This window comes from Heptranchias perlo, chromosome 33, assembly GCF_035084215.1.
Source record: "Heptranchias perlo isolate sHepPer1 chromosome 33, sHepPer1.hap1, whole genome shotgun sequence".
Taxonomy (NCBI): Eukaryota; Metazoa; Chordata; class Chondrichthyes; order Hexanchiformes; family Hexanchidae; genus Heptranchias; species Heptranchias perlo.
Genome location: NC_090357.1, coordinates 11,934,675 through 12,052,231, shown reverse-complemented (window position 1 = coordinate 12,052,231; position 117,557 = coordinate 11,934,675). Strand labels below are relative to the sequence as shown.

General features: G+C 40.2%; 1 protein-coding gene across 5 annotated transcripts; it reads right to left on the bottom strand.

Moving 5' to 3' along the window:
• Positions 1–7,877: 7,877 nt before the first annotated feature.
• Positions 7,878–109,382, bottom strand: LOC137301479 (uncharacterized). 5 transcript variants are annotated; one of them, XM_067970989.1, is made up of 39 exons: positions 109,314–109,382; positions 108,329–108,425; positions 106,484–106,535; positions 103,503–103,665; positions 96,783–96,870; positions 96,637–96,693; positions 95,886–96,012; positions 90,683–90,765; positions 89,194–89,288; positions 88,429–88,491; positions 87,649–87,703; positions 83,504–83,669; positions 82,438–82,474; positions 82,054–82,240; positions 76,442–77,850; positions 74,827–74,938; positions 68,402–68,521; positions 65,118–65,198; positions 54,939–55,060; positions 50,799–50,925; positions 46,076–46,201; positions 42,895–42,996; positions 42,454–42,540; positions 42,143–42,210; positions 37,588–37,676; positions 35,277–35,314; positions 32,523–32,564; positions 29,785–29,831; positions 26,144–26,696; positions 23,284–23,346; positions 22,473–22,622; positions 19,473–19,612; positions 19,190–19,258; positions 18,903–18,999; positions 17,647–17,750; positions 14,193–14,280; positions 11,294–12,069; positions 9,696–9,822; positions 7,878–8,507 (listed from the first exon to the last, which is right to left on the bottom strand). In XM_067970989.1, the coding sequence occupies exons 2-39, from the start codon at positions 108,407–108,409 to the stop codon at positions 8,295–8,297; spliced, it is 6,204 nt and encodes a 2,067-aa protein (XP_067827090.1). In that variant the 5' UTR covers positions 108,410–108,425; positions 109,314–109,382; the 3' UTR covers positions 7,878–8,294. The 5 variants fall into 5 exon arrangements, 4 of the variants coding, with proteins under 4 accessions (XP_067827090.1, XP_067827089.1, XP_067827092.1 ...); XM_067970988.1 differs by having other exon boundaries at positions 108,329–108,488; positions 109,314–109,372; XM_067970991.1 differs by having other exon boundaries at positions 74,839–74,938; positions 108,329–108,488; positions 109,314–109,372.
• Positions 109,383–117,557: the final 8,175 nt, after the last annotated feature.

Here is a 117,557-nt window from a genome sequence, read left to right as displayed (position 1 = left end):
CATTCACACTAAAGGTCCCTCTGTTCCTCTACACATCTCAGTATCCTACCATAATTAGAATGTAAGCTTTGAGGTTTTGTATTTTATGGGGTTCCACCAGAGGTTGGTGAAGGTTTTTCAAAAATGAATACTGAATGGATCCTTTATGTACACTAATTATTTTATTGCGTGCCAACATTAATATAAGTAGCCAAATTTTTGCATCTGGTTAAATAGAATCTTCATGAATTCAAATGGAAACAGGATGGCCCTAAAATTCCATGGGCTTTTTCTGGTCTACCACCATAACACCAACAGGTGGGCCCCCAAGAAAATGAAGGGCTCCAGTGAAGTAAAAGTTCAGTGCTTTAATGACTTTCACAGCAATGCTGGGGCTGTCCCTGGGGTAGATTTTGTTTGCAGGTCAGGCTCCAGTTGTTGGCACAACTCAATGACCTGGTGAGGTCACCTTCAGACAGGTGTAGCTGGGTAAAAGAACATAGTTCTTTGGCCAGTTATGAGTGGGCATTAGATACCTGACACGCAAGCACCCTGCCTTTCTTCCCTCTATATGAAGTTCTTTCTTCCTACAGAGATAGGACAGCCATTGGCAGGCCCAAAGGAATGACTATGCTGAGCAGCGTGGTTGTAATTGAAATTTGCTGCTTGTGGCAGCAAAAATGCAGTGGCTGGAAGTTCATGCACAAGGAGTCCTGTTTTGCAAATAAGCAGCAGAAAAAGCATTGCACAAGCAATTGTGCAGAAACAGCAGTATGCTTGTTTAAAACACAGCAAAAAGCAACCTTCCAAAAATGAGACAAACTTGGCTTTAAGGAGTGACATTCTGCAGTAAACAGTAGGGACGTAGGGTTGTCAGCTGTGGTCGGATGTATTCCTGGAGGTTTCGTCACATGATCTCCTGCCACAAACATCCCCGCCCCCACGTTCCCGCCATCCGTCAACCGCCACATCCATCCTTGCAGCGCACTGCCTTCCCACGCCAACTGGAAAGCAAACAGGCTCTTAATTATCTGACTGGATGATGCTTGACTGTCGGCCAAACAGCCTTTTTATCCCGTCTCCAATATTTGTAGAATTAGTAAATGTTCAAAGAAAATGAAAAATTCACAGACTTTTAAAAAAAAAAGTGCCCTGATTTTCTCCCGGGTTGCTCGCAGCAGTGTCCTGGAGATTGATCTTTATCTCCTGGAGATTCCTGGAGACTAAAGGACAATCTTGGAGGGTTGGTAACCCTACAGGGAGGCCACAGGCAAACAGCACAAAGAGCAGAGCTGCAGGAAAATTCATCATGGGACCAATTTGAGTTCATTTGGAGTCTTGAAAAATATTTTTTCTTCTTCCATAGAGTCAGGAGTTGGCCTACCTGCCCAATTCTACAATGCTTGTTCACTGACAGCAAGAGGCCCCTCCCCACGGGTGACATTCGGGAATCATTCTTTTGCCTAAACTTAATTTAGAACACATAGGTCGTTTTCATAAATATTTCTTTCCTCAACGGGTTTGTGTCATGTGGATCAAATTATTTTGTTGCTCTTTACTTTCCCTGCAGGCTCTAATAACATCCGTTTGGGTTTCTATCACGTGATTACTGACTCATCATCATGGGAACTGCTCAGCTCAGTGCAGAGAAAGGAAGAAGTCACCCCCTTAATTCCTCAAACACTTTACTACATAAATAAAGTTCTTAGTAGCAGATCCGGTGTGGTTGACTGGGGAGTGGTGTATAACGAGAAGCCAATCCGATATCGCTTGTTTTACACTATCGCCCAAAGTCAAAATTACTCCCAATATATCTACATGCTGTACAGTTACTAGATTTGAATCTTACCCCCTTCTCACCAAGACAACTAATTAAATGGCTCAATAGAATCATAGAAAGGTTACAACACGGAAGGAGACCATTCGGCCCATCGAGTCAGCGCCGGCTCTATGCACGAGCAATCAGCTAGTCTCACTGCCCCGCCCTATCCCTGTAGCCCTGCACATTTTTTTGTTTCAAGTACTTATCCAGTTCCCTATTGAAGGCCATATTGAATCTGCCTCCGCAGTGCATTCTAGATCCTAACCACTCGCTGTGTAAAAAAGTTTTTCCTCATATCACCTTTGGTTCTTTTACCTTAAATCTATGCACTCTGGTTCTTGCCCCTTCCGTCTATTTTTTCTTCTTCCATAGAGTCAGGAGTTGGTCGCTGGCTGACTCGGGTTTACCTGCCCAATTCTACAATGCTTGTTCACTGTCAGCAAGAGGCCCCTCCCCGCAGGTGACATCCGGGAATCATTCTTTTGCCTAAACTTCATTTGGAACACATAGGTCATTTTCGTAAATATTTCTTGCCTCGATGGGTTTGTGTTATGCGGTTCAATAGCCACACGATGGGCAAATATTCACAACTAGGATTACACAGTTGTAGCAGCTCATTTATCAGATCTAGATAGGAGCATATTAAAAAAACATGTTTGTCATCAGCTAAATTTTAAGTAGAATATTCGTGATGAGAATTGCAAAATTTACTGCAGCCTTTGACATTTAAGAAAATAATATTCAGACAGGAAAACCACACATTCACATGCGAGCCAGTTGACTTGTCTTCGTTTTTGACACAGGTTTTTTGGAGACAGTGAAATTAATCAAATGCACGATTTCCTTTTAATTATAGACAAGCCATGTGAAGTTGGTTTAGATTAAAGATCACAGACATAATGTCAGTGTCTATAATTCTGACCTACAGCCAACACCACATCACCAGTGCCATATTTTGCAGCATTAAAGTCACACCATTTACAAGAAAACTTTCCTTAATGCAGTAATATAAATCACAAAGTTTTAGAATTAAATTCAGAGATGCACATTCTCAAATCCAACTATTAGTACAAAACATACATTGGAGGAGAATTATTTTGTCACTAGTTGTGTATAAGGCACATCAATTTGGAGAACAACATTTTTTTATGTTACAAATGTAGAGACATCTTGATTAATTCCAAAAAAAAATGTTGTTCCCCAATTTTCAGATTGAACCTGGGACTTTCCCAATTCCACACCGGGAGGCAGAGTCACCAACTCAGCTCTCAGAGTTCTAAAAGCTCGAAGAGTCATTTTTTCACCTAAGTAATGACATCAGAAGGCACGAGTGATTGAGGCCTCCTGTCCAGCAGAAACGGGCGGTGGGGTCTGAAAATAGCGGGGAACGACTTACCACTCTGTTCCCACCTCGATCTTCCCCTGGTTTACAGAGGACCCTGTTTGCCATTTTAGGATAGGACTAGGCGGAGCGGCGCTGTGTATGCTCTGCCCATTATCAGCTGGCGCTCCAGCCGAAGGGGAGCCAGCAGCTAAGTTTGTGTTTATTTTTGTGGGGCCGGGAGGAGCTGGAGTGCCTGGGCCACTGCCACGCCAGCTCCCGAGATCAGAACCCCCTCCCCCCACTACTCTATAGTTCTTGCATCTTTCTGTTCTCTTCTATCTCTTTCTCACTATTTGGTGACCTATAATATACACCCAGTAGCGAATAGCTGCTCTATTGTTCCTGAATTCTTACCAAATAGATTGTGTCTTTAATCCCTCAATGACATCAACCCTTTCCAGTGCTATAGGTTTCTTTGATCAAAACTGACACCACCACCCACCCCCCTTTCTTTCTTGAATGGCTTGTAGCCAGGAATATTAAGTACCCAATCTGCCCCTTCTTTGAGCCAGGTCTGTTATTGCCACTATATCATAGTCCCACGTGGCCACTTGAGCCTGCAGCTCACCAACCTTCTTTACCACGCTACGTTCATTTATGCACATGCACTCCAATCTCATCTTAGGCTGCCTTGCATTTGCCCCATCTGATCCCACCCATTTCTGAACTATTTTTTACCCCAGTGCTACTTGTTCCTCCCAGTCCTCTGTACACCTTGTTTCTCTTCTCTAATGTTTTGTCCTGGTGCCCATCCCCCTGCCAAATTAGTTTAAACCCTTCCCCACAGCACTAGTTAACCTCCCCTCAAAAACATTGGTTCCAGCTCTGTTGAGGTGCAACCCGTCCATCTTGAACAGATCTGTTCGGAATATACTTTGGAACAAAAACACCTCTCAGCCTTTTTAATTAAAGACCGAACCATTTAATAGATCACTTCCACTTTCCTTGTCTGTATTTATTAAACAGCTTCGAGTAGGAATGCTACATTTTCAATTGAGTCAAATGTGTTCTTTCTCCAGCTATTTTATGAGAATAATTTGTTCCATATCAGTATGCTACATTAGAAATGGCCACAAGTTAGAGCAAAACCTCACCTTTTCTGGTTATAACTAACCTTAGCGCTAGCCCATTGTATTATGTTCAGCAAAGAACCCACAACTTAGATGTGATGAGCTCCACATAAGAACTCTCTTTGTCTAATAACACAGTTTTGACTGTCTAGCCATGTTGAGGAACAGCCTAAAGTTCATTACTTCATTTGAAAGCCATTTGGGTTTGTACATGGGAGTCACCTCGGCCAGCAAAGTAGGAAATGATATAAAACTTGTTCAAATTTCACAAAGGAAACTGCATACAAAGTTGGTTTGAATGTTAATTATGCTATTTAGCTGGCAGCCAATTTTGGATTAAGAAATCATCCCCACATCTCTTTAATGTCCAGCCTCTCAAAATCAGCAATTAATTCCGATATAAAAAAAGAGGGTGATGCAATGGCCATTTAAATCAGGAAATTTTCAACTATTGATTTTTTTTTCTTCAAATAAATGCTTTTAACAGTTCTGCTTTGTTTTTCTACTTGAAATAAATTTATTTCCCCAAAGTAAAAGTTTAATAAACATTGCAAAAAACTAAATTATGTGTAATTTTGAAAAGAAGTGTTTAAAATATTTCAATCAGTAAATTCTCACCACATAAACTCATGAATGGATCAAAATGATTGAGATAAGTGGTTCTGTCTTATCCTTCATCACAAGCTCCAATTTTTATCAGCTCTCTTGCCCACAAGCCTGTCTGGTCTGGATTGACAGAATCTACTTAATGCATTACTTTAACAAAGCAGCCAACATTGAAAAAATCTTCCATATGAGGTTTTCAATCATGAGCTGCAGAGCTGAGATACCACTTTGTGCCAAAAACATAATAGTGGTTAAAAGTTGCCGGTCACACAAGCACAGGGATGGTCTTATGGTAGCAACATATTCTTCTTTCTTTTCTCTTGTCCATTTTTCTCTTTTTTCCTTATATTTTTCTTTCTTTCTTCATAGCACAGCTGAATGTGGGATTTTTGAATATTCTCAGGCTGCAGAAAAGAAAAAGGCACAATAGCATTGGGGGTCTCCCAGTATTCATGACACTGAAAGTAGTCTATTAAAACAATATGCCTATGAATCTGGGATAGCCCTACCTCTGTAACATTCTTATTATCTAAGAATTGCTGGCACAATCCGTACATGTGAGATCACAATCCCGGGACGGAAAGTCATCTTAGCTGAGGCGATAGGTGATTTGACAGAAATGGGGTATCAGTGACACTCTGGTTCGCCCGAGTATCTACACTTAGGAAATTTTTGGGCTAGAGAGAGAAATATTAGTCATTGAAATTTATTTGGTTTGTGCAACAATTATTGCTGTTGTTTTCTCACCTCTCCTGTACCTTGCTTGAACTCCTGTTTTGCAGGACTGTGCACCATTGTCAGATATAGTAACATTTTTTAATATGTTAATAGTGAATTCATTACTTAGTTTACTGGTATATTTTGTATCAAATGGACAAAATTAAAGGTTTGTAACAACCCGTAGCTTCTTTGGGCCTAAAAGTATTCCTGAACCACAGCAGATTTGGCTACACCTCATATCTTTGGCACATGCCTGCATCCTTACTGTCAGAATTATCTTCAGGTCTGGGAGGTGAGAGTTATACAGAGTCTGAGGCATAAGTTGGAAATGCAGACAATACAACACACAAAAACCCCCAGAAATTCCCATCAATAGGGGCAATGTGAAGACAGGAGCGGGACTTGCTAATTTGGTGCTGTTTGACTCAGTTAGTAGACAGCGGATACATTAGAATATAAATTTTTGATGGTACTTAAATTAAAAAAATAAAGAAAACCAGGATACCATTGATTACTCTTCCTGCCATTTATTTCAGATTGTGTCTCAGCCCACTCCCATGCATGAGCCCTCACTCCTTACGAAGCTGCCTGATATCGAGCTCTGGGTTGAACAGAAAACCCTAGTCACTCTATTTTGACTACTAACTATATCACCGGATCTACCTCCACTATGTAGGGTGGTAGAACAAAATATACTTGTGAAAAAAGATAATTTATGTTTTGGGTTAAGTCCCTTTGGAGCTGTTGGACCTGCTGTGTATTGCCTGTAACTTTCAGATTTCCAACATTCACAGACTTTGCAGGTACAGTGACTTCAAAGTGGTCAGTTTATCCCACACAAAAATGGTGCAAATGCTACATAACCACTGCAGTGCATGATATCTCACACACGCCAGCAAGTACACAATTAAGTAGTTTTTGTCCATAAATCTTTATCACACAATTGACTTGTTTCTGGTTGTTTTAACCAACCAATCGAAATGGCTGCTCACAGGTTTCCTCCTGTCATTTTTGTGGTGCAGGGATTTGCTCGCCTGCCAGTCACAAAACTCAGTATCTGAATTGATGATCACACTTTTCAAGCAGTCAGCTGCAAAAATGATGAAAAGATAGGAATTCCAGCTATTCAGAGTTTTCCAAGTGGCTGAGCAAAATATTTGCAAACCCAGGTTGCCGTGAATCTCAACTTACCCCAACCTTACTCCCGCTGAATCTGCAGCACATCAGATACCGTTGCAATTATCCCACCTAAATGTCCATCTTAAGCATAAGTGTATAAGTTGCAAACCACTGTATAGCACATACACTGAAAATCACTGGATAAGCAAATATTGTCACTATGCACTTCCACAAAACAGTCTACAAGGTGAATGATCTATAAAATCATGCAATGTAACAATTAATCTTATGTATTGTAGGTGTGCATGCTTGGGATATAGCCCAGCTGCTTGGTTCAAGAACCTGTTCCACATGCCAAATTTGACCATGCTTTCTAAATTAGATGACTTGAACTTATCAATTTGTTGATTGTGTAGACATTTAATTCATCGTTTTAATAAATTACACTTATTATTCAAATTTGCCATACTGCTTCTGATAGTGTTCTGCTGATACTTGCAGAGCTTAAACTTTGGTTCCAAAACGAACACCAGGTTTAGATAGAAGATAAGTTCCTTTTCATTTAATTTTCACCTGTGGAATACTACATGCTTTCTCAATATCAATTTAATAATTTTCCCCCAGGCATTATCAAGAACTTAACAAGTTTTTTTTTTAATGACACCTTTTTTTGGTATTCACCTTTCAGCACTTTACCCTGTGCAAGAATCCACGAAGTAGTGAAATTATGGAAAATATTTTCAACTTTTATGAGGCAGAAAGCAGGCTAAAGAAGCTTATAGTGAAGGCCAAAAATCAGGTGGAAAGAAAATGGCAGCCTTCAAATACAGGATGACAGGTAAAGGTTGATGTAGTATTTTGCCGTTATAACAGTTGACAAAAAAAGCATGTCTCAAAAGTCATGGCACAGGAAGTAATGTTAAAATGAACAAGAGTATGTGATATCCAAGACTTATATGGCATACAACTCAAATCTAACTAAAATGCCCAATCTTTAATAAAGTTGATGAGAGCCAGATGCATTGTTGTAGTCTGATCTGCAACAACCAGATAAATGAACGTGGTAACCAAATTTAGACTGAGCAACAATTCAGAAATAAAAGGTAAGAGTAAATATAATGTGCAAAGTTCAATGAAATGTAAGAAAAAGATTAATAAAAGCTTTGTACTTTTACTCAGTAATACTTTCCCACTTTCAAGCATGTAATTGGAGGAAACAGTCAGGTGGTTACCAAAGACCAAACAGGTCACGAGAAAGCAATACCACACCACAGACCAAATAGTTTGCTGGAAGATGATACTCCATTTTTTTAAATTACAGATTTTATTACTTTATTAAAATACTTGAGTTACATTTGCATTGTAGTTCAAAAGGAATCAGTATTATGTTTTACAGGTGATCAACATACAAATTTCACTCAATTATGTTATCATTATCTGTGTCTATAAATGGAAAACCCAGATATGGTAGAAACAGATTTTTTTTAGTTGCATAAGAAATTTTTAAAAACAGCCATTTGTTGGCCAACAGCAAACATATAATCTTATGATGAATATTATGTCCAAATTTAATCGGCATTTTGTTTCTTCAACTCTAAAAGCCATCAAAACAGCCTTCCAGTTCCAGTAAGTCTCCAAGAGGTAACGACTCAAATCCTGAAGGATCTGCGCTAGCAGACATGAGGCCACTGAACCTATCTGGTGTTGCTGGTGATGGATCAGGCTGCAGAACAGTAAGGCTGGGGTAGAAGGAGTTTTCATAGCTTGTGGGGACAAATGTAAAAGGTTCTGAAGGAGAAGGATATGCCTGAAAGATAGACAAAATGCAAAAGTTAATTTATTTTACAATGGAAACAAAATTTATTGATTTCTTGAAAAATTCATGACAGCTGCCATTTCTGATTTGAGAGTTACAGGTCAAATTGATGGTTGGCTTTCAATTAAGTGCTATAAAATGTTTAGGTATTTAATTTGTAAATCTGGAACATAACAGGAGCTCCAATTTGACTGTTACTTGTGGTAAAGACTGTAACAAAAACTGCAACTACAAATGAGTTATATCTGTAAAATTTTCCAATTTTTAGGTTACTACCCTCTCCCTGTTGGTGGATGATGTTTCAACCCTGGTCATGTACTATAATTTCGTATGTATTTTGTTTTTAAAAAAACATGTGACAGAAAACTACACAACACAATGTGGCAGCCACATCATGTGTGTTAGCAAAAAATATGGAAGATACAGACTTCAGTTGTAAATCTCAAGCAAAAGAAAAAATCAACAGGTAATATGTAATAACTGGACTGACAAAGTAATCTTTATTAAAAGGGAATCTAGCAGTCATTTCATTTTTTGATGCCACAACATTTGTCCACACTGTCTGATGTGAATTGCTTTTGATTTTAGACTTTCTGCATTGTAACATATTCTACATTATTGGGTCAATAATACTTTAACATTACTCCCCTGAAAATGTGAAAAAACTTATGATACAGAGAGTAACACATTGTTTAAATGTCATATGACATTGGGGCCAATGAGCGGACCTGACTACAAAACATATTCACAATTCATCAAGTCCACTCACCCAGTGTGGCATCTTACTTATACAAAGGTTGATTTTAATATTGCTTCTGCTCTATATGAGGAAAATCAACCTGTTCTGTAGTAATGGAAAAGGTCAGGAGGCAGTTGTTGAGTGTGGCTGCGGATGTGCATCAATGACAGGTCATAGAAAGAAACCAAGAGCAAGAGCAGTATCGTAATCAAGTGACCAAGTAATGAGGTGACAGAGAAAGGGAGGGAGTAGTAATTCAATATCAATGGAAAAAAGAAATACTATGTTACTCCATCTTCATGTTTGGTGGTGGTCATTTTGTAAGTAGTACTTCGTATCAGCTTGTTCCATTGTGCAATGTGGTGTGTGGTGACACTGTCTGTAGTATAAAAACAGTATTGTGGTGTGATTAGGACCACTGCAGAGAAAATGGCACTTACCGTTTCTAGGTGAGTGCCCTGAACAACATGGCGAGAGACTCGCCTTACCAGATCATCAACAGATAGGCCTGACAGAGTACCACCATTTTCCTCTTTCACTTTATTAATAAATGAATGAAATACATCTCTGTAACACAAAAACAAAAGATAAAACTAATCAGATTACTGGCTTGCAAGATATTAGTTTTAAAAATTACAGGCCACTATATTATTAACCAACAAAAAATTGCTAAAACCACAATGTACTCCCCAAAAGTATATAGTTTGCAACGTGACTCACACTTTGTGGTCAAGGCTAACTGAAGCATTTTGAAATCATTTTAAACCTCAACACATACAGAATAAACCAAGTAGTTCCTTGGTAGAATTATATTCCCTTTGTTTTTTCACATGCTTCATGTATATGCAGTGCACAAACTTGAGAAAACTATACCAAGCAGTGATTTCATTTTTTTTTACACCACTTTTTCTCATGACACAACAACCCATTTAATAGCAACCTCAATCACGTTATTCCAATTACTAAAATTACTAGTATTTAAACAAGATGCAAATAAGCCACCTTCAGTGACATCCTGACACGAAGAACTACAACTAACAGAAGTTAAGGCACATATTTTCTCTCTCTACCTTTAAAGCTGTCACAGATGGTACAATGGCACTGTGTTGCGGAGTGGCAATGTAGCTTTTTATCTATGATCCTCAACGTAGGCAGACACTGAACACAGGCAAAGCACTTCCCCACTGGGGTGGGGGGAGGGGGGGAGGAAATAAAGGGTAGTCATCCTTCCACACCTCCGAAGAGTTGGCTTCAAAGTGACATTTGACAGAGAGTAAGTTGGTGACCTGCTCCCTTGGTTGGAGGATGATACAAGAGGCCAAAGGAAGATCAATCACCACAACCAGGTTGATCATAGATGCCACCAAATTTCACTATCATGCTCTCTGCTCCACCAGCTTTCTGTCCATTTGCACTCAGCTCTTCCTGTGCAAAGTCTCACCATCTCAGTTTTCAGACTTTTATCAGCCATGGAGGGAAAAGTAAGAAGATGCAGAATTTGTTTTGTCCCTCCAAAATAATTAGTAAGTTTTTACTACTCTCTGTTTCTCAAACCATGCACACTCTGTAGCTGACAGGTACCCTAACTGAAAATCACCACCATTGCTGCTTTCAAGCTAGCTACTAGGAAGACCATAAGCTTACGTCTGAGGAGACAAGGCTGAAGTCATGAACTCATATATGCAGAAATGTGGGTGTGAACCTGCATGTTACAACTCTGTCACATCGCTCACGTTCACCTGAGGAAGGAGGAAGCCTCCGAAAGCTTGTGAATTTAAAATAAAATTGCTGGACTATAACTTGGTGTTGTAAAATTGTTTACAATTGTCAACCCCAGTCCATCACCGGCATCTCCACAACATCGCTCATCAGCAGCTCAATTGTTTACACCATCAAGACCTAGTGGTACCATTCCCACCTGAGTCAGAAGATGCAGGGTTTGAACCTGAGTGGAGATTGGAGTCTTTCCCTCATGGGGAAGATCACCATTCAACATTAGGCAAAGATGTTTTTCCTATATAAAAAAATAAAAACTTACTTGCTTGTTGTAGGGAATTTGAAGAAAAGTTGTTCCATTACTGTATGATAGGATGATCTTGGTTCTGCGAGTAAAGGTAACCTATCATTGGTTTGTGACCTGCTGGCAGTGGGTGTTCCACTCAGTGGCCTTTGGGTCTGTAAAGTTTGGACGTCTTTATTGCTCTTTATAATTGCATGTGCAGACTGCAAAGGATTGAAGTGTTTGTTAAAGGATTTAGCTGTTGCACCAGAAGTCTCAAATAAATGGTTTTGAAGATTCCCAGAAACATGTGATGTCCGTAATGTAGAGAGAGAAATATCTGGGATTATGAATGGTTTTGCTTCAGTTGAGGGATCTGGCATTTCCAAACCACCGCTGGAAAGCTGAAGAGATGCATCAGGAAATGATCTTTTTTGACCAGCAAACATCTTAAATTCTAGTTCAAGGTCAGACTGGCTATGATCCAACTGATCAATGGTTGAACTAGGCTGCATAGTTGGTAGTCTCGAGTAACTGGGTGGCCAAGCAGCTGACATGGAGACATCTTTTTCTGTTCCCAGTGATGGTTTTGCATCAAGTCCAATAGTCCTGGTTGCTGGTTGATACCAGCCACCTTCTAAGGTATCAGAATTTCCAGCAAATGCAACATTCTTACCCAGAGGCGGTGAAAGTGTTTGCTGATTTGCAGAATAATTTTGATGTTCAGATTTGTATTGAGATGGCATCAAATTACAAGAGCTAGTGTAAGACGCACCATCACTGTATAATCCAGACTCTTGTGACCATGAGGCAGCCTAAACAAAAAATAATTATTAGTAAACTCTCATAAAATCCAGCATGCTGGGCACATCTTTTGGTACATTTTTATTCCCAATATATTTGGAGGGGTATCTTGTACAGTTATGTAGGGGTTTAATTTGGGCAAGGGGTGATGATTGATCTGTTAAGAAAAGTCAACGGGTGTAGAGGTGGGTGGGGTGGAAAGGAGGGTGGCGGTTAGCCCCCAGCAAGTGAGCTAGGCATGAAGGTTAGCAAGAGAGGAGGATTGGGCAGTTGAAGTAGGTGCTTGTAAGGAGGCAAATGAGGGGTGCCTCAATGGGCCCTTTGGAGAATATGAAGAGACACACATAGGTTAGTTATGGTCTTATTTAAGGGGGAAATTCAAGCTTGGAATGGCAGCGGGAGAGTAATCATGGCTGGGGTAGGGAATGGGGGGCAAAGTATTTAAGAAGGGAGAAATGAAAGGTAGCATGACTGAGTGACAGTAATTGGGGGGGGGGGCGGCAGGGGAAGACAGGTGAGAAAGGCCCAATAGAAAAAACAATGGAGGTAGAGAAAAAAAAAACGGAGATAGAAATAATGGGCTTGGGTCCAAAGTGGCAGTCAAAATGCACAAACAAATGGAATTCAAGTTACATAAGCATGGCAGAAATTATAGGAGACATGCCCTTGCTGTAAGCAAAGGACCTTACCTTCCCTCTTACTCCAGGTGCCTTGTATCAGATGGATAAAAATTGTTGCACTCGGTATCTTAAATGTTACAATAAAATGTTCCAATATTTAATTAACCGACTGTCAGCTCACAGTTGCAAAACTTCACTGGATCAGAAACGGCACCAAATGCACCCCACAAAGCAAGACTCTCAAATTCAACAGAAGTTGTCCTGAGTGAGTGCAGGCATGATCCTTGATCTGTCCCGATTCCCTAATGATTTACTGGGTGAAGGCATCAATCCCTGGTCTGTGCCTCGTCCCCAATAGTTTACTTGGTAAAGGTACATATCCCTGCTCTATGCTAATTCCCCGATGGTTTACTGGGTAATGAAATCCCTGGTTTGTGCTGAGCTTCCAACTGTTTAGTGATTAAACAGTTACGGTGCTTATGAACAATTTTCTTCAAATCTTGGTGTTAATGTGTGGCAGAGCAAAAATTGTTCCCAAAGTGGTACAGGAAATGAAACTAGTCTACAGTATTAACTTCAACATTCCTGTACTAGATTTTTTTTTCAGTTTTCAGAACACATATACTTAATGCACTTTAAACAAAATTAGAACAATTAATAGAATGCAAAACTTTACTGTCTTCTCTAAAGTTATACAGAGGAACGAATCACAGGTAGAACAATTTTAATCTGCAGATTTGTGATATGACCATGTACCTGCCTGTCCCACTCAATTATTTTTGCTTATCCCACCACTCCCAAACTACTCTGGTTGTGTGAACGATTTTATTATACTTAACATGTGCAGCAAAGAGACGCATTACATTTGTATCTAGTGATATTTTGTCCATTACACTTGCAAATTTCACATTTGTAAAACAGCACCAAGTTATAACTGAATAGAACATTAAAAGCAGGAAAATGAGTAACCAAACGTCCAATGAAAACCTACTATGAAAACAACTAAACTGTAAGCTGTCAGCAAACAGCTGCTAATATAAAAACGGAGAACCAATTAAATCAATCCAAGTACTTTTTGAAAATCCTTTCAGACGACAGCTTGATTTTTCACAGCTGACAAATTTAGTACTGGAAATAATAAAGACTCGAAAATTTACAAAGATTAAGCGTACCTATATTGTAGCAGGTCCATCTGAAATATTAATTGATAAGTAGGCAAGCTTAAAGTTTTCCACTAAAACAAATGCACCCTTGCTGTGTCACAGCAAAGGCTTTCTGATATTTTTTGAAGGTTATGCTTTGGAAAAAGAAACAGAAGTACAGCACATTTTCTCATCAAAACTGCAAAAATAAAACCAAAGAAACTGAATTCTTGATTGAGGTCCTTGCAAAAAGCAAAACTAAAGAATTAATCAACAATTTTTTGGGATTACAAAATGAGGAAAACATGCAATTTTCCACTGCTGTGGCTATACTAAGGATGTCAAATTTGAATGTTGATAAAAATAACTCACATTGATTTGAGTGATTTGTCCTTGAATTCCTTTCATTCTTTTTTCCCACATGTCACAGGCGGCAATGACTTCTAGAGAATTAACATTCCTTCAAAGATGTTATCAGAAGCATATTACAATCAAACAAGCATGAAGTATACCAATCTCCTTTAGAACTGTTAAAGTAGTCATTAATTTCTAATTTTAAATGAGGGAAAGAATATTACTTTTGCACCTCGTAAGCATTGGCCTATTCTTAGTGAGGTAACTTGGATAACAAATGGTTATGCAACCAAGTCCACAAGTTTAGAACAGTCCGATTCTTATGGGGTGTGACAGCAGTGCTGTATGTCAATCACTTTTAAACTGTACACAGTTCTGCTTGTGAAAAAACATAGAAGCAGCAAATGTTGAACAGAAACATAACAATACCATCATTCAGATACGTTCTTTGCACAAATTTTTTGGAATAACAATGGAAGCTGAAATGCTAGAAATCTATCTAAAATTTGTGCTGCGTACATGGCCATTTCAAGTACTTGCTTTAATATATTTTGTAAATATTTAGACAAACTATATTGCATTATATTACTGATCTTATTTTATAGAAGTTCAGTTACAAATAACAAAAAGCTTGTGTCAGAAGGGTGGAATCTAGTCAGTCTTTCTCCTCTAAAGGCTATCGTACTGAATGCGATGTAAAAATGTTCAAGTATTTAAATAATATTTGAATAATTGTTAATTCCTAATCTGAATTCCTTTCATTGGCTATTTTGCTCATTTATTACATCATTTTAGCTGATATCCATACAGGACAAATATCTTGAATATAATTTTCTGCTTCACAGTAAGAAGTCTGGGCAAAGTGAAAATACCTTTATTCGATTCCCACTTAGAACGTTGTTACTTGCTATATTAGCATGGTCTTTATTCTGTGAAAGAAATTCAACCACTACATACAGATAAGAATACGGATAACCCCACCTCCATAGGAGGGAGTTGGAATGAGGAGAATAATCACCACGGGACACTGCTCCTTTCGGAAATGCGTGTCATTGCACTGTTATTTTGATGAAGGATCTTTCCCTGTTTTTTTTAATACAAGACCTTCTTCTGAACCACATCCCTAATTCTTAACCACAGGAAACAGCATTAAGGCACAAGCACAAAAAGGGCAATGTAACATACACACTAAAGCAGTGCCAAGCAGCAACGGGTCAGAAAGAGAATCAAGAGGTAGGCTAAGCAGGAGCTTTATGTGTGGAAGTGAAACTTCTCTCAAAAGAAGACTATTCCTCCAGTTCGTAACCTACCCATTCTTTGTTTGTTCAACCTCACCAGACAAATTGGAGTAAAGTCTGCTCCCAATAATTCAATTGTTTTGTGCATAAAAAATGAATTATACAGTGATTTGAATTAAACAATATAAATAACACAGCAAAGTGAGATTTCAATGCTAAAAAGAATTCAATCAAATAAATCAAAATAAGCAACTTTGAATTAAGAGTAGACAATATCAAAACAGGGCAGAAACCAGCAGTGGAACTCTGAAAACCTACTTGTTAATGCCTGACAGTACTCAAACTACTCAGCATTCTGAGCTATCAGAACAAGACAAGAATGCTATGTGAAAATATGTAAGCTGTTCGAGGCATTGAGTGGATCCCTTCGACATTTTGGTTCAAAAGATGGCCACTGCTGAAGTATAATGGGCTCTGACTTTCCCTCATTATACCAGGAGTTGCACTCTACTACCCAGTTTGCTAACTAACCTCTACAATAAATTTACCCACGGTTTTGTTAATAGTGGAAACAATTCTTTAAACTGACATAAAACCTTTGGCTCCACCTTGGTAAAAAGCTAAGCTCTGGACACTTCAATGTGAAAAAAACACGAGGTGACGACTAAAACTCCAGCATTTAATTTTTTGGGAGAAGTGAAACCTGGAAGCAATTTTCAGCAAACGAGATGTGGTCTGATAGCTATCTTATCCACGTTCAAACAAAATAGTGTATCTAGCACTAACTCATGCATTTCACTGCCCCTCTCCAATGTTAAAAAAATCTTTTTCTTGTATGTACAGGCAAAAGGCAAGACTACTACAAACTGGAGAAAGAGAACAACGTTTGGAAGTGAGAATAAAGCCTCTTCTGCTAGCTGGATGTCTGTCACAAGCAAAAGTCCATGGCTATATTTAAGAGAAATCTACACAGGATTTCTATTTGACTGATTCAGACTGCACCCCACTTATTTGGGGGCAAAGAACTTTGACATTGTCTGTCAGGGTTATCCAGAACAGTGTTTAATCAATAAGTCAGACTGGCTGGCTAATCATCAACGGTGCCCTGTAGTACTGGGACCTCAAGTATCAGTTTACAGAGTCTGCCAGAGGATGAACTCAGTTCAAAATCAGCATTAAACATACTATATGGATGATGGTCCAGTGCCAGATATGCACTCTTAAACCCATGTTGACTCCACTCCCCTTTCTCCCATAGAAGGTGGTTACTAGTTGTCATGAGGTATTTGACCACAAGTTTCAGCCGGTGCTAGACAAATAGCAGGTACTAAAAACTTGTCTAGAGTAGCATGGTGAACAGCACAATTTGCTAAAAAATGTGTGACTGCATTGCCTTCACCCTCCTGGCCATACCATGGACATGTACCGCACTCCATCAAACAGTCCTTCTACCAGCTGAAGTATTAAAGCTTCAGCAGCAAACTATTTGCTTCTCTACATCAGACCTCAGATATATAAGCAAGTGTTCACACACCCAATCCTTAGGTAATGCTTTCCAGCAGCTGTCATCCAAAGACTCAAAGTCTCCTCTTCAATTGTTTGCCTTTGCATGATATCTGCCTTTGTACAACAGCTTGCAGAGTACTAGGTGTCTACACCCAATACCAACTTATTTGTTGCCAACTGTAAGGTCACTACAAAACTCTGGCTTTAGCTTGATAATCATTATCAAGAGTGAGAAATTTCACAGCTTTCCCTTATGCAATTAAATAAGTTGGGTGGAGCCCATGATAGGGCAAATCGTACATGGCTTGTGGAAAGAACAGACTTGAAGGGTTGAAGGCCATTTTCTCGCTTTGCACTTTTATTCTGCTTAATCAATTTGACATCAGTAAAAGGATGAAAGCTACATAAAAATGAAAGGTCTGCGAAGTATGCTTAGCTCATCTAGCTCATTCCACGATTCAAGTCCAGATTCAGGATTTCAGCAATTTAAAAAAAAAAAAAATTCTGTCTCTACTTTCTGTTGAATCAGGATTTGATTCAATCTTATGTTTGTTTTACCAAAGTCAGCATTAACCAGACTAAGTGGGCAATGTTCTATGAGTCAACAACCAAGTAATGCCTTGCATTCAGCGCATGACCATTTTGCTTATTACGTTCTCTGATGCTCCTAGCATGTTTTTTTCACATCAGCAACAGTGCAAACAGTGCAATCTGTATTGAACACTTACCGAGCCTTCTGTGTAGTGTAAAACTTCACATTTTCAACAGCCTCCTGATGCAGACGATTGAGAAAATACAACCTTGTGTATTCCTTCCATTCTTGAATCTGAGTCTATAGCGGGAAATAAAATAATAACGAAAAGCAAATTTTAACACCTTTAATTCATAAAGAATATACCAGATATGTAACAGCTATCAGAAATTGTTTTATTCTTCTTCCATTAGTGTATACTCCATAAAGTATTTATCCAGATTACAACCTGCACATCAATGTTGCTGAATCTTCCACCAAGAATGCAGTGAATTATCAAATACTGTACTCAGCATCAATACACAAGGACAGAGTAATGTGATTTTGACATCTGCCTTCTGAGGACACAATATGACTTTATAATGTCACTTTCATAAACTTACTTCTGCACTGAGGATCTCTAGAATTCCCCAATGCATTCTAGACCTGAAAGGTATCTGCTAAGCTGCTATGGGGCATGGAAGTTGAGTACAGGGTTACAAGTGAGTCCAAGTTTTTGTGTGTTCTTAGAAATATAATGATTTATACACTGTTGTAGTGACTTAACAGCACAGCAATCTGACAGTGCAGCATGCTGGATTAACAAGTGAGCCACGGAATGGTACGGTGCAGGTTTGATACTTTGCCTCACTGCATTCTCAGTCTTAGCCATGTTCCTATGGAACAACTCAAAATGAAAGTCAGCCATCTTTCCTTTCAGGCCACTCCTGCATGCACCTTGGTGGTTTATTCTGAGCAGGATTGGTGAAGACCTGGGAGCAGGTTGCTTGCCCTCAGCTGCAGACACTATGTGGACTTGAGAGACCAGAGATGGGAAAAATTGGAGAGAATGGGTGAAGAGAATAATTTTTTTAAAATAAAACTATAATTTAAGTTTATTTTGGGAATGAGGGATGCTGATTATCATAGAAACAAAACTCTCTAATGGGCAGTCCACATGAAATAGTTCAGTATATCTGAGGTCAGTACGACAAACATCACAACCATTCTTTAAATCTGCAAACTTTAAAAGTTGCAAATAAAATCAAACATAACATACAACAAATAAATTATAAATGTACAAGAGTCTTCATAAATACATGATCTAAAAAAAAACATATTCTCTAAGTAAGTATAACTGAAACTATAAAAAATTCTAGTTTCAGTTTTGCTCAATTCTGACTAGGTTTTTGCCAGTTACGCACAAATATCTACGAAAGTGACATTTATGTAATCTTTCCCAGTAATAAGTACCTCAGCAGAAAGCAGTCTGCTTGCTGACTCTCTGCAATTTTCCTTTCTCTTGATACAAATTTTCTGCAATTTCTTCTTGTCGCTGACCCATTTTTCCCTGAAAGCAATAATCACTCTGATGAAGAAAATCTCAAAAGGGTTGGCAGCTATTGCGTGTAGTATTAACAGTGTCATATATTTTAATGTTCAAAAGAATGGCTTTGCTACATATATTTAAGCATTTTCCTTCAACTTTCAATATTAAAAAGCTTAAAACAATTATAATGCAGCAAGCAGCAGCTAAATACCTTCCTTTCTGCAATTCTTGTTTTATTTTCTGAATTTCATTATCATTTTCATGAATAGTTTTCTTGTTCCTGAAAAGAAAATTCACATTTAATTTGAAATTTTCTATTATAACCAGTGTGTATGGAATGATTTGGTCTGATATTAAAATTGACAAGTTATCAAAAAGGGTTCACATTTTCATTGCTCCACACTTTAGATGTAAAAGTAATTATAGCTAAATTTCTCCAATCAGGGGTGCTGGGAGGCTTCAGGAAATACATTAGACATGCAAGTCTGCCATACCTTTCTAAATTACTCTTCAGAGATTTAAGTTCTTCTTGTAGTGCACTGAGTTCTTGTGGCTGATATTTTCTTTTGTCATGGACTTTTTCTTTTTCAGCCTCCAGCTGTACCTTTGCTGGTGTGAGCTCATCCTTCAGTTTCTATTACAAAGAAGTGTTAGAAAGCAAAAAAACCTTTCTTATTTTGTTATATTCTGTGTCGTTTCCCACTTTACACCCACCTTCCATTGGTAAGTCAACCATATATTCTCTAAAACAGTGGAAAAACTAATACACTTTTAAGTCATGTTTACAGAATTTTTAAGAAAACTAAAACCTGTACTTTACAGAACTCCACCAGTCTTATAATTGAAATAAAAAGCAAAATGCTGCGGATGCTGGAAATCTGAAATTAAAACAGAAAATGCTGGAAATACTCAGCAAGTCATGTCGCATCTTTAATCTTCAACTTCTTCCAGTTCCAAACAGTTTTTAAGCAAGTACAGAGCCAGGGAAAGGGGGAAGGAAGGGGAGAGGAGGAAAGAACAAAAGGAAAGGTCTCTGATAGGGTGGAGGGCAGGAGTGATTAAATGACAGAAAGGATGATGGTGCAAGGCAAAGAGGGTGGTAATGGGACAAGTAAAGAAACAAAAGATGGGTCAAGAGGAGTTGTAAATGGCAACATCAGAACCATTACCAGCACTTGCTGTTTGAAAAAATGGGAGCAGTGGTTATGATCTGAAGTTACTGAAATCAATGTTGAGTCCAGAAGGTTGTAAAATGCCTAATCAAAACATGAGGTGCTGTTCCTCTAGCTTCCGTTGAGCTTCAATGGAACAGCATAAGAGGCCGAGGACAGAGGTCAGAGTGGGAGTGGGACGGGGAATTAAAATCGCAAGCAACTGGCGGGTCAGGGTCACGCTTGCATACCGAGCAGAGGTGTTCAGCAAAGCGATTGCTTAAAAACTGTTTAATCTTCAACTTCTTCCAGTTCTGACGAAGGGTCATCGACCTGAAACTTTAACTCTGTTTCTTTCTCCACAGATGCTGCCTGACTTGCTGAGTATTTCCAGCATTTTCTGTTTTTATTATAGTTGAAATATTTCCTTGAACCTCAATTAAAATTTAAAATGATTTCCTACCCTTCAAGAGTATGCCCATTCCTCTAAAGACTGCAGGAACAATTTCTACATCATCTCCGATAAAAAAAGAAAACCGTATCCCCACCAAGACTCAAACACATTGTTCATTGTTGTTTGCAATTCCCAGTCTCACATCTTTTTAGAATATTGAGAAAATGAGCACAGATGAAAAATCTATTCAGTTCTCAAAATATTAAGAAGTGTAGACTGATAATATATATATATAGCACCAGGTGGGTTGGGGTAATATGGGACTATAAAGTGACTTGTGGTGCCAATTTGCTGATGTGATTTTAAAATCTATCTTCTGCTATTCCTCCAGTAAAAGTGCACAATTTTCCAGTAAAATTTCCATCAAAAACACTAATCTCTAAACTGCTGGTAATATGCTATCTGATGCCACAAAGTGATGAAATACAGAAATGAACCTGCAGTCTGCCACTCTGCTGAATTGCCTCACCATTGGAGAGAAATGCAAAGCAAAGGCCAGGTGCTTACCACATGGTAAAGTCACATAGGGGTAAAATCAGAGTGCCCTGGGCCACTGTCACATACCTCCCAGCAGTAGCTTCAAGACTGTCATTGGTGAAAACATGGGAGCAGTTGGTTTGTGGCCTTTGAAGCTCTCAATAAGGAGGGAAAAATAAGATTAATTTTCCTGCTTCAACGTTGCATGCCCTTGATCCTCTTACTGCCTCCTAAACTCTTATGATCTCCCTTTCAGTCCTGGTTCCCTAATTGCTGACCTGAAAATCTGCAGCTTCTCTCCCTCTCACGTAAACAGTGAATTAGAGAATGCAAATGGTGACAGGATAATCCCCATATTCCCTGCTTGCAAAACTAATTTTCCCCCACAACAGATACAATAGCTATCTTAGTATGTTCTGCTCTGTCTAAGAACAACTTGCATTTATATAGCGCCTCTAACATAGTAAAACATCACAAGGCGCTTCGCAGGAGAGTTATCAAATAAAATTTGACACCAGGCCACATAAGGAGATATAAGGACAGTGAAGAGGTAGGTTTTAAGGAGCATCTTAAAAGAGGAGAGAGGTAGAGAGGTTTAGGGAAGGAATTCCAGAGCTTAGGGCCTAGGCAGCTGAACGCATGGCCGTCAATAGTTCAGCAATTAAGATTGGGGATGCACCAGAGGCAAGAATTGGAGCAGTGCAGAGATTTCGGAGGGTTGTAGGGCTGGAGGGGGTTATAGAGATAGGGAGGGACGAGGACAGGGAGGGATTTGAAAACAAGGATGAGAATTTTAAAATTGAGGCGTTCTGGGACTGGGAGCCAATGTAGGTCAGCGAGCACATGGGTGATGGGCGAACGGGACTTGGTGCAAGTTAGGATAAGGGCAGCAGAGTTTTGGATGAGCTCAAGTTTATGGATGGTGGAAGGTGGGAGGCTGGCCAGGAGAGCATTGGAATAGTCAAGTCTAGAGGTGACAAAGGCATGGATGGGGGTTTCAGCAGCAGATGAGCTGAGGCAGGGGCGGAGACGGGCGATGTTACGGAGGTGGGAGTAGGCAGTCTTGGTGATGGAGCAGATATGTGGTCGGAAGCTCATTTCAGGGTCAAATAGGACGCCAAGGTTGTGAACGGTCTGCTTGGAAACGGAGTTTGTGGCGGGAACTAAAGACAATGGCTTCGGTCTTCCCAATATTTAGTTGGAGGAAATTTTTGCTCATCCAGTACTGGATGTCAGACAAGCAGTATGACAAATCAGAGACAGTGAAGGGGTCAAGGGAGGTGGTGCTGAGGTAGAGCTTCAAGTTAAAAGCAGGGTAAGGCTAAGTTTTATTCTTAAAATATCACTGAGAAATAAAGCAGTAAACTTTAGCATGACAATGGCATCAGCTTCTAGAATAAAGTTAACCATACCTTCTCATTGAACACAAGCTGTTCATGCTTTTCTTTGAAGATTTTGATTTCACGTTGAGCATCAGAACAAAGTTGAACATACAATTTTTGTGACTTCTCACAGTTCTGCAAAAGGTGAGTTTTCTCATGGTATAGATACAAAAAGGTTCTCTGCAAATCAAAAACAAACAAAATCCCATAATATACAACTGGTATCTCGAAGAGGGAACAGTCTTTAATCTTAACATCAACAAACAAGCATAAAGCCCCTTTTATCCCACCAGAATTGTTATTTATATATTACTAATGACATGACCACTAAGATCACAGAAATTTCCATTCAGCAGTAGATTACTAGGAAATATCAACAAAAGAATCATAGGATATTATTACGCTAAAGGCCATTTGGCCCATCACTTCTGTGCGGCTTTATGAAAGAGCTATCCGTTTAGTCCCATTCTGCTTTTTTATAGTACCCTTTTACATTTTTCTTTTGTGTTGTGTGCTAGAGAAAAGATTAAAACATATAGAGAATAATGAATAAGGCAGTAACCTCTTCAGACTCAGGATTTAGATGCTCAAGACTTGATCACACAGCTTATGATATTAACTACAACTCCTATATTGCAGCTTTACAGTCACTCCAAGGTCATCATTCTTACCTGTCAATTTCCTAAAAAAAAACAATTTCTGTATTTGCAATCCAGTGCTTAGTAAGAAACAATTTAAGCTTGTTGGTTACCAACATTCAGAATCTTTTTAAATGAAAGATTGGCTTAAAAAAAAAGTAAATCTATTCCTCTTGAGGGGAGTTTCAAGTTTCTGATTTTACCTCTTTGCTTTCAAAAGGTTTTATAGGATCAGTGAGTACAGCAGCATCACAAGTCTTTATGTTCTGTGTGAGGAAAAATGAAAAAAAAAGGAATTAGCATATCTTCTATAATTTGTACAACAATGGGAATTAGCTATGTCCCAGCAATGGGTATTCTGGGAGCACTGCGCCATAATACACTTGAGGCATGTAGTGCAAAAGTGATGGAAGACTAAGGGGATTTTCATACTGTATCACATGATTTTCCAGTTAGCCTGACATCAGTAGTCAGGACAATGCTAGAATCTATTATTAAGGACATGGTAACGGGGCACTTAGAAAATCATCATATGATTCGGCAGAGTCAACATAGTTTTATGAAAGAGAAATAGTGTTTGATAAATCTATTAGAGTTTTTTGAGGATGTAACTAGCAGGGTAGATAAAGGGGAACCAGTGGATGTAGTATATTTGGATTTTCAAAAGGCATTCGATAAGGTGGCACATAACAGGTTGTTACACAAGGTAAGGGCTCATGGGTTGGAGGTAATATATTAGCATGTACGGGGGTTGGTTAACAGACAGAAAACAGAGAGTAGGAATAAACGGGTCATTTTCAGGTTGGCAGGCTGTAACTAGTGGGGTGCTGCAAGGGTCAGTGCTTGGGCCTCAGCTATTTACAATCTATATTGATGACTTAGATGAAGGGACCGAGTGTAATGTGTCCAAGTTTGCTGACGATACAGAACAAGGTGAGGAGGATGCAAAGAGTCTGCAAAGGGATGTAGACAGGTTAAGTGAGTGGGCAAGAAGATGGCAGATCAAGTATAATGTAGGGAAATGTGAGCTTATTCCCTTTGGTAGGAAGAATAGAAAAACAGAATACTTTTTAAATGATGAGAAACTATTAAACATTGGTTTTCAGAGGGATTTGGGTGCCCTTGTACACAAAACATAGAAAGCAAACATGCAGGTACAGCAAGCTATTAGGAAGGCAAATGGTATGCTGGCCTTTATTGCAAGGGGGTTGAAGTACAAGAGAAAGAAGTCTTGCTGCAATTGTACAGGGCTTTGGTGAGACCACACCTGGAGTACGGTGTACAGTTTTGGACTCCTTACCAAAGGAAGGATATACTTACCTTAGAGGCGGTGCATTGAATGTTCACTAGATTAATTCCTAGGACGAGAGGGTTGTCCTAAGAGGAGCAATTGAGTAGAATGGGCCTATACTCTCTGGAGTTAAGAAGAATGAGAAGTGATTTCATTGAAACATATAAGATTCTGAGAGGTTTTGACAGGGTAGATGCTGAGAGGCTGTTTCTCCTGGCTGGAGAGTTTAGAACTAGGGGGCATAGTCTCAGGATAAGGGGTCGGCCCATTTAGGACTGAGATGAGGAGAAATTTCTTCACTCAGAAGTTTCTGAATCCTTGAAATTCTCTACCCAAGAGGGCTATGGATGCTCAGTCGTTGAGTATATTCAAAACCGAGATTGATAGATTTTTGAACTCGAAGCGAATCAAGGGATATGGGGATCGGGCGGGAAAGTGGAGCTGAGGTCGAAGATCAGCCATGATCTTACTGAATGGTGCAGCAGGTTTGATGGGCCATATCGCCTACTCCTGCTCGAATTTCTTATGTTCTTATTTTCCAGACATGTTATCTGTTCAGCATGTGCTATTCAAACCATTCAAGTTTATTTCATCAATTTTTCACTAAAATGTTGTCAAATGCTGGCTTAAACCCACAAATAAATGAAAATGGAAAAGTTTTTCTTTTCCAAGTTAAAATAAACAATTTTACAACTCTCCCAACAGCACATGAATAAAGATAATCTAGTGCGAAAAAGCTCAAAGGTCTGTCCATGTCTTATTATGTTTTGCAGCATTTTTGTTTATGGACCAAAGTATTTGTACTGATTAAAGTTTCAGAGAATTACCATACACCAGAGAGTTAAATCCAGTCTAATATAAAAAGTGGAGGTGATGTTACTGGCTGACTTTTCTGTCTGCAACCATGAACTTTTAAGATGGTGAAAAGTATTCTTCCTCTACTGTCTTTAATTAATACAGTGGAATCTAGTTATGGTGATTGATCTGGTAAGGTCCCCATGCGATCAATAGATCGGAAGGTGGCAATCAACATACAAGTGTTCAATTCAGACAGCTGCGGTGTACACGAGGAGAATCAGATATTGTTCCGGAGCTCTGAATGAAACAGTGTATAAGGCCAAAGACGGTGAGGTCAGAATAAGAGTGGGTGTGGGAGGGGAAGTTCAGGGTCAATCTTGCAGGAAGTCTGAACATCTTCAGTAAAGGGTTACCAACTCGCATTTTTCTCCAAGTAAAGAAGAAATCACACCACGAGAAGCAATAGAGTAAGCTAAATATTTTCATAACTAATTGTGGCTTAGTTTTGGCACAAAACCAAAAAAGCTGCAATCTCATTATGCTTAAATGGGAAGGATGTTGCATAGCTTCACAAACCACAAATCTTATCATTTTTTCTGAACATAAATTTTTTGTAATGTACAATTATCTTATACAATCTTGCATACTGTAAAATGATTCTTCACTTGAAACATAGGCAGCTTAACTGTTAAAATTACTTTCAGGAGAAGTACATTAAAAAACCAACAGTACAGAACAAATTCCCAACTGGAATGTAAGAGAAAAATAAAAATCGAAGTTATCTTTGAGAGAAAAAGTTTTGCCAGTCTTAGTCAATTCATCTCAGAGAGAGAAAGAAACTGAACAAAGTAGTAAACTTCTCTCCAGAACCAAACTACCCACTGCAAAAACAGAGTACAGATGGTTAAACAGATTAACAGAAGGTAACTGCAATTACAAGAATTGACTTATTGGAAGCAGAACAATTCACCTACCTTACTGGTAACACTGTGCTCACCGGGTCCTCTGATGATTCTTAAGGACTGTGACTCGGAATAAGAATCATCTGAGTCAATCTGCTTCAAGTCATTTGTGTTCACATCTCTAAACCGTTTAGAGCTCTTGAATTCACTAGGTTGCAACATACACCTTTTTATCAAGGACTCAGCTGGCAAGCTAATTTGTGTTTGTTCACTTAAATGATTCCTTGATTGTTCCTCTGCTAAGGTGGCAGAATGTGGAGGATTCACAGGATCCTCAGGATCCTGAGATTTATGCAGAAATAGGCCATGGTCAGCAGATGGCGTAACATCTTCTTGGACTTTGTGTTGTGATGTCCCATATATTTTGGTCTTGCATTTACTCTTTCTATTGGAATATGAACCCAAATTAAGCGAGTAAATCTTATCCTGAAGAACATCATCCAAATATGTATTGGTGTTTGAACTTTGCATCTTTTCTTCTTTTGGTGCCCTTTGATAATAATCTGCCATCTCAGAATCCACAAAACTGTTTTCATCCAGTTTAGGTGTTGCCTCTTCCAAAAATCTGAAAAAATAAGTTATGAAGTTTTATCTGCGTGGTTCAGTCTCCTTAGACATGGATCATTTCAAAGAATAACCTTAAAGGTAGATAACTCAACAAGTATATGTCAATTCGCTTTTCCAGCCAAAGAGAAAATAAAATATATTTGCATACATCTCAAAGTATTTCAGATATGAATTACTTTTGAAAAGTAGTGACTGCTGTTATGTAGACATACCTTCTAAATCTTACCATAAAATATTTATTCTAGGCCCCACTATAAAGTGGAGGAGTGCTGGCTTCCCAATAAAAGGAATTCAAACTTGAATCTAAGAGCTGCCTACCAACTTGAAACTGCACGAGCTTCAAATACATTACCGCTCATAACATTTGTGAAATGCCTTTCATTACAGCTAACAGGAATACCTATGCAACCCCAGCCTTCCAATTAAAGGATGGCACTTGAAGTCAAGTAGGATTACTTTCTTGATGAAGGTAAGGAGGAATGGGTGTTGGAAATAAGATGTAATATTCTTTTTTCGGTTTTTTTGTATTTACCAAAGGAGTGTCAGTGCTGGAGAATGGAACAGTTTTTTCCCCATTTAGATACCCAAGGTTGAGCACTCCCAGATCAGATATAGCACAGCAAAATGCATAGGAATGCAACACTGCCTCAAGAACCTTTCCTTACAACAGCACCTCATATTGTACCCAATATGAATTATTCTATTTCCCATAACAGCAACACTAACGGCATCTCTGAATGAGATTAATTTAATGTCAATATGTATTGTGGTTTTGTGCCCATTTGGAACTGGGTTACAACTGTCCAAGTTCATTCAGTGTCATTACAGCCACTGGAAAAGGGATATTTTCATTCCATAAGAGGTGAAAGGATAGTTATTTCCACCACCTAAACCCTCAAAGTTTAACTGGGAAAGTGAGCTACACTGCTAAAAATGTCCCTATGGAAAGGGTCCCATTAAATAAGATAGAAATCATTGTAAATCAAGATCAAAATGGAAGAAGCATTAATGATTAGTGCTATTCTGGAAATAAAAACATGATGATGCTAACCTTTGTCACTATTCTACTCATTGTCCACAAGTCTGGCTTGATTTTTCCTTACACTTCTCAGTCAAATTTAAACTAGTCTCCCTATCACTCTTTTCAGGATCAAAACCAGATCAAAAACAGGAAACAGAGCAGTCTGTAGCCAGATGTCTGCTCTGCTAAGGGCGAACGAGTTTCCAGAATGGGTCCTAAAACAGATGTTAGGCACCTCATGAGCATATGCAAGGGGCCGAACACTTGTTTCAGCTGATGCCAGGGACGCCTCGACAGCGCCCGAACCAATGTGACATCGGATGTGTTTCCAACGCTGTTCCGGCATGGGAGGTTGGCCCCCTAAATTGGACCTCTGTGCCCACATTTTTCATCCGGAAAACCAGCACAGCGATGTCCAATTTCACCCTTAATGTCCCTTCCAAGTCAGGCTTTCCAGCCCTGGTGAGGTCACCTTTTTAAAATGGATACTACTAACGGGGACACTTGTTCTTTTAACAGGAGTTGAGAGTCACAATTTCTGTGATTAATGCACAAGTGAAAGTCGTAAATGTTGGAGGGATTTTTATTTGTGGATTACCGACATTCGTAGTTTGTGGTGCCTATCTGAATACAAGACCTCATTATATTTAGTCAAAATACTGGTCCAGTAATCAATATTGCATCTCAGGCTGCTTCATGAAAATTAGTTGGATCTAATGTTCTTCAAGGCCTTTGTCTAATGAACAAGTTGGAAAGCTTTCAAGGTATTTGTTGCAGATGCTTGCTGATCTGTATCTCTCCAGCATTTTCTGTTTTTTGATTCAGGTTTGCAATATTTGCAACACTTCTTTTTATTTGAAGGAAAATGTTGACAAGAATTCATTGGTTCAGCATTTTTCCACACATTCCACCAACTTTGATGACAAAAAATAAATAACATCCCAGCACAGATATTCAGCTATATTTTGCTGAATGCATGCCTTGGGCCATCTGGAAATAACTAGCTACCCCACCAGTCAGCGAATTAAGCGAGACAATATAGTTCTTCCAGATAGACAACTGTATTGTCCACCATGACAGTATTTAAAATAAGCTGTAGTTGAACAGTACCTGTCTTAATTTCTGCCATACCTATATACGGACTGCAGCGGTTCAAGAAGGCGGCTCACCACCACCTTCTCAAGGGCAATTAGGGATGGGCAATAAATGCTGGCCTCGCCAGCGACGCCCACATCCCGTGAACGAATAAAAAAAAACCTATATAACTCAAATTCCTCCAGACTTGACTATTGCAATACTTTCCTGGTTAGCTTCCCATCCTCCACTCTCTGTGAACTTCAGCTCATCCAAAAATCTGCTGCCTTATCCTATCCAGCACCAAGTGCCGTCCACATATCCTGTGTCCTGTCCTCACTGATCTACAATGGCTTCAGCTTCCCAACACATCACATTTAAAATCCTTACATTCAAGTTTAAATCACATTGTGGCCTTGCTCCCTTCCATCTCTTTAACCTCCCGATGCCCTACAACTCTCCTCTCCCTCACCACCACCCCCACCCCCCCAAACAGAATTCTCCGTTTCTCTGACTCTGGTCTCTTGGGCTACCCTCTCCCTTCTCTTCACCACTAACAGCCATGCCTTCGGGCATCTAGGTCTGACGCTCTGAAATCCCCTCCCTGAACCTCTCCCCATCTCCAACTCACTTTCCTCCTTAAAACCCACCTCTTCGACCAAGCTTTTGGTCACCACTCCTAATTTCTCCTTTTTTGGTTGGCATCCGTTTTGCTTTGATTATATCTCTGTGAAACAGTGTGGGACTCTTTCTACGTTGATGGCAAGTTGTTGTCTTCAAAGAAGGAAATTCCAGGCTTCTTGATCCAAATAATCAATGTATTAACTTTTAAGTGAATGTCAGAACATGCTAACATACAACTGCCCACTTACACTGCCACTATCCATTCAAAATGAGCTCAGCTCACTGACTTATTTTATAAGTTCATTGCTAGTCACAAACAGATTTACTTAAGTGACTATTATGGATATTATACAATTAAAATTCTTACCCGCTTTTGTCGTTCTTCATCCACTCATTTGAAAGTCCTATATTTTTCTGAATGGGAGTGGAGAAGGGGCGAATAAAAATTAGAATGGATTCTAGTCAATAACTTAAATCAAGTAACTCAATTAAAATATTCAGCATTTTTACAGAAAACCAGCTGCAAGCACCTGGCAACATCTGAAAATCCCAGACAAGTTCCGAAGCAAGTTCTTTAAAAATCTCTAGTTTTTAAAATATAACTATAGTTAAACTTTCACTGGCATATTGTGCAGCTTCAGTTTGAACAATTATCTTTGGAACTCAATTTTTTTTGCATTTCTTCTTGTGAGCTGGAGCATGGATGGTCATCTTGATGAGTGCAATCGAAACAAATTAATTTCAGCTCAAATGTGCCACCATGTGCAGAGCCGATTCAGTTTTTAAGTAATTCGGCGAGAACAAAACGTGGACCACAATTACTGTTACAACAAGCATAAAACTGTAGTGTGCTGCCATCAGGAAAGAGCCAGACACCTTTAGCTGGAAAGGAGATCCTTGGGATTTGTGGAACATCTGTCACCAGTAACTACATGAGAGAAAATGAGACAAAGGGGAGAAGAAGGAATGAGAGAAAGAAGAGGGAAAGTGGGGGAAAGAGAGGGGAATGAAAGTGAGAAAGGCAGAGAGAGGGAGTCTGAGAGCGAGTTGAAAGAGGAGAAATGAGAACGGTGATGTGGAAGATAGATAAAGAGAGGCTGAAAGATGGGAAATGAGAGAAGAGAAAAGCACACACACATACAAACATGCAGTTTTTGAATAACAATTTAAAGAATAGACCAGTTTCAAACATACCTTGAGATTGAAAGTGATGCGTGTTTTTCAAAATTTGTTACAGAAGCCAGTGAAATTTGAAAATTGGTGAACACAAAAAAGTACATCTCCACCATGAAAAGCAAAAACTAAGATCACTTTCTGTACCACCATTTCTATCACTGGGGTACAAAAACCATCAGTATAGAAAATAACAGATTGAGAATTTTTACAAAAATTATTGTTCCACTGTGTTCCCCCAAGAAAAGATGTTTCATTTAAAACAAAATAGAAAAGCATCATGGAATGGTATAGGCCAAAAAATGTACTAAAGATAGTACCACTTTTTTTGTGAGAATACTACCTTTTCTTTTAGACGGCATATTACCCTGTAACTTTCTCTTTTTGGTCTCCCTAGCCTCTGTGCTTCCTGCATCCAACAAACTTCGAGGAGTCTAATGATACCACTTTGAGCAAGCCAAATAAGAGACCTAGCAACATAAGAAATCGGAGCAGGAGTAGGCCAAATGGCCCCTTGAGTCTGCTCCGCCATTAGTAAGATCACGGCTGATCTTTGACCTCAACTCCACTTTCCCGCCCAATCCCCATATTATTTGATTCCCTTAGAGTCTAAAAATCTATCGATCTCGTCTTGAATATACTCAACGGCTGAGCATCCATAGCCCTCTGGGGTAGAGAATTCCAAAGATTCACAACCCTCTGAGTGAAGAAATTTCTTCTCACCTCTGTCCTAAATGGCCAACCCCTTATCCTGAGACCATGTCCCCTAATTTGAAACTCTCCAAACAGGGGAAACAGCCTCTCAGCATCAACCCTGTCAAGCCCTCTCAGAATCGTATATGTTTCGATGAGATCACCTCTTATTCTTCTAAACTCCAGAGAATATAGGCCTATTCTGCTCAATCTCTCCTTACAGGACAACCTTCTCACCCCAGGAAATAATCTAGTGAACCTTCTCTAAGGCCTCTAAGGCAAGTATATCCTTCCTTAGGTAAGGAGACCAAAACTGTACAGAGTACTCCAGGTATGGTCTCACCAAAGCCCTGTACAATTGCAGGAAGACTTCCTTACTCTTGTTCTGCAATAAAGGCCAACATACCATTTACATTCCTAATTGCTTACAGTACCTGCATGTTAATTTTCTATGTTTTGTGTACAAGGACACCCAAATCCCTCTGAACGCCAAAATGTAACAGTTTATCATTTTAAAAATATTCTGTTTTTCTATTCTTCCTACCAAAGTGAATAATCTCACATTTCCCGACATCTGCCACCTTCTTGGCCACTCACTTAACCTGTCTATATCCCTTTGCAGACTCTGTATCCTCCTCCCAGCTTACTTTCCCATCTAGCTTTGTATCATTAGCAAACTTGGGCACCTTACACTCGGCCCCTTCATCTAAGTCATTAATATGGATTGTAAATAGCTGAAGCCCCAGAACTGATCCTTGTAGATCAGTTCTCCCTCAGATTGTCTCACCCTCCCAGTGGGAGATCCCTTGTCCTCATTCAATGCCTTGCTACAATGCCTCTCCCCCCTCCCCTCCGCCCCCCCCCCTGCCCCATGCCTCTCCCCCCTCCATTTGAGGTCTTTCCTCTCTGAAGGGAGCTGCTCAGTTAACATCAGCTGCAGGGGCATCAGCTTCACTTCCTGGATATCAATCAGGAAGCATTCAAATCAGGAAAAATTAGTGCAGCTTGCCAAGTAATAAACTTGTAGAGTTCTGACATGAACAATTATTGTTAATTGCAGAGAGATCATAAAGACAAAGGGTGGAATGCTTGACTGGTTCCCTATTCATCCATTTTAGCAAGGATTATGCTGTGAGGAAGTGGATTACTTGACAAATTTATTTTCCAATTGAACTGATTTTTAAATTAAATGCATCTAAATTCTGTTTAGTCTAACTTGCAAGGAAATATTTAAAATACCTTGGGTTTCCCTTCCTTCTTTCTGGCTCCAACTGTTTCATCCTGATAGAAATAAAAAAAAACAATTCAGTATAGTCAAAAGGAGTAAAAGACCAGATAAAGAAGGTTTGTGTTCTATCCACAAGACTGTACACAGACAACATCTACGTTCAAGTGTACGGTCGACTGAACTTGCATCAGCATGTATATGGAGTTAGATCACAGATCAGCCATGATCTTATCAAATGGCGGAGCAGGCACGAGGGGCTGAATGGCCTATTCCTGGTCCTTTGTTCCTATGTGTTCTAAAGTTGTACACCGAAAGAGTGTGAACAATTGCAGGGGGAAAAATCCATCTGTGCAAGGCAGAGAATTAACACTGAGGCTTTTCAGATTTGTCCAAGGTTAACACTTATCATTACTTTCAAGTCCATTTTACAACCAAATTTATGTTCTGTGCTTTAATGAACAATCTGAAGCTGGAGAATATAGTACCACTCTTTATGAAAAATTCTGCCTGACATACAAATAAAATCATTGCTATTCCACAGGGTGGGGTGGGGGGGGGCGGGGTGGAACGTCACTTGACGGCACCATTCCCTTAACAGCTTTATACCACGTATTGAGCACTCAACTAATTATAAGGGCTCATTCTGGACTGTGCGTATATAGGAACATAAGAATTACTAGACGAAAGAAGACCAAGCTCCGTCAAGTTCGCCTTCTACCATAATGATTGTCGCATGATACAGCGATAATGGAGTTGTTGACTTAATTATAGCAATGAATCTCTATCAATTAGTCTACAATAGACCCAGACATGAGGCAAGGAAAACCCATCAGTAGTGGAAAGTTTTGGGTACCATAGGTCCAAAGTCACCTGTTCCTCCCAAGCATGCTACACTGATGATACGTCAGGTTTCAAATTAATCATATAATGTATTCCAAAATATTATTTTCAGAAAAAAATCTATCTAATTTGCATTTGAATGTATCAATACAATCTGCTTCCAGCATCTCCATAGGAAGCCTGTTCTATAGCTTGACCACTCGCTCACTGATCTAATATTTCCGCATTTTCGGTTTGAATTTACTCCGCCTTGAAGCCCGGGCTGTGTCCTCTGGTTCCACTGTTCTGGACAAGGTGAAAAAGCTGATCATGGTCTACATTATCTAGTCTCTTTAGAATCCTAAAAACAGTAATCATACCATCTCTTTTCCAGTAAGAACATGCCCAATTTACATAATCGCTCATTATCCAATGATAAATTCAACCAAGTATAGGTTGAACTTGTTTCAAAGAATGAGGAAGATAATAATGAGCATATGCAGTCTAATATTCTACAAGCAGGAATGTACCAAACAGATGCTGAAAGTGACAGTGGAAACTCTTAGTTCACACTTCTAGGTTGGCTTGGGGCACTACAACGTGAAAGTGCCCATCATCCTGTGCTGTCAGGCGAAGACAATGTTTGATAAAAGTACAGACTGTTCTAGGTAGCAGCCTTCATAGGAATACTCCATGTATTCCATTTGAAAAATCTAGTGCTCAGTGGACACCAACTGATGTTTTATTTCACTGGAAGAAGTATGTTGTAGCAGGTAAAATGAAACTAAGATACATGTCTCAATTTTTAAAAATGAAAGGGGCCAACAACTGTCCATGTGCCAAATAAGGTTTGGTGGGTCCATTAGCAGAGTAGGTAATTCACTATCCTACTTGATAAAATGAGGGCTAAAACTGTCACCATTTTAAGAGAAAGAAACTGAAGATCACATGGTTTAAAAAGTTGGTTCATGTGATCTTCAGTTTCTTTGCTTAGAACAAAATTCAAATCATCAAGTGGGTACAACCTGAATAATTGTGTTTTCCATTGAAGTTGGCCTTCATGAAATGAGACATATTTGCTGGGCAAGCCAATTTTCTTTGGCATTATATCTGTCAAATTGGATTCTTAAGGGTCATCCACTGCATCGCTTGTATGCTTTGCTAATATGTTTTGTAGCATCTCCTTTCTGAGAATGGAAGCTCCATTATTCTTTCGGCAAGTCTGGTGTTGTCAATATTAGAACATATGAAATTCCTATCTGAAGAATGAACTTGCATTTATATAGTAACCTATCATGTCCTCAGGATGTCCAAATTTGAATTTGAACCATTGGATTACTTTTGAATGGTACTGTTATGTAGTCAAACATAGCAGTCTATCTGCATTCAACAAGGTCCTACAAACAGTAAATGAATGAACGACCAGATAACTTGTTTTTGGTGATGTTGATTGAGGGAAGAATGTTGGCCAGGACACTGGGAGAACTCCTGCTCTTCTGTGAACAGTGCCAAAGGATTTTTTACATCCACCTGAGCAGGTAGATGGGCCTCAGTTTAACATCTCATCTGAAAGATGACATTTCTATCAATGAGCACTCCCTCAATGATGCACTGACATTAATATGCAGACAATAATACACTACATTATGTGCTCAAGTAAGTAGGGCACGAACCACAACTTTCTGACTCTGAAGCAAAAACGCTACCAACGAAGCCAAGCTGACACGCTGGAGGGAATATGTATGGTGACTGAGTCAATTTAAGTTGTTTGCTAGCAAACAAATTTCACGCAGTGTGTCTGACCAAGGGGCCATGCACAATTGAAGAGTTGTCTGTAACATTTCTCGAGCTGTTTAAACTTTCTTTGAGGAGCGGGGAGGAAAGAGAAGGGCTTAACATGAATGTTCCTGCAATTAAAATACGACATGATAATATATTCACGATACCTTCAGATCGCTCTGGTCTGGCTTTTTGTTTGAAACATCTATTTAAAAAGGAAAAGACTTCATCAGTTGATCAAGCTAATATTGCCCTTGCTTATCTGTACAGCTAGATGTTAACTATCAAATTCACAAATCTTCTCCTTTGGCTTCATAATGGTCTAATTTTATTTTAAATTTACTAACATTTTGCTCTCAAATTATTAACATATTTTTGTCATACAAGTTCAGTTTTTAAAAAGACATTGTATGATGCTTATGACAAATATTAAAACATAAGGCTCTGAGAAATAGACAGAAATACTGATCAACGCCAATCTGATTTGAAGTTCCTGAACAAACCTTTTTTCCAAAATTGCAAGTTGATAATCGTAGAAAATGCACGTACAATGTAAATTCAATGCAAGAGTGCACCACGCACACTCCAGCCATTTATACCAGGTGTTGAATGGCTTAACCAATCCCTTAAAGGGAACATTGAAGGCCGCTTTAGGAAATTCAAATGGTTTATTCTTGTGAGGCCAGGAGGAGCAAGAGTGCTCCACTTGGGCCCACAAAAAAAACTCCGGCCCGCTGTTGGCCTATTCGAGCTTCATTTCTTCCCTCCTGGTCCGACCTGCCGACTGGCTCAGCATGGGAGCCGGCTGATTTCCCGCTCTCCCACATCTGTCAAGCTGTGGCGGGGGCGCCTATTTAACACTGGCGGCAGTCAAATGAGGTCCGAACCAAAAGGGTTCAAGCCTTCTGATGACAACATTGGGCAGAAGTCAAAGATCAGTCCCATTGTTTCGAACACTCCATTTTGTGATTATCTTAAATTTGTGGCCTGTGCTACCATCTTGATGACCAGTGGAAACAATCTCTCATTATTTATCTCATCATAAATTCCATACTCAATGCATTACATCAGGCCAACCCTCAATCTTCTCAGCTCTAGTGAAAAAAACTTATCAAATCATAACTGTAAACCGGCATCTGTGGTAACATCCAAGTGAGCCTACCCTGCACCTTTTCCACACATATATATATATATAAAAAATATACACACACAAAAATCTCAGGTAGCAGATTTAGTCCTCAGATTGTTTCAGTTGTCTCAAACAACAAAAGGTTTTAGAAGACTATTCCAAAGCGCAGTATTCTCATGAACCAAAGGAGTTCTCTACTTCAAAAAAAAACAATAGAAGTCAAAGTAGGGTGAAGACTATCAACATTTTAACAGGATTGTTTACATATGTAACAGAAAAGAGAGTAGGGGTTAAGGGTAGCTACTCAGTCTGGCAAAAGGTGGGAAGTGGTGTTCCACAGGGATCGGAGCTGGGGCCACTGTTGATCACAATTTACATCAACAATTTGGATTCGGGAATCGGAAGTACAATTTCAAAATTTGCGGGGGGGCCGGGGTGGGGGAAGTGTGGTTAATACAAACGAAGATTGTGTCAAAATGCAAGAAGATATTAAAAAACCTGCAGAATGGACAGGTAATTGGCAAATAAATTTCAATATAGGTAAGTATAAGGTGGTGCATTTTGGCAGGAAGAATAAGGAGGTCACAATACTGCTTGGATAATAGGAGTAAAGGGATCTAGGAGTACAGATATACAAATCACAAAGCAGTGAAGCAGGTTAAGAAGGCCATAAAAAAGCCAAATCAAGCACTAGGGTTCATTTCTACAGTGATAGAATTGAAAAGCTAAAAAGTTATGCTAAACTTCTATAGAACCTTGGTTGGACCACTTGGAGTATTGTGCACAGTTCTGGTCTCCATATTATAGAAAGCATATAGAGGCATTGGAGAGGGTGCAAAAAAGATTCACAAGGATGAAACCAGAACTAAGAGGATATTCTTATCAGGAAAGGCTGAACAGGCTGGGGCTCTTTTCTCCAAAGAGAGAGGGCTGAAGGGTGACCTGATAGAGGTCTTTAAGATAATGAAAGCGTTTGATAGGGTAGACGTCGAGAAAATGTTTCCACTTGTGAGGGAGACCAAAACGAGAGGTCATAAATATAAAATAGTCCCTAATAAATCCAATAGGGAATTCAGGAGAAACTTCTTTACCCAGAGTGGTAAGAATGTGAAACGCGCTACCTCAAGGAATAGTTGGGGCAATAGCATAGATGCACTTAAGGGGAAGCTAGATAAGCACACGAGGGAGAAAGGAATAGAAGGGTATCCTGATAAGGTTAGATGAATTAGGGTTAGATGAAGTAGGGAGGGAGGAGGCTCGGTGGAGCATAAACACCGACACAGACCAATTAAGCCGAATGGCCTGTTTCTGTGCTGTAGTTTTGATGTAACTGCAATTAAACTGCTCACCATTTTGTTCCTGGTGGACGTTAGGTGGTAGTTTTCCTTGACTTTGATGCTTCTTTTCTTTTTTTCTGGCAATCTTCCTTGAGTTAAAACTAATAAAAGAAATACAAACCATAAGCATTCGGTAGATAACTTGTAAGGTTTTTTTTAAAAATAGGATCATTTTCATAAATTATGCATGCACTGACTGGGTTGTAGGATTGTCATGAAAACCAAATGTTGATAAGCAAGTACTGTTCAAAAGCTAATCAGCAGATTAATTCTTTTAACAGGGTTATGTATTATAAAAACAAGTTTAAAAAGCTTTCACTCAGCAACATCACACAAGACGAGCCCATAAAATGTGTCAGTCATCGGCATTGAAGTTTAGCTGATGGTATTTGCTGTGGAAATATAATCTTGTACTTCAGTCAGCAGTATTTTTATACAGACTATCAAATCTTATGAATTACATGTTAAGCTCAATTGAGAAACTATATCCAAAGCAGAGGAAAATACTTGCAGTGTAAAGATGAAGATATTTTATTAATTCATTTTTAAAAATTTATCATACAAGATCAAATACAGAAGATTCTACTCAGTAAATGCTTCTAACAGTACCAACATTATCATGAGAATTTCAGGAAACAAAGATTGGCATTTGAAACAGTCACACTGTAGAGACTATATTCCCACTTGGAATTCAGTAATGCATAAAGGTGGATATGTGAAATTTTAGTTCAACTGTGGAAAAACACCCAGCAGTACATTTATATTTGGATTGTGTCTGGGGGCAGCAATTTGAGTTGTCTAAAAGTAGGAAGTATTAGTAGTTACAAATCCAACATTGGATGAAATCAGGGGGGTGAAGCAATTTAAGGGTGATAACTATGCATGCCATAAATATTTTATATAAAATTGAAGCATATAGGCTTATGGGCAATTTTTCCTACAGGATATTGGTGCTAGTACACTAAATAGGCCAAGTGATAATACTTGGTATTTCTTGGTCTGTTCTCAGGTTAGGTTGAACAAAATCTTGGGCTTCAACCAGAAATCATAGCCAATATCATTCACACACCCAACATGCAATATCAGTACCTCAATTACAATTTTTACATTTCTATTCTTTCAGAAGAAGGATTTATAAACTCTGATTACCTCACTCCTTTTCACTTAAAGGAGAACATTATTTCAATGTAAAATAGGTATGGTGACAGAAGTTATTTTTAAAAATCTCCAAATTGAAGAATATTTACATTTTTAATTTTGTTTAGGAAGATATCTGAACTGAAAAAAAATTGCTATCAATCTAAGACCGAAAAAAGATTAAGTTTAGAAATATCTTTCAAATAATAGTTATTAGAAAAAACATTTAGCTGGGGTACATTGCGTATGATTTATGTATAGAATTTAAATCCTCTTACTCTGGAAAAAAATACTCAATTGTATTGCTCTTATAAAAGTTAAGTTAAATGAGTTTTAAAAAAGTGCCGCAAAACAATACTGAAATGTAAATGTTAAAACCATATTAAATTGTTAAAAGAATTATAACTTGATATATTCATTATGTTTAAAGGAATAAACAGCCATGCATTTTACAAAGCTACAGTTCTTCAGGCAGTTTAACTGCATAACAAAAACCTTCATTGGTCAGTTATGCTTCCTTTTCTTAAAAACAACTTTAAAGCCAAGAGATTAACAATCATCACTACTGAAACTTACATTATTTCCCAAATTAGGTTTGCCTGGATAAAATACAAGACAGCTACAGGCAGCACTTAAATATTGTCTTCATCACAATCATTTGGTTTTAGTTACAAATCTTCCTTCCTAAATCAGTACTGTATTTCTTCAACTCCAAGACAGACACAATGACACTTGTTACCATTAAAATAACCAAACCTCTGGATCAATGATCATCCAATTATGTAAGTAACCCTGCACTAGCACAATTATGATATTTTAAAACTGGTCATGATCCAATGAATGCCAAGATGTCACTTCTTTTCATTGTATCTTTCAAACAGTCATGATGTTTTGAGTTAACCAAAAAGATTAATTTAATTGATTGAGACTTAATTAATAGCAATGTCCCATGGAGCAGCACATGGCAGAGGATATAATGGATCCAGATGGGGGATGGGGAGGAGGAAGGGAGGACGGAGGATGAAAGGAGGAGAAGGAGAGGATGCTACTCAATAGAAAGTCGGGAGAGTTGGATTGTGGGCTGTTACATGCGCAGTGTGGGGCCAGAATATGAAGGGCTGAAGGTACAGAACTGATAAGGGGGGAGGAGGGGGGGGGGGGCGGGGGAGGAGGGGGGGGGGGCGGAGGAGGAGGGGGGGGCGGAGGAGGGGGGGGGGGCGGAGGAGGGGGGGGGGCGGAGGAGGGGGGGGGGCGGAGGAGGGGGGGGGGGCGGAGGAGGGGGGGGGCGGAGGAGGGGGGGGGGGCGGAGGAGGGGGGGGGCGGAGGAGGGGGGGGGGCGGAGGAGGGGGGGGGCGGAGGAGGGGGGGGCGGAGGAGGGGGGGGGCGGAGGAGGGGGGGGGCGGAGGAGGGGGGGCGGAGGAGGGGGGGGGGGCGGAGGAGGGGGGGGGGCGGAGGAGGGGGGGGCGGAGGAGGGGGGGGAGGAGGGGGCGGGACGGGGGAGGGGGGAGGGAGGGGACGGGGGAGGGAGGGGACGGGGGAGGGAGGGGACGGGGGAGGGAGGGGACGGGGGAGGGAGGGGACGGGGGAGGGAGGGGACGGGGGAGGGAGGGGACGGGGGAGGGAGGGGGCGGAGGAGAAGGGGGGACAGGGGGGAGGGGGGAGGGGAAGGAAGGAAGGAAGGAAGGAAGGAAGGAGGAGGAGGATGAGGGAAGGAAGGAAGGAAGGAAGGAAGGAGGAGGGGGGAGGAAGGAGGAGGGGGGGGGTTGGGTCGAGAACCAGAATGTTGCTCAGAGGGGGAGGGACTGTTTCGGTGAGATGCTGCTCACTGGTGGAGTAGGGAGGGAACAGATTAAATATATTGGTGGCGATGGTGGTGGAGGGGGGATGTATCGATTGTTCCAGCAGGAACACTGCAATTGAACATAAGGCCATTATCCTCAGGCAACAGGCAAATGGACTGGAGGAAGGCCACATAGAATGGCACTCAAACTATCTGGAATGCCAGCCATTCCATGTTGACATGCACGTAGGGTCTGTGATCACTTGAGGGAGTCAGGCCAGGGAAGGGGTCATGTGGGGAGGGAAGCTGGGCTTATAAGGCTATAGTCGGGTGTGTTAATGGGGGTAGTCCAAGAAGACAACATTGCTGGTGGGGGTCAGCGTAAACTGCGCTTTTCTTCCTAGAGAAATCAACTTAAGGGGTGGGATTAAAGCAGGGCTGGAACAACTGCAAGGGGCCAAAAAAATTTACATTTATTTTAAAATCTGATTCATGACCTCCTTTACTTACATAAACCAACATGGCTGCTGACTGTCACAACAGTGGCTAACGATTAAGTGGCCAGAGCCTGCAAATGGATTTTTTTTTATTCTTGGAATATAGGTGACACTGGCAAGGCTGCAGTTGCCCATCTCTAGCTGCCCTGAGGGTATTAAGAGCCAACCACATAGTGTGGGATTGGAGTCACATGTAGGCCAGATCGGTTAAGGATAGCAAGTTCACTTTGCTGAAGACATTAGTGAATCAATTGGGCGTTTACAAAAAACAGTAGCCTTCAGCCAATTTTTGGTGACAGCCCACAAATTACCAGATTTATCGAATTCAATTTCACTGATATAGTGCGATTTGAACTCATGAACTCTGGTTGCTAGCCCAGTATCATAATTACTGGGCTAAAATACTCTGCATTCAGAAGGGGCCTGTTTTTTCACCATTAACTCTCAATATGCTGTCGATCAACCATTGTTTTAGCGGCTAACTTTACGAGACATTAAACAATGATCACTTCCATCACAGTGCTGTCTACAGGCATAACAGGTATTGCAGTTATATGTTGACACATTTATAATAAGTTTTCCCATGGATGAAATCTGACATAGGAATTTTCAACATGATTTGAAATGGAACACTGCAACCCAGAACAGCAATTTTAATATATAATTAGATGTTTGAACCAGAAATGTACATTCCTTCTCTACAAGGTATGATAGGAAAGGGGTAATTTCATAATTCATGTGTTGCTATGTCAAGGAAAATGTCTTCTGTGAAGGGCAATTGGTTTTAAATAATTGAGAAGTGGGCATGAATGAATATTCTGAAGTTTTGCTCAATTACCTTTTAAGGTGAGACTGAAATTATGAACTATTTTCTTTCAGATCAAATAGGTATATAGACACAGGAACGTTTTCATGCAGGGTGTTCAGAAGAGAAACTGCCCTTCACCCCCGGACAAAAAACTGTTTATATGAAAAATGGCAGTCAAAACACTGAATAGCATTTTAAAATGAGAATTTCCTTAATTCTCTTATTGCTTTTCTATAAACATAACAAGCATCTTATTAGAGTTACAGAAAAGCATTAAGTGAATTCATACATTTATAAATCAAGTGAAAATAAATAAAACTGAAACAAGTTAATCACTGAGTTTACCTGCTTGCCGACTGCTTTGTTGATGGATTCTGACCAATTTTATTTTCTTTTGATTTGGAACTTTCAATCTGCAATAGATGTGGAAAGACCATGTGAAGCAAAGCTAACATCTGTTACAATTTGTTCTTCTTGCAAAGTTGACATTTCCACACTTTTTATCCAGACATATCCAGTCACCGTTGCAGACGCAAGACCGTTTGAAAAAATTCAAATCCTTCTTCATTTTTCACAGTAACAACTGCTCCACAGCTGCAAATATTAAATGGCTGTTTGCAGCATTTATGGGCATGTAAACTTAAAATACAACTTACTGTCTTCTGCCGAGAGTCCTGAAAAATGTCCACTTTCCAGATGCATCCCATGCAGTCTGGGGTAAGACAGTCTAAACCCAGGATATCCTGCAACAGGTAAAAAAAATCAGTTTTAAAAGTGGAAAAAATGTGTAACATGTATTTGCTTCAATCATGACATCACAACAGGAAATGAGAATATCTTCAATATTTTGAGAGCTGAAAGAACCTGCATAGTCAGTCTCACTGGCAATCACAAACCTAATTCTAGTGCCATTTTATCTTAGATACCCAGGGGACATTCTAATCATTCTGTTTTAAAGTTGAAAATCTTTGTAAAAAATGAATACATAATCTGGCTGTTTGAAATACAGGATATATTACATTTAAATCCCTTCAGAACATTGTATTTCCAATTGCTCTTTAGAAAATAAATAATGCAAGAAATATTACAATACTAACTTTTTCTACTTTGTCTTGGAGCTCTTTAATTTTGCAGCGTTTCCAGCAGTATAAATGGTACTCAATACGGCAATCGTGGCTGCAGTGCACTCGAACAAACCCCTGCAGACACAGAAAGATGGACCTTTAAGTTCTATAACCTATATAAAAGCACTATGGAGAGACTGAAAGAATTGAACTTAAATCTGATAATATGAGAAAGATAATCCAGAAGAATGAACTGGACTATTTGTTAATTATTGGAACACTCCAAACATAATAGCAATGTAGAATGTTGAAACATACAGAAAAAAGGGTAAACAATCTAAAATACAATAAAATACTTCATAGAAACTATAGATGTGGATGGCATTGCAAGGAGTAACGTTCCTGGTTCAATAATTGAAAAAGCACTTGTTCTGAAAGTTCGTCTTTTCTAATTCCCTCCCCGCTTGGTTCCATCCCCACGGCCCATAACTTGGCTGTAAATTGTAGGCAGATGGTGTGGGAAATGGATCATTCAAACAGACACAGGAGATACGCGGAGGTTGGGGTTAAGGCTCATTGTTGAAACAGTGTAGCAGGGACTCTCACCAGCATCTAACCTGGTCTGATATTGCATGACAGGAATACTGGATGCCAAAAGTGGAACACTACTGTTCCATTCCCCAATACTGACATGCCTCAAAAAAGCTACAAACGTCCCCAATGGGTAAACGCACTGTGCAGTATGGTAATGAACCATGCCATCTCTGATGTGTGCTCAGTCAGGTGGAAGCATCATAATTGGGACTTAGCCTGAATGTCCCACACCTGAAGGGCTGGGTGAAATCAGCTATGGTCGGAGGATGGCAAATGTAACTCCTCTATTTAAAAAAGGAGGGAGAGAAAACAGGGAACTACAGACCGGTTAGCCTAACATCAGTAGTAGGGAAAATGCTAGAGTCTATTATAAAGGATGTGATAACAGGATTAGACAAAGTCAACATGGATTTATGAAAGGGAAATCGTGTTTGACAAACCTAATGGAGTTTTTTTTTGAGGATGTAACTAGTTGAATAGATAAGGGAGAACCAGTGGATGTGGTGTATTTGGATTTTCAGAAGGCCTTTGATAAAGTCCTATATAAGAAGTTAGTGTGCAAAATTAAAGCAAATGGGATTGGGGTTAATATACTGGCATGGATTGAAAATTGGTTAACAGACAGGAAATAGAGAGTAGGAATAAATGGGTCTTTTTTGGGGTGGCAGGCGGTGACTAGTGGGGTACTGCAGGGATCAGAGCTTGGGCCCAGCTATCCACAATATATATCAATGATTTGGATGAGGGAACCGAATGTAATATTTCCTAGTTTGCTGATGACACAAAACTAGGTAGGATTGTGAGTTGTGAGGAGGAATCAAAGAGGCTTCAAGGCGATCTAGACAAGTTGAGTGAGTGGGCAAATATATGGCAGATGCAGTATAATGTGGATAAATGTGAAGTTATCCACTTCGGAAGGAAAAACAGAAAGGCAGAGTATTATTTAAATGGTGATAGATTGGGAAATGTTGATGTACAAAGGGACCTGGAGTGTCCTTGTACACCAGTCACTGAAAGCAAACATGCAGGTGCAGCAAGCAGTTAGGAAGGAAAATGGTATGTTGGCCTTCATTGCAAGAGGATTTGAGTACAGGAGCAAGGATGTCTTACTGCAGTTATGCAGGGCCTTGGTGAGACCACACACCTGGAGTATTGTGTGCAGTTTTGGTCTCCTTACCTGAGAAAGGATATACTTGCCATAGAGGGAGTGCAGCGAAGGTTCACCAGACTGATTCCTGGGATGGCAGGGCTGTCATATGAGGAGAGATTGGGTCGACTAGACCTGTATTCACTGGAGTTTAGAAGAATGAGATGGGATCTCATTGAAACATATAAAATTCTGACAGGGCTAGACAGACTGGATGCAGGGAGGATGTTTACCCCTGGCTGGGGGGGGTCTAGAACGAGGGGTCACAGTCTCAGGATACAGGGTAGGACATTTAGGACTGAGCGGAGGAGAAATTTCTTCACTCAGAGGGTGGTGAACCTATGAAATTCTCTACCACAGAAGCTGTGGAGGCCAAGTCACTGAATATATTTAAGAAGTAGATAGATAGATTTCTAGACACAGAAGGCATCAAGGGGTATGGGGAGAGAGCGGGAATATGGTACTGAGATAGAGGATCAGCCATGATCATATTGAATGGCGGAGCAGGCTCGAAGGGCCGAATGGCATACTCCTGCTCCTATTTTCTATGCTTCTATGCTTGCTGCGCCTGATCAATTTCCAGTGAATCGTTCCGTAAAGTGTGCATGTGTGGACATCAGGCGAGGACAGGACTGCATTCAGCTGTAATCCTCTACGGCTCAATGATATTGCTTACACATGAAGATTGGTCATTTGGGCAAGGGACTAGAGGACTGGCAGCAGCCATGGAAGTGTACTGCTGTAGGAGCTGCTGCCTTTATCAGGGGAGGAAAAAAGTTGTACAGAAGAGAAAAAAATGCCATTTGCCATTCTACTAAATTTGTAATATCCTTTGTTTCAAACTTTAAGGTAAATTGGAGGAAAGAGCAAATCTTGGGTTTGCATTCAAGATCGTCAGATCTGTTTCTTTAGTTGGCTCAGGATTTTCTTTACCGAATGACATATAATGACATTGCTCGACCTGCATCCCACAGAAGAAGAATGATGCAACTGTGTCACAACTTCATCTGGAATTGAAAACTAGTCTCTCACAGATTCAATCCAAACAAACAGTGAGCATCTGCTTTCAGATACCAAAACTTACATTTATTTTAAATACAAAAACATTAACAAAGCTAAATTAATATTTCAGCCTAAGTTATCCTGAGTATTGCTTTTTTTAAATAATGGGGAAGGCAGCTTCATATTCAAATGTTTCAATGTTAAATACCAATATCCTACAATAGAGTAAAAGCCAATACAACTTAATGCTGTTTAATACACTAATTCATGTCAAGTTCGGCCCACCATCAGGGACAGATCTAACTATCAGTACTTCACCCTAGTATTACAAAGCTCAAAATATTCTCTCTAGGCACAACCCAGCTTGGAGGACAAGAATTTATAATTGTACTGTTTGGCTTTTTGACATTTCAAATGGATATAAATTTATTGTATACATGTGCACATTGCATATAAATCAAATAATCCTACCTTAAAGTCAGGATCGGATCTATAAATGTCACGTTTGTTGTTGTGGGTATAACAGAACTGATAATGGCAAAGAGCATCAGGCCGTGGTTGGCACAGACACTCTTTAAGGAGGGACTTCAACTGCTCCTAGGGTAAAATATAGTTCAATAATTTAGAACAGAAAACTAAAACCAAACTGAAGTCATCAAAGTAAGTTTTAAGCTCAACAAGTACCTTGTTATGAAATAGAAATTTCTGCTTAAGGCCTTTTATTGCAGATTACCTGATCCACACGATTTCTATAGGGCTCTTTCAAAGAGAAGGAACGTGACAACACTGGGAAGTACTTTTTATGCTAAGTACTCTACAGTGTACAGAAAACATTTTTTAAAATAAATATTTTATTTTCAGAGACTTACCAAATTGCCTCATCCCTGCTAGGTCACTCTGTGATGTCAATGACAGGTAACATTTCAGGCGGGTCTTTTGAAATCAATGGGGCCCTTAATTTCAGACCAGCCTGAAAGCTGATCTACAGCTGTTCGACCTTGGAACAGCATACGCACCAAGGAATGCACACGCTCTTCTTGTTGGTTATGTCATGCAGCTGTTGAGCAGAATAGCAGACTTGGGGGTGGAAATTGGGTTTGGGACCATAGCCAGTGGCAAACCAAATCTGGCCCAAAATTGTTTCTCGGGCCTCATTAACATTTTTTGCAGGAGAAGCCAATGTCTGTTGCGTCTCCACTGGCAGCTTGCGCATTTTACTAAGATTAAAGTCGGGCCGATTGCCTCACTGGCAGCAGCCGGATGGTCAGTTCAGAGAGGGGACAGGGTTAGAGCGACAAAGGGGTAGGAGCTGATTGCGGGTTCTGTGGAGTTGAGGGCAGCACTCCTGCTCCTCCTGGCTCCACAGGAACACTTTTCAATTTAAAATTATCTGTTGGTGGCGGCCGCTACTTAGGTCACAGTGGCCGCTGAAGAATGCTGAGCAGAGCAGGTCTGGCACCAACTCCACTTAATGGAAACTAATTTCCTAGAGGCATCCTTAAAAGGCGTTAGTACCCTTATTAACATTTGCAAGGTGCCTGATGCCTGATTTAGATGGCAGGCTGGGACACTTAAAAATGGACCCGATAAATTAAGAAGTGGCCTGAACGCCCGTGTAGATTGGGTGCGGGCCATTCCACTGCTAAATCTAAACCAACATTTGCCTGAGGAAGGAGAAAATCTCCGAAAGCTTGTGAATTTAAAATAAAATTGCTGGACTATAACTTGGTGTTGTAAAATTGTTTACAATTGTCAACCCCAGTCCATCACCGGCATCTCCACATCATGACTGCTAAATCTGACATTGTTGCGACCATTTTATCCCGAAAAACGGGAGCAACGCATACCAATTTCAACCCCTTGATCTGGCAGGTCTCTGTGCAATTAAACCTTGGACTCCCTCCTCCGCACACCCCCCTGCCACCTCACAACTCCAAAAGTCAAAAAAATTTGGATAGCAGTATTACCTTTATATTAACAATGAGGGAGCACTATGAATAAAAAATACTGTCCCTATACTTCCCTACTCCTTGAACAGTTTGATGAAGAACTGTCTTTCAAATGTAACTTGTGGAAATTCTAGAGTGAATAGATGTACACAGAAAATTCAATAAGCTTTTGAATACGGAACTTCTCGGACAAAAGATGCGGTTGAGTAACTCATAAGATCTGCAAATACCTATGCGTTCTGCTCAAGAGAGTCAATTCAGTATCCAGCTGCCTACTCGGAGTATGTTACTCATTACCGAAATGATTTAGCAACACTGCCTAAATTACATGTAACCAAAAGCATTTTAGTTTGAACTATTCCAATTGTGACAACTGCTTTAATGCTTCATCATCCTGAATTGGCTTTGCCTCTATCCATAATATTTTGTCACAACACTTTTGAAACTCCATTTTGGAAGATTAGAACTAGAAATTATCTCAGGAGTGATGGCAGGGATGTTACGCTTGGTCTCAGAATCTCTGGGGTCCTGATCGTAATCCAATGCCCTCTGATTACTCTCCCTAGCTGTGAGATTGGCAGGGAGTTTTGCCTGTCTGTATAAATGTAAATGGAGAGGAATAGGTAGGTGGCCTCTTTTTTAAAAAAATATTCCATTGCCTTCTCTCCACTGACTTTCAAACAGTTGTCTCCTCCACTTTTGGGCGCAGAGCACTTACTCATCTCACACCAAATTCAGCTTCTTGACTTTTAATTAGTTCTAATGCAAAGTCACTCATGGGGCTCAATTTTAAAACCAAGCCAGGAAGGGGGTGGGGGGGTCAAATTGAGTGTCGGGATCGGAGGTCATCGCAGGTGTCCACAATCGTTGCGGGGGAGAATCGGGGGGCGGGGGGAGAAGAGTGTCCGTGATCATTGGGGGGGGGGGGGGGGGGGCGGGGGCGTTGGTTCAAGTAGGCTTGTTGGGCCTGGGGGGAAGCACTCCTGCTCCTCTGGCCCACAAGCTGTGCCTTTCTAGGCACCTACCTGTTAGTCTCGGGCCTTCTCGCCTCCTTTCACGAGGCATAAAACAGAAGGCCCAGGGATCCAGCAACCCCCCTCACCGGGTTGAAATCGGGAATTTGAGAAAAATGGAGGCCTGAAGCCTCCTTGAAATGTTTTAAGGCCCATCCTGCCTCCTGGGAGCGGGTTGGTCGCCCGCCCCGGTGAAAACCAGAATGGGCAGGTTGGAGGCGGGTCTGAAATGGTGGCAATTTTCAATGCCCCCCCCCCACCCCCAACCCATCCGTTTTTTACTTTGAAAATTGAGCCCATGGTAATTATTTAGTCCCGGACTCAATTTTGCTTCATACCAATGTACTGGGTTCAATTCCTTATTTCTAATTACTAATGTCTTCACTCCTTACATCTTGTTCATCATAACTGCATCTCATTCTAGTTTCTCTCCCATTTCGCCCCATGCACTCTTCCAGTTCATCTCATCCATGAGACTCACCTCCTGCTCCCTTAACCCCAGTCTTACTAAACTGCTGACCACCCAACTTCTGTTCCTGCCTGCCTCCCCCCCACCGCCTCATGCTAACTGACATCGTAAATGATTCCCTCTCCTCAGGTACTGCCCCCCCTCCCGTTCGAAACTGCTGACATCACCCGCTCATTAAAAAGCTTACCCTCGACCCCTCTGTCCTTGCAAACTACCACCCAATCTCCGATCTCCCTTTGCTCTCTAAGTCCCTGTTTGGATTTCTCCAACTAGGTTTATCAGGGGTCCATCGGGACACAGCACCAGAGCAGCCCTAACCAAAGTCACAAATGACATCCTCTGTAATTGTGATGGTGCATTATTCCTCCTCGACAATTTTACAACCTTTGACACAAGTCAACCACACCATCCTCCTCCAAATCCATTCCTTCATTATCTAACTAAGTGGGAATGCTCTTGCTTGGTTCCACTCTTACCTATCTGATTTTAGTCAGAGCATCACCAACAATGGCTTTTCTTCCCACCCCTGCACCATTACCTCCGGAGTCCCCCAAGGATCTATCCACGGCCCTTTCCTCCTCATCTACATGCTGCCCCTTGAAAACATCTTCCGCAGACAGAGACAGCTTCCACATGTATGCTGACAACATAAGCTCTCAATCACCAAGACTGTCTACTTCCACTGCCATAACGTCACCCGCCTCTGCATTTGCCTAAGCCCAACTGCTGCTGAATCCCTTATCACCTCCAGACCTCAATATTCCAATGCTTTCCTGACCGAACTCCCATCCTCCACTCCTCATAAATTTCACGTCATCCAAAAACCTGCTAACCGCACTCTATCACACACCAAGTCCTCCTAACCGACACTGGCTCCCAAGTCCAAGACCTCAAATTTAAAATTTTTATCCTCACGTTTAAATCTCTTCATCACCTTGCCCCTCCTATCTCTGTCATTTTCTCCACTCCTACACAACCTCCTGAACTTTCCGTTCTTCTCATTTGGCCTCTTGTACATCCCTTCTACCCCATGCCTCACCATTGGCGACCATGCCTTCAGCCGTCCAGGCCCACGCTCTGGAATTCCCTCCCTATATCCTTCCACATCGCCACCTTTAAAACCCACCTCTCCAACCAAGCTTTTGGTCACCCCTTCTAAAATCTCCTTCTTTGGCTTGGCGTTCATATTTTCCTTACACTTCCGTGAAGTATCTTGGGACTTTTTTTCTATGTTAAAGGTGCTGCATATATGCAAATTTTTCTTGTTTTGTCTAATCTGGATGAATCAACCCCTCCGTGTCCCTCAGGCTGCTTGCTGTTGGTGGAAATATTTTTGCTTCTGCATCCTGGATCGACAGGGCAAGTTTTTGACTCCCAGCTTTTTTTTTAAACCAGCATCCAAAAAAAGGAATGCCCAATCTGAGTTAAAACAAACATCAGCTTTCGTTGAGCCAAAGAACCTGGCACTTGCACCAGTCTTTCATAAGTATAAAATTTGTTTCATCATCCGCAATTGTGTACATGCACATTTAACTCAGTTGTCTCGTCACTGGCAAAAACTACAGCCAGAATTCACAAAAAGTTAAATTAATTTTCATGCAAGTTTATTTAATAGATTAACCATTCGTCTATTAAATACTCCCTTCCTCATGCAAAAACATAACAATTTTGGATAATTTTACAAAAGAAGGGGCTAATGATCGGTTTCATATGATCAACCACCGAGTACTCTAAAAGGTAAACGCACAATGATATTTCCTTACTTTCAGTATTCCGTCCCTAGTTTCTTCAATTACTGTATCTGTGCCTGGCCAAGTCTGAAGCCCTGGGACTAAATTACTCTCAACCAGTGTAAGGGTCTTCTCTAAAGTTGTCCTTGCTTCTTTATACCTAGAAAGAAAAAAAATGTAAATTTAAATGTGACAATAGAAAATAGAAATATATCTATCTTCGTGCTCCTTTGCGTGGTAAGTAAAAGTACTGAAAACAAAATAATTTTTCCTCCTTATATTTTTGGATAATTCTTAGATCAGTGGAGGCACAAACTTCCAGTCATCAACTGTCTGTGAACTATGATTCTGAAGTATTTCTAGTCTTCCCCTTGAGATGAAGGTTCCCAAACAGAAATGGCTGAATCAGACAGAAATTTGGGTCTTCTGTTTTGCAAATGCAGAAACGAACTGTTGTGATTCAGTGGATCGGTAAACCTCAACAAATGTCAAGAGAAAAACCTGCACCCCTATCTAAAGAATGGCGTCTTTAGCACTTATTCTGCTGATCAGAAACAAGCCAGGACAAACTGTAAAATGGAGCATATTATGCATTTGAAGCAGAAACAGAAATCAGCTTTATAGAACCAGCAGTTGAGCAGTTCATTTTGATAACCTTTCACAAAAGATCACTAATTGCACAATCAACATGTTCAAACTTAGATTGTGTTGCATACGGATAAATTAAATGGATTAAAGTACAAAAATTAGATTGTTCAAGTCGAAGTTTTCTTTGTTCTTTAAATGTTGGTCAAAATCTATACACAAATGAACTGACAAGCATCCTATTCGGGGGAAAACATGCCACATTTGCACCATACAGGAATTGTGGCAGTCCTTTGGTCTTTCTCATCCTCAATATATCGAGAAAAATATTTATATGATCTACAAACGTCAATAGATGATCAAGGGTCTCTTGCTGGCTTTCGACAGTTAAGTGCAGTGCTGCATCAGTCCGAGAGAGTGGATGGCGTTTGATCCTGAGCTGAGATTCTTCCCCATGTGCATTCCATTACCACATTCTTCTACTTTTATGCAAGGTCCATCTCTCCCCCTCTGCTGTCAAAACCTAATCCAGGCCTTTATCTTGAGGGTCAATTTCAAACACTCTTCCAGCTGGTCTCCCTGTTACCACATTCCACAAATGATAACGTATTTAGAATGAGACTCCCAGCACCGTCATTCTTGCCAAGGATATGGGGCGTCATCTGTGCTCAAGTGAGAGATGGCTGGGGATTGGAACACTTGTTTCATTTTGGGCACCCAGTGTAAATTCTCATATCATGTGCAGCAAGATGCAGCCTAATATCCCATTTTATTCAATGGCGCTGTCTTCAGTGGCATTTCCATAGCCATAATATAAACCAGTGGACCCCTTGCAAGATGGATTTTCCAATGTAAATGGCTTCAACTGGCAACACAAACCTCCATTAGCCTACAACTTTTCTGCTCATAGGCAATCCATTCACCTGCACCAGCTGGCAATGCAGCTCTCCATTTCTTTCACCACTTATCAGGGAATATCCATAGCCAGAAACACAAAGCTGCAAATGCCACTTGACACAATTGCACATACATAATCTTGCTGTTATGCAATTGCTTCTCAGTCACCATGTGTGTTCTGCATTGTAACGTAACAAGTTCAAAGCTAACACATACTGTACAGGTTTCAATATATAAATGCTAGTCTTGAAGTGGAAGCGGTTCTGCAATATAAATGGGATATAAATCTCCTTTCGCTCTGCCCTATAACGTGCCTTATTCCAACCTTAGAAAAGGTGAAGGCTTTTTTTCTATTTTCCATACCACTCTCTTTATGGACTAGTTTTAGGAACTGTGTCATTGGATTGCAAAATAATAAATGACACCCAATTATTGCACCTATGCAATTCACTTCAACTACTCCATGTTGGTCGCAAGTTCCACATTCTAATCACTGTCTGAGTAAAGAAGGTTTTCCTAAATTCCTCATTGAATTTATTAGTGACTATCTTCTTTTATAACCCCTAGTTTTGGATTCCCCTACAAGCGGAAACATTTTCTCTACGTCTACCCTATCATAAAAATGATGCTGGGTCAATTGAATTTTTCAAGATTGAGATCAATAGATAGATTTTTATTGGGTAAAGGTTTCAAGCGATTTGGAACAAAGGTGGGTAAATGGAGTTGCGGTTCAGACCAGCTAGATCTAACTGAATATAGCTCAGGCTTGAGAGGATACATGGCCTACTCCTGCTCCTTTGTTTCCTATGTCTGCCCCAAATTATGTACAAATTCTGGGCTGCGGCTCACATCCATAAGGACCTGGATTGAAATTACTACAACTCATTTTATATAGATGTTTCTTAGCTGACAAGGAAACTTTCATTCTTTCAGCTTGGACTAAATATAAACCCAGCTCTTTGTAGTGAAAAGATCATGTGCGAACTCACTGCATTCCATTAACATTTCCTGATACTCGATAACGACACTGTAGATGTGACCCTTTATGCATTTGAAACTGCACACATGATTTCTTCACGATATATGTACATCTCTATATCTATACATATCTATCTATATCTATACATATCTATCTATATCTATACATATCTATCTATATCTATACATATCTATCTATATCTATACATATATATATATAAATAAAGAGACTAGATGCTTGTGACAATACTTGGTGCCCATGAAATTATTTTTTTCAGCCTGAAATTAACTTTTGAACAGGTTGCATTTCAGAAAATTGATCAGTTTGGTTCCTCGAGGGGTAAGAACCCATTCACTGTTACAATAGAGAAAATTGGCAAAGTAACCCCAAAATAGTAATAACATACATTTGTCTTTAAACATCTGCAGTGTTTTACAAATAACCCATCAGTATGTGGTGTTGACCAGCACTTTTCTACAAAGGCTGTAAGACAGTATGCTGTAGAAGACATCTTCACATTAATTTTTTTAAATTCATTCATGGGATGTGGGCGTCGCTGGCGAGGCTGGCATTTATTGCCCATTCTTAATTGCACTTGAGAAGGTGGTGGTGAGCCGCCTTCTTGAACAGCTGCAGTCCGTGTGGTGAAGGTTCTCCCACAGTGCTGTTAGGAAGGGAGTTCCAGGATTTTGACCCAGCGACGATTAATGTACAGATAGACAATAAATTCATATCAAGGCGACATGAACACAAATCACAAATTGTTTTAATCGAAAAAAATCTTTTCATAATTTCTAGAAAAATTATTTTCCAGGGTCAGAGTTCAAAACTGGCATCTGAATCTCATTTCAACTTATTTTTGAACATTTTCCTTTCTCATCTTTCTTCTCTGCTCCCTAAGATTTTGATTCAAAAATTTCAACAGGAGCCTTTAAAAGTTTACCTTGTAGAAACAACTTCCAAAAATTCCCCCTCGCCCCAAAATTCCATAATTACATCCTTAATCACAACAGCATGCCACACTCCCCAAAGCCTCTCCACTACCTACAAGGCACAATTCAGGAATATGATAGTATACGTCCCACTTGCCTGGATGCCTGCAGCAGCACTCAAAAAGCTCAATACAATCCAAGGCAAAACAGTTTGCTAGATTGGCACCTCATCCATTGGCGTAAACATCCCCCCTCCACTACTGGCGTGCCGTGGCTGTAGTTTGTACTATCTACAGGAGGCACTACAGCAACTTGCCAAAGCTTCTTTGGCAGCACCTCCCAAACCTGTGACCTCCATCACCTAGGAGGTCAAGGGCAGCAGGTGCATGGAAACACCATCATCTCCAAACTCACCTCCAAGTTACACAGGAAGGGAGCTTTTCCATTCAAATTCAATCTTTCATGGTTGATACTAACCACTGCCACTGTTATTATACAGTCTCCTCTCCAAGTTATGACATAAAACTTCAATTTACATGGTAAGGAGGTGTATTTTTATTGTAAAATAATATGTGGTTTTCTCTAGTGAATAGCTTTAATGAAAAACTTGTTTCTCAGGCTATTTGCTATCCACGTGTATATGGACAAAACTTGGAAAGAAAAAAAAGCACATGGGCTGCTTTGTGTTTACAAAATGGATGAATGAGTTAAAAAGCAATAATCACCCCTCACTAACTGAAATGATTATTTTCACAATGAAAGCAATTACAACTGTATTACCTATTCCATTTGAGGTAGACTCGGCTTAGACCATAATATGACAGGCAGTTGAAGTGACTAAAATCTTCATCCTTAAATGATTCAAGCATTTTCATAAAGTGTCGCTCAGCTTCCAAAATATCCTATGAAGACAAAGAAATTAAGGAAAAAATAATTCACAAGTTTCCCCTTCAACTTCATATCATGTGCTCTATTACTGGATGGCTACATAATTTTACCCACAATATTTTGATTGTAATACCTTTGAAAAAATGTTTCAAACATATTTTCAGTTTTAAACTCATGAACAAACTTCATTTGTCTGACAATCCAGCAATCCATACTGTGGATCTTTTCATGATTGGTAGCCAGAATATTTTTTCTTCCAGTGGTCAATAATGGAAATGAGTCATAAAACTATAGTAGGAGCCAGCTACTGAAATAATCTGCAGATGACTCGAAACTTGGAAATGTAGCAAACAATATAGAGGATAGTAAGAGACTTCAGGAGAACATACCATCCTGATTTGGAAATATATCGCCGTTCCTTCATTGTCGCTGGGTCAAAATCCTGGAACTCCCTACCTAACAGCACTGTGGGAATACCTTCACCACACGGACTGCAGCGGTTCAAGAAGATGGCTCACCACCACCACCTTCTTTAAGGCAATTAGGGATGGGCAATAAATGCTGGCCTTGCCAGTGACGCCCACATTCCAGAAATGAATAAAAAAAAGACAGGTTGGTGAAATGGGCAGACACATAGCAGATTAAATTTAACGCAGAGAAGTGTGAAGTGATTTTGGTAGGAAGAATGAGGAGAGGCAATATAAAGTAAATGGTACAATTTTAAAGGGGTTGTAGGAACAGAGATGGGGGTGCGCATACACAAATCTTTGTCAGTGGCAGGACAAGTTGAGAAGGATGTTAAAAAAGTATATGTGATCCTGGGCTTTATTAATAGAGGCATGGAGTACAGAATCAAGGAAGTTATGCTAAACCTTTATAAAACACTCGTTAGGCCTCAGCTGGAGTATTGTGTTCAATTCTGGGCACCACACTTTAGGAAGGATGTCAAGGCCTCAGAGAGGGTGCAGAAGAGGTTTACTAGAATCACACCAGGGATGAGGGACTTCAGTTATGTGGAGAGATTGGAGAAGCTCGGGTTGTTCTCCTTAGATCAGAGAAGGCAAAGGGGAGGTTTGACAGAGGTGTTCAAAATCATGAACAGTTTTGGTAAATAAGGAGAAACTGTTTCCAGTGGCAGATGGGTCGGTAACCAGAGGATACAAAAGAACATTAGTAATAGGAGCAGGAGTAGGCCATACGGCCCCTCGAGCCTGCTCCGCCATTCAATCAGATCATGGCTGATCTTTGACCTCAACTCCACTTTCATGCCCGATCCCCATATCCCTTGATTCCCCGAGAGTCCAAAAATCTATCGATCTCAGCCTTGAATATATTCAATGACTCAGCATTCACAGCCCACTGGGGTGGAGAATTCCAAAGATTCACAACCCTCTGTGTGAAGAAATTCCTCCTCATCTCAGTCTTGAATGACCGACCCCTTATCCTGCGACTATGCCCTCTAGACTCTCCAGCCAGGGGAAACAATTTCTCAGCATCGACCCTGTCAAGCCCCCTCATAATCTAAATGTTTCAATGAGATGACCGCTCATTCTTCTAAACTCCAGAGTGTATAGGCCCATTCTACTCAACCTCGCTCCATAGGACAACCCTCTCATCCCAGGAATTAATCTAGTGAGCCTTTGTTGCATCGCCCCTAAGGCGAGTATATCCTTCCTTAGATAAGGAGACCAAAACTGTATGCAGTAGTCCAGGAGAGGTCTCACACTGTACAACTGTAGTAAGACTTCCTTACTCTTGTACTCCAACCCCCTTACAATAAAGGCCAACATGCCATTTTCTTTCCTAATTGCCTGCTGTACCTGCATACTAACGTTGTGTTTTTTATACGTGGACGCCCAAATCTCTCTGAACACCACATTTAATAGTTTCTCACCATTTAAAAATATTCTGTTTTTCTATTCTTCCTACCAAAGTGAATAACCTCACATTTCCCCACATTATACTCCATTTGCCACCTTCTTGCCCACTCATTTAACCTGTCTATATCCCTTTGCAGACTCTTATTGTCCTCCTCACATCTTACTTTCCCACCTAGCTTTGTATCGTCAGCAAACTTGGATACATTACACGAGGTCCCTTTATCTAAGTCATTATTCTCTACTCTCAATCATCAGCAAAGTGATGGAAGGTGTCATCGACAGTGCTATCAAACGGCACTTACTCACTAATAACCTGCTCACCGATGCTCAGTTTGGGTTCCACCAAGACCACTCGGCTCCAGACCTCATTATTGCCTTGGTCCAAACATGGACAAAAGAGATGAATTCCAGAGGTGAGGTGAGAGTGACTGCCCTTGACATCAAGGCAACATTTGACTGAGTGTGGCACCAAGGAGCCCGAGTAAAATTGAAGTCAATGGGAATCAGGGGGAAAACTCTCCAGTGGCTGCAGTCATACCTAGCACAAAGGAAGATGGTAGCGGTTGTTGGAGGCCAATCATCTCAGCCCCAGGACATTGCTGCAGGAGTTCCTCAGGGCAGTGTCCTGGGCCCAACCACCTTCAGCTGCTTCATCAATGACCTTCCCTCCATCATAAGGTCAGAAATGGGGATGTTCGCTGATGAGTTCGTGCCCGCATGCAGCAAGACCTGGACAACATCCAGGCTTGGGCTCATAAGTGGCAAGTAACATTCGCGCCAGACAAGTTCCAGGCAATGACCATCTCCAACAAGAGAGAGTCTAACCACCTCCCCTTGACATTCAGCAGCATTACCTCGCCAAATCCCCCACCATCAACATCCTGGGGGTCACCATTGACCAGAAACTTAACTGGACCAGCCACATAAATACTGTGGCTACAAGAGCAGATGAGGGGCTGGGTATTCTGCGGCGAATGACTCACCTCCTGAATCCCCATTGCCTTTCCACCATATACAAGGCACAAGTCAAGAGTGTGATGGAATACTCTCCACTTGCTTGGATGAGTGCAGCTCCAACAACACTCAAGAAGCTCGACATCATCCAGGATAAAGCAGCCCACTTGATTGGCACCCCATCCACCACCCTAAACATTCACTCCCTTCACCACCGGCGCACTGTGGCTGCAGTGTGTACCATCCACAGGATGCACTGCAGCAACTCGACAAGGCTTCTTCGACAGCACCTACCAAACCCACGACCTCTACCACCTAGAAGGACAAGGGCAGCAGGCACATGGGAACAACATCACCTGCACATTCCCCTCCAAGTCACACACCATCCCAACTTGGAAATATATCACTGTTCCTTCATTGTCGCTGGGTCAAAATCCTGGAACTCCCTACCTAACAGCAGTGTTGGAGAACCTTCACCACATGGACTGCAGCGGTTCAAGAAGGTGGCGCACCACCATCTTCTCAAGGGCAATTAGGGATGGGCAATAAATACTGGCCTTGCCAGCGACGCCCACATCCCATGAACGAATAAAAAAAAATTATTATAGATTGTAAATAGCTGAGGCCCAAGCACCAATCCTTGGCACCCCAATAGTTACAGCCTGCCAAGCTGAGAATGACCCGTTTATCCCTACTCTGTTTTCTGTCCTATAATCAATCCTCTATCCATGCTAATATATTACCCCTAGCCCCATGAGCCCTTACCATGTGTAACAACCTTTTATGTGACACCTTATTGAATGACTTTTGAAAATCCAAATATACTACATCCACTGGTTCCTCTTTATCTGCCCTGCTAGTTACATCCTCAAAAAACTCTAATGGAGTTATCAAATACGATTTCCCTTTCATAAAACCATGTTTATTACTCTTCTTGGCAACATTATAGGCTTCTTCTTTCAATCTGATACTCTCCTAACTTCTTTAGTTAGCCACGAGTGGATCACTTTTCCCGTGGAGTTTTTATTTCTCGATGGAATGTATACTTGTTGAGAATATTGAAATATCTCTTTAAATGTTTGCCATTGCTTTTGAACTGTCAAACCCTATAATTTAATTTCCCAATCTACCTTTAACAACTCGCCCCTCATACCTATGTAATTGGCTTTATTTAAGTTTAAGACTAGTTTCAAACTCAATGTGAAATTATATCATTTATGATCATTCTTCCCCAGAGGTTCTTTTACTGTGAAATTACTAATTAACCCTATCTCATTACATAATACAAGATCTAAAATAGCCCGTTCCCTGGTTGGTTCCATTACGTATTGCTCTAGGAAACTGTCTCAAAAACATTCCATAAACTCGTCTTCCAAACTACCTTTGCCAATTTGATTTACCTTTTGCCACAGATTTAAGGTGATCGGCAAAAGAGCCAGAAGCGACATGTGGAAACATTCTTTTAAGCAGCGAGCTGTAATTATCTGGAATGTACTGCCTGAAAGGGTGGTTGAAGCAGATTCAAAAGTAACTTTCAAAAGGGAATTGGATAAATACTTGAAGGGGAAAAAGGTACAGGGCTATAGGGAAAGAGCAGGGGAATGGGACTAAATGAATAGCTCTTTCAAAGAGCCTTCTGGCACGATGGGCCAAATGGTCTCCTCCTGTGCTGCACGTACTATGTTACAACTCATTCGGTAGACCAAAAATTCGGTAGTGCTACTGTTCTGGTCATTGTTTGACTTTCCATTTTAAAAATTTGTTTTCGTGTGTGTCTATTGTTTACAGCTTTTATCCTTACAAAATGTTCTTCAATAGATTTGAGGTTAAATTAATACTCCCACAATAAATATTTAACAAAATGTAGAAATGTATTTTTCTTGTGGGAAAATCTCTGGCCTCTACTGACATCTATTAATCCTTATTGATAAAATGCAAATGTATACAATTCCATAGCTCAGTGGTTGCACTCTCGCCTCTGCAAGTCAGATGGTTGTGGGCTCAAATCCCATTCCAGAGACTCGAACACATAATCTAGGCTTCCACTTCAGTGTAGTACTGAGGAAGTGCTCCACTGTCGGAGGTGCCGTCTTTCGGATGAGACGTTAAACAGAGGCCCCAACTGCCCTCTCAGTTAAACGTAAAAGAGCCCATAACATTGTTTCGAGTAAGAGCAGGAGAGTCCTCCCCAGTCTTGGTCAATATTTATCATTCAACCATCTTCACTAAAACAGATTATCTGGTCATTATCACATTGTTGCTTGTGGGAACTTGCTGTGCTCAAATTGGCTGCTGCATTTCCTACATTACAATAGTGACTACACTTCAAAAGTACTTAATTGGCTGGAAAGCGCTTTGGGATGTCCTTTGGTTGTGAAAGGCGCTATATAAATGCAAGTTCTTTTGGTGAGAACAAGACTGGACTTGGTTGTGATGCCCACCAATAGACGAGTAGCCTGGCTCACAGGTACAGAATGGCCACTCAGGTAAAGAACCAGAAGGATGCTATACTTCCAGAACTATACCAGAGTAAGTGAATCAGCACCATCAGAATATGGAAGAAATTTGAAGAAAAAAGTATGTTAGGGAAAATAAAAATATCCGTTTGTGTTTCAAGAACTCATTCAGTGTGTGATACTGGACTACATTTAAAGCACTCATCCAATCTCTGGCTTCCTGTGAATGTCCATGAAGTGGTCAATTTCACACAACTGGTTTAACAATCTCACCAAAACTGTTCAGTTATTGGGACACAGTGGATAGAACACAACCATTTTCACCTCCACAACTTGGGTTGAAATCTAGCAAACATTGATGGTGTGAACATTCTCTCATGATTGTCCCAAAGTGATATTAGTTTGGCTGGTCTCAATCCAGTTCCTGGTGGACGCAAGTTTGCAGTACAAACTGCATATAATTTAGCACCAATTAACCACTCTCACTTAACCACGACCAGCTAAATATGTCTGAGAGTGCCTGGAGGACTCCCCCACCGGCATTATTTAAAGGGACCATGTAGGATTTACAGATTAGTGCTGGATTATTGCTTCTGGCTGCTGCAGCATTTGTACCTGTTTTTGGAGGGCTCCTATACTTGAATACTTGGATGAGGGATCATAGCCTAACATTTTGAGCCAGGGCGTGCAGGAGTGAAGTGAGGAAACGCTTCTGCACACAAAGGGTGAGAGAAGTTTGAATGTTCTTCTGCAAACAACAGTTGATGCTAGCTCACTTGTGAATATTAAATCTGAGATTGATAGATTTCTGTGAACCAAGGGTATTAAGGGATATGAGGCTACGGCAGGTATATGGAGTTAGGTCACAGATCAACCATGATCTCATTGAATGGCAAAACAGGCTCGAGGGACTAAATGCCACTGCAACTTGCTGCCTCCTGTTATGTACCAACTTCTCCTGCAAGAAAGAGGGACGTATGTCTGGGTGATGTGCCTGTCATGGTTGAACAGCTGCCAGCATGTGTGGCCTGTGAGTTGTGGGTGGGCGCCTTTGCAACAGTGATAATGTGTAAGGGTGAGAAGAAGCATCTGATTGGAAGAGTTGCGTACTGATGGAAAGAGTTTGTTGGTATGTGGGTAATAGGGGATGTAGTGCGTGGAGCAGTGGATGCGGCTAGTGGTGCAGTTGGTAGGAGATGTCACTTGACAGTTGACCTCACTCACCTTGACCACTCGTATCAAAGCACTGAACTTCTTCCGGCACTGCATTCATGTTCGTGGTGCTATTCGCCTGACACTGACTGCGGCCCCTGCTGCCTCCCACTGCCTTTTGAGCATATGTCTGGAGGACCTCTTGCCACCCCACCCCCTGCAGATATAGGATGGCCCACCGTCTGTCCACCTCTTGCACCGAGGCCTCTAGTGCATCAACAGATAACCTTGGTGCACGCATTCTCGCAGGCCTGACACCAACTCGGATCGGCAGATTAGGGAGGTGTGGCATGCAGATTGGAGGATGTTGGAATTAGTGGTGCGCAACCTTTATTTAATGTTTTAACATAACTCAACAGTTTGTAAACATAGGGGCGGGACCTGCATCTGTGTTTTCCATGTGTGATTTCTGATCTCTGTTCAGACTCCGTGCAGACAGCAGACTGTTATTTTTAGCAAATTCGAGGTACCGGCTACCTTTAAGAGATTTTGGCTGGCTGTCAGAGAGACATCCTGCCTTTAAGAGATTCAGGCTCCCCCTGCCGGTGGAAAGTGTGAATGTCATGAATCCTTTTATCAATGCAGGATTTCAACGCTTGGCTGAGGTGAGTGCTGAGGCAGGACGAATGTCCAGTTTGTGGCCTTATCCAATTTAACGCCCCCCTCTGCCTGAAAATCATGTACGATCATTTGCAATTCTAGGTTATGCAATACAAACAAGTCTTACATCAGAAAGCTTATTTTTACTCAGCAGCTCTACAATGTTATTGAAATATAAATACTGACGAAATCATGGATAACAGGAAATGAGCTTTGGCTCACAAATTAAAACCACATTGTAAAAAACTAAACAGTCAAATATTCAAGTTCTCATGCAAATCAACCAGATTGATGTATCATAAGTGTGCAGGTGATGGACAGATCATGAGGGGCACTGTTAGATATACATTACAGCACAATACACAAAAGATTATGGATTGTTTGATTTTAGCATTTAGACATCTATTATACTCCAGACTTAAAGTGAAGTGGTTTTAGCTTTACATTAATGCAATACAAACTTGGAATCATCTGAGTTGTATTTAGGCAAGTGGCTCAAAATTGTGTCCAGAAAGTTTTGTTACACTGATTCAGCTTCACAACAACTGCTGTGTAACTGGTGAAAGTGCAAAAATTATTTTTTTTAAAATGGTATTTCATTTTTTTTCCTTTTTATTGGCTCTCTTAACTTAAAATTTAACATCTGCTTTCCCTCCAAAGCCAGCAATGTAACTTGGCCCTAGCATTGCTCACAGTTCCTTTTTCTCACCAATTTTCTCCTTTCCCTTTCTCTCGTGCAGACACTGACATATTTCCATGACAGGATTGGTGCCAATCACCCTCCAGAGCATTGCTCAAGAGGTCATTACTCATGCAAGATTTGACAGTCAGCATCAGCGGGCTATTTAACCAGGGGTGCACTTCCAGCAGTGTCACCAACTAGAAGCGAGACGTCTAACTGATATTTTTTCCCATCCAAAACCAGGGCTTCGCGGACCAAATTTAGTGTCACACCACTGCCTTGGCTGAGAGCAGCAAATGAATCAAAGACCAAAGATCAAATCTGAATCTACAAAAATGACAAACAGGAAAAGACATTTAGCCTGTCCCATATATTTGTGATGCCTAATGCATCACAATACCAACACTTCCTACCCAGAACTATGTAATCCCTTGGGAAAGGCAAAAAAACAGGTCAATTAGGGGGAAAAAATTCCTCTCCAATCTCTTTGGGCAACTGAAACTAATCCAGGAGATCACAAATGTACAGATCATTCAGGTCTAGCAGATAGTATAATGACAATCTTGCAAAGTATCGTACAATAATGTATTTGCATGTCCTTATTTTTTTACTTTATATTATAGTAGAGAATTTAAGGCCATTTTTTGTGGTTAATCCATAATGAATGCTTCCTAAAGCTGATAAGGAAGTTCTGTACTCATCGAATAGCAAGAGTAATGCTAGTGTAATGCTGATATACAAGAAGCCAGAATACACATATATAATGATAGATAGATAGATATATATATATATATTAAAAAATCCACATTTTTGCCGCTAGCCTTACTGTACAGAGGTCCATCCTTTGACATTTTAAGTACTTTTGATTTTGCCAGTTACCCAAAGAACTATTCAACATCAAGTTAAAATCAAAACTGAAATAAGATTTGTTTATTGGAATAATACTTGGAATTGAAGATGTGGAGACGCCGGTGATGGACTGGGGTGGACATATGTAAGGAGTCGCACAACACCAGATTATAGTCCAACAGCTTTATTTGAAATCACAAGCTTTCGGAGCTTTGCTCCTTCGTCAGGTGAGTCACATAGGTAAGTCACATAGGTAAGTCACAGTATAGATGGTACACAGTAATTACAAATTTATCCTGCCCTCGGATGTCTTCATCAGCACTCAGTTCAAAATAAATGTAAGATATAAAATTTAAAAATAATTTTTCAGTCTTTGATTTCCTTTTTCCTCAGCATCTACAGCCCCTCATCCACACCTATATTCTTCACGTGCATTTGCCATTCCACCTTTCCTACTTCCACAGTGAGTGCTCACAGACTATTTCACCATGTGGTGTCACAGCTGAGTACGATCCTGTCCTGACTGAACATCTCCATACATGCTCTTCCAGCAGCAGCTGCTGGATAATGATCAGAAGAGGGAACCCCGTTGATTTTCCCACCCAAACCCAGGAATGCAAAGGCCAATTGTTGCCATTTGCCATTCCACCTTCCCTACCTCCCAAGTTGACGTCAGCTAACTTAGCACAGGCAATCAAACTCTCCTGGTCTGCATGTTGGCGAACAACTGGTCAAACTCTGTAAGCCATCAGGAGAGCCCTGTTGCTTGATTTTTTTTAAAAAAGGGGTCATCATTGAATAGATTCAGGTTTGTCAGTGCACTAGGGATAACCTTGATGGGTTTCCTCCCGATCTCTCAAAGACAGTGGTACCTCACCCAAGTGGTCATTCTTTATGTGTGAGCCTAGACAGTAAATGTCAGTAGGCCATTAGACCATGGGTGGCATTGCAGCAAACCTGAAGTCTCTCCTCACCCAATGTTGACATGCACACTGGGTGATGCAGAGGTGGAACATACCAGGAATCAAATCCAGGGCCTGCCAAGCTGTACACCTCAGTGCAACACTGGGATCCCTGTTATCCAGTAGGCCATCAGGAAAGTTTGTCATTTGATTTTTAAAAGGGATTCAAAAGAACCAAAGGCGACATGAGGAAAAACCTTTTTACACAGCGAGTAGTTATGATCTGGAATGCGCTGCCTGAAAGAGTGGTGGAAGCAGATTCAATCATGGCTTTCAAAAAGGAATTGGATAAATACTCGAAGGGAAAAAATTTGCCGGGCTACGGGCAAAGAGCGTTGGAGTGGGACTAACTGGATTGCTCTTACAAAGAGCTGGCACGGGCTCGATGGGCCGAATGGCCTCTTTCTGTGCTGTAACCATTCTAAGATTCAATGATCAGATCCTCCCCACTTACAACAATGAAGAAAAGTACATACCTGAATTAAATTGTTTCCTAGAAATGACAATCCGCAGGCATACTCAATAAGAATGTACTCCATAGTGGTCAAGTTATACACCTGTAATAGAAAACCAATTGCATTTAATAAACAGCCCAAAATCCAATATCTGATAGGTATTGTAGTTTACCAGTCCATATCTACAATTAAAAATACAGTACCAGAAACATATTTCATTCAGCTAAACAACTGGTGCAGCACACTGGTATATTAGTGTGACATTGGAGGGGTCCAAAGTAGTCGCCTGAAGAACATCTTCCTAATCAATGCCAGATCATTTTTCTCATTCCTGAAAAATGATCAGTATCATATCCAAGAGGGTACAATGCCCACGACATCACATGCGACAAATTAAAGCATTTGTACACTCAAACACATCATTTACAGGGATAAAATACATATCAAGCTCAAAAACATCAAAAATTTCTTAAATTTTAATTCCAAGCTGAAAAATAATCCAGTAATCCACCTCACAAAAAAAGTATTACTATAGAGTCAAAGCAGCCAAGGATGATTATAGCATCATATAATGCTACACAACCACAGATCCCACATTTACCCTTTCCCTGAATTGTTTCCTTTATTATGCATGGTTAAAAAATGAAGTACAACTTTTGTAAAAGCCGACACAAATCTCTGATAGTGAGTTCAGGCCAACACTTCAATGCTGTGCTTCCACTGACATTTATACTATTAAAAACATTGAGTTTTGAAGTTGTGCTGTTTGCTACAAAAAGAACAGCTTGCATTTCTATAGCACTCCAAACAGTGGATGCTGAGCAGAAGGAAAAAAAGGTATATGTAGAGCTTTAAGATGGGGGACCAAAGGCAGAGTCAAATAAAAGGGTTTTGAGGAGGCTTCTGAAAGCAAAAAGGGTGGCATGGTGCAGGGAGCCAAATGTAAGTTAGTAAGAGCAGGGGTGATAGCGAAGCGAGACTTAGTGTGGATTACGTTACGGGCAGCAGAGGTTTGGAGGAGCTGAAGTTGAAACAGGGTGGAGAATGGGAGGCGGGCCAAAAGAATATTGGATTAATAGAGTCTGGAGAAGACAAAGACATAGATAAGGGTTTCAGAAGCAAATAGGCTGACTGTAGGGGTGGAGGCGAGCAATATTATGGAGATGGAAGTAGGCAATCTCTGTAATGGAGAGGATATGAGGTCAGAAGCTCAAATCAGGATCGAATAGGATGCTGAGCTTACAAATAATCTGGTTCAGCCTGACACTGGCCAGGGAAGGGTACAGACTTTGTGGCAGGAGCTGAAGATGATATCTTCCATCTTCCTAACTGTGGTTCATCAAAGACTGGATGTGGGACAAGCAAACTGACAACACAGAGGCAGTGGAAAGATTGAGAGAGATGGAGGAGAGGTAGGGCTGGGTGACATCAAAGTAAATGTGGAAGCTGATCCCATATCTGTGGACGATGTCACCAAGGGACAGCATGTAGAGGAGGAAAAGGAGGGCGGCAAAGGTAGATTGTTTGTGCATCTTGTCCAACTGCTCTACTCTCTGATCTGGAGTCCATTCCCCACCTTGAGCCTGCACACTCCATACTCTGCTCCATGTCCAATTGCTCCACTCCGAGGTAACTGCTCCTCTCTCACCTATGTTGCTGCATGCCTATGCTCTCCTTCTCAGATCCAACATCAAGATCAAAGCATTCCTACTCCCTCTCAAACTGTGATTTGCCCACAATCTAGCTCCCTCCAAGGGAGATCCTCTTCTATTTCTTCTATCCATAAGATTTTTCTGTCTGTGTTCCTCTTTTCAACACCATCCCAGCCCTAGCTCCACCCCAAGTTTCTCTTTCACCCACATAGATGGCACATCTCCCCATCCAGTCTCAGTACCCACCTCTGAGATGCTGGTTGGCATTTTGTTGCATAAAATGGGCTTTAAAAAAATTAAAACACACAAATTGAGTACATCAGTAAAGGAACAGATATGAGGCCTACGGAGTATGGCATTCACAGATGGTGGCAGAAAGAGTGATGAAAGACTAAAGAGACAAAGAGAAATTCAGCTATAAAGCTTTTTTGAACATAGCAAGAGTGAAAGACAGCCAGAAAGAATTAGAGACATGAACGGATGGTGAGATACACTTTTTTGTCTATGAGCAATATCACAGATCAACTAATTTCAATAATATGCAACAAAAAGCTTTAAAATTTTGTTTGAAATATTTGCATAAAATTTGGGTCATATCAAAAATTCTTTTGAAGTTAAATTTGTCTTTTTTAAAATTCAATCAGCTCCAATTTAAGATTCTTTGGGAAGAAACAGTTCAGCAATGGGTCAATGTTTCAGCACCGGTGTACCACGAAAGACTTTGCTTCCTTGCAAACATCCTCAGAAGCATGTAACCCAGGTCATTTCTGAGGAAAAATACAGGTTCCTGACTGCAGTGATAGTCTAGACTGAAAACTAGACTTCATATAAAAAATGGACTACTTTGTAAAACCACAAAATAAAGAGCCAGTTTCAACACTGAAAATATTAGAAACATGCACACTGATCCCAAGTACAAGTCATGCAATTGGATACAGTGGGACTGAACTTTTGTATCATTGAAGACAGACTATACTTGGCTGTATGAAAGGTACAGTTAGGATTTGTTAACTTCTAGAATTGCACACAATAATCTATAGCAAGATAAATACACAGTGGATTAAATAACTTCTGTGTCTCTATATACTGGTAATGAAAGATACAGTGGTTCTACTACAACAAAAAGCACAATACTTCAAAACATCTGTTGCCTTTTCAAAGGAATTTGATATAAAAATATGTTCATCCACAGCGATTAAACCCGAGAAAAGCTTTCTTTCAGTGGCAACATGGGTTTGTTCACTGAAGAATCGCATAACAGTTCTCAACAAGTTTCATACACATGAAGACCTCATTTAGTGTTGGACTAGGCCAACTACCTTTACCTAAATATGGTGGCGTCTTACCATCTACAGACTGGTGGCTGAAGTTCCCCCATTATCTAATAATTTGGTCTCTTAAATAATGTATAACAGTATTATAGGGTTCTTGTTGTCATTTTTAAATACAAGTGATTGAATGGAAGACAAATGTTTTAAAATAAAGTTACTTCCTTTCACCGGATTTTTAAAATCAATTAATGGGAAGATGTCAAATTGTAAGCAAAAGCTTTACAGGAAATCCTCCAGTCTGCAGGATTGCACTGAGGTCTAATGAGGGATACTTCACAACATCGAAACAAGTAGTATTTTAAGTTCTGGCAGTAAAACTTACTTTTTTTTCTTTTATTAGTTTAAGTGCATTCAAATAGTTCTCCTGAGCATTTCTAAAATTAGAAGCCGTCAATGCCTCGGAGGCTTCTTTCAGTTTGCATTTTAGAAATCTTTCTTCCACCTGTAACACAATTAAAAACATTCATTAGTAACATACTGATTAAAAAGCAGATATGGCCTAATAATAAGACTGTTCCTTTCTTATTTTGCCTTCATGAAAACTGCTCTATTTTCCAAAAGTATTAGTCCAATGATCACAGGGATCACCATTTGAATAAAAGAGTAGAATGTTACCTTGAATTCTGAGCCAAAAGAGTAAAAATACAACAAAATTACTATGGAACACAGTTTGAAAACTGAAAGTGACTGATGGATTTTGAGTGCATTTAACACAATACTGCTATATAGTGTAAAATTTTAAAGCAATAAGCCAGTCTTATTATAAATGGACCATTTTCACAATAATCTATTTTTTTCTAATGTAAAAACTGGTTTGCAATCTTCACATTAATGAACTAACTCTTTATAAAATGAGGTATACATTTACCATGCTGAAAATACCAAAGTGATATATGGATAGCATAAAAATGCTGCATCACTTCACAGGATCAGATCTTTATCTATGGTGATATAGAAAACTAGGCCCACTAGATGAATGGAATTCACAAATTTAAAACGTTTTTATACAAGTTCCTTTTGCCAAGATAATTCCTCAGGTATTAAAAATAATTTTTTTTGTAAGTAATCAAAATCACAAGTTAGGAGTCAGGTCCCCTCGGTTAGTGGCACCTACTGGATGAAGCAGGTGAGAGTTTCCCAGTCATCACACTGTAAGAATAATCGCACAATCACTTGCTCCCATTAGGAAGCTGTGCTTGCAGGGAGATAGGGTTACAACATCATCAGTACGATTCTCCTACCCATGCTCTTTGCCAACAAGGCTTCCCTCTGGGATCACAAAATTGCCTCGTGTTTAGTCTTCGTTCAATAATTGTTACAACTTCTTTTTCTGCACATACAGATAGGGTGTGAGGAAGTCCTAATTCTGCCATTTTTAAACAAAAAATTACATTTTATATCAGTTGTAAAGGATTGAAAATTTGAAGCCGAAGTCACTTCGGGAACACACTGTTTGTATGCTTACATTGCTGACTTCTGATATTCACCCCAAAATTATAGGTGTGATTTTAAAACACATATACACACACATATATATGTATGGTTTTAAAACATTTTAAACATAAAATAGCAAGGTTTTCATTGTTCCATTCCAATACACTGAAATAATTTTTATCCTCTCAAGCCTGCGATAATGCCACTGAAAATAACCATTAACAAACACCCACGATAAAGAACAGAACATTAAAAAGGGAAGTTTAATTTTTGGGAAGCCAACGTCATGTGATTATGTTATGGAAACTTTCCAATAATGTCAGAATATCAAACTTCTCTCTAAGGAAGGAGAAAAATAATTGGCATCACTTCAAACATCATTCAGGAGTCTCTCCATTTAGCATTTTTTTGAACTTGCGTCTGTCTGCATCAAGAAACAATGTCAGGGGTGTAGGTGGAGATCCATTATAAATATAACTGTCCATTCTGATCACTCAAACAGAAGTACATGTCATAGCTGAATTATGAAGCCTATGCATCTGCTTAACATTATCTCAGTGGTGAGTAAACTAAACATTACTGAAGTTTCTGCTGTTTTAAGTCAACTAAGTACAATATTTGCATATATTTTTAAGCATAAGATACTGTAAATTTAAACTTTCTCTCTCATCAGATGAATTTGAAGTGCTTGGTATGGATAATTACTTGCCAAATGAGTTACTTTTCCTGTGAAGGAGCCAATGATCCCCAGCTGTTAGTAATAATTGTCAAAAGTTTGCAATTTCTTTTAGACTAAAGAGCCTGCTTACAACTGTGTATTGCTTTTCTCTCCAATTTCCTATCTGTGATTTTCATCCTTTAGCTCTCTTTGCCTTGAGGTAGGCACTCATTCTACACTGTATGGATAGTGGTCCTCCAGTACCTCACCCAAGTGTGAGCTTTGACAGTGAGCGAGTCAGTAGGCTATTCCACTGAGAGGTCCTCGCAGCCAAACTGGATTCTATTCCTTTCCCCGCATCCAGACATATGCCAGAGTCACTGGATTGCAACCAGGCATGAGATGTTTGTTCTCTAGCCCAATGCTTCTTTCCTTAGCCTGGAGACAGTAAGGCCAAATGTGATGCCTCCACTGTTGTGTTGGCCATCTTAGCCAACACAACACACACTAGGGATCAAACCAGAAACCATCTAAACCTGTATAGATCACACCAAGGTACATTTATCCATCTGAACAATCACAGTTCAACAATAAGCTTGCTCCCTCTTGAAATTAAGTATTAGCAAAATTGATTGAAAAGTTGGGAGGAGGAGGTGGAAGCTAAATTGCAGTCCACAGAATCGGTAATATACAATAATCTGTAGAACACAGAAATTAACGAACAACTAAGGAAATCACACTCTCAAACGTCAGAGTATTATGTTGTACAGATCTCCTTAATAAAAACTGCATGCTGTGGCCTCAGGTTTCAGCAGTCTTCATTCAGAGCCAAACTGTGGAAATTGTACAACCCCTTTCCAGATATCGCTCCCCTTCCCAAGGACGACAAAATCCTGTCGGTGACAGCAAGTCGCACAAGGTAAGTTTTGCAGAATTCTTGCTGTAAGTTGACAGCAGCCTTTTTAAAAAAAAAGTCATGTTATGTATATTTCATAAGAATTAGATATTAAGCCACAAATATCTTGTTTGTAACTAATCCCAATATACAATTAAATAATATGTCCTGTGATTCAACAAATTGATATCATAGAGTTTAAGTTCAGTTTTTAAAAGTTCTTTAGATGAAAGGCATTAACCAAAAGATTGTCCATTAAACTATGCAGTTAAAACATTCCATGGTCAGTACACCCATTCTCTTTCTAAAAGAGAAGCTGCAGACTTTTTATTTACTATATGCCAATTCCATTTAAGAAGCTAAAATAATGCTCTTTTGAAAAAAAATGTTACAACTCAAGGAACTGCATTTTCAGGAAAAAAGTAATAGAAATGCTGTTAAGAGGTCCAAGTGAGTTTTCATTGTTTAAATAGTTAAGACCTGTCATTTCAATGCTATAATACAAAAGCTACAAGTGATACTGCAGACTCTGCAATTTACCTACTGTAAAATTTTCAAAAATTTAGTTTCTTGCATGAAGTTTTAAATTATTACCCATCTCGCCCAGTGTCATTGCACATTTCTGTAAGTCAGCACTTTTTTGACCCTCTGTCATTTATTTCGCTCTGTTAAAGTAAACTGAACTATGTACACAAGAATTCCACTAATTTCTTTGTAGGAAACAAGGCTACCTGCCAATTAACTTTGCCAACGCACATCATACAATACAAAATCTGGGTCCAAAAAAATAAGTAAATGTCTATCAATTAGTGGCAGACCACTGTAACACTGTCAAAATTTGCACATTGTTGAACACTGTATAATGGTACTATCATAGTTGTGATACAGGACTGCTACAAAGTCATCTTAAACAACAAACTTTGAGTATCAACAAACAAGGCAAAATTAATAAGATAATGACCATATTTGTTAATAGGGGATTCATCGTGTTTGAACCAATGCACTCTATCATACAACAGGGGAAGTTCACTGTGCATTTATGGCATGTACAGGTCAGTGATACTTCACAACCGTAAAAATCTCAATGAGAATTTATTTTGAAAAAAATTGTTGCTTCTACCTTCACTACAGATTCTTTACATTGCTTCTACATTCACTATTACTTTATTTTGGTATACAATTTAAAGCAAAAGCAGCCCCCCACCCCTTTAACCAGCTAAGCCATCAAGAGAGCTGCCTTTTCCTCTAATATAATTAATTTTTATCAAGATTGATGCTAGATTATAATTAGTCATTACAATTCATGTATGCTCCAAGTATGAATATGAATCAGAAATATAACTTCTCTTGGCTCAGTGGTCGCACTCCTGCCTCACAGTCAGCAGGTTGTTGGTTCAATATCCACTGCTGGACATAAACACATAATCTAGGCTGACATTTCAGTGCAGTACTGAGGGACTACTCTATTGTCAGAGGTACCATCTTTTGGATGAGACACAAAACCGATGTTCTGTCCACCTTTCAGGTGGCCATAAAAAATCCCATGGCATTATTCAAAGAACAGTGGAGTTCTCCCAGTGTCTTGGCCAACATGTGACCCTTAACCATCACCACCAAAACAGACTAAATTGTCATTTATGTTATTGCTGTGTTTGAGCCCTTGCTGTGCACAAATTGTTGGCTGCGTGTGCTGCCATAACAACAATAACTACACTTTAAAAATAACTGATTGGGATGTCCCAAAGTGCTTCACAGCCAAAGACATGAAAGGAGCTACATAAATGCAGGTTCTTTCTTTAGTACAGTACTGAGAACTAAATAAGGGATCGGCCATTTAGTACCAAAATGAGGAAAAATTTCTTCACTCAGAGGTTGTGAATCTTTGGAATTCTCTACCCCAAAGATGCTCAGTCGTTGAGTATATTCAAGACTGAGAGCGATAGATTTTTGGACACTAAGGGAATCAAGGGATATGGGGATAGGGCGGTAAAGTGGAACTGAGATAGAAGATCAGCCATGATCTTATTGAATGGTGGAGTTGGCTTGAGGAGCCATATGATCTACTCCTGCTCCTATTTCTTATGTTCTTAAATTTGTATGATTCTGTCTTCATATATAAATCCACAATGATGTTATTGTTATGATCTTAACATTTTTACTCGCAGGATCCTGATGTGATATACAAACATATATATATATATATATACATATTTTATATATGTACAGTATATATCTAGAAGCACTAAGATAGAGGGAGGAGCAAGAACCAGGCAGAATGCAAACAGATCTGAAGATATAGAAGAAAAACTACATGTGATCACATGATACAGGCAGAGTTAATCGAATTTCTAGTAGGTACAGAAGAGCAAACAAAATTCAAGTCGTTGTTTGTAATCAAAATTGTATTATCAGTAGAAAACCTTATCTGCAGGTAATTGATGAACATAGAATCAAGGAGAGTTGTATGATTAACAAATAAAATCCACTTTCCAGTAATTAAAGGAGAAGGAAACTCGGGGGGGGGGGGGTGGGGGAGATGTATTGTCTGTTCATAATGTTCATCATTCTGTAAATAATACATGAATTTATTCTTCTAACTACCTTTATTAAAATACTGTTGCATTTGCTGTCCAGTGGAGACCCACCATTTTGGCTAACCAGTGACATTACTGTCCTAGAGGGAGGGTTGCTTGGACCCTGAAGCATCTCCATTCATTTCAGTAAGGAGTTGAAAGCTTGGACTGGTCTGAAAGTCGATCTGCAGACACCCAGAAAAACAAACTACTACCCAGGTACTGGCTCTGTTTCTGGCCAGTAAAGAGATTTCCAGGTCAACAGCTACAATTTGGTTTCCAGAACTGTCTAGTATTCCAAACTCCCTGAAATAAAAAATAAGCTACTCCAAAATGCACAGACCCACTCCACATATAACTGATATATTTGGAGGGACTTCAGAAGAGATTGAAAATGGCCAGTTTCCATTGGGCTGCAAATTCAACAATATTTATTAGTTTTCAGATAAAGCTTGGAATACTACTTTCATGAGAAAGAATTGCTGCCAGGCTTTCCTTCCCTTTGACTAGTTATTGGAAACAGAATCAATGTTAGTTCTAATCTTAAAAAATTATTTAAACTCACAGCTCTTAGTTAAATTTTCTGCTAACAATGCCAATTTTCAGAGTTTACTAAAAATAATAAAATCCCACTGCTGTGATTATTATACCTGCTCAGCTCCATCTTTCAACAGTACAATGTGTGCAGTACAGTTTATAACAGGACTACCTCTCTCGCACTATATAAATGGATTCTGAAAATTTTTATACAGGTTTTTAATATTATCTTGATAAACCTCCTCTGTACCCTCTCCAAGGCCATGACATCCTTCCTAAAGTGTGGGGCCCAGAATTGAACAGAATACTTCAGCTGAGGCCTAACCAGTGATTTGTAAAGATTTAGCATGACTTCCTTGTATTTGTATTCAATGCCCCTATTTACAAAGCCAAGTATCCCAGTTAAATCTATCAGTGTAAGAGAAATGATTGGATACAGAAAGTTCACATGCACTATTTGATGCTTTTATAACTTAAGGGAGTTTCAGTGTAGAATGTGTTGAATTAGTATTTTTTCCACACATTTGGGATTCAGCTCAAACTCGCTACTAATATGGAGTCTCAAGTCATCCTGTTTTGTCTTGAAAGTACCTTTACTTTTTAAGAATTTCACACATTCTTGCAAAGCAATATTTTCTTAGTGTTCCTACCTCTGAACTCACTTCCAATTTGTTTTGCTGTTCCTGCTGCAGTTGCTTGGTCTTGAACATTTGCTGCTTGGTCTCCCTGCTTACTTGGTCTATTCCCTCAGGCATTAGACCACTGTAATATAAAGAACATGAAAAGCACTTGTGTTTCAAGTCAAAATTAATTATATTTACTAATATTCTTATTATTTGGATTGTTAAAATTTGATAGTAAAAGGTGTTTCTTTCCAGGCTACCTCCATTTTAAATTGACTAATGGGAGGGAGACAAACAATGGGTCTCCATCTTTTATATAGAAAACAATTTCAAGTTACGATTACTTATAAGTGTATGGAAATTTCTAGGAATCATTTTAAATATTGCAACCATTTCAACCTTCAAACTTCAGATGTCATTAAGTTTAACCTGATGAAGTCACTTCCCCACTTGGGTCAGTTGGTATTGGCACTATTCAATGTGAAATTCAACCGGACAGGCCAGTAAAGTCCCAAGTTCAATCCCCAGTCTGAGCTGAGTTATCCTGGCTAAGAGCAGCTATCAGTAGGCTACTACAATTGACTTCAGTGCCACTAGGCAAGGATGTAGGGGTTAAAAAAAAGAACACAAATCAGCCAACAAGCCGCTTTAAATTCATGTGTGGACACTAGGTGAGGACAAGATCGGGCTTGGGCCCAACACCCACAGATTAGATTCACACAAGAAAAAAGAAAAGAAAGACTGGCATTTTTATAGCGCCTTTCACAATCTCAGGATGTCCCAAAGCACTTTACAGCCAATGAAGTACTTTTGAAGTGTAGTCACTGTTGTAATGTAGGAAACGTGGTAGTCAATTTTCACACAGCAAGCTTCACAAGAAGCAATGTGATAATAACCAGATAATCTGTTTTTTGGGTGTTGTTTGAGGGATAAATTTTGGCCAGAATACCAGGGAGAACTCCCCTGCTCTTCGAAATAGTGCCACGGGATCTTTTACGTCCATCTGAGAGGGCAGACCGGGCCTCAGTTTAACATCTCATCCAAAAGACGGCACCACCGACAGTGCAGCACTTCCTCACTAAACTATCAGTCTGGATTGTGCGCTCAAATACCTTGAGTGGGATTTGAACCCACAACCTTGTGACTCAAAGGCCAGAGTGCTATCACTGAGCCACGGCTGATACCTAATGGATACTGGGATGAGGTATTGGAGGTACCAGCACCAGTTTTACAGAAAAAGCTCTTTCTAATTCCACAAAACAAAAGCAGCCGCTGCCTGCCCACCCTTCCCCGATCACCTCCCTCCCCCTCAGACCTCGGCACTGACCAAAACTGGCAAGGCCCAGACAAGCGAGCTGCATCAGGGAGCCAGATTGGCGCCCTCAACTCGCCTGAATTATGATGACAAGGCCCAAAGGAAAATTTAGTTTGTTCCTCAGGCCTCTCCATACTGGTGTGCCATCATTGCTTGCCACCAGAATCAATAACAAATTTAGGCCGCTCAGTGTCTGATGAAGAAATGATGTACAACGATTGGTGACAATCTAGTGAAATATCCAAAATCTTACAGCAGCATTTTTGTCTTCAAGAAAGACAGCTCCACAACATAGATTAAAAATTGGGGACCTGGGGAGGTAAATACCTTTCATCAGATGATCGATGTTCTATTGAGGATACAAAGGGTGAGAGCATGTCTTTTGCAGGATCTGTCGAAGGTGATGATGCACCTTCGCCGGGGCCTGTAGGTGATGATGCACCTTCGCCGGGGCCTGTAGGTGATGATGCACCTTCGCCGGGGCCTGTAGGTGATGATGCACCTTCGCCGGGGTCTGTAGGTGATGATGCACCTTCGCCGGGGTCTGTAGGTGATGATGCACCTTCGCCGGGGTCTGTAGGTGATGATGCACCTTCGCCGGGGTCTGTAGGTGATGATGCACCTTCGCCGGGGTCTGTAGGTGATGATGATGCACCTTCGCCGGGGTCTGTAGGTGATGATGATGCACCTTCGCCGGGGTCTGTAGAAGGTGACGATGCACCTTCGCCGGGGTCTGTAGAAGGTGACGATGCACCTTCGCCGGGGTCTGTAGAAGGTGACGATGCACCTTCGCCGGGGTCTGTAGAAGGTGACGATGCACCTTCGCCGGGGTCTGTAGAAGGTGACGATGCACCTTCGCCGGGGTCTGTAGAAGGTGACGATGCACCTTCGCCGGGGTCTGTAGAAGGTGACGATGCACCTTCGCCGGGGTCTGTAGAAGGTGACGATGCACCTTCGCCGGGGTCTGTAGAAGGTGACGATGCACCTTCGCCGGGGTCTGTAGAAGGTGACGATGCACCTTCGCCGGGGTCTGTAGAAGGTGACGATGCACCTTCGCCGGGGTCTGTAGAAGGTGACGATGCACCTTCGCCGGGGTCTGTAGAAGGTGACGATGCACCTTCGCCAGGGTCTGTAGAAGGTGACGATGCAGCTTTTCCAGGGTCTGTAGAAGATGACGATGCAGCTTTTCCAGGGTCTGTAGAAGGTGACGATGCAGCTTTTCCAGAGTCTGTAGAAGGTGACGATGCAGCTTTTCCAGAGTCTGTAGAAGGTGACGATGCAGCTTTTCCAGGGTCTGTAGAAGGTGACGATGCAGCTTTTCCAGGGTCTGTAGAAGGTGAGGATGCAGCTTTTCCAGGGTCTGTAGAAGGTGACGATGCAGCTTTTCCAGGATCTGGAGGTGAGGATGCAGCTTTTCCAGGATCTGTAGATGACGATGCAGCTTTTCCAGGATCTGTAGATGCTGAAGACGCAGCTTTTCCGAGATCCGCAGAAGGGAAGGATGGAGTTCTTGCAATAAATGCAGATACAGCTTTTTCTAGGTTGTCAGGTTCCACAGAATTACAGGGAATTGCAACATCTCTTTGGTTTTGTTTCAAACTGGAGTCTGACTCTGAATCAGAAGTATCACCATCTGATGACATAATCTTTGATTCCTGACCTTGGTTTAACCTATCCAAACTATCATTTTCAGACTCAGAGCTGCCAGCTTTGAAGTTCATTGACAAGAAAGGAATCTGTAAAATCAAGTCAAAAATGATTTTGAAAAGCTGTTTTTTTTATGTAATCCAACATAAGTGGTTTCAGGTCAAAGATGAGATATATGTTAATTATGTAAATTTAATAAAGGTCCAACATAAACTGATTCTAAAAATATTTTATCCAAAATTATATCTTAAACAGAATCATAGAAGTTTACAGGACAGAAGGAGGCTATTTGGCTTACTGTACCTATGTCAGCTTTTTGCTAGAGCAACAAAATAGTTAAAATATTTTGCCCCCAATTTTTATCATCAAGCTGGGTACAGTTCTCCAGGCATTCTTAAACTATGAACTCGCACAGTAAACGGCATCACAATCTTTTTTTTAACATTCATTCTTGGGATATGGGCATCGCTGACAAGGTCGGCGTTTATTGTCCATCCCGAGTTGCATGAGAAGGTGGTGTGGGCCTTCTTCTTCAACCACAGCAGTCCATGTGGTGAAGGTGCTCCAACAATGTTGTTAGGGAGGCAGGTCCATGATTTTGACCAGCAACAATGAAGGAACCAGTCAGGATGGTGTGTGACTCAGAGGGGAACTTGGAGGTGATGGTGTTCCCTTGCACCTGCTGCCCATGTCCTTCGAGGTGGTGAAGCTCGATCATGCTCTAACCCTGCACCCACGCACGCTGGTGCACTTCCAGCATGGGTCACTGGAAAACAATCAGGTGCAGATCTACTTCTTGGCCAAGGGTCACCGAGGACAGTAGTCATGTCCTCACAATGGCCTGGAGTTATATGGTTAGGATGGCTCGGGCTGCATCACATACTAATTTAATATTGAGATATGATTTGAATAGCAGTTTTTTAAAAAACCTGTATTTATCACATTCACAAAGATAGCTTATGAAACAAAACTAGTAATACAAGGTGGCACAGAGCCAGCAATTTGTTGGAATGCATTATACCCAAAACTCTGCCAGTGGGTGTTAATGCTGTAGTGATAGGGGTTTTATACAATGAAGTGACTCTTTTCACAGCAGCATGAACACTCATTGGTGATTACCATCACAGATATGAACCACGGCGTAAAATACAGCAGTGACATCTGTGAAGATCTGACAACATCAAGCTGAACATTTCTGGTGTGTCTTTGGAAAGTAAATGCTGCCACATAGGGTCGTCTTTGTACACATGGACCTCAATTTGGCAGCACTTAACTTTACTGGACAGATTGTCTGACGTGGATGCAAGATACATTTGCAGCAGGTCACTGAAACGCAGCACAAAAGGCTGGAGAGCACCAAGGCTGAGATCAGCTAATTCAGCACAGAATAAAGGATTGAACCCATGACCTTCCCATCTGTTTGGCTCACTAACACACCACTTTGTGCATTTGTTCACTTATCTAGACATTAGTAGAGTGGGTGAGGGAGACAAACTCCTCTGGAAGTTAAGTGACACCGAAGGGGCATGCATTTTTCTTTGAATAAAATTGGCTGTAATGACAAACTACAACAGAAGATGGAGCCAGACATCATACTTTTAAAAATGCCTCATAAAACAAAACAGTGCCCTGCTCCATTATTTTACAGATACTTGCCAACTGCGACAAGTTTAACCTTCCTCACGACTTGTGATGAAGTATTAATAAAATGAGCTGCTCTATAGTTAATTTACAGTGCGACTGTAAAGCTGACTAGCTTTCACTCATTATTCCTGACTGACGCTGCCATAAGACCCTTTTTTGATTGTAATTAACCATTAAACTTGTGAATTTCAAACCTCATTTGATGGAAGACTTGGCAGGAACAGGATTTCTGGCTGAATGCAACTTGACGGGCTCATAACTGACGATCAACATAGTTACAACATGAATTTATACAGCTCATTTAATACAGAATACCTCTCAAGAGGAGAAACTGATGCTAAGCAAGTAGAAGAGTTGGAAAAAATTACCAAAAGCACGGCCAAAAAGGTAGGTTTTGATGTGGCTTATGTAGGCCTACTGGAACACTGGAATTCAGAAACAAATGTACTCATGAATGTATTTATAATTTCTTGGGATTCTTTTACATACAGAGATGCATAATAGCATGATCTGTGAACAGTCTGTATTGTGAGTGAGGCACAGTAACAGCATCAGCAGTTATGTGTGGCAAATAAATGTCCCATTTCCAATTGAGATAAATCAGTGTATCTAGGCACTTTACAACAGTGACACTTAAGATCTTCTGTATAGAAATAAAATGGTAAAAGCACTATTTTTTCTGCTCAGATGCTGACAGCAGATTCAACAGCTCACAACTTTAGTATTTACAGAAAGCCATGAAACAAAATCTTCTCACCAGTCTCATGACTCGTGAATATTTACAGATGAAACAGCCCATAAATTTAGCAGCTCATCTGCTACAAAGAGGGTTTCCACCCAAGATAGTAGCAGGTCATATCTGGAGAGAATAGCTGGGAAAGTTTAGCTCATGATAAAGTTAACAGTATTGACATACCCTGTGCTTGTAATAAACTCCCACTGAAACTACTGAGGTAATTTTCTGACTTTGCGCTTTTGCCAAGTAGCCTCATGTGATAGGAGCTCATCTCACAAATTTGGGTGTATGCAGCGTATGACTTTCTAAACATTTAAATTAATGGTGAGAAAATTATGAGCAAACTTCTGCAACGCATTCCTGGCAGGCCAGCCTCCCTGCCGGAAGCAACAAGTCTTAAAATTACCCTTTATATATTTCATGAAAATTGCCATTATATAAACACAGCATCAGCCGGTTACTGATTGTTATTTTGTCGCCAATACTCATGCTGTCCTAGACAGGCTTGAAGGGCTCAAAACAGGGATAAGCGGTATTTATCCCAGGACACTGTGAAGTGACTGGTGGGTTGGAAACAGGCCAACATGGTGCCATTGAAGGGAGGTGACTGAAAAGTGATCTTACAGAGGTATATAAATTGGTAAACATTATGGATAAGAAAATTAGTTCAAACTAAACTGACAGTAGGACAAAGGGACACTAGTAAAAAGCAAATTTAGGATGGACGTCAGGAAGTTCTTCACACAAAGTGCCAGTATATGGAGTGGGTTTCTGGGTAAGGTAGTAGAAGTGAAAACCCCAAATCATTTAAGAGATATATGAATGCTGCAATGGGGTGGGGGAGAAGAGAGGAACTCTAGGATCTTCCTGAAAGAATAGATTAAAATGGACCAGTGGCCTTCCTCTAATTTAATTATCTTCCTGATTAACTAAAGTCACCTATTCAAAGTAATAATTTCACCACAACCAAGCTGCAAGAAACCTACTTTATTCTATCTGTAAGTTACAAAAAGCTTCCTTGTTCCTAAACAAACTATGGAAACTGAGTTTGTTCCTTTTGTCCCCAACAGCACTTAATTTCATCCATGCAGGAGAAATATTGCTAATGTTGTCAGTCTCAATTAGAGGTCTCATCAGGAACTGCAGTAAAAAGCTGAGAGCAGTATAGAAGTTTGGATGCTCAATTCAGATTCCTCTGTTGATACACCAAAGTCTCAGTGCTAACATTCTATCCCATCAATGCAGTGCGTGACACAACCTTTTAGAAAATTGTGATCCAAATTAGCACTTCAGCTTGGAAAACATTTCAGATTTGGTTTGCACATATGATAATGCTGAAGAGAGGTCAGAATTGGCTGCGTCTATACAAATGACTCCTTTCACTAGATTTATATCCACATATTTATTGTGCAGAGCACCATTAAATGAGAATAACTCCCCAATCAGCATACAAAATGGTCCCCATTTTTCTACTAGGCCAAAAGATACACCCATGAAGCGTGAGGCATAAGAGTAGGGTGGGGGGGAATTGATGATCACAGAAATAATGTAAACTATTAATTCAATCTTTCAGCCACAAAATAGAACAACTACAGCTGAATGTCACGGTGCAAACTCACTAGATGCAACAACTTAAAGTAGTATTATGATTTATCAAGTTGGATGCTGCTGTGCATTTTAGTTAATGAGAAAAATGACCCCGCGTTACTCATTTGTCTGTTTTGCTAACAGTAATTTATATGCTGTATTTACAGGAATGGTTAAAATCTAATCAACACGTGATGCTGTATAACCTGACCAAAATAAAGAGCACAAAACCCATTCAGTATTGTGTAGGATGAAGATTCCTAAAGATTTTTGGGGAAAAACTTAACTGTCGTATCAAATCAAACAGGACATAAAGCATACTTACATCCAAATGTAGAGTTTGCTCATTTTGCTCCTGATCAGAGTGTATGTTATCTTTCGTAATTTTAACCCAAACATCCGCAGCTTCTACTGCAGGGATTACATCATCATCATCTTCACTAGATTCATCACTTTCCTCCTCCTCCTCTTCAACGGTAGAACTCTCAGAATCGCAACTTTGTTCTTTCAAACTGTACAGACGTAATTTACGCAACATTAGTCTTATGACTTTTCAGATAAAAAGCTCTCAAAATTTAATCCGCAAGCAGAAAAACATCTTTACTTTTGAATAATTATTCAACTTGGCTTTTTTTTTTAAACTTATGGTAGCACGACAGTCAACAGATGATTAACTGAATCAGGAAATGCAATAATTTAAATGTTTTACCTGATGTCATCTCTTTCCCATTTCCCAATATTTTTTTCTGAAAACCAAAAACAGAAAATATTTCAAGTGCAACACAGATCTGAACATTAAATTCTGTATTAAAATTTCAGTCCTCAAACATGAGAAAATAATGACTGTACAAGTGGCCTTAGTTATTTGTTAATATTCAACGTTTAGATCTCCCTGGTATTGCACTAAACATTCCTATTGTCACCATTGTCTCTCTCACTCTCCGCGCCCACGCCCCTCCCCCAAAAAAATTGACGGACGTAACTAGACATCGTTTCTAATTTTTTCTTCTTAAAAAACTTAAACACTTTAGGACCCACACATGACCACAGGGCCTGGAGCCAAGTGTTTCTGGCGGAATTCAAACCGAGCACCCGTGAGTAGGTTATTGATGAGCAGGTTTTCACTTGATGACACAATGCTGACTCCTTTCAGTTTACTGATAATTAGGAACAGGCTGATAGGAAAGTAATTGATCAGGTTGGATTTATCCTGTTATTTGTGTGGCATATTGTTTTACACCAATGTAAAACAAGCAAAACACCACCGCTGTTATGAGAAATCAGGATCTTATTGGTATTAAAATCAGCTTGCAGTGGTGGCCTCACACCACAAATGCTTTGCATCGGAACAGTGTAAATTAGGAGATCATTTCATATAATTAATTATTTAAACAATAGCAAAGATGCAATTAGATATTATCCAGGGAACACTGAACATGAAGAAATCTCACTAGGTTCTGTTAATTCTGTACAATCATACAAGCAGGTAATAAATATTGTTTAAAAATCACAAAATTCCCTTCTCCAAAATTTTCCAGCCCCCTCCCCCTCCCACTAACAAAACCACGTCAGGTTGTCGCCAGAATACCAACACCAGGATTGCTTTGACTGCTTCTATTTCTTGCAAAAGATTATTAGCACTGTAACAATAAATTAGTATTTTAAAAACAAGATTTAGAGACAATGGTGTTGAGACTTGTTAAAGTGCCTAGAAAATGAAGCATTACCATTTCTGTAGAATTGTCTAAATCAAGTGCACAGAGGTCTGTACCAACCTTTTGATGAAAGTATTTGTTCAGTTCGGATCAGTTCTCGTTGTTCTTTCAAACCTTTCACATTTAGCCCTTTCCACTGGCATACTTGAACTGCCAGAGAATTGGCCTTCAAAGCACGAGCATACCAGCCTTTTCCACACAGTGCTCCTGCAAATTGATAATGGCCCTAAAAGAGAGAGAAAAACAATATTAAAAAGTGAATTTAAGTTAACAAACGTGCTTTTTAAATCTGTCATTACACAAATGCTATAGGTGTAAAACTTTGTTCCAACCTATTTCACAGACAAAAAGTCCAATGTGCATATCTTTCAGAATCTGAGAATTTACAATGGGGTAACAGCACTGAATGAAAAATGTATCGAAGAATGATGTCAAGCCTATCAACAGTGTCTCTGCCAACAAACGTACCAGCAGTTCTTCTGCAAGTTACAAATATTGAAGATACTGAACAGAGCTTTGCACTCAGAAAAACTACCAATTAAAGCTCTTTTCAATATTACTCCAAAACACAGAGTATTTCTATTTGGGTTCTTCCATATTTTCCAGTGTTGTCACAAGGATTTCAGTAAACCATATTAGTGCATGTGTGAAATTTATGCACTGTATTCATATGAAACGTGGATAAACATTCAATAATACAATCATGGATTCTGTCCTTCCAGTTATTTCTGGAACGAGCATGTTGAGCTCCATAACATTAGGATGAAGTGTTGGCTGTGGTAATGTGGGAATATTGTGAGCAATTTAAGATTATCACACAAACAGCATATTTGACTAAGTGTAATTTTTCTTATAGTGTACTAGTTCTTAAATTTTTGGGAACAAGGCCAGTCCAGGTAGAGTACAGTACAGCAAGGGTGAAGCTCTAATGGAGAATCATTTTTTGAAATGATATTAAATAACACTAATCATAAATGGCCTCTATTTGAATTCATTATTATGTGGGATCTTAGTATGTACAAAGTGGCTGCCACATTTGCCTACATAAGAGACTACACTTCAAAAGTGAAGCACTTTGGCACGCCCTGATGACATGCTTAAGGTGCTATGTAAAGGGAAGTTTGTTCTTTCTTTCTAATCTTTGCTCAGTCTGTGCTTCATGCCAGTCCCAATCACTTGGAATAGATTTCTAAATGAAAGATGGGCAATCTCTGATCTCATACTACCATTCTGGTCCCCAGTGAGAAAGAGTTGGGAACTGAGTGAGAAACTCATTGCTTTCTTGCAGATCACTAACCTACACTAAGCTCTTGGGCAAGTGGACAATATATATTAGTCATAATTATTAAGATGCCAAATATTGCAGGAGAAAGTGGCACATTCCATCAGCACAATTTTTCAAAAGTCTTTACTTCAAGTCTCACTCTCAAAACTATGAGAGGTGGCTTGTGTGCTCGTGAGTTAACCAATTAATATAAGATAAAAGGAATAAATAAAGATAATATACAAAACCAAAAGTGAAAAATAGGAGAAACAAGATATAAGATTTAGAGAAAAAAAGTAAAAGATACAGAGCAAGTTAGGAGAGAGAAAATATGTGTGTGACTTGATGCAGATCTGCAGCTATTAGGAGATGCTACTGACACCATTGATGCACTCAGGGACCCACTGCCTTCTCTCCAAGTACATTAATAAATGTGCAAAAAAGCAAAGGATTTACTCATCAGCCCTTTGGTTGAAAAGTCTTAGCTACTTACTGTCAGACTTACTCGCACCAGTATCTACAATTAGTGAGGCTCAAGAGACTAAGATTTTTTTTATGGGCCACAAGAATCACTGCTACCCAACAGCCAAAATAAGCCTCGTGACAACACTGATCATGTAGCAAACATCTCCAGTGCACAAATTATTTGGAATCAATCCTTTGTGTATTCAAGTCCTAAAGCATCTAAAAAGGAAGTTTCATTTCATTTTCATCTCCAACTCCTCTGAAGATAAAACATGGTTGCTTGAGTGCTCCCATCAGATCTGATACAAACTAAACTTAGAGCCTCCATTGGAATTGCTGAAAGGTGACGGAATGCAGATATGCCAAAACAAATCATTTTAATAGAAAACATCTTGAAATGAGGAGCTGAAAGATTCAATCCAAAAAACTGATGAACTGTAGAAAATGAAAACAAATGTGGCACAATTTAAAACCAAGATTTTTGTGTGAGGAACAGGGAAAAGAAACAAGCACACTAGCTTTGCAATGAACAGCATTCAGCCCACCAATCTTTCCTTCATCAGTGAAATTCATTGGATGGAAGCTTTACTCTATTTTAGAGGCATTTTTGATGGCAGCTGCTATCATGGTTGACAGCCAAGGAAAGCAGGCTTCACTGATCGAAATCATGTCACTTGAACTTCAATGATGTTGCACCACATGATTTGAACTGCTGGACTTATTTACTGTGTATTACAGGAGAATAGCACACCATATATATATATATGGTGAAAGATTAGAATTTTATTTCAATTTGAATATTCGTTGAACAGCATGTACTACTGGGGTAGGTGAGGGAGAAGATAAATGGCTTTGAAGACCGACTGACCTGGACAGCATGAGGAATCTGAACTGACATACACAGTTGATGGGTTGATTTAGCCAGTATGTACCAAGACTATAAAAGTCAAAAATAAAATGGCTGCCTGAGAGTGTACTGTGTGCCATAAGACAATCCTCCTCATCAATGCCTCTATTATCAAAAATGTTGTTCAATCTAAGCAAGTCTGCGGCCAGGTCCAAGGAGCAATACTATATAAAAAAAATACAGCAGATGGCCTTATAGTAACCACTTTTTAAACCAGGGATAGAATTAAAGGGTTCAGATGAAGGATCTACTACACCGAAAACGTTAACCCCATCTTTTCACAAGCCCACTGTGCGCTGCTGAATTATTTCAGATTTCTAGCATTTGCAGTTTCTTTTCCTTTTATCTGTAGAATTAAAAAAGAACTGCTGCACCAAATAGAATGCTTAGTATTTAACAAATGCTTGGTATATAAAGTGGAAGTGTATGCCATTGAATTGCCCCATTCCAATTTTATTACACTTCCTTTGTTGCCTTGTTTAAAACTGCTGATTGCTTTCAGGCTGTTGTTAGTCACTTATGTAGCATTTCCCCTTCCCTATCTGACATCATGAAGTTCCACTGCAATGGCTCCATGCAAGGCAGCTCTTCTGCATGTGACTGTTATCAGAATTTCACAGTCATATCCGAGAGTTCAAAGCAAAATGTCTGTTCCTGGGCTACCTAACACTAAGGACAGGGATACATGGGTGATTGAGACACACCAGTAAGTATGCAACTATATAGTAATACTTCAACAGAAAATACAATTCAATTGGAAACATGCATATAGTTAAAGCAAACAACTTCTGGTTGTAACATAATCTTATATTCCTTTTGTCTCAGTACTCGAGCACAGGAGATTGAAAATTAATATCACCTAATCATTTATTTTCTGGTAATCAACTGCAGATATCACTTAAGAAGCTTATAGTGTAAGTCACAATTAGTAAGGAGGTCATTAAACTACACATAGCATCCTAACATTTGCCACAACAGTGTCGCCAAAGAAAGGGGAGAAGAACTGCAGCCCCCAAGTCAGTCTATGTAACATTTAGGACACGTATGAGTGATTTCCAAGCAGTAGGCATAAGGTGTTCAGATGCCACTGGAGTTTTGCTCTTATTTTGAAAACTGAATATTAACTGAAAATCTCAATGAGATCTAATTACCAACTGAACAGGAAAATAGGAACAGGACGCCATTTAGACCCTCGAGCCTGTTCCGTCATTCAATGAGATCATGGCCAATCTGTGGCCTAAATCCATATACGCACCGTATCTATTTCCCTTAATATACCTTTGGTCAACAAAAATCTATCAATCTCAAATTTAAAATTAACAATTGAGTTAGCATCAATTGCCGTTTGCAGAAGAGAGTTCCAAATTTCTACCATCCTTTGCGTGTAGAAGTGTTTCCTAACTTCACTCCTGGCTCTAATTTTTAGGCTATGTCCCCTAGTCCTAGAATCCCCAACCAGCGGAAATAGTTTCTCTCTATCGACCTTATCAGTTCCCTTAATATCTTGAAAACTTCGATCAAATCACCACCTTAATCTTCTAAATTCCAGGGAATGCTTGTTATACCTACCTCTATAGAATGAGGCCTCAGGACAATGCACCGTTTGGCATCACTCCATGCTTTTCTGTCAAATATAAAGTGGCGCAAAGTGAATAATACATTATAATTGAGCTTATACTGTTATTATAATGAAGAAATTAAAATTAATGCATCCAAACCAGATCCAAATTTTAGTTGTAACTACTTATTAAAACTAATTTTAAAATTCTGTATTCTTACTTGAGGCAGTATACATCTCAAAGCTGTATAAATATTTAAGTAAGGGCATTTTAAAGAGAGAATATTTTGATGATTTCTCTGAGTGAGAAAGTCATAAGGAACTGCATTCGACAAGGGGTCCCAAAAGAGAATGACAGAAAAGGACAAATCCAGTCACTTTTATCTGTAAATGGGAAAATGTTATTTCTTAAAACCTAAAAAGGGCTTTTACCAATGAGTCACAAGGTTGAACATAATTCTGTCTTTTTAAAGAGGCAAAACTTTTGCGAATGGCAAGTAAGGGTTATATTGAACAATGGGCAATAGTGTGGCACATTTCATAATTTCATGTGTCTTCAGTATGTTAAAAATCTAAACATGGCTTGATCCTCTTGGCATCTTCTTCTAGGACATGAATATCTTCTGGACTTCAGAGAAGAGCTCCTCAAATACTTCTCCCAACCGTGTTGCATTAATGAAAAAAAATTACCCATGCGACATAAGACTAAGCTTTTCAAATGTAATGCAATGTCTGAAATTGCTTTCCTTGTTAAAATAACAATGTTTAGAGAAGAACAGATGCAAACTTACTTGTACTGACACATCTGCAAATAGCAATAAGATCTCTTCTCATACAGCAAATGATTAAATGCACTGCAACAAGAATTTGCACAAATCAGTTCTCCATACATTTCTCAAAATGCATTAAAATCACATAATACACATACCACACAGTCCTGTGTTATCAACATGTAGAACATTTCATGGGAATGGTGAATGCAAGAAAACAGAATGTTTTAATATCTATCTGATGTTTTAATAGAGAATCTGGGCTACATCAGTTGTCTTGTGAAATTGCTGCAGAAGGTTCAAATCAACCTAGAGTGAGTTACAAAATACAGGAATAAAGAAAAAAAACGTGAAAGAGCTCCAGGCATCCGTGGTATCTGATTTCCTTCATTAGCCCAGGGAGAACAGAAAGAAATTAGAAACCTGCTAATGCTCTGTGATCAGATAGTAAAAAACCTGGAAAAGCAACCTGGGGTAACTAACCACAGCCTCAGTGCCCCAGTTGAAACCACAAACTCGCCAATTTGAAGACATCACAAGCCTAAACCGACACCTTTACTACTTTGGACCTTTTTACCCCGTAAAAATTTCTTGAACATTTTGCAAGAAATGTTGTACAGAAGCCAACAACTGGGAGGTATTCCAGATGAGTGCTATGAAATTCATCTGGTGCACACACGCCAAGATACCAAAATGCCTGCATTTCCACTGTAATTCATTAGCCTCATTCACAAGTATGCAAAAACTTTCTACCTTGTCCATGGACCCCTAACATTGAATACTTACCAGACTCTTATTGCTTTGTTCAAAGACCTCACTGCTGCTTCATAATGTTGTTTTTTCATGTCTGATTCCCATTGTTCGTGAAATATTTTTGCTTGCTGTGATAACAAGAAAGTTGAAGACTTTAAGAACACTATCCCTCTCCTCAATTATGTAGTTAATTTTCAAGGCCGAATGGAAAATCAAACAAAAGGGATTCTACAGATCTGTCCTTGCTTGGCAGCATTTTTCTACGAAACTCTGCTGAAATGTGTTAAGGCGGTAAACTAGTCACATTAATCAGATCCAGCAGTACAGGGATAAAACAATTTATGCAGAAGTGGTTAAAGTGGGGTGAAATGCTCCAGAATACAAAGAAAATCTTGAGCAACTTTGTACTTTATTGCTTATGAACCAGGAAGCTGTTCCACAGCATTTTGTTTCCGTTCAACCATGAGATAGAAGGAAGGTGTAGTTCTCATGTAAATGATATAAACTACTAAATAAATGCATTTCTGCCAAACTCAAATGTCACTGAAAGGAATAATCATGAGAAAATTAAACTTTGTTATACCAAATATCTGGTATTTAAAATCATAAAAGGTTGATCATGCCCATCCTAGAATACATTTAAAATAAATATTGGAAATATGTATGCTATATATTGAGTGACATTTTAATTTACTAAGTTTGAATTGTCTAATGGACTGAGAGGTACAGTGGGCTAGTGGATTATCCCTTTCACCTCTAGAACCAGCGCCGACTAATTAGATGGAAGCATCTTCTCTCTGTTGACTGCAATGGTCCTATATGAAAGCAGTTTAGGGAGTATCAACTCAGTGCTTATGAGCTAGAGGTTCGCAACACAAAATAGTTCTGTACATTAGCCATAAGGATGGTGGACTGGGAAATGGAAAAGTTCATACTAGTGCAGTAGATTGGTGATGAGGCAAGTTGTTGAGGAAGCATCCAACCTGTATTACTAGAATTAAGGAGTGCAATGCATCCAGTTAAGAATGGATGCCAAAGTGAAAAATTATTTCATTCTCCAGCAACATCCTTCACTTTAATGAGCAAAGAATGCTTCAATATACATCTTTAATTGACATCTTTTTCTACTGCAGCATATTAGTTGTTCATGCTCTCTGTTAAGTATGAAGAACTGTGATTATTTGAGAATGAAATATGATTAATGATGCTAGTTTCAGTGATGTGTAGCTACTCTACTGTTTCCAAACAGTACTGTCTGCCATGGGGGGGATAGAACTTGCTAAAGGGGAGTTTAATTTCAACATGGCACATAACCTGCTATAATGATAACTTATTTTTGGTGCTTCAAGGAACTGCTTTTGTTTGGAAAATTATGCATCTTTCCAAAATTATTTTTTCTACATTTCTAATTATATTAGAAAATAATTAACTGAAACATGTTTCTGAATTCATAGCATCTAGTTATGAACTTTACAAAATGGGACTAAATTACTTACAACAAAAAGCCAGTTGAATCTCTTACCTCCTCTTCCTGAAAGCACTGATCTTCAAATTGCTCAAACAGATCATTATGATCTAGAGAATATTTCTTTATAAGATTGAAATCTACAACAAAAAAAACAACCATGAAGTTGCAGCTAAACGAAGGAACATGGACCAAATTTGGGCCTGAATTTTTAAAGCTTAGCTTAACAGTGAGTGCTGATGACATTAAGAGAAGTGTACAATCTGTTCTTTTATGGACTGAACCCAATCTCTTAATAAAGGGTTTGCAAGTTTCTCTTTACAATCCCTCCCAGATAAATTGAGTGAAACTTCAGAGCAACATTCTATCTTACATCGTACATTGTTCATCCTTAACCAGTTGCATGATATTTCCATGTTAGGAGTTTCAGTAACTTAGAAATATAGAAAATAGGAGCAGGAGTAGGCCATTCGGCCCTTCGAGCCTGCTCCGCCATTCAATATGACCATGGCTGATCCTCTATCTCAATACCATATTCCCGCTCTCTCCCCATACCCCTTGATGCCTTTTGTATCTAGAAACTATCATGTTCCACAGAGTATTTAAACATTATAAGCATATGTATAGCTCGCAATGTTCAATATGACTTTTTGGGATTTTTAAAACATAAAAGCACAGCATTAACTGTTTTTGTTGTAAGTCTGACCCTTCTAATCGCTTGCTTAAGTTTGGTCATTTTACTTCGGAGGAGTTACTGTGCTCAACCACATGAGGGAGTTAAATTACCACTGGTACACAGTCAATTATCCCAGATGTTGCAGTCATCTTGTAATTTCAACTTTAAGGATCAATTCAGCTCCCTTGCACTATTGCACTCAGCGACTCCTCCAAATCAGTTCATTTGTCAAATCATCAGCACACTACTGGAACACATTTAGCAAATAAAATTTGAATGAGAATGAATACATAATTTTTTTAATAACCACTCGATATTTTAAAAAGGGATTGCTAACAGGGCACTGCCTCATTAAGTATTTCCATCAGGTTTGCCAGTAAAGGCCGCAAATTGAATAAATCTCAAAAACTAGGTGGAAAACCAATTCACATTTCAACGGGTTAACTAAAACCGGAGTAGAGTTTCTTTTAAAAAAGAGAAAATCATTGTCCTGAGAAGTAAGTTTGGGGGAAAACTCTTTGTATGGATAAAGTTAGAGGAACAAACAATCTTGGATTTATATGGTGTCTTTCATATTTTCAAGACGTCCAAAGGCTTTACAGGCAATGAATTACATTTGAAGTATAGTCACTGTTACGTGGGCAAATGCAGCTGTTCACAGCAAGGACCCACCAACAGCAATCAGTTAAATGACCAGTTAATGTGCTTTGGCGATATTGGTTTTAGGATCAATATTGACCAAGACACTGGGAGAGCTCTTCTTTGAATCATGGCATGGAATCTTTATCAACCACCTGAGCAGGGAGATGGGCCCTTGGTTTTAATGTCTCATCCTCAGTACTGCGCTGAAGTGTCAACCTACTGTTCTGGAGTGGATCTTGAACCCACGAACTTCGGACTCAAAAGGTAAGAGTGCTAACACTCAGCCAAGCGGACATATGAATATAAGTAGGATTCAAACCATTCCAGGTACACTACCGGGAAAATAATGGAACCAATGAGCCTTTTGCATTATTCATAGCTACCCACAACATTCTGTGTCCAATTTAAGAGTCTTAATGTAAGCATGCCCTCATGCAAGTCAAATTAATATGTTTTGTGTACTCCAGTTTCTCTAGATTTCCTTTTCCCCCAGGAAGCTTTCACTGTTAAGACTGATATGGGATAAGAAAAACAAAGTTCCATCATTGGTGAAAATATGTTCACAAGATACAGAGCAAATTCTGGACAAGCAATACTTGATATAACACCATTACATTATCGGAAGATTGGTAGGGCTGGTGCAATTAATTTTTTAACAGTATGGTTGCAAGATCACTTTCCTGTCTGTATTATAAACTAGGCACAATGGAACCCAGTATTATAAAATCTTGCAAGTCTATACGTTTAAATAAAAGTACTAACGTTACAAAATTTGAGCAGTGTGTTTTTGTAAACTAGACTAGATATCGCATTAGAGCTTCCAATACGGCAAGATAATAGCCAATATGAAGTAAATTATAAACTGTTCAGTATCATTTAATCAGCTATTCCAACACAAGATAATATAGTTTTTTTTAATTCATTCATGGGATGTGGGCGTCGCTGGCAAGGCCAGCATTTATTGCCCATCCTTGAGAAGGTGGTGGTGAGCCGCCTTCTTAAACCGATGCAGTCCGTGGTGAAGGTTCTCCCACAGTGCTGTTAGATAGGGATTTTGACCCAGCAACGATGAAGGAACGGCGATATATTTCCAAGTCGGGATGGTGTGTGACTTGGAGGGGAACGTGCAGGTTGTGTTGTTCCCTTGTGCCTGCTGCCCTTGTCCTTCCAGGTGATAGAGGTTGCGGGTTTGGGAGGTGCTGTCGAAGAAGCCTTGGCGAGTTGCTGCAGTGCATCCTGTGGATGGTACACACTGCAGCCACTGTGCGCCGGTGGTGGAGGGAGTGAATGTTTAGGGTGGTGGATGGGGTGCCAATTAAGCAGGCTGCTTTGATAGTAATTGATTCTATCTGAAGCCTAATTATGTAACACACATAGGAAAACTATTTCTGTATTTATGCCTCACCACAACAACAACTTGCATTTGTATAGCACCTTTAACATAGTAAAACGTCCCAAGGAACGTTATCAAACAAAATTTGACACCGAGCCACATAAGGAGATGTTAGAACAGGTAACCAAAAGCTTGGTCAAAGAGGTAGGTTTTAAGGAACGTCTTAAAGGAGGAAAGAGATGGAGAGAGTCGGAGAGGTTAAGAGAAGCGAAGGCCGCTGAAGGCACATTCGCCAATGGTGGAGCGATTAAAATCGGGGATGCGCAAGAGGCCACAATTGGAGGAGCGCAGAGATCTCAAAAGGTTGTAGGGCTAATTAAGTTCAGCTGCTAATGGTACATTTAAAAATGGCATGCGATTATTTGATGACTCAGTACGTGGTGCTAGTGAAAATAAACTCAACAAGTGTACTACCATTCCATGTCAACAATTGCTTTCCAGCTGAAGATGAATATCAGGAACACACGTATATTATTAAATGACGTACATTTGTCACATCTTCCACGGAAACTCATATGTAAACACCTCTGTGAGATTTCCCATTTTAAATGTGTCCACACCTAAATATTACATTTTTCTGGTACACCAATAGCCTTTTAATTGGATCTTTTCATTAATGTGAGTGCCAGTGGTACTGGGACAGTTTAAAAGCTGGTTTGAGTCTCTAACCACATGATGGCGCTGCAGAGTGATTTTCTTTCAAGCCAGTCTGTGCGACGCTTTCCCTATCCTATACTGAGAATGGTGCTCTGTGAGCCCCCTTTAATAATGTAAGGAATCTTACAACACCAGGTTATAGTCCAACAGTTTTATTTGAAAATCACAAGCTTTCGGAGGCTTTCTCCTTCGTCAGGTGACACTCATTTATTTTAAAGCAGCGTAGACTTAGAGGTGACCTGATGGAGGTCTATAAAATAATTAAAGGGCTGGATAGCAGCCCTATTGATAGATTATTCCAGTTTAACAGGTTGTGAAGGACCAGAGGACATGCGCTTAAACTATGGAAGAGTAGGAATAGACTGGATGTTAGGCAGTTCTTCTTTTCCCGGATAATTATGAGCCTCTGGAACACACTGCCAGCTGGTGCGGTGGGTGCTGACTCTCTGCATTGCCTTCAGGAGGGAGCTGAACCGGTTCCTGACTGGGCAGAGATCGCATCATATAGAAGGTAAGTGTCTTTATTGATAACGCTTGGTCCATGTGATCTCCTGGACTGGTTTTGATTGCCTGAAGGGGTTGGAGAGGAATTTTACAGTGTGTTTCTTCACCTGGGTTTTTTCTGTTTTTTGCCTCTCCCAAGAGATTACATGGCTGCAGGGATGGGTGTGAGGAGAAAGGTCGGGGGAGGGAAGAAGTGTTTAGCCATGATAGTTCGGCCATCATGGTGCAGGGCAGGCTTGAGGAACCAGCTGGTCTTTTCCTGCCCGTCAATTTTATATGTTCGTAAGTAGAATCAGCACACAGGTTTGGGAGAAACAAGAAAGAAAATTTATTCTGACTTATTCAACAACCAAAAAATCTTCTGGTACGATGCCTATATAGTGGTGGCCCAACTCTGGTCACCATTTGTTCATGGTCTTTGACTGTCATACACTGGTCCGTGCTGCAAGCTGCTGCAGTCCACCATCCTCTTCTGATTTGCCAGCCTGTTCATTGTGCGCTCCACCCTGCTAACCAACCAGCTGTAAGCCATGGCTGGATATCCCCCACCCCCTTCCAAATGTTCCCTCTCATCTATGGTCCGTTGCTCCTTGTTGCTGTTGTCCGTCCCTGCTGACTGACCAGCCTTGAGATACATCCTAGTATTCACACTCCCCTGCTGATGTTTTGTCATTGCTGGCCGTTCTGCTTATTCACTCCTGTTTCCTGTTCTGACCGGCTGGTCAGTCTCAATCTGTGGCCAGTTATATGCTGCCCTACTGCTTACTGCTTTGATCTGCCAGCTGCCCCCATTGCCACCCACACTAGTTTGTTTGTCTCTCCACCATCCACGAAACAGAAATCATAAGGAACACTATAATGGATGCTCAAACAAAAAAAATACTTGATTACTGTGTATCTCCCTGAATTTTCACCCACATTCCCTTTCCTTCTGCTCTCCTCCCTTCGTCCTCCCCTCGACTACTCATATGCAGTACCACGGGAGAATGACTAATAGGATAAATACATCCTAAGGCTGACCCTGAACCCTTGACCTCTTATGTAAATAGCATCAATATTAAGCATCGTCAGGAGATGCATAAAATACATAACTTAAAAAAAGGCAGCAAGTCATGGACATGGACACTGGTGAATTATCACAGCACTGGCACATTCACATTGCAAAAGTTTAGCATCAGCGCACAGTCGAAAGCACTTTGCCTCAATGCTTTCTTGCCATTTTTGTTGCTAATCAATATTTAATTAGAATTATCAAAATTTTAGCACTGTAAAATCCTTCTGGATTGAAGAGAAGCTCACTTCGAGCAATGCATATATTTTCAACCAGAAGCGGAAAATTAAGTTTAGAACTCTTTACAGACAGTAACGTGTAATCAGATGGTACTCACAATGAAGACCAGTGAGAGCGAGGGCTGTAGCCTTTTGCATTTTATTCCCAAAAGTCAACGACTTCCAGGCATCCCGAAAAATCAATTGCTGCTTTATCACTTTTATTGCCTCTTCCAAAGTGGAACACTGAAAATAAGTTTATCTTTAATTTCTGAATTAAAATACTCAATGCAAATCCAAGAGGTAATGAAGCACAAAAGAAAGAATCATAGTTATCATTTTGAAAACAGCAAGTGCACATTGTTTCATTATACTGTAACTTACTACTCAGTTATATTCTGTTGGTATGTAAAGAATGCTGTAGTGAAAAAGAATTTTTACCTACACATGCTGGCCGTTAGCCTTTGAATGAAGCCACCCAGAACACCCCATTTTCTCCATTTCATAGGGGTGATACATTATTTTTTTTAGTTGAACTTTTATAACAAACAGCCAGGAAGGTTGCACATTATAGAAGGAAGAAAAAGTCATGAGCATAGCATCCCCATTGATTTCTTGTTCAGAATCATCTTGAAATGGACTCAGATGTTGTTATGATAGACTGTTTGCCAATATGTTTTGGACTTTGGGACCAGCCTGATCCAATCCTTTATACATCTTTGTTCCAATATATTAAAAAAATATATATTTACCTTATAAATGTAATCAGTTTTACTTCATGAAATTACTTTAAATATTTATACCCGTGTAGTTGTTTTGTGCTTTTTAAAAATTAGTTTTGCAGAAATGGAAAAATAACTGGGTTCCTACCTTAACAAGGTATTCACCAACAGTATGAACAAACTGTATCAGCAATAGTCTCTTCAACTGCAAAATGATTGGAAAATAGATGAAAAACTGGTATTTAGGAGGACAGGAAAAGAAGTAGGCTATTCGGCAATGCTCTAGGCACTTACAACATAAACAAGCAGAGCCCTGTGTGCAGATTCCAAAAGATCTACGATCTTCAGTGTTTTGAGATCAAGGTCCTGCAGTTCGCCACAACTACAAGAAATAAAAGATGCTTTGTCAAAAAAAAAGCAGCTTCATGAACCCTTACGAAAGAAATTTACAATACTGCAGATGTATTGACATATATAGTTGGGCGAATCACATCTGTTGACTACCATAAATAACTTACAAAAAGTTTTCTATGGTCTTCCCAACGGCTACATTGGTGAAGCCAGCAAGTAATTGAATAGCGAATCAACAACCCGTTTTACACTATTGCACAGTCAAAATTAACCCCAAGCTTGGTGCTGACACTTGATCTTTTCTGTAGTTGAATTCACGCTCATCAAAATAGATAATAACAATGCTGAGGAATAGACCACATTCATCTCCCATATGAAAATATAGGCTTGTCATTAAGAAAAATATCAAATAGAACGTTTTTTGTTCCAGTGCCTTTCAAACTATCTTGATGGGCTTATGAATATTAATTACATAGAATGTACAGCACAGAAACAGGCCATTCGGCATAACAGGTCCATGCCGTTGTTTATGCTCCACACGAGCCTCCTCCCTCCCGACTTCATCCAACCTGATCAGCATATCCTTCTATTCTTTTCTCCCTCATGTGTTTATCCAGCTTGCCCTTAAATGCATCTATGCTATTTGTCTCAACTACTCCTTGTGGTAGTGAGTTCCACGTTCTAACCACTCTCTGCGTAAAGAAGTTTTTCCTGAATTCCCTATTGGATTTATTAGTGACTATCTTATATTTATGGCCCCTAGTTCTGGTCTCCCCCACAAGTGGAAACATTTTGTCTATGTCCACCCTATCAAACCCTTTCATAATCTTAGACGTCTATCAGGTCACCCCTCAGTCTTCTCTTTTCTAGAGAAAAGAGCCCCAGCCTGCTCAATCTTCCTTGATAGGTATAACCTCTCAGTTCTGATATCCTAGTAAATCTTTTTTGAACCTTCTCCAATGCCTCTATATCCTTTTTATAATAGAGACCAGAACTGTTCACAGTACTCCAAGTGCGGTCTTACCAAGGTTCTTTCCAAGTTGAACATAACATCCCTGCTTTTCAATTCTATCCCTCTAGAAACGAACTCCAGTGCTTGGTTTACTTTTTTATATGGCCTTACTAACCTGCGTTGCTACTTTTAGTCATTTGTGTATCGGTACCACTGGATCCCTCTGCTCCTCCACCTCCTTTACTCTTATTATCCAAGCAGCATGTGGCCCCCTTATTCTTCCCACCAAAATGTAGTACCTCACACTTATCTATATTGAAATTCATTTGCCAATTACACGCCCATTCTGCAAGTATATTAATGTATTTTGTCGCAGTCCTCCTCGATGTTAACTATAACCCCCAATTTGGTGTTGTCCGCAAGTTCTGAAATTGTACTTCCGACTCGTGTCCAAATTGCTTATGTAAATGGTGAACAGTGGTCCCAGCACTGATCCTTGTGGAACACCACTTCCCACCTCTTGCCAGTCTGAGTAACTACCTTTAACCCCTACTCTCTCTTTTCTCTCTTATCTATTCTGCTACTTGTCCCGTGACTCCATATGCTCTGACCTGAGTCACAAGTCTACTATGCGATACCTTATCGAAGGGCCTTTTGAAAATCCAAATATATTACATCTACTACATTACCCATGTCTACCCTTTCTGTTACTTCTTCAAAGAATTCAATAAGGTTGGTCAAGCATGACCTTCCCTTTTGAAATCCGTGGTGACTATTCTTTATTATATTTTCGGTTTCTAGATGTTTTTCTATTACATCTTTGAGTAAGGATTCCATTATCTTTCCTACCGCCGACGTTAAGCTAATTGGACTCTAGTTCCTTGGACTGGTTATCTCCCTTTTTAAATATAGGAATCACATTAGCTGTCCACCAGTCCTCTGGCACTATTCCCTTTTCTAATTAATTTTTATATATATATGTAATAGTGCGTCTGCCATCTCTTCCCTAAATCCCTTTAATATGCGCGGATGCAATCCATCTGGACCAGGGGATTTATCCTCTCTAAGTTTGATTAGCTTATCAATTATCGCCCTCCTTTCGATCTTAAATGTCTTCATATCTCTTCTTCTAATGTCATGCCCACCATGTTAGTCTCCCTGTTAAATACTGAGGCAAAGTAATCATTTAATATTTCTGCCATTTTGCTGTCATTACCTGTGAGTTTATCGTGTGTATCTCTTAGTGGCCCGATCCCTATCCGGTTTTTCTTTTGTTATTGATGTGTCTGTAGAATACTTTATTATTTCTTCTTGTATTCCTTGATAATTTAATTTCATAGTTTCTTTTTGCCTTCCAAATTGTTTTTTTCACTTCTTTCCTAATCTTTTCTTATTCCCTTTTGTTATCCTCTCTGTTTCCTATCTACTTAGTGTATGCCTTTTTCTTTAGTTTCAATTTTGATCATATTTCTTTATTCATCCATGGTGTATCATTTCTGGCTAGTTTGTTCTTGTTTTTTTAGTGGATATATTTCTCCTGGACTCTATTGATCACCATTTTAAATGTTTCCCACTGCTATTCTATTTCTTTGTTTAGCAGTAAATTTTTCCAGTTTATTTTCCCTAGTTCCATTCTCATCCCCTGAGAATCAGCTTTTTTGCAATTTATTACTTTGGTCTTTGTCTTACTTATGTCCTCTCAATCTTTATCTTAAACCTTATGATATTGTGATCGCTTTTGCTTGGATGTTCCCCTACACTTACTTCTCTTATCTGTTCTGGTTCATTTCCCATTTCTGGATCCAGTAGTGCTTCCTCTCGTTGCGCCTTTCACATACTGGGTAAGAAAGACGTCCTCCACATATTGTAAAAACTCCATTCCCTGTACCCCTTTACCTTCCTCTTCTTGCCAGTTTATTTGGGGATAGTTAAAATCTCCCATGATTATCATTCTATGTCCTTAACTCATTTCATATATTTGCATACATATTTCTTCCTCCACCTCCTTTCCACTATTAGGTGGTCTGTAGTATATCCCTATTAGCGTAATCTCTTGTCTTTTATTTCAATCCATATGGATTCTGTTTCTATCCTTCTGTTAGTTATGCCCCTTTTTCTACTGCCATTGTTATTTCTAATTAGTACAGCTACTCCACCCTTCTTCCTTCCCTATCCTTTCTGATTATGTTATAGCCTGCAATGCTTAGTTGCCAGTCCTGTTCTTTATGTAGCCATATTTCAGTTATTCCTACTACATCTAGTTCCTCGCTACAGATTATTACCTCCAGTTCCTCGGTTTTATTTTGGACACTGTGAACATTGCTGAACAGGCAGTTTAATTCATCTCGAATAGTTGTTCCTTTTACTTTAACAGTCCTTTTATACTTCTGTTTGTTCCTTGACCGTTTATGTTATCTTTATTCCTTACTCTGGTCTGACCTTTACAGTCATCTCCTGTTTCTTTTATCTTTAAGCTTTTGTTATTGCTGCCAGATCCCTCCCCCCATCTTGCTAGTTTAAAGCCTTATGCACCGCCCTATTTATCCTTTCCGCTAGGACTCTGGTCCCATTCCGATTCAGGTGGAGTACAGTTCCTTCCTGCCTCAGTACTGGTGCTGGCGTTCCATGAAATTAACTGATAATTATACAGAGAGGTAACACACAATCCATGATCATTTTTAAAAAGTGTATTACATTTTGTATTTAGAACTGTTACAATTTTAAAAAGCCTCTTTAGAGTAGAAGTACAGTAGGCTGCAAGCAATATGAGCAAAGGAGGGCAAAATGCAGCAAATTTAATGCCAATATAGAAAACTATTTTTTTAACCAATTTTCTCCTGGAGGTAGTGACTCTTACAGTAAGTATATGGTTCCACAGGCCCTCCAGTACCTCTCCCAACTAAGAGAGTCTTCATTGTCAACCTAGACAGGGAGTGTCATATCTGAGAGTCTGGAGCATGCAGCTGAGACAATATTCAACGAGTTTTGTACTCTACATATAATATTTTCATTCCCAAAAAGAAAATGAGCTTTTCCTAAACAAAGGTGTGTCCTAATTGCTATCTTAAACATAGTGGTATGTTTTTTCTGATTAGTCTGAAGGTCATGTAGTTACATCAAGAAAGATATAAAGATTTGGGTTAAAGTACAGCAAAGGTGCCTGAATTAAAGGGATGAGCTGATGTGGTAAAAGTGTCTTGAAAAACTCATTACCAGATTTATACCAAGAGAAGGAAACAATGCTTTAATTGATGCAATCATACCAACAGTCTGTGCAATTTCAGCATTTCTGCTTTTATTTGATTTCCAGAATTCAGGCTTTCTTGTTATACCACCATTCATATGTCACCCTATTTTAAAAATAATTAAAAACTAGGTGTTGTCCTATAACTCACTATGACTTAGAGAACATTTTGTTTTATAACAGCAGTAGCATTATTCCACATAACACATATTGTACAATTGTGTAATACATACACAGTTGAGCTCCCGAGGCAATGATCATAAAGGACACTGGCCTGGAGGGGACGGGGGGTAGCGGTGGCAATCGGAGGTGCGGGGTGGAAGATAGCAGCATGTGTGATCAGGAGAACTCCTGCTCCTCCCAGCTCCGCATTTAGGTAAGTATATTTTGAAATCTTTAAGGACAGCCTGTTAGGCCGCACGTAGACCTGGTTTTTCAGAGTGCAGCCGCCGAATTTTTGGCCTTTACCAACGGGGCAGGTGATGCACTTCCGGCTCCTAATGAGTGCGCGTTTCTTGCCCGCTGTATTGGAGGATTATGAGGCTGCTTAGTGCCCGAGAAGTGGCGGCTGCATTTCTAGGCCCTTGTCTCTCTTCCTTGAACGCATAATCTAGACCGACAGACTCTCCAGTGCAGTAACAAGGGAGGACTGCAGTTGGTGACGCCGTCCTTCAGCCAAGATGGTAAATTGACGGCACTTCTGCCTATTCCAGTGATTCATTTGAGCATTAAACAGTTCTATGGCAGTATTCAAAGCAACTTGCTGGCACTTCAGTGCCACAGAATGGCTGTAATATTTGCCGATGTAACAGTTACTACACCTATACATGAAGCATTTTAAGATGTTTCAACTTTTTACTATATAACACCTTGCATTTATATAACACATTTAATGTACTAAAATATCCCAAGGCACTTTGCAGCTGGGACACAGAATCAAGTAGGAATAGGAAGGGAAATTAGAGGTATGACCAAAAATACATTTGGAGAAAGGAGGTTTTAAAAACGCTTTGGAAAGTAAGGAGGGATGTCGTAAAAGAATAATTTAAGGAAAGGATTCCAGGATGTGGGGGCAAAACTGCACAGTGTTGTTTAAACTACTTTATATCAATACTAAATCATGAAGACATAAGCCCCAATTTTAAAATCGGAGCAGGGAGTCGAACAGTGAGGCCAAACGAAACAGTCACCGGCAAGGAACATCAGGCAGGAGGGGGTTTGGGCCGATCAAAGCTCGAGGAGAGGGGGAGACCGGGGCAGGTGAAGTCCAAGGTTTCCTTGTTGGGCCAGGAGGGCCACAAGAAACATTTCAAAAATGTAAACAAAAATGTACTACTTACCTATGTCTCTTCTACTCTGATGTTTCTTGGAGACTACGTGCGATTCATGCATCTCGGTTAAAATTACACTGGGGTCCAAATTACATCAGATCCCGACATTTTATTATTTATGAGGTCCCTGCCTGCCTGTGATGGGTAGCCTCCATGCTCTCAAAAACCCAGGAATTAAAATGGTAGGGGGGTTACACTGCAGCAACACAGTGGGTTCCACCAGGCTGCCATTTTAACCCCCCTGGGGATTATAGTCTGTGATTATGGAAGTGCATAATCCTATAGCAGAGCGGAAAATTTTACTTGAACCCAGCCAATTTAACTTAAAGTACAGTTTATAAAAAGTGCACCTTCTAGGTAGCTCAGTTATAGCAAGAGCAAGCAATGTAGTGTGCTCGTGTCACACCATTTTGAATGTAGAAAAAGTGGTTAGGTAAGTGTTAATTCCTGGGGTTGTTCTGGGACAGACCAATGGGTGTCTCAGGAATTAGTCAACCTACTCAACTGAAATACAAACATCCAATATAATTGACATCCCATCAATCTTTCTGAAATAATAGTTTGATTGACAGCTGTATTTGAGTCAGATAAATAGCTTTTAATTCCAATTCTGGGATATTCTGTTCTACTTATTTCCTTGTTTAATGTATGGTTTCATTCAATCTTTTTAAATTGTTTTTTTAATTCTTCCTCCAAACCAACAAAAATAACTTTTAAACACTGTCTTCCAAAAAGTGGAAATTTATCTTGCATGCTTTGCCAAAATTGAGATATTTCTGCACTTTACTAACAGTAAATCATTAGGGACGGTAAGACTCAACAGTTTGGGTTTAAAAATCAGTAAAAGTAATTAAGAATATCTTTAAGAAATTTATCATTGAAAATCTGTTAAAAACTGAAAAAGGCACACTTTTTAAATCTGGTTGGTTGAATTTTAGTTTGACAGATCATTTAGATCAAGTTGAATCCAGAATAAAACATGCTTGTACTGAAAAATGACAATCTTGTATTAGAAGTCACATATAAAACAGTATAGTTGCATTCTAAACTTGGAATAAGGCTACTATTATAGATTAGTTATATGGATTTATTTGTTGTATCATTTGTATAGCTGCTATTGTTACTGCAAAACTTACTGCTCATATTGAACGAGCTCAGCTTCAGCAGCCCAGTTCCTGTAGCGTTCATCTAGATGAGGCCTGCCAAAAAGAATTGGGCTCAGGAGCTGCACTTTTACAATGTGGCAGTACCTCTTCAACACAGACATCCTCAGGTAACACCATCTCTTCGGAATCAGCACTAGAAATAAGAACATGCACCATCTTAGGAAAGGAAATTGCGAGATGGATACCTAATCTAATCGATCTTTCAACAACAGAGGCTCAAAAGAGCAGAGCTAAGCAAAAAAAAAGCAATGCAGTAAGCCTATCCTAATAGCCTTTTCAAGCTGTTAGCCGAACAGTACAATGTACCTGCTGTAGCTTTCCAAGAACCCCCCCCACCCGCGCACCTTACAACAGCGTTACATTTCTCATGTTAAATAATATAAAGCACTGTATATGAGAAATGTATAGATCCCATTCAAAATATACTGATTACATTTATGACAATTTTGGTCTCAAGAGCCTAACTCTATATTTAAATGAACTTGCCTGACCAGCACTAATATTAAAACAATACGTTTAGCATACATCAACTAAGTATTTCTGAATTTCTTCCCTCCCTACGTCTTCAGAATGTTAGTTTGGCACAACTGGTTGGTGTGGCAACATTTTGTGACACGGAACATTAAGTTCACTACTTTGTGCCAGGAGTTCCCAATCTCAGTTTGTTTGTCAGGAAAGTGGCAAATGTTGCCCAGTTGTTTCTGCTCAGTGAGAGGAACAGAGGGAAGAAGCACAGGAGAGAAAAAAGCTCATTTTAAATCAGCAGCCTAGTCACTGCAGGTTGTTCTGGCACATCTCCCAGCAGCAAGTTAAAGAGCAACAATGGTATAGGTCAGGCACTGAGCTAACTGCCTAGTCTCTCAATAAAGGAATGTCAAGCTTGCACCTAAAGCCACAAGAACATAACATAAGAAATAAGAGCAGGAGTAGACCATTTGGCCCCTTGAGCCTACTCTGCCATTCAATATCATGGCTGATCTACTACCACAACTCCACTTTCCCACCCTATCCGCATACCCCTTGATTCTCCAAGTGTCCAAAAATCTATCGATCTCAGTCTTGAATATACTCAATGACTGAGTATCCATAGCTCTCTGGGGTAGAGAATTCCAAAGATTCACAACCCTGTGAGTGACGAAATTTTTCCTCATCTCAGTCCTAAATGTCTGACCCCTTATCATGAGACTATGACCCCTAGATCTAGACTCTCCAGCCAGGGGAAACAGCCTCTAAGCATCTACCCTGTCAAGCCCTCCAAGAATCTTATATGTTTCAATGAGATCACCTCTCATTCTTCTAGACTCCAGAGAATATAGGCCCATTCTACTCAATCTCTCCTCATAGAACAACCCTCTCATCCCAGGAATCAATCTAGTGAACCTTCGTTGCACCCCCTCTAAGGCAAGTATATCCTTCCTTAGGTAAGGAGACCAAAACTGTGCACAGTACTCCAGGTGTGGTCTCACCAGAGCCCTACAGAATTGCAGCAAGGCCTCCTTACTCTTATACTCCAAGTACGGTATGTTTACTGCTTTGATCTCCATCATAAATACTGTAGAAGCTTAATCAAAATTATAATACCTTTACAGGAAAGTCTGCATTACAGTGCTGTAAATATCCTCACAAAATATTTTACAATATTTGGAACTACAACAGTTAACAGATAATGGTGAAAAATGTCCAAGTTAACTGTCTACAAAAAATTGAATAGACTTACCAGTAACTTTAAAAACATTCTTCCACTGCAATCAGTTTTGTCTACCAAATTGGTGTTTCATTTAAGAAAGAAATGAAACTGAAATCCTATAACCTGGGATTATGACAAAACTGAAGTTCTTTATTCTAAATACTCTGTAACCCCATTACTATACATGAATAACTTCACTGTTAAAAGAGACTATTGTTTTCTCCATAATGTCTAACATTACAAAATTCTAAACCTGACAAAATAAATTTAGAACAGGACAAACTTCTGAGCTTTGCAGAAGACCAGTTGCATTTGTTTCTCAAATTACAAAAAAATGTCAAAGAATGCAAAAATCTCCAAAGTCAAAGTTTGTAAAGATTATTCAGTCTTTGATCCAAACTTTATTCCTTCCTCTTTTTTGTAATAATTGAAATAAGAGATGTTAGAGCCAGGAATAGAACACCGCTGTCATCCAATCAGGGGTAGCACAGCCAGAAGCAAGCAGTGCTCCTTTTGCCCTCCCCCAACCTCGAAAGAGTAACCTTTACTACAACAGAATGATTCCTACATGGCCATCGTTGTGACCTCACTGGGTGACAGTGCCAATTAAGAGCCAAATTGGGAGAGTTTTGTGCTGTGTTCTCACACCAACTAGGAACTGAGTTCAGATTACCCAAACATATTTCTCATAAGGCCTTTATGGCTGAGAGAGAGAGAAGAGAGAGAGAGAGAGACACTTTCATCCTGAGTCTGTTGGATTGGAATTTGGTTGCATTGGTTAAAATTGTGTACTCATCCACCTCGACCCCAGTAATTTTGAAAATGTTTAAATACTGTCTTTCTGTTTTGGTTCCCCAAACTACACACCACTCTCCAGCTGAGTAGGCTAGTCGGTGATTTGCTCCATTGTCTCAGTCAATGCTTTCTTAAGCCAGCCATGAGAGGTGCACAACAGTAATCTGCAATAAATAACTCACTACAAAACTCCTTTCCTTTGAGGAAATATCTAGTTTCAACCTAGCAACTCCCCAGTGGGACAGCTATCTGCAACCTCGTCACCTAGAGAATTAAAGGCACTAACTCATATTCTAAAATCCCGCTGATGTTTCAACGTGCTTCAACTGAATGCTTCTGTAATCCTTAAATTAAATCATTTGCCAGCACTGCTACAATCACAGTCGGTATTACTTTTGTACCTGGCTAGCTCTACAATAGCCAATCTCTTCTCTCAAAACATGAAAAGAATCCTTTTGAGTTTTTTTACCTTCATAGCTTATCTTTGGGGGAGCAATCGGAGGAAACCATGGTTTCAAATCCTGTAATTATAATTAAACAATAAGTAAAACAAATCTATAAGCAGCTCATTCATTCAATGTCACAAATGACTAAATTAGTTAGCACGACAAAGAACGATTTGAACTAAGTTTAGTACATTTGACAGAAATCTAAAATACCCTTTATATTTTCTTTACAATAATCATTTTCTAAGAAATAAGTAGAACACACAGGTTGCAATGTAACCTGCTGGTGTTGCAGCATCGAATGGAAGAATTTTATTTCTTCTAGTCACTCACTCAGTCACTTCTACATTTTAAAAAATCCCAGATGACATAAAAGCAGACTTGAACCAAAGATGCAGAACCTGATGGATGCTGGGATTTGGAAAATCAAACTAACCCCATGCTACCAGCAGGCCTCAGTTATTCCTACTGAATACCTCACATCATCACCAATTGAAGGAATGAGGAAATTTGTATTTTTGACATTTCATCAGCATCTACTGCCTTTTTGGGGAGATTTCCACTACCCTTTGTGTGAAAAAGCACTTCCTGAATGGTCTAGCTCTAATTTTAAGATGGTGACCCCTTGTCCTGGATTTTCCCCACCGGAGGAAAATGAATCTCTGTATCTACCCTATTGATTCCTTTTATCATTTTAAACACCACAATTAGATCACCCCTCAACCTTCTAAACTCAAAGAAATATGAGCCACGTTTATACAACCTGTCCTCATGATTTTACCCTTTAAGCCCTGGTTTCATTCTGGTCAATCTGCACGGTACCCCTTTCAAGTTCAATATATCCTTCCCGAGGTGCAGTGCCCAAAACCGAAAGCAGTACTCCAGATGGGATCTGATGAAGGCTATATACAACTGAAGCATTACTTCCTCCCCTTTGTATCCCAGCCTCTTGAGATAAAGGCCAACATTTCATTAGCCTTTTTAATTACTTTTTGAACCTGTGTACTGGCTTTTACAGATTTGTGCACCTGAACACCCAAATACCTTTGTTCCTCCACAGTTCCTAGTCTTTCGCCATTAAAATATTCTGATTTGTCTTTCTTGGATCTCCACATTGAACTCCATTTGCTATAGTTTTTCCCATTCACTTAATATGTCTATGTTCCTTTGTAACTTCCTGCTCCCATCGACACAACTTACTGCACCTCCTAATTTAGTGTCATCATGTGTGCAAGCATAAAAAGGCACAGCCAGTTTTATGTGTGAGATTGGTCCCCATTTCACTCGTGTATGCAGTCTTTTTGTTTAAAATGTCCCAGCTCCTCACCCCCCCCGCCAAATCAATTTTGAACTAGAGAAAATAAGTTACATGCAAGAATTTAATACAATAGAACTTATGCAATTTGATGTCCCAATCTTGTCTGATCAATTTTGTTTAATTTAACAAAATTACCAGTATATGACCAATGTAGAACTGCTTCAAATATTTTAGTCTGCAGTCTAAACATTCACAAAAACACAAAGATCTGCCGCAACATTACTAGGCCATATTATTTACTTCAAAGTCCAGGGAGTTAGAATCAAAAATACTATAATTTTTCCATTTTATAATAGTTTTTAAAATATTATGGGATTTTCGCTGTGCATCAAGGTGATGGATACAGTGATGGGGATTGGTACACGTGTCAATATTTGGCCACCCTGTGTCAATGTCAAACAACTCAGAACAGGTATAGAACAGACAGATTCTGCTCTGCCCCAAAAATGGAGGAAGAATTTCTCTGTTTACGATGTGTATTGATACCATAAACATTGCTTTTGAATGCATTTATGTTGCTACAGTGACCAGAGCAATTCTTTCTACTTACCTCATCAGAGGAAACTAGATCTGGTAAGTCATTTGAATCAGAAGAAGTACAGCCATCACTGTCCCAAACCCCAGGGTCCATAATTGCAAGCTAGGAACTGCAATATTAAAAATTGGACATGTATAATGTTTTCCAGCACCTTCTATCAAGCTACTGTCTCCTGTCCAAACAAAGCAAAAACATTGATCGACAATTTCAGCCAGCGTTACAAACTACATGTTATTAAATCTCACACAAGCAACACCTTCACAACACTGGCTTGTGTTACATTCGTGTGTACGTACGTGCGTGTCTTATGTATTTTTCTGGGAATTAACAACATTAAGATTAAATATAAACAATAATTAACAACCAAACACAAGCATGAAACAAAAAACATCAAACCCTCCGCAAAATAAACATAACATACAGGGTGATATTTTGCGTGTCTACGGCGGCATCATCGTCTTACACTACGAGACAGAATTTTAAACATTACTTTCAAGGGGGTGACGGCCCAAAGGCGGAATATCTGAAACTGTCCTTCAAAAAGAGGAAGATTTGGTCAAAATCAATCCCAAATCTCGCTCATGGGGAGTGAGTTGTGCATTTAAAATATTTCGGGGTATCTCACTCCTAAAAGGAAACAAACCCAGTTGCAGATTTTTGGAAAGGGTTTTCTAGTTTCTCTCCCCTTTGATCACCTCAATCCCAACTGGGAGTTTTAACTCCAATCCCAACCCGCCCCCCCCCCCCCCCCGTGAAGCCTCAGGACCCGTCACTCCCGCCCTCCGTCTCCGACCAAACTTTGCCAGGAACTCAACCGCCAGCTTGGTGGTGGAACCCGACCGACCGACTCTCGAACCGCTCCGCCGTGGTCACGATACCGAAATCGCTCATTGTGTATGTATATATATATATATATATAATTGAACACTTTAAGCTGGTAATGCGGCGCTCTAACAATCCCCACCGACCTGCTCGTTCGAATAAAGATCAAACTCACCACAGGCCAACGTTCACCAGCAACATGGACGCCCCGCTCCGGCAGATCTCGCGATACCTGGCCAGCGTCCCGCCGCAGGGCACGCCGGGAGTTGTAGTTCACACACCTTGGTCCACCGCAGGAGTTTGATCAGAGTTGTCAACATCTGGCCGACAGGAGTTGCCAACCCTCCAGGAATTAAAGATTAATCCCCTGGACACTGCTGCAAGCAACCCGGGAGAAAAATCATAAAAGCATTAAGAAGCAATTGTGATTTTTTTTAATTCATTTTCTTTGAACACTTTTGTTTATTAGTTGTAAAAAGTATTGGAGATGAGGGGAAAAAAAGGGCTGAGCGAGGTGGGAGGTGATGTGATGAAACCTCCTGGAATACGTCCAAACAGTACGTGGGACATCTAATAAATTATGGGGCACTGCAAGGACATCTTGCGCTCTGCACTTAAAGCAGAGATCACATCTAGCCAAATTTAATTGACTATATATAAAAGGAGAGTAAAACTTCAAATTCTGAAATAAAAACAGAAAATGCTGGAAATGCACAGCAGGTCTGGCATTAGCTGCAAAGAGAAAACAAGAGTAGTGACAAGGTGTCGATATCTGAAACACTAACCTGCCTTTTCTCTTTACAGATGCTGATGGACCAGCTCTGTATTTCCAACATTTTCTGTTTACATTTTTAATTGACCCATCTATGTTTCCAATTGGCATCCATTTTAACCTGACATTGTTGTGGCATTTAGCCACTTTAAGACAGATGGAGATACTCTGCCAAGAAGTAAGCTTCAAAATAATCAGGACTCCTGTGTATATAATATTTCTGATCTGTCTTCCACTTGATTCAGTTCAACTGGGGTCTATAGTCTCGGAAACCCAATCCCCTTCCCCTGACATAGGTAATTCCTTCAATGACTTTTCTTATCGCCTTTCAGAATACCTCATCCTTAGGGATCCCTTCTTCATGTGAGACTGGTATCCATGCTTCCCATAACTTCTACAACAGTTTTGTGACATATTCAACACATCCAATTCCACTGCAAATAGAGTCTCTGCAGTAGTTTCACTTGAATATGTGGTGTGCTCTACTTTGTCTCAGATGGATTTTCAGGGGATCTGAGCAAATTTCAGGCCTAAATCTATCTTCTATTCTCAACGGACTTTGCCCTAGCCTTCACCTCTTTCATTCAGAAGAAAAGCACAAGCCAATGAGAAGAAATGTGAGATTATAGATTTGGCATAATTCCTCTAAAGAAATGATTTGCAAATCTACCTCCAGCCACAGTGACCATTCAAAAGTTGAGTTTGAAATTTAACTAGCAGAAATTTGAAATATTAGCGTGCAAAACTATTTATCAAATACCCAATCTAACCCCAGTGACATTACCAGAAGTAGTTATTGTCAACTTTGAAATTGGGATTATTCCATCAGAAGTGTTCAAGTGAACAGGCCCAATATTATCCAATCTTTGCATGCATCTATTGTATTAAAATTTAGGCAGGGGTTTGATTTCTTTTATCACTATTACTAAACAGTAGCACAAATCAACAACTGGAGAATGAGCCATGGCTCATAAAGATCCTCTTGTATGGGTCACATTTTGGTGCAACAGCAATCGGTACACCATGGATTGAGATTAAACTGATCTGATTCCCATTCTTTGAGTTCTTGATCTCAACTAAATAATCGTGAGAAGCTGCTGATTGGAGGCTAGATACTCCCCTCAGACAGGGAGAGAAAATATCTGGGAGAGTTGCCCCAAGCTTCTCTTGTGCACCTCAGGTGCCTGGTTAAGAATAGCGATAGTGGAACCTGGACGAAGGTTGCATGCTCTTCTCAGCCACAGTTGACAAAGGGCCGAGAAAACCAAAGGGGTAAAAAATCATTAAACACAAGATGGGAGACATTTATTGCCTGCATACTTTACACAAATAAAAATTACTTACTCCTAAACTATTTTTTGAAAGTTTTGTTTTTAAACTACTTTAAGTTTTATCTACATCATGCACATTTCCACTGCTAAAAGGGCAGCTAGGCAACTTGCTTTCAGATCTCCGTAATACTACTGCGTAATTGTACTGTGTGATACAAGTACACCAACTCTACAGCAGACTCCGCAACCTCGAAACCAAGATAGAGTCCATACTCTCAACCTGTACTCAGGACACAGCAGACCAGCTACGAGACACCGCCAAACAGACGAGGCAACGGAACTACGCTGCCTATATGAAAACCAAGAGCAGGAAGCTTGAGAAACTCGGCATCACCACCAGCATCAACCAAGCCTCCCCCGGTACCATGGTTGCAACCACAGGGAAGGTTATCATCAATTTGTCCGACCACACCCTTCAACCAGACGAAATCGAAGTTCTCAGCCGAGGGCTCAATTTCTGCCCCACCACCAAAATGGACCCAATCGGTCTCGTGGCGGACACAGAGGAATTCATCAGGAGAATGAGGCTCCGGGAATTCTTCCACAAATCCCAAGATTTCAGCAGCGAACCCAATGAGACAATCAACGATCCGGAACAGCAGACAGAGGGATCCGCGGTACAGCAACCGAAGAAGAAAGAGTCAAATTGGACTCCTCCGGAGGGTCGCTGCCCTAAGCTTGACATGTATGCTCAAGCAGTCAGGAGATGCGTCAACGCCAGATTCATCAGCCGCACTCACAAGACAATCCAGAATGTCACCCGAGCACAACGCAATGCCATCGACGCTCTCAAGACCAACTGCAACATCGTCATCAAACCAGCGGACAAAGGAGGAGCCATCGTCATACCGAACAGAACGGACTATTGCAAAGAAGCATACCGACAACTGGACAACCAGGAACGCTACAGATGGTTACCCGCAGATCCGACCAAAGAACACACCCACCAGCTCAACAAACTGATCAAGACCTTCAATCCAGACGTTCAAAGCATCCTACGTGCTCTCATCACAGAATCATAGAATCATAGAAGTTTACAACATGGAAACAGGCCCTTCAGCCTAACATGTCCATGTCACCCAGTTTATACCACTAAGCTAGTCCCAATTGCCTGCACTTGGCCCATATCCCTCTATACCCATCTTACCCATGTAACTGTCATCCCACGTACTCCCCGCGTGGGAGACTTCCACTGCCTCCCAAAGATACACAAAGCCAACACACCCGGACGTCCTATCGTATCAGGCAACAGAACCCTGTGTGAGAACCTCTCTGGATACGTCGAGAGCATCCTGAAACCCATCGTACAGGGAACCCCCAGCTTCTGTCGCGACACTACAGACTTCCTACAAAAATTCAGCACCCACGGACCAATTGAACCAGGAACACTTCTCACCACGATGGACGTCTCGGCACTCTACACCAGTATCCCCCATGATGACGGCATCGCTGCAACAGCCTCAGTACTCAACACCAACAACAGCTAATCTCCAGACGCCATCCTACAACTCATCTGCTTCATCCTGGATCACAATGTCTTCACCTTCGATAACCAGTTCTTTACCCAAACACACGGAACAGCCATGGAGACCAAATTCGCACCCCAATATGCCAACATTTTCATGCACAAGTTCGAGCACGACTTCTTCACTGCACAGGACCTCCAACCAACGCTATACACCAGATACATCAACAACATTTTCTTCCTATGGACCCACGGCGAAGAATCACTGAAGAGACTACACGATAACATCAACAAGTTCCATCTCACCATCAAACTCACCATGGACTACTCCTCAGAATCGGTTTCATTCTTGGACACACGAATCTCCATCAAAGATGGGCACCTCAGCACCTCACTCTACCGCAAGCCCACGGACAACCTCACGATGCTCCACTTTTCCAGCTTCCACCCTAACCACGTCAAAGAGGCCATCCCCTATGGACAGGCCCTGCGAATACACAGGATCTGCTCAGACAAGGAGGAATGCGATTGACACCTACAGACGCTGAAAGACACCCTTGTAAGAACGGGATATGATGCTCGACTCGTCGATCGACAGTTCCGACAGGCCACAGCGAAAAATCGCATAGATCTCCTCAGAAGCCAAACACGGGACACAACCAGCAGAGTACCCTTCGTCGTCCAGTACCTCCCCTGAGCGGAGAAACTACGCCATGTTCTTCGCAGCCTTCAACATGTCATCGATGACGACGAACACCTCGCTAAGGCCATCCCCACGCCTCCAGTACTCGCCTTCAAACAGCCATCTAACCTCAAACAGACCATAGTTCGCAGCAAATTACCCAGCTTTCAGGAGAACAGTGTCCACGACACCACACAACCCTGCCACAGCAACCTCTGCAAGACATGCCAGATCATCGACACAGATACCACCATCACACGAGAGGACACCACCCACCAGGCACATGATTCATACTCCTGCGACTCGGCCAACGTTGTCTACCTCATACGTTGCAGGAAAGGATGCCCTGGAGCATGGTACATCGGCGAGACCATGCAGACACTGCGACAGCGGATGAACGGACACCGCGCAACAATCGCCAGACAGGAGGGTTCCCTCCCAGTCGGGGAACACTTTAGCAGTCAAGGACATTCAGCCTCCGATCTGCGGGTAAGCGTTCTCCAAGGCGGCCTTCAAGACACACGACAACGCAAAATTGTCGAGCAGAAATTGATAGCCAAGTTCCGCACCCATGAGGACGGCCTCAACCGGGATCTTGGGTTCATGTCACGCTACATGTAACCCCACCAGTGAAAAAAAGTTAGCTGTTTTTAATACAACTGGTCATTCTCTCTCTTTCTCTGCCTTTCGGGTGTCTCTCTCTCTCTCTGTCTTTGTGTTCTGACCGGTTGTGTATTCAGTAGTCTTGTATGTAATGTTTCTCTGTCTGAACACCATTCCACTCCTTTGATTGCTTTGATTATATCTCTGCCGAGGTGTGATAACGGGCAGTTGGAAAGATTATCTGTAATCACCAGGCATTGTTCTCTGACTATTTATGCTGTACCTTTATGGAATCCTACACTCACCTGACGAAGGAGGAAAGCTCCGAAAGCTTGTGATTTCAAATAAAGCTGTTGGACTATAACCTGGTGTTGTAAGACTCCTTACATTTGATACAAGTACAGGTATAGCTTGACTCATACTTTGGCACTCCTTTCACAGTTACCATCTGGAACAGTTCCTGAGCTCCACTCGACACCTCCCTAGTGACCGAGCCAAGATCAAGATGGAACCTGAACCATCTTGGTTATTCTATGGTGCAATACATTAATACACCAATTCAAAGTGCCCCCGGGCTGCATTATGAATCATCATTCTTGAGATAAAGTAACCTTGACTTAACTAACTTCTAATTGTAGGGTATAGTCCTGCCCATTATCCAAACACTTACTGTTGAAAGTATGCATGAAAGACTGCGAATGCACAACAATTTTTTTTATACCATGAGCTGTATTGTTGAGTCTATGACATGGCGCTCATGAAATATGACTTCAGTGAACTACATTTGATCTATATATGAGCAAAAGTTTACATTCTAGCAGTTCTATTGCCACCAATCAGATACTGGAGAAAATTACATGCAAAGCAACAAACAACAACAACAACTTCTATTTACACAGTGCCCTTAACATAGTAAAACATCTCAAGGCGCTTCACAGGAGTGTCATCAAACAAAATTTGACACCGAGCCACACAGGGAGATATTAGGTCAGGCTTGGTCAAAGAGGTCAGTTTAAAGGAGTGTCTTAAAGGAGGAAAGAGAGATAGAGAGGCGGGGAGGTTTAGGGAGGGAATTTCAGAGCTTAGGGCCTAGGCAGCTGAAGGCACAGCCGTCAATGGTGGAGGGATTAAAATTAAGGATGCGCGTGAGGCAAGAATTGGAGGAGCACAGAGATCGCGCAGGATTGTAGGGCTGGAGGAGGTTAGGGAGGGGAAAGGCCAGGGAGGGATTTGAAAACAAGGATGAGAATTTTAAAATTGAGGCATTCCCAGACTGGGAGCCAATGTTCAGAGGTGATGGGAGAATGGGACTTGATGTGAGTTAGATACAGGCAGCAGAGATTTGGATGAGCTCAAGTTTATGGAGGGTGGAAGATGGGAGCCCGGCCAGGAGACCATTGGAATCGTCAAGTCTAGAGGTAACAAAGGCATGGATGAGGGTTTCAGCAGCAGATGAGCTGAGGCAGGGGCGGAGATGGCCGATGTTACTAAGGTGGAAATAGGTGATCTTGGTGATGGAGCTGATATGTGATCGGAAGCTCATATCAGGGTCAAATAGGATGCCAAGGTTGCAAACAGTCTGTTTCAGCCTCAGATAGTGGCCAGGGAGAGGGATGGAGTCGGTGGCTAGGGAACGGAGTTTGTGGCGCGGACCAAAGACGATCGCTTCGGTCTTCCCAATATTTAATTATACGCTCCCACTCACCATCAAACCGTATCATCAAAAAACCAAAGGAAAAGTCAAACTAATTAAAATGGTCCCTGCAGCCACAGCAAATGTATGAAAGAAAGAACCAGTCATTTTTTTTCACATCTTCAAGCAGAAGGTACATTATCCATGTTATAAGACTATAATGTGTCACATCAACTTACAACATGTTAGGTCAGCTTCAGTTTACTTCTTTTTCCCCATTGTATTCAAGCCACAGTTATTATTTATAATTGTTTCGAATAGGAAACATGTCAGGGATCTACTGTATACAGTCCTTATCCAAAGGCTGAACAGAATAATGCATGAGTACAGACTACCATTAGATAAATATTATCAACAACAAGCTAAATTATATTCTCTTGACTTTTGCATTTAACTTTCAATAAGCGCGGACACGATGGGCCGAAGGGCCTCTATCCGTGCTGTATGACTCTATGACTCTATGACTCTAAGAAGACCAAGTGGAGTTGGCAGCTGAGGAACATCAAGCAGTTGCTCAGGCTCCCAGCTTCAGGCATTTCTCTGTTGTGTAAGCCAGGAATTTGTACCCTACTGGACCAGTCTTCAGAAGGGACTTAAATGATGACCAAAAAGCCTTTTATGTCATCTTGAAGACAACGATGAACACCCTGCAAGGGTTGTTGAAGAATGTGCAGGAATGCACCTCCAACCTGTCTGCAGCAATATGTCATGAATTTTCACAACTGCAGTGCACCCTGGAGCAAGTAGCAACTTCACAGCCATCTGCATGGGAGCCCTCAAAAACAAAGGGACCAAAACCAGACACTGTGACTGTGACTAGTGATCCTTTCACATACTTGTCTTTCTCATCTAAATTATGCAGCACTATCGGAATCCCTGAAGAAATTCCCATCCTCCCCAATTACTTACAACTTGACTTGCAGCAGCAAGCAACAATAAAGTATTGCCAAAAAAACAAACAAGGCAAATAATATTACACCCCAGCAAGAAAGACTAATGCAAGGAGCAAAATGAACCAAATGCCAATGCTAAATGGAAAAAATAACAGAGCTTTGCCGTCAAGTTTTGTATCAGTAACTTTGCTTTAAGAATCCAATGCGCGCAGGCCAGGCGAAAGGATTTGTCGTGCACCCATTTAATATGGGTGAACTCAGCACTGGGATGGACCCAATCGCATCATTCTTATGCCTCTAATGCACAGCCTTGCCCACAGCCCCAAATTTCTCTGCCAAAAAATGCGGTTCGCTGTTTCTTGGCGCACAACCAATTGTCTCTCGCCTTCAGAGAGGCTCTGTGCTGGGAGCGAAGCCGAATAAAATAGTTCTTAAGTATTTCTGGTAACGCCCGTGGAGATCAATGGACACTGGAGTTGAGTATCTGTTAAGTTAGAGAAAGACTCTGATACTTCAAATCATCAATGGACAAATTCCAAACATATAATTTAACATGCTTCTTCAAATCCACCACCTTCTGGATGATCGACCTAGCTGAAGTGGAGCTGATTTGCTGATCTCTGATTTGGAAGAATTCCTTACAGCCAAGTCCAAAATACCACACAGTGGCTTGTGCTTTTCGTCTCATTAATTATCAGAAAAGTGTAAGACATTAAAAATATTTTCCAAATAATTTTAATACAAAGTCACAGAGCATTACAAAGACAGGTTCTGATTACAAATACAAATTTCATATTTGCACTTTAAAATCTAAGGCAGTCCAATAAAGACATCAAATAATCACAAAACCATCTTGTTACCGTATTAACAGCTCAATTTTGTATTTGAACATTAAAAATATCCATCTCATTGCAAAAATACTTACATATATTTTACAAAGAAATATTACCAAAGATTCAATACATTTATCAGCTCAACAG

Coding starts and splice junctions, on each gene's coding strand:
- LOC137301479 (XM_067970989.1), bottom strand. CDS start 108,409: ATGGACCCTGGGGTTTGGGACAGTGATGGCTGTACTTCTTCTGATTCA. Junction 77,851..82,053: donor AGCAAACTCTACATTTGGAT/GTAAGTATGCTT, acceptor TTGATTTTACAG/ATTCCTTTCTTGTCAATGAA. Junction 50,926..54,938: donor GTCTACCTCAAATGGAATAG/GTAATACAGTTG, acceptor TTTTCTTTCTAG/GTATAAAGAAGCAAGGACAA.